Raw genomic sequence first — 129727 nt, forward strand, 5'->3', positions numbered from 1 at the left:
GCACTGTTATTATGCCTGCAGGGGGAAGGAGCGCGGGAGCTGGGGAGAGTGGGGCGTGGGGGGGTTCCCTAAACAACGTGAATCACCCACGGCGAAATCCGGCCGGGGGCCCTTCGCACGGCGCCATCCGTGTCGTTTCCAGCGCATTCGCCCGCGACAAACCCTGACTCAGCAGGCGACAGAGACACCCTGATCCTCTAATTTGTTAATAAAATGCCACCGTTCACATCTCAAATAATTGCTCTCTGTTATCTATAATACGATTCGAGTGGCTCTGTGTTTGAGCCGTAAGAAGTTTCTCACTTTATTTATTTTAAAGAAGTGACACGTAAGCCTCACGGTTAGAAGGACAGAGGCAGACTGGTTGTAAAGGCTGTATCCTCGTTCTCATTTTAAAAACCCATAAAGATCGTCAAATATGGAGAGCAAAAGCTAGAGGTCGATTTCAAGGTGCAATTTCTGCCGTGGTATATAGACTATGTACATGGACTAAGAAACGCACATTCTATCTTCTGAATTAAAAAAGAATAAGTGATTCTTTACAGTTTCCTGCGGCCTGATACCCACTACACCAGCCACACAACCACCCCCTTCACAACCTGCCCCCTCCCCCATAGTCTCTTTGGGAAAAGCGCGGCGACTGACACAGCAATGTGGGGGCTAAAAAGATGAATACTTTTCCCCCCACCGTCTAAGTCCTCCGGGCTGGGCTTCCAGCCAGGTGAACAGACACAGGTGAATGGGAGAGAATCCAAGTTTAATTCATGCGCCTGGGGAAGTCACATAAATTTGAAAATTTCAAAATCAGTGAGGCAGCATTGGGTAGGTAAGACACTCAGGACAGAGGAGACAGGGTGGGCAGGGACAGGCTATTAGATCTCGGCAGTGGGAGTGGACGGTGCACAGGTCGTCGGGGGAGAGTGGACACCCGCGGCAGGCAAACCCTGCCAGGCCACTCGAGACCAGGGGGCACGGGGTTTCTAGCTCCCGGGCCCCTCCCTGCCTGGCACCCCGGGTCCCCACGCTGCTCTCCCAGCAGGCTTCGGCGGCCACAGCCTCCGTCCTGGAGCAGGCTCCTCTGAGTCTCCTGGGCAGGAAAGGGCAAGGGTCAAAGGTTCTGCGTCCTTGGCCTCTTTACAAACATGTGAACCTCAGTATCCCAAAAGGCAGCTCTAAGGTGGCAGAATTCTGGTCCCTTCTGCGTCACTGTTAGCCTGAATGAGCTGTGACCAGATTCGCTCTGCTGGCTGAGGTCCGGTCTCACGCCACGGCCTGGGCTCCTGACCCCTGGGCCACAGGGCCTCTGAAGGGGTCCGAAGTTTTGCCCTTTAGAATAGTGCCAACAGGATGAGTGAAGCAGGGTCCTCCTGTTGCAAGCTGGTTATTAAGCAACAGAAGGCTCATAAAGAAGGGTTGATGCCCCCTTTTCCTGCCAAGAGATGCAGAGAGAAAGACCTACATCAGGAGGGAGATCTTGGCAACTCACCTCAGCCTGGTGAATTTGAATGAAGTGTGGCGGGCAGGCAGGTGCCGCGCAGGGCCCCGCTCACCGGGTCAGCCCCCGTGCCCCCCTGTTCGCTGGGCTCCCCAGGCTTCCTAGCAGAAATGTACCTGCCGAGGGTGTTCCGCTCTCTCTCACCTGCCTGGGAGCTGCCCCCTTCCTTTGACGTCTCAGACGCATACCCGACATTCCTCCGTCGTCCAGAGTGACACGTCTACCCAATTGTGCCTCGCTGTCTTTCTAATTTTCACTCTTATGTGAATTCCCTGTACACACATTAACAATTTGATTCTCTCCTATTGATCCGTCTCTGGTAATTTGGTGATTCGCCCAGACAGAAGAACCTCGAAGGTGGGAGGAAAAGTACTATTTTTTAAAAGATTTTATTTATTTATGTTTAGAGAGGGAAGGGAGGGAGAAAGAGAGAGAGAGAGAGAAACATCAATGTGCGGTTGCTGGGGGCTGTGGCCTGCAACCCAGGCATGTACCCTGACTGGGAATCGAACCTGCATGCTTTGGTTCGCAGCTCAAGCTCAATCCACTGAGCTACACCAGCCAGGGTGAAAAGTACTATTTTTTTTTACTCCAGGCCCCTCGCAGAATTGGGAGTGCCTATAAAATTGTGCAAATTGGAATGGGCCTAGATAGATAGATAGATAGATATAGAGATACGTTGTGAGTGGAAAACAGGTTCTTCCCCAGGATCGCAAGGAAAACACCCCAAGGAGATTGTGATGAGCCAAGATGGTTTATTCAGGTGGGGTCCCCCCCTGGGTTTCCAGTGTCCCCTCTCCCTCCACCCGCCATGGGAAAGGTTCGACCGTGTCCTCAGCAAGGCCCAAGCAAAGCCGGTGTCCGGAGTCCCCGCTTCCTGGTACAGCCGAGTCCTTCGGAGTCCCCGCGGCCCGCCGCAGGCCCTGGCAGCTGCTCCACCCGCATGGCCGGTGCTCCCAGGTGAGAGGGCTCACGGACACCCAGGTCAAGGGCAGGGCGTGAATGAGAGAGAGAAAGAGAGGGAGAGAGCTTCTTTGTTCTCCCGGGATTACATGGCGTGGGTTTGGGATGGACCAGGTGCCTTTTCAAAACAACCAGTGACCTTGCCAAGCTGTCACGGGCTTTTTGATGGGTCCACCCCCACGTTAGACCGACAGGCCTCTGTGGTCAGCGCTCCCTGTACCCCCCAACTATCCGGTACCAGAGGGGGAAGGACGGAGTGTTACCCCCCTTGGCGGAGCAGCGCTGTGGTCCCCGGGGGTGTGGTCCCCGGAGGTGTGAAGCTACAGCTTCCTGGTGAAGCACACGGACTTATGCTCCTAATGTCTAACCCCCTTTTCTCCCTTTGTTAACAATTAGTTAACTGCCTGTGGTAACAGGTAGATGTAAATAGACACAGACAGACATAGATGACACAGACACAGGTACAGGTACAGGTACAGGTACAGGTAGAGACTCGGGCCCTGGCGCAGGTGCAGGCATGGAGACAGATAAAGCCACATGCGTCTTCACACCTGACAGCCAGAAGCTGCCACTGCCCTGAGGACAGACCAGGGGAGGGCCCTGCTTCACTCACCTGTTGGCCAGTGCATCCCAGGTACAAGTCCCCTCATCCTGAACGAGCAGGAGAAAAGAAATACTCACGAGCCCCCGCCCTCTATAGCTTCTGTCTCATAATGGTATGCAAATGATGATGCAGGTAATTAGCATCGGTAATTAGAAAAGGCACCAGAGACCCAGACAACCTCTCCCAGGGACGCCATTTGCATCCCGAGTAGCAGAAAGATTTGTTCGCAAATGACTTCCCAAGTCTACTCGAATTTCATTTCTGGGCCATTTATGTATTTATTTTGTTATGCTGCACACGGTACTCAGGAATTGATTGTTGCTCCCTGGAGATGCCTTCCACCGATGACAAGTCTCTGTCACCCTCGACACGAGCCCCGGCCTCCGTCCCTGCAGCCCCAGGGATGGCTCGGGAGCTGCCAGTCTGACCCCCCGTGGCGTGATTGGCAGGTGTAACCTTCGCCATCTGAGCTCTCACGCTTCTCCCTGGGCAGGGCCTGGGCATCTTGCCAGGAGACCCTCTGGTGCAGTGACACGCCCCTCTGCCCCTGCCGCCAACCGCATCCGGGACACCTCCACCTCGTCGCCGTGGCCACCGTGCCCTTCTCCGGTTCTGAGTGACCCGGTGGACAGCTCAAGTGTCAGGACAGTGTCCCTCCTGCTGGTGCCTGCCCCACCCCCCTGTGACGCAGGCCCTGGAGTCCCAGACCCGGGGCCTTGCCAAACGTGACGGGAACACCTGCCCAGTCCAGTCCCAGAAACTCAACACACCTGGGACTCTCAGATCGCTTCTCTGCAGTTGTCCACCTGAGCAACCTCGGCTCTTCGTCCTGTGGTCTCCAGAATAAAGCCGCTGGGTTGTCAGCGCAGTTAGAGTTTGGGTTGGCCTAGCCAGTCACTCCAGTGAGAGCAATGGGCTCGTCTCCAGTTCTGAGTTGCCTGAAAGTATCTTCTCAGAGCCCCGGGGGGAACAGAGGCCAGAGGCTCCGTGGCCGGACACGGGCTCCTGCCGAGCAGAAATGATAACCCAACTCATGGAGCCTGAAGGCCTTGTTGTCGTCACTGGGCAAACCTTGGCCTCTGAAACTGAGGAAAGGTGATGGGCTATTAGCTTAATTGCCCCATGAGAATTTCATGTTTCAGCTGCTGTGTGTTCAAGTTAGAGATGCCAGCTAGAATCCGACATCGCCTCTGTGCTCGCAACCGTGTCTCCTTCCTTCTTTCTATGAGTCAAATGTTTAAAAAAATTCACAGATCATTTCATGAACATATTGCATAGTATCCATAACAAATTACTGCATGTTTCTGGACAAGAGGGATTCACAAAGACTCTCCCAATTCACACAACTAGAGGACGGTCACATCGCGTGCAACGTGTTTTGCAGGAAGTGCATGACGGAGGGCGCAGGACCCCCAAGATGAGGGAAGCAAACGGGGGAAGCCCCCAGACCGCCCCGGCTCACGGACCAGAAGCAGCTGCCAGGCGGCAGGTCTGAGAAGGGGACCCACACAGAGCCCAGGGGTCTCCCTGGGTCGACTAAAAAAAGGTCGAAGTTTGGGGAGGCCAACGTGGCTAGGATGTGCAGGGGAAAATGCGGGAAAAGGAAGAGCCACAAAGAGAGAGTGAGATCCTGGAGACCGCCACAGAGGAGCCCTCCAGTGTCTGGCTGAGTGCTGACTTAGGAATATTTGAGAGAAACTATACGAGTCCAGGACAAGAGTCCCCAGAAAGCAGCAGGCAGAAGGACTCCCGAGCTCTCACAGGGTGAGAAAGAGCTTGTGTTCCACCTGGGACGCTCGGTTGTGGGGTGACATCCTCAGGGAGTGTGCGCTAGCAGGGGTGTCCCTGGCCTGGGCCTGCACTGGGGCTGGCCCTGCCCCTGCACAGGCTGGGACCTCCGGGCTGTCGACTCACACAGGAGACAATTCACCACAAGGCCAAGGGAGAGGCCACGTGACAGCAAAGGTGAGCTGTGCTCAGGTGGAGACCAGGAGGCTGGGACACACCACTGTGAAAGTTGTGGAACGCACGTAGTCAGTCACTTCTTGGGGTGTCATGTGTTTCCAGGGGTGCGCTGTGTCCGAACTCTGTGGCGCCAGGTTCTGACTCTGCCTTCTGGTTGAGAGAAGACCTTGCTCCCAACACAGTTCGTTTCGGGAGTGCGGTGCACTCTAGTTAATTTCACTAAAAAAAAAAAAAGTGTTTGCTGCGGCTTTCCCCCGCGGCTCGTTGGATGGAGAATCTGGGACCTTTACTCATTGCTAAGATCCATTCTTTCTTCCCCCAAACCATTTCCATGGAAAAGCTCAAACACACAGAATAGTTGAAAAGACAGTAAAATACACTTCATATACCTACTGTCTAAGTTCAACAATTCCCACCAGCTTATCGTATTGAATTTATCTCTTTCACGGCCACACACACTAGTCATTTCCGTAGGGAGTCACGTGTGTCAGCGAACAGAGGGGCAGACCCCCACACAGCCGCAGGGCTGCACTCTGCACTCATCTCCAGGCACCTGGAAGGCCGTTACCTCGGCGTCTGGCGCTGGAGGCTGACGCCCACAGGGCAGGAGTCCAAAAGGAAGGGCAACACAAGATGTAGGAGGCCAAGGCCGAGGCCCCACAGGGAGGGACAGGTAGCCAGTCTTCGGAGAGCAGCCGCAGTCTGCAGTTGACGGAAGTGTCCTTCTTGCCACCACGGACTTCGATGGAGCGGGGGTCCTGCAGAAGCTGGAGCCCCGCCTCCTAGAGCTAAGCACACCCCCGGGCCCAGCAGTCGGAGGAGCTGGAAGGGGGTTCCAGAGGGGGCACACTGGTTGCAGGCCCAGCTGTTTGCTCTGCCAACGGGGCAGGGGGTGAGCCCCCCGCTCGACGGTGACGTGCAAGACCCACAGAATGGCAGCCGCATCCTTCCTACCCTCAAGACCCCCTCCAGAATGTCTCTTGAGACCCACCCTAACCAGAAACATGCAGGAGAGGGAATTCTGGGAAACACAGCTCAGCATGCCCAGGTTGATGTATTACGAAGCCGCCATATTGAATGAAGCTTCACAAAGGTTGCCCTGGCGACTGAAACGCTTCGACTTCCACCTCGAGTTTCCGCTGGCGGAGGAAACCAGCCGTCTGAGGAGCTTAGAAAGGCGAATTCTTGGCTGTCGTGGATTTAAGTTTTCAGAACAAGGCCCACACACTGTTGCAGCTTGATTTTACTCCTACTTAATACAGCATCTTCTTTTTAAAAAAAAATTATGTTAAATTTATCTGGCCTGCTATAGCCTCGATTGCTATTGCTATCTTGCCCTGCCAACTACAGAATTAGATCATCAAAATCATTCTGACAAATATCGAACTTGTCTTATTCTGGAAAAGCACGTCGGTATAAGATTTCTGACGGGGGAGCCTGCTTCCCAACCACCAGCTTGAGTTTTAAATGTTCTAAAAGGAGTCTTTTGACAAATGGCTTCTCTCGTGCTCAAGCTGTTTCTATGAAACCTCCGTCCTGAAAAACGGAAACCTTCCAAATCTTTCTTCGTGAAGGTCTGCATCGGCGCTCTTATGGAACATCTCCCCTTGTGTGTGTTTTTTTTTTCTTTCCCGGGCGCTCCGTGGGTAGGCGTTGCCACGGGGAAGGCTAAAACTGTCACAGATTTCTCGTGTTGTCTGTCATTACAGTCAGAGCGATTTGCTCAGCTGTTGAAACGTGAGCTGAATTAGGAGTGTTACAAAGAGACGACAGGCCCAAAATGGAGTCACTTGTGCTAAGCCCCACATCACCAAACCTGGACTTCATGCCTAGCTTCATTATAGTCTCGACCTCTCCCAGGACTGCAATCGTAGCCCAGTCGGTCTGGAATTGCCTTGTCAACCCTAGTGAGGTCAGCTGCCCGACAGACCCCCGAGGCCCCCCAGAAGAAGGTGACCTCACCTGAACTAACCCACCCTCTGCTCATAACTCCCTGCCCCGCCCCCTCCTGCCCATCTGTCAGGTGGGATGCTGCCTGATTCATGAATCATTGAATAGAGCCAATCAGATCTTTAAAATTTACTCAGTCAAATTTTTTTAAACAGGAGCAACAGATAAAGAATGTATAACCAAGCAAAACTTCATAGCAACAAGTAATTCAAGTTGGTTATCACTGTAAGACATTTACTCAGGGTTTTTAAAAAAATTCTTAAAAAGATTTGACGTGAAAGAACATCTCAGAATGTTAAGGCACACGAAGTTGGCATCAGCGGGAGCCATTCACGGGGGGTCAGTCATTGAAATCGTGGGCGCACGTTTCAAGCCCAACGAAAGCCTTGCTTTGAGAAATCTGCCCAGGGCAGCGCCCCGGTCAAGCCTGGGCTGAGTTCCCCATGCACGTTTCTGATCTTCCTGCCACCCCCGTGGATTCTCCCCATGTGACCACCATGTCACTGGTGGCTGGGGCTCCAGACTAGTCTGCAAAACTCGTCTTACCCACCTACACCCACATTGTCTTATGGAAAGTGAAGTCTGAATTCTGAGTTGCAATGCCAAGAACATCTCTTCTCTGAGCCCAAGAGGCAGACATCAGTAGTGGGTTTACATTTTACTTAGTAAAATATATCTCTAGTTCGCTCTTTCCAAAGCACCCCTTGGGAAGCTTCCCAACCAAAAAAGATGGAGGGGTGAAGCGGGGGAGACAAAGCCTGGTTAAATAAACTTAGGAAGTCGTAAGGAAGAAAAATAACTCTTCCTCTACCCCTCTGAGTTCTCCGCTGAGACCCCTGTAATAAAAGACGGATTAACTAGGGGAAAACGAAGAGGATATTTTGGGATGGCACGCCCTGCTCCCCTTTGAAATGGGACACCCCCACGCTCTGTCTGAGGAAGCTTCAGTCCATGCCATCCCGTTGAAGGGTGACCAAGGAAGGCAACCTGGGTGATGCCAGCAAACACGGACATGTCAGGGTGGGGACAGTCTCCGTCTGGGGAGCTGCCCGGTGGGGCAGAGGGAAGGGGGTGGTTATACAAGAGAATTAGGGACGAGGGGAAGAGATGTGGAGAGGGCCAACTGGTTGGGCCGCCCGGCCCACCTCGTTTGGGGTGGACTGAGGAGCCAGGGAACAAGCACCGAGCCCAGAATCGGCTCCGCATCTGGGGGCTGGCTTAGGGGATAGACTGCGTTCCTGTCCCCTCACACCCCCTGCAGCTGGGCCCTGCCTTCCGGTCCTTCTGTGCGTGGCTGGTGACCTTGGGCAAGCCCTGTAGCCATGCCCGATGGGCTCTAGTTTCTCGTAAAAACGAGATGAAGGGAACGTGAGAGCACACTGGAACCTCACGTGCGGCCCTGGCTCACGGCCCGCCCTCGAAGGCTCCATCAGTAAACAGTGGGTCCGCTCTGGAAGCCCGGGGGTGGACCGGGTTGGGGTTTCACTGAACCCAGGTTCTGTCTCGTGTCTCAGAGTGCCTCAGCTCTGCCCTTGGCAACGTGCCAGCTTCGTGTCTGCACAGGAAAGACCTGTAAGAAGAGAAAACGCGGCCCGCGGCCTCCGGCATGGCCTGAGTGACGTGGCCCGCGGCCTCCGGCGTGGCCTGAGTGACGTGGCCTATGGCCTCCGGCATGGCCTGAGTGGGCTCCCACGCCCGTTTCTGGACCAGCCACCCGGAGGCGCTGTCTGCCCGGGACCAGTGCAGGGAGCTCTGACCCGGGCGTCCGGAGAGAGGAGAAGTCCCTGCCTCTGCACTCCTGTTCTCCAAAGTTCCACCCACGGGCTCTGTGGGCTCACCGAGCTCTAGGAAATACCAAAAGTAAACCAAAACCTAGGAAAAGTAAGGAAACCAACAGAGTGACATAATATGAAAGAGAAATGCTTCCTTACCATTTAACTCAGCTGTTCCCGGGTCTCGGACGCACACCGTGTTCAACTTGAGGACCAGCGCCGACGGGTCCTCGTTGGCTTCAGAGGGGCGCCGTGTGGAGACGCCGCCGTCCTTTGTGACAGCGTTGCTGCCACAGGCCTCGCCCGTGACGTCTGGCCATGTTAGCCCCGCCCAACCGAGAGGAGAGGCAGGAAGGGGCTGAGCAGAGGCAGGTGGAGGCGCCCCTCCAGACCTGCTGTGTGCTAGTTACTGCGTGTGCACGTGTGCTGGTTACTGCATGTGCGCACGTGTGCTGGTTACTGTGTGTGTGCACGTGTGCTGGTTACTGTGTCTGCACGTGTGTGCTCATTACTGTGTGTGCACACGTGTGCTAGTTACTGTGTCTGCACGTGTGTGCTCATTACTGTGTGTGCGCGTGTGTTCTAGTTACTGTGTGTGCACACGTGTGCTGGTTACTGCATGTGCGCACGTGTGCTGGTTACTGTGTCTGCACGTGTGTGCTCATTACTGTGTGTGCACATGTGTGCTAGTTGCTAGTTACTATGTGTGTGCACATGTGCTAGTTACTGCGTGTGCACACGTGTGCTGGTTGCTAGTTATTGTGTGTGAACATGTGTGCTAGTTACTGCACATGCACATGTGTGCTCGTTGCTAGTTACTATGTGTGTGCACACATGCTAGTTACTGTGTGTACATGTGTGCCCGCATGTGCTTAGGCATTGCGTGTACACACATGTGTGCATGGTTCTGTGTTTCTCACTTAGGATCACGGAGCAGTGCTACCCAACAGCTGCTGGCCGGACTACACGGAGCCTCCTGCTGGACTGCACAAGCCAGCTTCCTTCTGGACCAAACTGTCAGTCATCTTTAGATTCCGGGCCGGAGTTCTGGGGACGGGGCACAGACGTGCCGAGGGCAGGTCACGGTCTCTTATCAGCACACACACGAGACACAGCAGCGAGCTGAGTGTGATTCCGTGGTTTGGTTCATCGTCTCGAATTCCAGCCCTGCCCCTCCGGGAGGCAGTTCACGCACCATCAACTGTCTCACCCAACCGCACACGGGCGGCAGCTCCCCGTGTGATGGCGTTGCTTTAACGGGGTCAGAATGTTGCGATTGCTCTTCTGGCCCGGGGTTCAGTTCAGGCACCATGTTCGAGGGGTGCCCACGGGGAGGCCGATGCGGTGCGGACACGTTGGCCCGACACGCAGACCTGAACGCGCCCGGGGCCGTGGGAAACACGAACAGCGGAGAGCATCTCAGAATCGTTAGGGTTCCTTTGGCCCACCGCTCTCGCTGCCCAGGTCCCGTCACCCAGGTGAAGGGACACCAACCTCCCCGAGGTAAAATCAATCAGATGTCAGCAAACCACAGGCTGAGCCCCGGGCCCTTGGCGTCCAGATAAACACGGTTTTCGGTGACGTGGTCCATGCTGACCTCTTCTGGACACGGACGCCCAGAGGCCTCCTGGGGCAACGCCACTTCCAGCCGCTGCGACATGTACGAGATTGAGGGCTGGAGGTGGGGGAGGGGCCTGCCCGAGCCACCTTTGTTCGTGGCATGTGCTGCAACAGTTCAGGGCTTGCTTTTAGAGTGGAGACCAACAAAAGAAAAAGCACAAAGGAGCACGTTTTTAAGGCGCCAGCGGCACGGCATTGAGGGAACGTGAGCTCATCGGGACTGAAACACACCAGACGAGTGACCCAAACGGGCGAAGTCCCGGGCGGGGCCTGTTTTTCCGAAGGTCGCTCTTCATGCTCGCGGGGACAGCGTCTGTAAGAACGGCTGAAGAAATGACTCACAGGGTTATTACGCGTCTTGTACCAGCCAGCATGAAATAACATTTACGGAAATTACAGGCCTGGGGCAGCAGGCTTCACGCGCGGGGGGTGGGGGAGGGCGGGCGGCCCAGGCGGAGCCGAGAGGGTGGGCTTCGGCCCCGCAGTGCCGCCGCCGCCGGGAGGCCTCCCTTGGGGCGTGGCCAGGTGCCCCGAACCCACGTCCTAGTGCAGCTCACGCCCCAGTGCTCGGTCCGCTGGGTTTCCCAGTACGAAACGCTTCACAACAGCGCGTTCATCGTACCGCAGAAGAGTGTCCTATCATTAAAGATAATTACCGCAATGTCTAATAACACGGGGAATGCTTGTAATATGCTTAGCGTGTTATTTTCTAGAGCTGTCAAAACAAATTACTACAACGGGGTGGCTTCAAACCACAAAAATCTCATTTCCTCACACTCGGAAGGGTTAGAAGTCTGAAATCCAGGTGTCTGCTGAAGCATGGGCAGGCAGCTCCCACCTGAGGCTCCGGGGGAGGCCCCCCCCTGCTTTGCCTCCTGCAGCCGCAGAGCCTCCAGGTGGCCAGCGGCCTGGGCCCACGGGAGTCCCGCCCAGGCCTGTCCTCGAGGCCCCTTCCTCTGGGGGTCTGGTGTCTTCCTCTCCCCGTCTCAGGATGCCTGTCAGCAGGTTTAGGACCCGCCCTAAATTCAAGAAGACCCCGTCCTGAGCCTTAAATGAGTTACATCAGCAAAGACCCCTTTTCCAAGCGCGCTTGGCCTCACGGGTTCCGGGAGGACCTGTGTTCGGGGGGGGGGGGGGGGGGGGGGGAGGCACAACGCGACCCACCGCGGGCGGCCAGACATGCCCCCACTCCGCTTACACGCCCACCTCCCTCAGCAAGGTAGAACCGTGTTGGTACACGCACCGCGTGTAACAGGGTGTTCGGGTGGAACGGGGGGACCGAACGGAGTGGGAACGGCTCTGCCCCCACCCCCGACCCCACGCAGAGCTCCCAAGGGAAGGAACGGGGGCTGAGGCCCACCCCCAGGCGGCTGTGCCCAAGGCCCAGTGAGCTTGGGGCTCGAAGGAGAAGCAGCCTGCTCTGAGGAGGAGGTGACGGGGCAGGGGGGGTTCTCTCTGGAGACAACGGTCGCCTTGCTGTTCAGGCCCCTCCTTCAGGAGAGGGAAGAGGGTGCTGGTACCCAGTCCCCAGCTCGGGGTGGGGTCCCAGTGAAGCCGGGTGACACCAAGGACCTGGGTCAGACCCACCCCTGAGAAGGAGGAAGTGAACCGTGGACGGGGGTCCGGCTGCCACCAGGGATTGGAGGGGACAAGAGCTGACCAAAGGCTTTGGTGGCGGGCTGGGAGGCCACTGTCCTCGGGGGGCCACGCTGCCATCCGGGGCCTATCAGGGAGGAGGGTGTGAGGGTGTCTCCGGGGAGCAGGTGGGAGTGGGTGGGGGGAGCCAGCACACTCATCAATTGGGCTGCTGTGGGGGAGGCCCACACGCCGGGTGTCTTGAAGTGGTAGGCACTCCTCCCCTTCTGGGTCTGCCAGCCGGGCCGGCTCCCCCAGAGGCTCTGACGCGGAGACCCCGTCTGGGCCTCGCTCTGGCTGCGGTCCGCTCCCTCAACCCCTGGCCTCCTCGGCTTGGAGACGCCTCGCTCCAGCCTCTGCCTGCGTCACCGCGTGGACTTACTCCCCCGTCTCTGTGTCTCTGTTTCCTTGTAAGGACACTCGTCACCGGAGTAGGCCCACACGGATCCAGTATGACCATCTTCTCTAATTACATCGGCAAAGAACTTATGTATCCAAATAGGATACATTGTGGGATTCTGGGGAGACCTGCATTTGGGGGACAGTATTCAACCCAGGGCAGCTGGCATGGGGTCCTCTTCGGTCAGTCTTGCATGGAGTGAGGGAGAAGGCCCAGAGAGGGCGGGTGGGGGGTAACGTGGGGTGCCCTGGGGCTGGGCGAGGAGTCTCAGGGGCCCTGTGGCACGGAGCTGTGTCCGCTGAGGGCCCAGGCCAGAGGAACCATGGCAGGGAGAGCAGAGGACACTTCCACAGAGACTGGAAGAACCAGCCTCACTATGTGTCAGGATGCAGGACACAAACCTACCCAGCCCCCTCGGCTTGCTGGTTTCAGGGCTGAGGCTGAGAACGGGCCCTGCCCCTCCACCTCACCCTCAACCGCAGCCTCAGCCCAGAGGCGACTGAGGCCGGGGAGAAGACGGCGATGGTCGCTGTAGGGTTGTGGCTGTACCATAGGACACGCACAAACATGTGTATAACATGCTAGTATATAACGTGCATAGGTGCCCTCCAGCATGGCACTGTTCTAATTAAAGACGTGAGTGAGCCTGCGTTAGGGTTAGAAGTAACCAGAGAGTCCTGCACTGCCCGGGAGCGATCAGAAAAGAAGGTGGGAACGGCCGGCAGCTCGCTCTTGGTCAGAGCCTATTCCCATGGTCGGTTTTACCGGGAACTCAAGAGGCAAACGTGGGGGGTGGGATTTCGGGTGAATTTTATTTGGTCTTAAATGTAATGCTTTCTTTTACCAGGCGATGCACTTTGTTTAAGGGTGTGCAAAGCTAACCTTTACAGCTGGAATGGAATGTCTGTAGGCCAGTGCATGGGTTGGGATGGGACCCCACCCTCAGAGTCCCCTGCCTGGCTCATCCAGGGGACCTAGGGGAGGGACGCCCCCTGACGAAGCAGGAAAGGAGCGAGAAGGGACGGAGGAGGGAGCAGGCGGCCTCCGCTGCCACACCGTGCGGAGCTCACCCTCTGCCGCAGCAGCAGCAGCAGTGACAGTCGAGCTGCTTCTGCCCGGGGAGTGACGCACGTTCCCTGGTGTCACCCCGACCTAGTTCCGGGGACCTGCAGAGCTGCCCTCCTGGCCGCCGGCCCCCAGAGCTGCTTCTGCTCCTGGGGCCCTGGGGTCGAGCCCCGAGGCAGTGGGGCGTCCTCACAGCCTTCTCTCTTACCCACCCCCCGCCCTCACCCAGCAGCCTACCCCCACCCCCCAGCTCAGAGAAGAAAGACTCCGATGTCTTATCTGCTCGCTCCGTGGGCTCCGGGAGGCAGTTCTGTCTGACTCTCAGGGATGCCAGTTTTCTGCTGAGCGGCAGCCTGGGGAGTGTCTGTCTGGGTACGAAAAGCAAGGCTGCCAGCGTCACGGCCACAGGAAAGCTGGGAAGCAGCTCCGGCTTTTCACCCTGTTCCGTGAGCCGGGGAGCCTAGGGAAGAGGAGGGTGGTGGGGAGCAGCGTGTTTACCAGCGTCCTTCAGGGCAAGATGCCGCCCCGCCGGCCCCGCGGCAGGTCCGGAGAACCGAGCCGATGGGGTCACTCCGTGCCCGTGTGTCAGAGCGTGTGGGACACGGGGCTCACTGTGGTTCTGTGAGAGGCGCCATGACGACATCGGACGGCCAGGGGGACCCAGCGAGCTGACAGTTTGGCCACCATCCTCTCTGAGAGAACTTTAGACCCACTGGTCGCCTTTCTAAAGATTCAATTATTACAACTTCTTTTTAGGGGCAGGAGGGCAGCATTCAGAGAGCTGAGGTACAAGCCCTACTCCCACGAAACATGGCTCCTCCCACGAGTGGTCGGACAAGACGGAGAGTCCTTGGGTGGCTGCAGACTGGACGGATCAGGGCCCTGGGAAGGAGAAGACAGGTGTTGCGGGAAGGAAACGGAGCAAGAAGGAAAGAGGCAACCGGCAACTCCGAGCTGATCGGTCTAAACCTGGTTTTGAGCAGGCCACAGCGTGGCGCGGCTCCGGGACTTTCCGTGGGACGCTGCTCACCTCCTGCCGCCGAGCCGCCGACGCCCCACGGCCACCAAACAACCCAGATGTCACGCGGTGGAACGTGTGGGGAATCGATCTGACCATCAAAATCAAGTCTCCTGCTGAGACCCAGAAAGGAGAGGAACGCAAACAGAACACCCTAGGCAGCTGCCCCAGGCGCACCCAGGCCACGGGCGGGTGCTGGGTGCTGGGACGGAGGCGGCCCCAAAGCCGAGGCCTCGCCCAGGTACCGGGCCACGAGCCACGCCACACCGAGACATTCCAGGAATGGCGAATGAGGGAGAACATTAAATATTTGAACTCTGGGCAATTTTTAATCCAAGCCGCGAAGGGACAGGGGAGTGGTAGACGTGGGCCAGCTGTGGACCCGTGTGCTGGCTCCCAGGGGCCGGGCCCAGCCACACGCCCTCGTTGTGTTTTCGAGGCTGCCAAAGCCTCCCACGTAAAAAGTCATGCTGGCAGGGGGACTCTGGTCCCGCCGGCCTCTGGAGAGAGGCCCAAACTGCTCTGCTGCAAATTTCAAAGGGGCACGGTGACATTTTTATGGAGAGGTTTAGTGACGTTTGTGTTGCACGGGACATCCGTGGAGGTGGACAGGTGTGCGTGGTCGAAGGAAAGCCACGAGGTCTCTTTTCAACAGGAAATTGCCCGCCCCCCCCCGAACTCTGGCCTGAGGGAACCAGACCATGTTTGCTCTGAAAACTAACACCACCGAGCACACAGAGCCTGTGGGTGCTGGACCCTCAGTTTGCATCTTTCGCGAGGGCTCCCTGGCTGCCCGTCACCCGTGAGCCCAAGGCCCCACTTGAAGTCTTTCTCTCCCTGTGACGTGTGACGTGCTAACGCCCGGGGGAGGGCCGTGCTGGGAGGGTGCAGGCCGCGCTGGAGCGAGGTGGCTGAGCATGTGCAGTGCGGGGACGGCCCACACAGTCCCAGCATGCTCGCTCCCACGGCCCGTCAGACGGTCCCTGCAGAGACCCACGACCCAGGGGACTCCTGCCCGGGACCGGTGACTGTTGCTGAACAAGGGTTGACACTTCAGACCTAGAGTTTGTTTATCCCTCGTCCTTCCCTCCAAAAGAAGCGGAAGAAACGTGCCGGCAAAAATGTTTGGGCCCTGGCTGGCGTAGCTCAGTGGATTGAGCGCGGGCTGCGAACCCAAGTGTCGCAGGTTCGATTCCCAGTCAGGGCACATACCTGGGTTGCATGCCACGGCCCCCAGCAACCGCACAGTGATGTTTCTCTCTCTCTCTCTTTCTCCCCCTCTTCCCTCTCTAAAAATAAATAAATAAAATCTTTAAAAAAAATGTTTGGGGAAGACGGGTGGATGCAGAAATCGGCAAATTCCAGAAATGTGTCCGTTGCTTTCCCTGCGGTCGTCCTCCTATCCTGACTGCTAGAGAGATCACGCCTGCCCTCCACAAGCGTTCCTTCCTTGAGCCAGGGTGCAGGAGCTGGTGGCTGCACAGGGGGTGCTATGCAGAGGCTGTAAAGGTACCTGGGTTCCACCACACTGATACGAGAAGAGACGAAGGAAGCCCAAAAAGCAGATCGCTCTCGCCTGTGCAGGTGGGCACCGGCGTCCTGAATGGAACAGCGGCACCTGGTTAAATATCTGGCAGCAAATTTAAAGAACAGAGAACTCTGACCCCGAGCGGGGGGGGACTCCAGGAAGGCAAAGGCGGTTCAATATCGGCAACATATTAACATAATTCACCAGATTCTTTTTTATTAAAGAAAGACAAATTCCAAATTTGAAATTCAAATAAGACAAATTCCCAGTGGTGTTTGATCAAGTTCAAGGTACACTTACGTTCTGAACTCTTAACGGTGAAGGGAGAGAACTTACTATGATTAAACACATCAACACCCCCAAACCAGAAACCAGCGTTGTGCGTAATGGAGGCACCGAGCGTGCCCCTTCGGGTGCTGCGTCGGGCGCAGACGGGCGTGCTTCTCGCCACTCTGCTCGCCGGCCCGGCTGGGATGCACCCAAAGAACATGGGCGAAGGGAAGACGCGGCCTTCCAAAGAGGAAGAGGAGGCAAAACTAATATTATTTGTGGAAGTTCTATTGTATACATGGAATCCTGTAGAGTATCAACTGAAAACCTATAAAAACAATGTGAGAATTCAGTAGGAAGACAGGCCAAAAACCTGACATACACGATTCAGTGTTCCATCCTAAGATCTGGTGACGAGAGATCTCATTTCCAGTAACAACAGAAAGAATGATACCAATAGATAAATTATAAAAGAAATGCACGCACACGCTCTTCACCTCGATGAAGGGGCAGAGAAGGTGGCTTCAGCGAACGGAAATGTGTATCTTGTTCTTATGAAGCAAAACTCCAACGTCTGAAGGCGTCTGTGTTTCCTAACTTAGGCTGCACATTTGGTGGGATTCTTTGGATTGAAAACATCAGCACAACTTTTGTTCGTAACTTGACAGGCTGACCTCAAAGTCAAAGTCAAAGAAAATACCTGGGGATGCCCAGGGAGGCTCTGGAAAAATACAGAACACAGGGTGGTGAGACGGACACCAGATGGTCGAGCGGTTGTTTAAAAGCTGTGGTAAGTGCCTGGCTGGTGTAGCTCAGTGGATTGAGTGCGGGCTGCGAACCAAAGCATCGCAGGTTCGATTCCCAGTCAGGGCACATGCCTGGGTTACAGGCCACAGCCCCCAGCAACCGCACATTGATGTTTCTCTCTCTCTCTCTCCCCCTCCCTTTCCTCTCTAAAAATAAATAAACAAACATTTTTTTAAAAAAATAAAACCTGTGGTAGGTGGAGAAGTTGGCTCCAGACAGGAATGAACCCCCACATCTGCATCGGGGTGCCGACGCCTGACAGCGCCCCCGTGTGGCGCCTGTCCACAGTGCAATGTCCAGGGCCTCCTGCCATCTTCGTGGAAGGCCATGGGGAATGACAGGGTTTCAGTCTCGCTGGCAACGGGCCGCATTCCAGTTTGGGGGTTCTCGAATCTTCGGGTCCTCTCACTGCTTGGCCAGCCCCGCAGCAGGCAGGCCTCAGAAAACCTGGCTACACACGGGGGGCAGGTTTCTGAGTAAGTGGCTTGGGGACAGAGTCCTTGGGGGCATTTCTGGCGACACCTGCTTTGACCAGAGCCGGATCTGCTGTGGATTCCACGGGCCAAGAAACCTGCAGGAGAAGAAGCTGGGCCAGCCTCTTGGGGGCGGAGGAGATCGCCTCTCGCCCCTGAATCACCGGATGACTTCTCTTTAAAAATTAGAATTAGCCCTGGCTGGCGTAGCTCAGTGGATTGAGCGCGGGCTGCGAACCCAAGTGTCGCAGGTTCGATTCCCAGTCAGGGCACATGCCTGGGTTGCAGGCCACAGCCCCCAGCAACCACACATTGATGTTTCTCTCTCTCTCTCTTTCTCCCTCCCTTCCCTCTCTAAAAATAAATAAATAAAACCTTAAAAAAAGAGAGATACATTGATTTGTTTAAAAAAATTTTAAAAATAAATAAAAATTAGAATTAGTCACCAAAGGAAAGACGCTCCTTGGCCCTGAGCTGCCCAACTCTGCTTGTCTCTGTGAGAACGAGGAATTCACAACCACGGGATGTCGACCTCGAACCCGTGTCCGACGTGACTGTGCTGGACACGGCCATTTGATGAGTCTCAACTCCTAAAACCCTTAGCTGATGCTCCTCTCCTCACGGCATTAGCTTGTCTAAGAATCAGATAGTGACTCCTCCTTTTCTTTTTAAAAATCAGACAATGAAAGAGGAAAAAAGTGAGACCTTTATTAAGGACCGCAGCCAATCAAAGGGAAATGACACCCTTCCTGAAGGTCTTCCCGGGCACGTTTCCTTCCAGGGCGTTTGCTGTGAAAGAAAGAAGGACGAGAGGGTTAGACCCCGTGGTGTGCATGTCACATGCGTGTGACGGGGATGCAGGGCCTGGGAGTCCTGGGCCCGGTTCAACAGGGACCCCAGACGGCACCGGAGACCACAGCAACCAGGCAACGCAGCCAGCTGCCTGGGCAAAGAAAAGGGAGGAAGTCACCCTCGGGGAGGAGAGGAGGTACCGGGTCCGGGCAGTGGAGACGGAGCCCCAGGCGGGAAGTTCAAGTCCCAAAAAGGGCAAGTCCAGAGGGGCCTGAGGAATGTCTACCCCCTGGTGCTGGGACCCTGGCCGGCCTGCGGAAGAGCTGGGGGCGGGAGGGAAGAGACAGTGAAGGCAGGAGAGGGGGAGGCGGGGCTCGGCGGCGGCCATCCAAGGGTATGCGGCCGGAGGCAGCAAGGGTCATTCGTCCATTCATTCAGCAAACAGGCATGCTTTGAGTGTCTGCTGGGGGTCACAGAGATCAGTAAGATGCAGACCTGAGCTCCAGTACGAAGGAAGAAGGGAGGGAGGAAGGGACTGCCCACCGGTGGGGAAGACGGAAGCAGAGGACAGCCCAGTGAACACATTTCCAGAGACGCCAGAGGGCAGGGGAGCCCCAGGAACGGGGCGCCTGGGGAAGACTTGTCAGCCAGACCCCAGGGAGACGCTGGGGGCGGGGGAGCTGTGGCCCGGCAGCGGGGGCTTGGGCACGGAGGCCGGACCCAGCCTGGGGGCCAGGGGAACAGTCTGCCACGTGACCCTTCCGCGCGGAACAGGAGCAGAGAGAAGCAGGGGACCCAGAGAGGAGCCGCAGCCCTGGGGGCGGGGCCCGATTCCTCAGGCCCCTCATCGTGAGGGAGGTTAGGCTCCACCCTCCAGGGGAGCGCTGGTGTTACTGTAACCCTGGTGACATTGCAGAGGTGACTTTGAGAGGAACAAGATGACACCACATGAGCCTAGCGATGACAAGGCCAGAACACGGAGGGGACGGGACAGAGCTGGGGAACATCGAGAGGAAGGACGGACTTGGTGACTGTCTGGATGCGGGCGGGGGGAAGGCCAAAGATGGATTCGTTTTGGGTCTGAGTCACCAGGAGGGTGAGCGGGACCAGGAGGACGAGAAGGCCAGAAGGGAAGGCTTCCGTTCTGAGCACGGGCTGCGGCGCCCACCCGACGGCAGGGTCGGCGTGGTGCTGTCAGGCAAACCTGGTGTCCAGCCAGAGGGACAGCGTGGGAGCAGAAGTCGGAATAACCCGCGGACAGGTGGGCCTCCCAGGGTGTGCCCAGGCTCAGCTGGGGGAGAGGGCAGTGCGTGCGGAGCCCTGGGGGCCATCACCGTTTCGGGAGCAGGAGGAAGAGCTGGGATCCGAGAAGAGGAGAGAGAACGCCCAGCTGAGAGGAGAACCGTCTCAGAGACCAGAGGGGTTCGGGAAGGAAGGGGGTTTCCGTGAGCATCAAATGCGGCTGAGGTTCAGCGGGAAAGGGGGTGGATGGGACCCAGGGGGCAGAGAGGGGTGGATGCAGAGTACGGGGCGGGGGGTGCAGACAGTGTCCGGAGAGGGGCGGGAGAGAGGCGCTGGAGGCAGCGAGTGCGGACGGCTGGTCTTCCAGCCCAGGTGAGAAGGAAGAGAGGCTGGGGGTGAACCGGGGTGGGGCCCGTTCTGCAGCAGGTGCTCACTATCCTCAGAAATGTGCCACTTGCTGATTCTCCGGCAGCCCCCAAGTCTTCTAGAGCTCTCCCACGCATTCCAGGACACGCCCCAAGCGACAGAAATCTCAAGCCTTTCCCCCTGCAGAGGCGGAACGAGGTTGCTCTGAGGTCGCCAGAACGAGGGTGCCATGCCTGAAAGCAGAGGCCTCCAAAGCCTCTGTTTCCTCACCTATGAAACGGGGACAGGAACGGCAGAACGTCCTTGGGACCGTTGCAGGCTTCCCATGAGGCCAAGGGCGTGCAGGGTCCACCCACCACTCCGGCACCCGTGGGAGTTTGGATGCACACTGGTGCAGGAACAGGAAGGACATGGGTGCACTGTGGACGCGGGCTGACCAAACTGGTGAGAGCATGAGACCGATTCTTACATGGGGCTGACAGGGCCCCACGGAGAACCGCCCCCACGCTGGTCTCTGGCGCGGGGCGGCAGAATTCCAAACCGATGGACCGTAAAGGTGAGTGCATGGCGCCCACGCTGCCGTGGGGGGTGCGGTCGCTGTGGCACCCCGTCTCTGGAGTCTCCCTAGTGCAAACGTCAGAACCACCTCAGCTATGAAGACCGAGGAAGCGTGAGACCCTCACATCCAGGCCTTTCCACAGGAGAGCGGGGCCTCTTTTAGAACAGCAAACGCGGCAAAAGGTCAGAGCTCTTCGTTGAAATCACACCTCTCGCGAGCCACTCCGGCACACAAAATGGTTTTGTCACTACCCAGAAGGAGCCTCGAACAGTGTTGGTTGCGTCACAAAAACACTGGCGCAGCCCCTAGTTTGTTGCAGAAACTGAGCCGGGTTTTGGGGCGTCCATGCTGTACGAGCCAAAGTCTCTGCCTTTGGAGAAGACCCCCCCAGGAAGGTGACCTTCCCTGTGTAAAACAAGTCGCCCTGGTTTTGATCCATCCAGTCCTTGCTCCCAACACGATGGAACCCTTACTCTAGACGCTGTTTCTTAGCATCACAAAACAAAGGGCATTGTTCTGAGTAATTTAAGATAGACATCATCGATCATCTTTTTCTGATGGTTAAGCTAAAATAGTTAATAAGGGGAACAAGCTAAGGCACCCCCAAGGGGTTCACGGTCCAGTAGGGACAAAAACAAGTAAATGACAACCGTGATGAATGTCTGAAGGACCTGAGTCCCGGAGGTTAAGGCGGCAGATCACCACACCGGCTCGGAAAGGGCGGACCAGGCGGGAGCCAGGCCCGCTGACCCAGACCTGGCGCATCGGCCTGATCACTGGGCGCCCTGGGCCAGCCCTCCCGACCTCACGTTAGGATTCCAGGGAACTTGGCGCACAGGGCGGACACCTGCCCTGCGGAAGGTCACGGGAGGGCGAGACACAACCAGGACTCCGGTCGGTCAGAGTGGGTCGAAGTCCAGGCCAGGGCGGTCGCCTTTGACCTTCCTTTTGTGCTGTCTTTGAAGAGATGGTTTTGAAGCGATCGGCTCCTTTACAGAAATCAGGTCGTGCATTTATGCAGAAATGCACATGTATGCCTGCCCGATACAAGCACATTATGAATAATAAAACACGGCCAGCTCCCTGGGGGTTCTTTCACCCCAGGGGATGCTCCGTAAAGCCCAAGAAGCGATGTCAGCTCGTGAAAACGGAGTACGATGAGTCTGTCTCCTCACAATGAGTGGTCTTGTGCTCTCAGTCTAAGGCTGGTTCTTATTTTCAGGGCGCGCACGGACGAAAAAGAAAACCTACCGTTGGCATCTTTCACCCGATGCCACCTGGTTGGTAGATTTTTCTCCCATTTTAATAAAAAGCCGGTTGACTTCTTTCAAATCCCAATGGCTAAAAATGAATTATACTATGCTTAGCTGGTTCTTCTCTACTTTTTAAGAGTAAAAGAATCTCAAGAACTCAAAATGAAGAACTCCATCATTCACTCAAAAAAAAATTTTCCTGAGTGCCTGCTGTGTGCCAGGCTCTGCCCTGGGGCCTGGGAGACCATGGCCAAGTTCCCTGAACCCTGTGCCTGAGGATTCCGGGGGCGGGGTGGGGCGGGGGGAGGTGGGGCGGAGAGGACCCCAGCAGTGCCAGGGAATGAGGACTCTCGCGAGGCCCACAGAGAAATGCACTCTGACTTGGGGGGTGGGGGGGCCCTGAGCTGAGCCCTGAGTGCTGAGGAGGAATCAGCCAGGTGGGCGTTCCGGGGAGCGGGCACAGCAGGAGAAGTATCTGAGATCTGCAGGAGCTTAGGGGCTGGGTGGCCTTGGGAGGGAGGAAGCTAGACAAGTGGGCGGGGCCAGGCCACGGAGGCCTTCCTGGGCCGTGCTGGGGAGTTCGGACTTTACCCTGAAGGTGTGCAGCGCTGTGTAAGCTGTAAGCGCGCGAAGGCCGACCTTTGTCATCAACTTGCCTGTGTGTGTGTAAAGGCGAACGTGCACAGAATCGACCCCGTGACGGCACCCAAGAGTCCTGGTAAATGCGTCCTTCACGATGCTCCTTCACCAAATGGCTCCAATCCCCAGTCACCGGAAACTCGTAAACCCATGAGACTCGATGCTTGGGGTGGGTTTGGAAAACTGGGGCTCCGACTCCAGCTCCCCACCTTTTCTCTCAGCTCAGGGTCTGACTTTTGCACCCCTCTGCTGAATCCCGTAAGTGAAGCAGGCATTGGGGGGTTTAAATGGAGAAGGACCAGAGTCCCCTCTGGGTTTCCAGACACCCCTGAGGACAACGTGCAAGCTGGACGTCATGGGACCAGGGCCTGGGCCAACGCCAGAGAGACAGAGTGGGCAAAATCAACAATGAGCCATGTTGGCAGAAGACAGAGAGTAAAGAGGAGTCACGGATGCTCTAAAACTTGGCACTTGTGAAAATTAGGTGGCTGGTGATGTCTTTCATTGAGAATGGGGAGCTGGAGAGGAAGCTGGTCGAGTTTCATTCACTCCCGGGGTATCCATGGCAACGGCACCTAGTGGGCCTGGATCCCAGATGGAGCGGGGCAGGAGATGCGGCGGGCTCGGGAATAATTGCATAACAACGATGGAGTCAGGCGAGGGGAAGAGATGACAAAAGAAGAAAGGAACTGGGTTACAGAGATAATACAAACGGTGGCCAGGATTTCAATGATCCACAGAGAAAAGGGAGGCAGATCACCGTCCACGGGTGTGGAGGATTAAAATCCAGTTTGCAAAAAGCAGAAAAGTGAACGGGAGGCAAGGCGGTTGAGCAGGAGCCGTCGACACAACTGTGCCGAGAAGCTTAGCAGGGAAGGCGGGAGGGACCCTGGGCCCAAGGAAGGGGCTGTTCTCTCGTTTAGTTGTTGGGTTTTTTTGCTCTTAAAGTGGAAAGACTTGATCCCTTCAGCGGGAAAGAGATGGGCGGCACGGGGGTGGAGAGCCCACGGAGGGGCTCTCCGTGGTCAGTCCCTGGGAGGGGAGGAGACGGTGGGGAGGCGGGGACCGGAGGGGGACAAGGATGTATGGGCGTGGGAAAGGGCAGGAGCTACTGTCCAAAGGCTCTCAGTGCAACAGCCATGGCTCCCAACAACGCAGGCTCTGACCTGGGCGTTCTTACCTCCAGGCTTCTACTCAAAGCCCGAGTAGACCCTCGCTCGGTGCCACGGGCCCGGGGACCTTCTATTTCCGGGGGGAAAGACCCTCCTCATGGCCTCTGAAAACAGGAAAGGAATGACAGGCTCTGTCCTTCACAGCGAGAGCTAAGACAACCTGGGCCACGTGGCAGTGCACTAAGCAGCGGGATCCTGACTAGCAGAGCCCGAGCCCGTCGTCCTGCTGGGACGACACCCGAGAACACGAGAGCTTCGCCTTCCTGACCCAGCTCTCCCACGCTCTGTCCTGCGTGGCGGTGTCGCCGCAGCCGAACCCCGTGCTTCCCTGTCCCCGCCGCCTGTGGTCTGCCTCCGTCCCGGCTGCAAGCCCTCGAGGGCACAGACGGTCACATCGCTCGGGCAGAGTCCCCCCTGGCTCTGCCCCGTGCTTGTGACACAGATTTGCAGCGTTGAACTAAATCATCACGTTCAAGGCCGTCTCTGAGACGGTTGCCCGTCTGTGTCAGCGACGCTCCCAAGGCCCAGGATGGCTTTAGAACTCAGCTCTGGAATCACCTTCTGAGAACTATCGGCCACAGTGCTTTCTGTCCGTGTGTATATTCGTCCCAGATGGTGTTTCCCCAGTGCGGTAGCCAACCTCCAAGATGGCCTCCCGGTCACTCCCGGGCTCGGGCATCTCCCTCCCGCGCTGGGCCAGGGCCGGTCTGCGTGGGTAACAAGCACGCAGCGGCGATGGCACGTCACTTCCAGAACGGGGTTGTAAAAGACTGTGCCTCTGTCTTGGGTGCTCTGCTGCTTGCTCATCTCCCTCTCTCTTTTGTTCTCTCGGGGGAAGCCGGCTGCCGTGTTTTGGAGACACTCAGCCCCGTGGAGAGGTCTACACAGTGGGAAACTGAGGCCCTTGACCTCCAGCCCATGAGGGTCTGAGGCCTGCCAGCAAGCATGAGGGCAACTTGGGAGTGAGTCCCTTGGCCCCAGGCAAGCAAGCCTTCGGATGACACGACATTCCTCCGTCACCATCCTGTCTGCGACCTTATTAGGGACAAGCCAGACACACCCCGCTGAGCCGCTGCTTCTGGGCTTCTGACCCTGGAAAACTGTGATCATAACCGATGGCTGCTTCAGACTGCTAAGTTTTAGAGCAACCGGACACACAGCAATTGGTTAGTAATCTGGTTAATCAGATTCATTTCTAAATGTCTTTTGGCTGCTTCTAAAGTCCAACCTAATGGCAAGTGTTTCCTTACCACCCTAGAGATTCAAAAGGTCGGGCCAGAGACACTGAGGGCGATTCCAAAAGAAGTGTCCAGAAAATGTCTCTGAGTGCAGTCTGCAAACCAAAGTGTCGCAGTTCGATTCCCAGTCAGGGCACGTGGTTGCAGGCCACGGCCCCCAGCAACCACACATTGATGTCTCTCTCTCTCTCTTTCTCTTTCTCCCTCCCTTCCCTCTCTAAAAAAAATAATAAATAAATAAAATCTTTAAAAAACATTGGAATTAAAAAAAAAGAAAGAAAATGTCTCGGCAGCTGTTCTGCTGGTGGAACGACTGTACATGCTTTCAGCGTGACAATCTGGAGAGGGTCCAAAACTGAGGTTTGCGTTTTTGTAAAAACCAAGCCTCAGATTGTAAGCCGTAGCGCTTCCCATAAATTGGAGTGCGATCCTGGTGAGGCTCGGACATTGAACTCAGTGAGACAGTTGGGTTTGTTCTATTCACTACGGCACTGAACTCGGTACATAGAGTGAGTTTCACAATTCTTTCGTTTCACAACAACAGAGGCTCTGGGGCCTGCCCGACGATGAACCTGCATCAAAGTCCTATCCCTGCCACTCGCTAACTGGGTCAGAGCGCCCGTGGGCAGTGGCGCCTGGGGCCACACGGGGACGGTCAGTGCACTACACACTAAGGGCCGGTCAGTTCCAGCGGAGCCTGGGGCCAGCTGCGGAAACTCGTTCAGCCTCGGTTTGCTCACCCACAGAGTGGGAAGGAACACGGGGCCGCCTCACGGGACGGCCGTGATGGCTGAGGGAGACGTTGGCGTCAAGCCGTCAGGACAAAGTATGGTGTGTACAATTGACACCAGGTGTTATGACTCATTTCTTCTATCTGAGCAGGTAACAACCTGGTTTACAGAGCGATCAGAAGGAATGAACCAGAAGGCTGACCTGCAAATGGGGGGGAAATAAGTACTGGTGATTCTATCTGCTTGTCACCAAGTGCAGCTGAGAGTGGGGGATGAAGAGAAGACCAGGAGAATCTGGGGTACTCAGAAAACACCCCAAACAAAGTGGGGCGGGGACAAGGGGCGATGCTTATTTCCCGAGACAGGTTTGGTATTTCGGTTCCGGGCAGCGTCTGAGTGAATTTTAACACCTTGAGTTTTCCTTTCCAACGACCGGCACAGCGAGTGTGCGCAGCACTGCGCTGCCTTTTCATTTCCACTTAAAGTAACGTGTAGTTCAGGGGCCACCCCCATGAAGTGACCTCGGCGGGGTCTGGCCCGAGGAGAGCCGGTCTGCCCACCTGAGGAGGAACGCAGGGCCACTTACCAAGCGACCGCCCGAAAAACTGCTCGCCCGTGGGCCCGCCAGGAGCAAGATCTGAAACACAACAGCAACCGTGAGGCCTCGCTGCTTCCAGAATATTCTGTGACCTCATTATCGATGCCCTGGACGGGCCTCTTAAACAAGGGGCAAGTGGGAGGTCAGCGCAGAGCTTGGCCACCGTCTGCACCAACCGGCAAAGGCCTTAGGAATGTGAGAATGGCCCCGGAGCATCAGACCCCCAAGCCACTGCACTCCCATGAGAGGCCACACCAGAAGGAAGGAAAGGAGAGCCCGCCCCCCGCCCCTGATCCCGCCAACCGAGACAGGTAAGGGCCGGTCCGTTCTGATCACTCAGCCGGAGGCTGACCCAGTGCAGCCCCGGTTCAGTCCAGACCCTCCCCGACCCCCAGCTGCACACTCCTGCAGACCGGGCCCTGCAGCTGAGGTCCTGCACCCAGGAGGGTGAGCGAGCGAGTTCAAGTTCAGAGACAGACCCATGTTCAAGGTGAAACCCCACATCTGCCCAGCTACTGGACGGGGGTGGGGGGTGGCATCAGATGAAGTCATGCACGGAAAAGCTCCGTGTAAACACAGGGACACGGAAATGAACAGTGTGTTACCACGGCCGAGAGTGAAGAAAGAAACCAAAAGAAAAGGAAATGTTTATTTTCCGTGACGACTGTACTTGTTCAAAGGTGATGTGTAGATGTGTCCAGTTTTAAATGACTCACTCACAGAAAGCTTTAATATGAGGTGGTTTCAAGGATTAAAGAAAACATTAGAAAGAAAAGACCTCCGCTTACCAAACAGATCACTGTGTCTCCATCTGGAGGATCCCATGATAAACCTGAAACCCATCTTCATAAGGTCAGGCGTCGGTTCGTGTTGGCGCGTGAAAGAGAGAAAAGGGCGAGACACAGGGCGGAGGGGGGAGAGGGGAGGGGAAAACGGGACAACTGTAACAGCATCACCAAGAAAACATCCTTCCAAAAAGGCAAATCTTATCTGGAGGACTCTGATCCATTACATAAGATGACACGTCATGTTAAATAAGTTTACATGGTGTTCAGTACGTATGTCTAAGGAAACACGTAGGGAAAAGCCAGTGACATTGACTAGGGCGCTTTCCCTTAGGCTCAGAATCGCTCCCAAGCGTCTGGGCCAGAAGGAGGAGGCCTGCTGTACGGACCGGCCCACAGACTGTGCTCGGTCTCTCTGTGGAGGCGCCATAAGCGGTCGGCCAGGCGCGCATCAGTAGCCTGCGTGCAGCCGCTGGAAGTCTACATAAAAACACCTCTGCCAGAAAGGCTGCGCACGGAAGCTCATCGCGTCGTTATTGATGACACCCCAACAGGGAAAATAACCCAAGTGGTGCCCGACTGATAAACAGAGAAATCAAACGTAGTACACCCGTGCAATGAGATACTACTCAACGATGCCAGGGAATTAGGTTCTGGTGCGTGCTGCCCCAGGCACGGGGCTCCCGGGCGGGGGTCTTCAGGAAAGAAGCAGTCACGGGGGGGGTGTGTCTCGGGGCCGCGCCCACAGGCAGCCTGCGGCGCAGGCAGAGCTATAGATGCAGGAAGGGGGTGGGTGGCTGTCGCCCGGGGAGAGGCGGAGGACGGAGAATGGCGGCTGGTGGGAGAGAGGTTTCTCTCTGGGACAACGGGTGTGTTCTGGATTTAGAGAGTGGGGAGGGCTGCACACTGCCACGAATACGCTGAAACCTCTGAACGATACACGTTTCGGTTTGCGGGGCCACACCCAGCCAACCGAGCCACGCTGGCCGGGGGCTCTCCCTCAGCTTGTGACAATTCCTTCAGTGAGTACTTACTGAGTGTTTACCCTAAATCAAACATTGCCCTGGGGGGACAAAAATAAACACTCCCGACCTCATGAGACAGACACTCCAGTAAGGAAAGCAGTCAGTGAACAGACAAATAAGTGTGTAATATACTTCAAGTCAGAAATTTCGCCCTGGCTGGTGTAGCTCACTGGATTGAGCACGGGCTGCGAACCAAAGTGTCTGTCGCAGGTTCGATTCCCAGTCAGGGTACATGCCTGGGTTGCAGGCCATGACCCCCAGCAACTGCACATTGATGTTTCTTTCTCTCTCTATCTCCCTCCCTTCCCTCTCTAAAAATAAATAAATAAAATCTTAAAAAAAAAAAAAAGAAATCTATGTACTCCCGCCCAATGTTGGCTGGAACATCATCCCATAACCAAAAGGTCGTGGGTTTGATTCCTGGTCAGGGCCCATGCCTGGGCTGCAGGCTTGACCCCCAGTCTGGGCCCATACGGTCCCCAGCCTGGGTGCCTAGGGAGGCAACCACCGATGCTTCTCTCTCCCCCTTCCTCTCCAGAAGCAATGAAGAAGCATCCTCCGGTGAGGACTTTAAAAAGCACGTACTGTGAATTTCACAGTATCGCTGTTAATCAGTGTCGGTGTGAATGAAGGAAAAGCGTGTCCCGCCACCCCCCACGCACCGGCTGTGGGCCAGGCACCAGGCCAGACCCGTGCCCATCGACTTCCTTGGTTCGGTCCACAGCCTATCGGGTGGTCTTTACTTCTGACATTTATCCCCTCATTTGAGAGGAAGAAGCTGCAGACCCCGAAGGCTGCGTGTCCGTATCCTGACCTAGCTGCTGAGCTGGCGGACGGTCTGCATGTGGGTCCGACAGAAACGACCCCCTTTGTTTCACTAAAACCACGGACCTAAGACTATGCCGACTCGCTCTCGGTGACGGGAGCTCCCTGCTCACAAGTCTCGGGGAACAGAGAGAGAGAGAAATAGAGGTGGATGGATGGATAGGTACAGACAGACAGACAGAGAACAGGCTGAAGGAAGTAGACAGACAGACAGACAGAGAACAGGCTGAAGGAAGTAAGGGATGCTGGAAATGAGCTCGTAGGTTAAAAAAGAGCGAACCCAGTGGGAGCAGCAGGGCGGTGGGTGCCCGCCCAGGCCTGGGTGACGTCCCCTCTATGCTGGGACAGCGGTGCACCCCAGGCCCACCCTGACTCAGAGAGGATCCCCAGCGCCCGTCATACCTCCTCGCTGCTGTCCGACTCGGAGCTGGAGGACCAGCGGCAGCGCACCCACACGTCCTGCACCTGCCCGGCCGACATCCGCACGGTGCTCCTGCAGGCGGCTGCCGGCTGGAAAGGGCGGGACAGTGAGCAAGCGGGGTCTGCGGCGGCTCCCCGGGGGGTCAGGGGCCAGGCCACGCTGCGGGGCCAGACACAGCGGGGCAAGCGGCATGGACAAATCCACAGAGGCCCCTCGTTCCTCCAAAACGAAAATTTCTCAAGGCATAAGGAGAAACTAACGAAGCACTTAAACATCTCTGAGGTGTTTGGTACATCCTGAGTCCCAGGAGAGCAGACGCCCCCTTGTGAGCCGGAAGGGGCTGCCCTGAATCCTTTCCCACTTGGGGAGCAAGAAGTGTGTGTGTGGAGGGGGGGACCCAAAGGCTCTGATTCGGCCTCAGATTTCACTAGAAACGGGCGCTTGTGACCCTGGGTGTGGGTCCTTTGTAAAACTGAGTCACAGCAAAAAGTCTCGGGAAGCCCTGGCTGGCGTAGCTCAGTGGATTGAGTGACGGCTGCGAACCAAAGTGTGACAGGTTCGATTCCCAGTCAGGGCACATGCCTGGGTTGCAGGCCACGGCCCCCAGCAACTGCACATTGATGCTTCTCTCTCTCTCTTTCTCCCTCCCTTCCCTCTCTAAAAATAAATAAATAAAATCTTTAAAAGAAAGAAGAAGAATATGTTTTAAAAAATTTAAAAAATTTTTAAAAACGTCTCAGGAAGCAAACAGTAAAACACTAAAGGCCTCCCGTTCAGAAGTTCAACACCATTCGCAGCGGCCCTGACGCACACTGACAACGCGGCAAAGCCCCGAGAACACGCATGTCTCCACACGAAAGCCTTGGGCAGCGAACGTCGGGCTGGCGGTGCCGCCCGGGGAGGAGGCCGAAGTGCGGGCCGTGGCCTGGGCCCTGGGGGCACGGGGCCGAACACGCCGTGTGCTGCCGTCCATTCCCAGCGCAGCCCCGGCGGGTCGGGGGGAGAGGTGCTATCTGACAGTCAACCGCAAGGGAACGCGACTCCCGCGGTCAGTGTTTTGAAATCATTTTAAGTCCAACATGAAATGCCTGTGGGGTTTTTGACCTCTTCATATTCACTTTGCTGGGAACCCTCGTTGTGCCCATTTTAGAGAACAGGAGACTGAGGCAGCGGGGGATTAAATAACCTGCCAGGATCCTTCAGGACCACAGACTCCAGAGCTCACGTCCTCAACACTGGGCCGCCCCACCCCCACCTGGGACCACAGCACCTGCCTCCCCGTGTGGCCGGACCCCAGGCAGGGGCCCAGCTCCCAGTGGGCCACCAACGCAGCTCCAGGTCGTGGGAGAAGACCAGGCTCTTCCTCATGTGAGTTCCTGGAGCGGCGGTGGGTGGGCCCTTCCCAGCCCACTTACCACGTAGTGGCCCCTCTGGAAGTCACAGGTGGCGGGGTCTTCCCCGGAGCCCCTCCGGCAGGTGGTCTCTCGGACGCTGAATTCTATGTCCATGCTCAGGCTGTCCTCATCCAGCATGTTGACCTGCGAGACAACGGGGCGTCCGTTTGCCGCCCGTGCTCCCGAATGCACACCGCAAGAAGTGCCTCTCCCCGCACAGCATTACAGAACCACCCCCCGATAAAAGTGAATCAGTAAAAAGCTATCGGCCATCTCAGAGTGCCCTGGCTCCACGCCCCAGTTCCGAGCCCCGGAGGGAAACGTGCTTTGGCAAAGGCATTCGCTGCTCTAGGTGGACGCTGGCACCAGCACCTTCTCCGCGTCCCAGCCCCAAGGCCAGCGCCGCGTCTAAGGACCGAGCTTTACAGCTGGTCCTGGTTGTTCGCAGGCTCCACACGCGCAGATTTGCCTGCTCGCTAACATTGACTCGCAGCTCCGTGTTTCAGTGCTCAGGGTCCTCCTGCAGCCATCCACGGGGACGTGAGGACTCCACAGGAGGGGCATCCGAATGCTGCCCGCCCGGCGAAGGTAGATGCTTGGAAAAGGCCAGAGAGGGAGGCAAGAACAGGCAGGTTTCCAGAGAGGATGGGGGTACACAGGACACAGAGCGGCGTGCCCCTCTCCATCACGTGCCATTAAGGATCACACACTCGCGCACGGAAGTGTGTTTATTGGCCAGGGTGCGTGTGTCTGGGCTCAGGTCTATACAGGGTGGCCCACACGCTGGATTGTGCCCAGGGCAGGGGGCCGCGCCCACCCCAGCTCATCTCCCGGGGCCAGAGCCCCATGGTGCCCAGAACCGGCTCTCCTGGGACTCATCCTCACATTCTAATTCATCTGAGTATTCACTGTCCTCTGCGGTGGGCACAGCTAAATCGCAAGCAGGCCCGGTGAGAGGACATTGATTTCCCCACACCCCACACCACCAGTGGGTTTCATGATGCGCCAGAGACAGAAGCCAGTGGAGTGGGGGTGGGGGAGGAGCGAGGTCCTTGACTCTGGCCCGGTGCCCTTCCGGAATGGATCACCCTCCGGCCTGGCGGCTGACCACACATGTCTCTCACCGCCTCCACGCCACTCTGGCCACGACAGCCTGGTTCCAGGCCGGACACCCCACAGAGCCCTAGTCCCCCGTCTCCGTGACCTCTGGCCCATCAGAAAAGACGGCTGGGACAATTCAACTGATTTCCGGGGACTCTGGAAATGGGACAGCGAGCCACCTTCTGAAGAGGAAGGGTCAAGGGGACTGTGTTGTCCTTGGAGACACAGGAGCCACATGCCCCTCCCAGCTGGAGAGGGGGCAGGCTGAGGGCGAGCGAAGGTGGCCCCCCCTGCCGGGACGACAGACACGAGCACGTCCCCTCCTTCCCACGTAGGCTGTGATGGACAGAAGCCAGCCTGCCTCCCAGCTTCACAGGACCTAACTGGAGGGCATCCCTGCCCCCTTTGCCCAGGGACTCTCTGGACGCTGACCTCCCCTGGGGACAGGGAGGGGGCAGGCGGCTGGCTGTCCACCTTTCTCACTTCCTTGGGAGGATTTTTCTGCTTCTCCCTCTTTACCCATCACAGGCTTCATCACGGGACGCCCAGGAGACTCCTCTTTCCCTGTCTCCAGTGCGAACAGGACACAGAGCACTACAGCATTGACAGAGGAAGGGGAAGGCTTTGGCTCGGAAGCCAGAGTTTACTTCCTACCAACATGAGAAGCAGAACTGCTGAACCTGAGACAGCCTCGTTTCCAATAAACGAGCAGTTCTTCCTAAAGAGTCCAAAGAGGAACCCGGGGGCATGGGCTGCGCGGCGGGAAGGCCCGGAACGGGAACCGGGCCAGCGGGAGGGACGTGCCCAGCGGAGGACGCACGCAGGCTTCCGGAGAGCTCCGGGGGCCTCAGGATGGAATCGGAAACGGCCGGAAAGGTGATCAGCTATGATCCCTTTAAACTGGGACCGATAAAACCCAAGTGCCCCCAACCCACCGACCAAAGGAGCCGGAAAGCGGCAGAGAGAGGCATGGAGGGCAGGCCCGCGCACTCACCCTTTTCACGGAGCCTCTGAACGCCCGGAACAGGAACGGGCTCACGGACCGGGAGTTCACGTCCGCCACCGAGGCGCTCAGGGCCTGCCGCAGGGAGGGCAGGTCGTAGTCGTACACCGGGACAGCTGCAGGCGCAAGCACACGGGGCACGGTGAGACCCGGCGAGCCCCGGCGCCCAGGCCGGGACTCACACACCTCGGGCCCCAGGGAGCTGAGCCCCTCACCTGCACAGGGCCTGTTCATTCCGAGGACGAACACGGCCAGTATCCCCAGCACCAGCTTCTGCATTCTGAAAGGACTGTCCTTTGGAGCCAGGGAGGTTGTCTCCGTGCGTGTGGGGGTGACGCGCCTCCCGAGAGCAGCTCTCTCTTGCTCCGGGGTGACCGGCTTGCTCGCCCCGACTGGGGCAGTCTGCAGTGTGCCCAGAAACCATTGATCCGGGTGAATATTTACCGCCACCTTCTCCTATGGAGAGGCGCCAGTGTGAGGCCGCTCGGGAAGCTGTGACCTGAACATGGGACTTTAGCCCGAGGCGAGGACGCCGGGAGGCCCGGGGGCTGCGACACGCTGTTTGTTTTTCTCGGCTTTGACTTCATGCACACACACACCGCTTATGTCTCTCTGTCTCCGGTTCTTTTTGGGAGGGAGGGAGGGCATCTCCTTTTCAACAAAACTTCATTTTAAATTGTTGTCTGTTTAGTCCCTCTCATGTTCCTAAAAACCTTGCAGTTGACTGTTTATGAAAAGTGTGTGGTTATTTCAAGATCTTTCTGGAGATTAAAACTGCAAAGAAGATGAACCCAAAGGACAACTCAGCCAAGCAGGGACCCACCTCCTCCTCGAACGGGCCTGTTTGCACTTCCCCGGGACAGTGAGGTGTTTGCACATTGACGGTTCTCGCGCACCGTGGAAGCCCACCGTCGTGTGCGAACCACTGAAAAGAAGAGACGCTTCGTAGTAGCTGCAGGGTGCGTGCCGTGCAGGCCCTCGTGGTCTCATCCTGGGACTCACGCGTGAGAAGCTGTGTTGCGCTGCGGCTCGGAACGCCTGCACTTTCTGGGCTCCACCCTTGTCAGGAGCGTCGTACCCTTGGTCACGGTTCTCAGCAGCCCTGAGCCTCAACGTCCTCATCCATACAATGGGCACAAATGGGCAGGTGTGGGGTGCATTTCACAGTCGGTGTTTTCCAGAGAAACTGACCCAACGGGATGTTTATAAATACATATATATTTGTGCTTATAGGTGCTATAGTTGTTTACATATAAATATCTATTTTGAGATCATATATACAGAGAGAAAGAGAAGGAGGGAGAGACTTTAGGACTTGGCCCACACAATGGCAGAGCCCACCAAGCCCCAGACCTGCAGGGCGGACCTGCAGGCTGGAAAGCCCAGGAAGAGTCCACTCCTTGGTGCTGGCCTCAGTTCCCAGTTAGGGCAGGCCAGGGCAAGACTTACTACTCTTCAGTGTCAGCCTTGTGGTGTGTTTCACCTCCTAAAAACATGTCAAACACCGTTGTGGAAAGAAAAGATACTAAATCTGAATGTTCAAGGCTCACAGCAAGTGCCTCCCGTACGTAGTCACAAGCACCTGCTCATCCCTGGGACGCAGGACACCGCCCCGAGTCGCCCTCTCACGGGAGAAGGGAGGGTGCAGTGCGGCCCCCTACCAGGGTCTTTGCCGGTCAGCTCTGGGGCTCAGACCTGGGGCAGCCCTGGGTCTGCTTCCGTGTTGGCCACCAGCAAACGGGCTCCATGCAAGAGCGAGGACAACGAGAGAACCCACAACCCCGGGGGAAGACAATCGGCACTCACACTCCCAACTCCCGTCTTCTAACCCCGCGCCAGCCCTGCAGAGGCAAAATAAGGAAATTAGTGTTAAAACAGCACACTTTCTTGTTGAAATGGAAATCAATAGACAGGTTTGTGGGCTCAGCTGCTGAATGCGCTCCAAAGATTTACCCGTGTTTTTCCAACTATAAGACGCATTTCCTCCTGTGTTGGGAGCAAAATGGGGGTGCATCTTATCGTCCCAATGAAGCTTTATGTTGACATTGATGGAATATTATGTTATTTATGTTATTAAATATTTTACCACATTTTTTTCTTCAAAATTTTTTTCCTATTTCCCCCCTGTAAAACCTAGGTGTGTCTTATGGTCCGAAAAACACAGTATATAGAATCTTCTGTGGTCCTTCCAAACTCTCAGGATGGCTTTGTACCTCCGTGACATTAGCTATCCAGACTGGTGTCTAACGAGGTATTAGACACTTTTCTACCCGGTATTGACACGGCTGTTTCCAGACAGTGTTTTCCTGCGTGGGCTTCTTTGAACAGCACCAGGTGACGGGGGCTGCTCGGGGGTCTGCACAGCTGCCTTCCGCGGGCTTCCGGATGGGGCGGCCGAGGCCCAGGGCCAGGGCTGTTCAACCCATTCTGTTGGCTCTCGCGGACGTAAGGAGTGGTGACAGTCATGCATCGTCTCCCCAGATGCCCCGAATCACCCTCGTCTTCCTTCTGCAGGCTGCGACGGAGGCGTGGGCGGGGGAGGGCTCAGACAGAGGGAGGGATGAAGGATTTGTAATGCCGCCTCCAGGCGAGGCCCGGTTGCCGAGTCCCCCCACGCACGTCAGAAACCGAGTGTCCCCCGGCCTCCCTGTGCGGTTCTGAGACATCTCTGACCTCTGCTCCCTCCTCCCACCCAGGGCAGAGGGCTCTGGGGACACCTGGGGAGAAGGCCACGTGTTTCACTTCAGGGAGGCGGAACCAAAGTGCGTGAATGATTTTCCAGGTCATTTGGATGCCTGCCGTGGGCCGAGGGCTGTGCTGAGCACTCACAGCCCCGAAACCTCCCTGCGGAGGACACCAACGGGACCCCCTTTCGGCAGACGGGCTGCCCAGACTGGAGGGCGCACTGTGGAGGTGGATCGCTGGACTCTCCCGTCGTTACACTGCGTCCCACCAGGGACACGTGCTGTGGCCCTGGGGCGGTCAAGATCCCGCCACTAGAGGTTGGGGGGCGGGATTTACCATAGAGGCAGACCCGGGTAGGTGAGAAGGCTCAGCAGGAACTGTGGGACTCCCTCCTTCCTTTGACTAAACCCCTGCCCCTGCCTCCTGCCAGGCCAGTCAGCTGCCCTGCCAGACCCGGCTCCGGCCCCAGCGGCCGGTAGCGCTAACCCTGCCCACCCAGGCGTCCGAGGGACCCTCCACAGCGTCCTCTGTTAACATGCCTGTCCGGTTGCTGTGGGGTCTGGGGTCCACACGGCTGCCTCATTAGAGCGTGGGTCCTCCGCAGGCAGCAGCGACGTCATTTAGTTCAAGGACCCGGGTGGCTGCTGAGGGAGTGAGGGAGCAAGCGAGTCCAGGCGCGGAGATGCCTGCTGCCTCCGGTGCGGGGGCTGCACGCCCCTGCGAGCCGCCCCTCCCCCGCCAGCCTGCCCCCCAACCCAGGGCATCTCTAGGACACGGCCCTGCACCTGGCAGGCTCTCCTCTTGAAGACTCGCCTGTGGAATTCGGCCAGCACCCTGCACAAAGTTTGTTTGACCCCTTGCAAGGGACTAGAACACGGATTAAAGACCAGGGAGGGGAAAACATCACAAAATGAGGAGGGAAAAAAGAGAACAAACAGGAGAGGAAACAAGAGGGATCGCGAACGAGGGCGCTGCTGATGTCTGATTGTCACAGGGGGTGGCCCCAGGGGGTGGCCCCAGGGGATGGCCCCGGCTGTGGCCCGTCCGCCTGGAAGCAGTAACAGGCCCACTCTTGGGGGCGTTCCTCAGTTTCGTTTCTTTGTATCTTGATACCAAAATATAAGAAATATGCAGAAGGAATAAAACACAATTACTGCTCAAATTAATGTCAAGAACTATGAAAGGGCTTCTGCGATTTTGCCCACCACGCATACACCTGGGGCGGGTGCCGGGAGGGGCCTGGAGCTCCTGGGTCAGAGCTGAAGGACAGTGTACGACCCCCCACCTCGGCCAGACGCCTGCTTCTGTCCCTGGGTCGCCTGGGCCCCGGTTCCCGAGGGCAGCCCGAGAGGAGCCGGGTCACGCCGGCCCCCGCCGTCGGCTCTGCTGCGGAAGAAGAACCACCCTGCTCCAGGCGCCCGCAGCCCTCCCGGCGGGCGGGAGGCACGGCGGCCCGTCTCTCCCGAGGAAGAACATCACGCTGGGAAGTCGGCACGCCTGCCCTGTGCCTTGAAGGGAGGCATCTCTCGACCTCCCGAGGCCGTGCGAACTCAGGCAGGCGGGAAGGAGCGAGCCAGGGCCTGGGGCCGGAGGGGCGAGGTCACCCCTGAGCGGCGGGGGACGCGCATGGTGTTATCCCGAGACAGTCCCCCTGTGAGCCTGCTGTCCCAGACTCGGTGTTGCTGGGTCAGAGCAGGGCCGGGCTGGGCAGGGGGAGGAGAACCACTGCCACCACCCCTTCCCGCTGTCCCTGCGTCCCGGCCACAGCCACAGAAACACACGCGACGTGACCCCAACGGCCAGGAAGGGAAGGCCCCCGGTGTGTGACCGCTGGTGAGCTGGGCCTTCCTCTCCTCGGAGACGGCAGAGTCCAAGCACGTCGGAGGGGACGGCCAGGGCAGCGGCTCCGTTCATTCCACGCATCCTCTCAGTGGGGAGCGGGGCTGAGGGACCCGTCCCCCACCCACAGGCGTTCGTGGACACGTTGGACACGGAGGCGGGCAGCGGGCGCTCGGTGACAGTGCATTTATCTTCCCTTCTCCGCGTGCAAAGGGCGCCGCCCGAGTCCGGTGTGCGCCAGGTCACAACAGGAGAGCCTCCTCTGGTGCTCACAGGGGGAGGAACTGTGTCACTTGGTTACAGAAGGGTCCGAAGAGAGAGCCTCACAGAGAAGTGGGGACCTACGTCCCGGGTTCCGGGGCCGGAACGCAGAGACCCCCGGGCAGTGGGAGGAAATGTCCTGCGGACCTGGAGACACCCCTCACGTGGAGGGGGATTCCTCTGCTTCCGGACACCCCGAGGACAGTGGGGGGTGGGGTCAAAGCTGGGGACTCAGATGGGCTTGTGGGCTGGTGGGTGGAGACAGGGGTCTGCAGGGAGCAGGGGATGCTGATGTGCTGTGCCTGGGCCCCCCCCAGGGGAGGGGGGCTGTCAGGGAAACCGGTGGGGGTGCCGGGGGTGCCGAAGCGGAGCTTCCCGGCCCCGGGGCCAGGACTCCCCAGTGTCTTCAGCTCTGGGTCAGGGAAGGCGCGGCTCAGAGCGAAGCCTCCCAAAGCCGCCTGATGGGCCTGGGAGAAGCTGAGAGCGGGACTCGAAAGGAAACCCATTTCTGGAATAATCCTGGGGGGCGGCAGATTCCGGCCAGGCAGAGGGAGCCCCGGGGGTATTCCCACCTGGCAGGGTCCTCCTCGGGTCTGCAGGTTCCCCCAGAGGACACGACAGGTGAGCTTGGAGGCAAAGGCTCCCTCCACCCGCCCAGAAGGGCAGTTTCCCTTCTTTTCTGCCCTCATGTCCGAGGAAACCTGACCAGACAGCGGAGCCGTCTGCCAGGGCCGGAGCGAAGGAAGGAGGACAGTGAGGGGCGGGAGCCCGGAGGAAGCCAGGGCGCAGAGCGAGGGCGGAGGGCAGAGGGACAGCCACCTCCCTCGTACTGTCCCGGGGGCTGGGGTGGCCAGGTCCCGGGGGGTCGGGGATCCTCGGCATTTATGCAAAGGCAATACGGCACGGTGGGTGCACGGAACTCCCCCTCACCCACAAAACCACTGCTAACACTCTTAATTGGGCAGCTTTGACATTTTTGCTTATTTTTTTTTAATAAAAACCCTCTACCGTGTGGAGAATACGCTTGGGCATTGACGGTGGGAAGATGATGGGGGTGGAGATTTGTCTCAGTGCCCCCCCACACACACATACACACGCACACACACACGTGTGCGGCTCCCTGGTTCCTGGGTGCCTACCTGCCTCCCCCGGAGCCTGGTGGGAGCCCCTCCTCCCTGCCCCCCCAGGTCCCGCATGGAAGTCCCGTCACAGCCCACGGGGACTCTCGCACCCGCCCCTCCCTGCAGACTGGGAGGCTCCAGACAGCCATGTCTGCGCGTGTGAAAGAGCGAAACGATGAAAACGGCTGGGCCGTGTCCTGCAAGAGTCCCTCCTCCAGGGGGGACAGAGCCCCACCCCAGGACCACGCTGCCCCCTAGACAGGCTGCGAGGGCTGCGGTCAAGGTCGTAAGTCGGGTTGCGAATGCACGTGGGGAAGGGCTGGTGAGCCCGCCGGAGGGCCCTGTATCCCCAGCGATAGCTCAGCATCCTGAGGGCGGAGGGGGGGGACAGAGGGCGGCTCTGGTCAGTGAGCTGGAGCCCCTTGGGGTATGGATAGAGGTTTAACCAGAGGGAAGGGTTGGCAGGCTGTGGGCACACCCGGCCTCGCTGCCCAGAACCGGAACCAGAACCAGAACCGCCGGGGCCTTGTGGGCTGCGTGCAGCCAGAACGTTCTGGCCCCCTGCTGGAGAAGCCGGCTCATGGAACCAAGAACCACGTCTTCCCTTTTGTTCCCTCAGAAGAACGGCAAGAACAACACGGGACACTCCCTCCGGTATTTAATTCCATGACACGCCCGCTGGAACCACGTCGCAGGGTCCCCCACCGTCCTGGACGCCGTCGGTGCCGTGTGCACACACGCAGCACCTGGGCCTGCAGGCGCTGCAGCACCCGCACAGCCTCCCGGGCTGACATCGGGAAGGCCGGCTTTGATGCAGAAACCGCAGGGCAGCCGCGCAGAAACACCCCCCAGACAGGCCGGTGACAACCCTGGACACGCCTCTGCCCGGAACAAATGAGTGCTGAGCATCGTTTCTAGAGCCAGCGGAGAACGTCCTTTAGCGGCTGACGCTGGTCTGTCTGGAGACCTGTGTCCCGAACTCACAGAACTGCAGTCGGCGGGACACGGATGGAGAGGCACGAGCTTAACTGAAGGGCACCAGCCGATAGCTATGCCGACGCATCCTCCGGGGGGGTTCTCACGGCAATGGACCGACTGCATTTGAATGTCCTGCTGCACTGGGCGGGGGGAGGCCCCGGGACCGCTGCCTCTCCCAGCGCGGCCTCAAGGCAGAGCCGCATGCCTTGTTTTTCCAGGGCGTGTGGGGACGACTGGTGCCTCATCTCGGCGGCTGCAGAAAAGGCAGACATGCTGGTTGCCATGGTGACACGAACGTGCTATTCCCTCGCTGGCAGAGAGATTTTGAAGACAGCATTCATTGACGATGTCTGTCATGTACGTTTGACCCCATCCGTCTTCAGCAGCACCCCAGACCAGGAGCTGGGGGGTGGGGGGGCCCTGGGGGCCGAGGTTCCCTCTGAGGCCGTGACCGGGGTCCCAGCAGAAAGCTGGGAGCTCATCTTCCGGCTCGTTCCCTGCAAACAGCAGGGCTGCTGTGAGCGGTCCCTTAACTCCTCGGCCCCCACAAAATGGAAAGGCTTTTTAAAAAAAAATTTGGTTCATGCTTTTGTGGTTTTCCTAATTAGATGATCCTGTTAACAGCTTCCTTCTAAGATTTTCTACTTTAGCCACTGAGTTTATAGTCTATTCAAAGCTGGAAAAAACTAATGGTGAACACCGCGATTGCCTTACGGACAGCCGGCCTAGCTCTTTGGGGTGACGGTGCCACCGGTCCCAGAGACAGCGGGGACCGGGCGCATCTACTACCACAGTCTCTCCAATCCCCCACCGGTGCCTTCAGCATCCGTAATATTTACACAGGCTCACCGGCTTCTTCCTACACTAAGGACTAAATACAATACTTTGTGTTAAGAGTTCTAGATTCACCTATCTAAGATCTCACATCTTATATGCTCAAGTTAAGAATTCCTATTGACTATATATTAATGAAAAAGCCTTGCGAGTGGTCAGATCCCCAACACCCGTGCGTGGGAATCAGGCCTCGGGGCAACTTCCCGGAGGTGCGAGGGTTCGTGCGCAAAGGTGCCCCGCCCCCTGACCGCCCGGGCACGGCCTCCAATGGAGTGAGCCTTGCGGAACTCGTTAGGGGCTGAACATCATGCACTTACGGACGGAATGTCTAGGAAGACCATGACTGTACAGAAAACATCTGATAAAACGCTGAGAGGAAAAGCTGACATGAAATCGCACAGGGGGTATGATGACACCGTGTAACGTTCTGAAAGAGAAATAAAACCTCCACAGGAAAAAGCAGACTTGGAGAAGCGTCCCGAAGCGTCGGCGGCGGCCGTCTCCGGGTAGCAGGACACCTTCCATTCCTTCCACCCCTTCACGCAGTCGGAATTTCCTGCGACGCCCCGGAATCATTTTTTAACAGGAAACTAATAAACAGGAGGGGTCGGAGGAGCACGCCGTGGGAACAGGAGCAGCTTCACAAGGTTCCACCTTGGGGTGCATCTCACACTGCCAGGGATGGGGTGCTCCCGTCGGCTGGAGCCCCCGGCGAGTTCGGGGGAAGGGTGAGTCTCGGGGTGCTCCCCCCTGAGACAGAAAGCACAGTGAAACCAGTTCCTCCTGAAAAGAGCAGGGTCCTCTTGCGACGGCACGTTTTAAAGTCTGGCCTGATTTGGGGGGCTTTTAAGTATTTGCCAACTAATGAGTCGCATGATACAGAGAGGAAAACAAGGGAGAGCGGAGTGGGGGCACGCAGAGGAGCCCGGCAGACACAGAGGGGCAGAAGCTAACCCCCTTTCCCCGGGGGAGCCGGGCCCCTGCCGCAGGCGCAGGCGGAAGGGGGAGCAGCAAAGGTCAAAGGAAGGAACAGACTCTGGAACTGTCTGCAGCAGGTGCTGGTCACGGGGACCCAGAGGGGCCGGGAGCATCCACGGAGCAGATGTGGGGGTGCCCTCCCCCCATCTCCGTCTTCTCGGGTGAAGTCGGTCACACGTCCCATCGGCAGGCCTGAGCACAGCAGGGGGTGGAGACCGTCGCGGGCAGTTCGAGTTCAGGAACAAAATTGGGCATCGGCCCCCCAGAGTGTCGCCCTCCCAGAGGTCTGACGCCGCCTGCAGGGGCAGAGAGAGAACAGCGTGTGAAGAATGGGGTTCCCACTTCCGTTCTTGGTGTACAACTTACTGCCAGATACACCGGCAGTGGGCTGGTCACAGTGGGGACAGATGTACTGCCCAAAGCAGAGAGATTTTTCTCTCGGGACTGAAACGGCCACGAGACTGTCTGGTGGGCACCGGCCAGTCCGCCGGTGAGCACAGCAGGACCACAGCTGAACAGCCGCGGCTCACGCCGTCCGCCCAGGTGGAGACCCAGAGTCTCCAGGTGCCTCACCTGCTCCGTGGTTTCTGCACAAGTAGGAGGACGGGCTGATGAGCAAGTTACGAGGTGCCGTTGATTATCCAAATGACGTTTGGTCATGAGTCCCAAAGGAACGCCAAGTTCTCTCGCTGAACTGGAATTTCAGTGCAGCAGATGCAAGAACCGATGGGTTATATGATGTGAGGTTTAGTCAATTTCTAGGGACCGCTCCTCCCTGGAGACCCTTGGGTCCCGAGGATGCAGCTACGAGAAAACCGATGGCTTCTCTCTCACCCTGGGTCTTACTGCCTCTCAGCCTCAGCGCAGGAGAAAGACACACATGTGCAACCGTCTGCTGGTCTCACCCCACGTCACGGGGCCCGAGGCTGGGGCAGGGAAGAAGACCCCAGAGGGGCCGACGGGTCAAGACCTGCCGCCAGGTGTCCGTTGCTGCCCTCCCTCCACTGGGGTCAGGCCCCGCACACCTGGGCTGGCCTTCTCCTCCCCTGCCCAAGGAGAGGTGGCCGTCACCCCTCTAGAGAGAGACAGAAGGATCCAGGGGCACAGGAAGAGTCACATTTTAGCAGCGTGTAGCTGATCGCCTACAAAACCGCATGTTCAGTGAACGTCTTAAGGACATGCCAGGCGGAAAACACCCCAAAAGGGAACAGACCCTATGTGCAGATGACAAAAGTGCACCCACCGATGGGACAGGCGTGGTTCACCGTGCCTGCAGTCACCAGCGGCTGGGACTCAGGGGACATCTGTCTCCTCCCACGCTCCTCTCCCCGGCCTCGGTCTCTCATGGAGGGTCGCAGGGAAATGACAGCCTTCTCCCAGCTCACTGCCACTCCCCGACGAGTGAACTCTCCGGGTTCCAGTAAAAATGTATGTTTAAACGAAGGGCCAGCCGGCCAGAAGCCAGTCTGTGTTCTCAGCTCACTCGGGGCCCACGCACTCGAAAAGGAAGGAGACACATGGAAGTGGGGGTTGCACGAGGTGCATGAGTGCACCAGGTCTGTCCGGAAAAAGTCCGGCCGTTGTCCACGTAATGAGAACAGTTTGCACGACATCAACGTCACCCAAGGGGAGTGGACTGGAATGCGCATGTGTGAACAATGACAACCTCACTGTACTAGTCAGTGGGGGACAGTAGATGCCATTGAGTGAGCGTGTGCACTGTGTGGCCGTCGCATTCAAACTGACTGAGCGAGTAGAGCGACGGATCTGCATCAGAGTTTGCGAGAAGCTTGACCATCCCTCCGCGGAAACTACTCAGATGACTCAGAAGGCCGCAGCTATGGGCAACTGGTGATTGGCAGCTTCATCACGACCATGTGCCTGCTCATGCATCACGTCCCGTGCAGAGTTTTTTGTGAAACTTCAAGTCACCCAGGTGACTCAGCCCCCCTACAGCCCAGATTTTGTGCCCTGTAATTTCTGGCTTTTCCCAAAACTACAATCACCTTTGAAAGGGAAGAGATTTCAGACCGTTGATGAGATTCAGGAAAATACAACAGGGCAGTTGAGGGCAATTCCAACAGAGGATTGTGAGGAGTGTTTCAAACAGCGGGAGAGACGCTGGAAGAACTAGGTAAGGTCCCAAGGTGCTGACCTTGAAGGGGACTGAGGCGTCCTTGTCCTGCGTACAGTGTTTCTTGTGTCTTGTATCTTCTTCAACACATCTCTGTTTTTCATATTGCATGAGTGGGCACTTTCTGGAAAGACCTTGTACACACATCTCTTCATGTATCTTTTCTGACTATGATACCACTATGGTTTTTAAAAATCATCATAACTGTTTTATCGCTTCCTGATTTTTTAAAGTATTTGAGCTCATGATGTAAACAAAATGGCAACTGTTCTAAAACTGAAATTACAGTGTACTGTAAGGTGAAATACTGTTTTCATTTACCATGATGAAGGAGTTGAAACACATTCTTCCTAAACACGCAGAGTTTATTTCCTTGAGCAACTCGGGAGGCTACACCTGCCTTCCCAATTACAGAAAACACGCTGTAACCGCATCCTAACAAAGCCCCCCGTGATTGGTGTGGGGCTTGTCCGTGTGCGCTGTGATCGTCGGGGCCGAGGGAAGGCACCGAGGGCCCGGGTGCATTGGAAGGAACCTGGTGACCTCAGTGTCCCTGCAGCACAGTCACTCGGGAAGAGAAATGCCACAGCGCAACTAGTGCACAGCAGGATGCGGTGCCTGAGCCTCAGCCCGGGTCTGGCAGGGGCCTCTCAGCGCTTAGCAGGCCCTCAGCAGGAGGGAGGGAGGGAGGGAGGGAGGGTTTTCACCCCTTAATGTGTTTTCATTCCTTGCAATTCACTTTCTCAAAAGAAAAAAAATCTACTCAAACGGAATGGCCGTTGTGTGCCCCCTGGCTCTTTGTGTCCCTAACGACGTTTTCAGCTTCAGCTTCAGAATCCGGACAGGTAATGGGGAAACATAATTAAAGCAAATGGTAAGGTGGGGGAGCCAACCCTTGGGTTCCGCTTCGCCGCTTAATTGAATCCCATTTTTATTGTGCAAATGAGCTGCTGCTGAAACCCTGGAACGCTTGACTGAAATGTGTTTGGTCATCAGACGGGATCGATACACGTGTGCTGCCAGAGACACAAGCAGGCGGGCACGCACTTCCCGGTCCCGCAGCAAAAAGCGTCCACGATGTGTCCTGAGAACGAGGTACGTTTTTCAGGCACTAATGTGTAAAGACAGCGGGGACACAGAGTTCAGGACAAAAGAAAGAAGAAGCCTCGGGACAGTGTGACCTTGATTCAGTTATTGCCGACACAGCTGCACGGGTTGCCAGCGCTTTTAGAACAGCCAGAGGGAGGCGGGACCTCCGGCCAGCTGTGGCGGGCCCTGGGCTGGGAGCCAGGTTGGTGCAGAAAGTCATGTGACCAGGGGCATGGCTTCCTCTTGCTCCTCCCCACAACCCAGTAGTGCTCACGTGTTTTATACCACAGGTTATTTCCAATCTGATAATATGTGAAAATAGAAGACCCGAGAATAATATTGCAATTTTGAAATCAGTCTGAAAATATGTACATTTTCAGAGCAAAAAAAAAAAATCCATTGGAACGACTCACCTTGTGGGACGAGATTTCTCTCCATCGCAGCCCACGAGTTTCATTTGATTTTATTGGCGATCTCCTTCAGAAGACACTTGAGATCGTTGAGCTGGGGAGGGGGAAAGAACTGGTCTTAAGATCAGTGTGGCGACTTGGAAGCGTAAATGGATCGCGCTCCAGCTGTCCCGTGAAACACAAATGTTCTCGTGCACCAGACAGCAAGTGCGGCGCGTGCCGGATGGGACAGAATGAGTGACAGGGCATGTTGGCCCGTCCCCTGCTTCCCTCTGGAATCACAGCACGAGCAGGGGACCATCCCCATCAATCGGCATTAGCTTTACTCAAATGCACGTTACTAGCGATTCCTATGTAGAAATAATAGATTTTCACAACACAGAGAAATACTATTTAGAAATGATGGTCCAGGTGACAAATACCAATACAAATTAGGAGATACAATACAATAAAGTTGTGCTTTGATAGAAGAATAATGCTAATGAAAATAATATATAATATTAATAAATCAAGTTTTTGCCAACTGTCTCCCCTCCCCACAAAACAGTATTCGTGGTAGAGAAATGCAGGTAAGAGGCCTAACAAAATTATTTTTGACACATGCGTGTTTCACAAGTGTATTTTGCAAGATGCACGAAGCACGTTCAGAATCACACGCCACGGCTGTACGTTTGATCCAAGCTGCAGATACAACACAGTTTCTCCATCTTGGTTTCTAACTGTCTGTGTCCCTCACTCAGGAAAAAGCTGTGCTTCCCTTGGGCTCCTTTTCAGCAATAACCTCTTCCCTTAACTTCCTTTTTTTAAAGAACAAAAGGAAGCCCCCGGGATGGGAGCCTGCCCCCAATAAGCAAGGCGCAGTGACTGCCCCCTGCAGACGGAAGGCGGGCTGTGCATGCCTTCGATTTCTGGGCGCGGGCAGTGCTGTGCACTAATTCCTGGGACGGCGGCCCCGATGCGCTGCTTAAAGTAGGAGTGAGATTCCAAGAGCTTGCTCACGAAACAAGCGATGGCCCCTACATTTTCTCCGGACGGAAGGTCTATTTTTGTTGCTCAGGAGAAAAGACGTAGAGGACAGAGTGGGGAACAAACAGGGGGAGGAGCAAGGAGCAGGACGAGAAGGGGGTAGTGAAACCCCATGGGTGACCCCCCCCGGGCTCTGTGCTGTGAACTTGGGGCCTTCCCTGGGACCCGCCCAATGTCCCCCCAGACCTACAGGACGATGGCGGAGGTGGGCTTCTCTCGGGAACCAGCAAAGGGGCTGAGCTCCCCAGCCAGGGGCATGCGAAAGAGACCGGACCTGCAGCCACTCTCGGGGGTCCCCGGAGACCCCGGCTTGCACACGTATGTACGGAGACAGCCTTCGGTATGATTCCATGATGCGTGGCCCCCTCAGCCCCCATCTGCCATGACCCCCACTGTGCAGGCCCACCGTCTCCACTGACAGTGTCCCCTCCTCAGACTATTACTGGTTGGGAGGTCGCCCTGGGCCCTAGGAGTCAGTGCCCCGGGCTCCCAACGGCCTCTGCACATGCCCAGCAGGCACCCAGGGCAGCACCGGAGCGCGGCTCCGGCAGTGTCAGCCCAGCCCTCAGTCTTACTTCCCGCCAGCTCCCCGCAGGGCCACCCCGGGGAGCCCAGGGGCGACACATCACACAGGAACAGGCAGAGCCTATTTTCTCTCCAAACACAACACCCGGACGAACACGTCCCCAGCTCCCGGGTCCCCCGACCGGACGACCTGGAAGGCCTGGGGACACCCAGAGGAACCCGCTCCCACGCCCAACCCTGCACAGTTCAGCCTGCACACGCTCCTCCCCCGAACCGCTGAGCAGGGGGGCCTCCCGAAATCCAGGGGCCACGCCTGCCATGACCGCACCGGGCCCGATGCCTGGCCCCAGTCATAAATTTGTGTATCATAACACATGAATGTTATGTGTTACGTGGTCCAGGCCCAGAAGCAGCAGACAGTACGAGCACGTGTTTCAATGTAAATGTATAACGTGGAAAGGTGACTGTATCACGTAAGGTTTTGCAAACCTTACATATTGCCTGGGTCTCGCAGAAATCGTCTTAGAACGTGGTGCCCTATTGCTCCTTTCCTACTATTTCTTAATAGTCTGCAAACTGTTTCTGATCTTTAAACATGTCTGGCGTTTTCCCTTCCCTCCCGCCGCTAGGATCACGAGCTACGTCCAGCGTGACCATGAGTGTGCGGCACTCGACCCCACGAACATAGGGGTCTTCCCGGGCCCGCAGCTGGGAATCAGCAAGAGGACAGCCGCAGGACGAAAGTGGCCGTGACAAGACTCACTGAGGCGGGGTTGCGTGTCCCCAAAGGGGCACCACCACACCCTCTCTCCTCATAGGCACATGCTGCTCCCCCCACCCCCCAGCTGGCCCCGGGCTGGCCGGGGACCGCTCTGTTCAGCAGACCCTGGTGGAAGGGACGTCGTGCAGGATCCAGGTCTGCTCGCCCTACACCTAATGCTCGGTGCGTTTTCGTCCGTCAGTATTCGTGTGTCTGCCACGCCCTGCAGTGTAATAGGTGCCAGCTCCCAGTGGCCCCAAAGCCGAGCACAGCGGCTCCCAGACCCCCAAACCATGCCCCGGGCCTCTCTGGGTGCTCCCGTGATGGCCAGCATCTTCCACCATCTGCAGCCACAAGACGGGGGGGCCATCCCCGGTTAGAGAGACAAGACTTTGGAGACCGTAGAAACGGGACTTCAGGGCTATGCCCACTGGGCTGATCACCCCGGAAACAGTTCCGCCCCGGCACCCAGGCCCTGCCCCGTGAACGGAGAAAGCTGGATACGGTCTAATTTTTAATAATGAACTTCTTTAATTTTAGACCGTAACCACGGGCTTCCAGTTGAAAGCTCTAAGATAACAGAGATGAAAATATTATTTTTTAAACTATAAACAAGACTGTACCTTTGTATCCAGCTGTCTAAACCGATGCCTCATTCTTCAAGGGGGCAGGAGGGGGAGAGGGAGAGAGAGAGAGAGAGAGAGGGGGAGAGAGAGAGAGAGAATTATTAAACTCCATTTTCCAGTCTTTAAAAAAACAAAACACAGATCATTTTCACGTCCAACTAACTCAACGTCTGCTGCATTTACCTGTCGTGCGTTCTTCCTAACCCCCCACGAACGAATCCCACTCTCACCCGGGTTAGAGGTACAGCATGCAGCAGCCACTGGCTGAGGGGGTGGTGGGAGGGGCCCCGCAAGGCCCGTCCCTCCCTCGCGACACCAGGGTCTCAGAGTCCAGAAGTGGAGGAAGCTTGGGGTGTCTGCTTCGTCACTCGGAGGGAAAGAGCACGAGCCCCCCGCTCCCCGGTGGTTGGGCCGAAGCTCACCAGCGGGTCCGCGGTGCCTCTCTCTACTCGTTCCCGTTGGAGTGAATTCTGAGGTGTCTGGAGCTCTCGCACCTGGGACCCTGCCCAGTATCGGTGTCACCCACAGGGTAAGAAGGGCACGCTCCCAGGGGCCCGGCATAAACGTCACGTGGGCCCACCTATGCACTTGGGGGGCCCATATAGTCCTACGTGATGTTCATGAACAGCTCCACGGACCCGTAAAGGGCGTTCCGGACAGTCTCAGGGACAGTCTGACACGTCAACCAAACGGCTTTTCCAGCTTCTGATTTCCCTTCCTCTCGTCACAGAGACACACACGGGTGGCCCCTGCCAGGGGAGGCCCACTGCCCGTCCCCTGAGGGACTCCAGGGGTCTGCCTCTGCAGCCGCGGCAGGGGGACCTGCACTGCGGTCACCTGGCCCCGAGGCCCTGCCCTGCAGGCTCCAAACACCGCTGCCTCCCCGGGGGCCTTGAAGTCGGTGCGGAACAGATCGCAGGCTGGTGGCTGCACCCTGCCCGAAGGGCGGGCCCACGTTTGCTGCCCGAGCTCCTGCTCCCCACCCTGACCCCTCCCCACAGAGCTCGCCCAGCCCCCCCCCCCCCCCCCCGGCCGAAACACAGCGGGGCGCCTCGCAGAGCAGAAACCAGGGCTGACATACTCCTCCGAGGCGTCGCTGGCCTTCGTGTTGACCTTGACCAGGTAGTTTTCCTTCATGACGCCCTCCCACGCCAGAGTCTCGTTGTCCTCGTTCGTGAAACCTTGGGAAACGAGACAAAGAAAGACACACAGGTTGTTCGCACGTCGTTTCGCACGCCCCTTACTCCTGAAGCCACGCCCACTGTGCACGTGGTGATTCCAGGGCCGGGAGAATCCGATCGGTCCAGCGCGGGCCGGTCTGACTGCTGCTGCTCACGGGTGACAGCAGCAGAAAGACCGGACACTAAGGGACGTGCCGGTACCACCAGCAGGGGGCGCTGCCGGCGTGAGACGGGAACGCGGTCTTTGTTCTACCCCGAGCGGCCCGGAGCCTGCCTCTGTGTTTTGCGACTCAGCACAACCACGTCACTACTGACTTTGATTCTCGTTTCACGGTGCTCCTCTCCTGTCGTGACCGCATAACCCTGCTGCCCTAACCATGCCGTCGAAGGGTTGCCCACCCCCGACCTGACGGAACAGCGACTTCGGCACAGGAGGCCTGCCATCGCCCCCCATCCCCCAGAGATGGAGCGTCTGGGCTTGGACCTCCAGGAAAATCCTGTCTCCCCTTTTCCTCCAGGGGTGCCCGGGATGTGCTGCACAGGGGGGCCTGGGGCGCGGTCCAGCAAGGGGCTCATTCAGCTCCCTGTGGCCCCTCACCTTTTGGGGGTCCAGCAGGCGAGAGAACGGAGCGACAGCTCACCTGGGTTTCGGACCTGGGACGGCCATCCTCACGTGTCCCTGCAGGTGTCCCCTCGGACCAAATGCATCTAGTTTTCACTTAAGGATTTGTCCTGGACACGGTAGAGTTCAGGGAGAGTTAGATCATCTTCCTGGATTTCCAAAGAATGGATTGGCCGTCAAAGACAGCCAAAAAGCAGGGGGCAGGTTCAAAGCCAATCCTATTATAGCAAGCACAGATTTATTTCTTTTCTTCATTTTTCCCATTTTTTTATATTTTTTCAGATGTATTTTTAAATGGTGGTCATTCACTTTAGAAAATAACTCCTAACCGAATGCCTTTCTGGTGTATTTTCCCGGGCAGCGCCGTTTCCGATGTCTCTTCCGGTCGTTGAAATGCACACACAGGCCCAGGCGGAGCGCGGCAGGGGCCAGGCCGTCCTGGGCACAGACGGCGGAGAGCAGGAACGGCAAACGGCCGGGGAAAACCGCCCCCCTTAGTCGAGGAAATGCTGGTGGAAGGGACGACGTAGCACTTCCACCAGCCAAACCGGAAAGCAGCAGGTTCTGCCGTAACAGCTACCTCCTGCGTCGGCAACGATGCAGGCGAACAGGCTTGCCGTGTGCTGGGAAACCTGTCACCCGTCACAGCCGCGGGGGACGGCGACCGCAGGGGGCCAGACAAAATCAGAAGACTGAAACGTACACATCCTCTTGGCCTACAGTCGTCTCTTCTGGAAACAGCTCGGAGGATGTGCTCAAAAATTAGCACGTAGAACTGTGTATCGTAGTACTACATGATAACAAAGGAGCTGAAAACTCTACACATTTAACCACAAGAGGTTGGTAAAATTAATTGTGGTACACTGAGACGCTGGAATATTCCAGTTAAAAACTGTCATGCAGATTGGTATTTGTGGACTTGGAAAATGGTTGCGATGTATTACTAGTTAAATGAACAAAGCCAATTATGATGTGCATGCACAGATCAATTATGCAACCACACGGGAATCAGAGAGTAAGTGCCAGCATGTGGGTATTTATCCGTGGGTGGTGGTTACGTTTGCCTGTGCTCTTCCTTATTTGTGCTTTCTTGTGTTTTTCCAATGTCCTATTGATAAATATGAATTACTTTCTCATCTTTTATAAAAACAGAATCACTGGGTAGCATCCTTTTTTTTGCTGCTTGAGGGTGTCACCAACAACAGAAGTCTGGATCCTATCTTTTCTGAAAGTGATTTGAAAACCCTTGCATCTCTCTCCAGAGAAGAGCAATTTCCAGCTCAAATTCCCCATCACCAGAGGCAAAGGCGAAGTGAAGTCAGGGCGTGGGTCACCGGGGGGAGGCTGTGGCGACCGCGGTGCTGCAGCTTCTGCAACCAGAGTCTCCCAGGAGGACCCTGCGCGGTGCTCGACTAGTGTGTGGTGAGCCCCGGCCCCGGGCTCCCCGCTCCTGCCCTCCTGCCGTCACCGCCGCTGGGGGAGCGGGGAAGGATCCCATCCTTCGGTGGTCTCCCACTCTGCTCCCGATTCCTTCCTGAGAGTGAGGGCCCGTGCGGAGGGCGGATGTCCAGGGCTCACGAGAGTCTGTCTCTCCACCTGTAAGACCGCAGCAGGAGGGAGACACACGCAGGCTCACAGGCTCACAGGCCCGGTGGGTCACTTCCTGCGACTTCCTGTCGGCTTCCTCCAGCTGAGGCTTCCACCCATTGCTGGCCAAATGGTGGGGGTTGTTTCCATCTTTCTGTTCCCATTGCGCTTAGCCATGAAGCCTTGAGGAAACGCGATGCAGGTTGTCCTGCCTTTCCCGCCGCAGTGGACCCCAGAGGGCTGGCTTGTCGTCACGTGCACACACGGAGTATCCAGGCTCCGGTGACCCCGGACTGGGCACGCGCCTCCCTGGAGAGTGGGTCTTCCCCGCCCACAGCCCCCAGTTGCCCACCCCCACCCAAGTCCCACCGTGGAGAGACGGTCACCACTTCCCTCGGCTGCTCATCTTCCTCCCAGATAAGCTGCTTGTTGGGCTTCGTCTTCCATCTGCACGGAGTCCGGTCTTCCTCCCTGCACCTTTTCACTGTGTTTGTGTTTTCTCTGGAACGACTCAGGACAAAAAAATAATACAGAACTTGTTGTCAGAGTCTCTGGTTGGCAATTCATGTCCTTAAATTTGCTTTGCGTTCACCTCCAAATCTGAAGGCCTCGGTGGCCCCCTGCACCTTCCCCCACGTCTCGTAGACACTTGTCCTCCGTGATGTGGCTTTGGGACAGCAGCCAGAGCCACGTCTGGGGCCCGTCCTCACGTGCCTCTGGCCTTCGGGCAGCGTCCTGCAGTACAGACTCCAGACCCGCACCTCCCATCCCCGCCCCTGACGTACAGACTGTCCGTTCCCTCGGCCTGAAATGACTCCCCTCTACAGTGTGACGATGGGCAGAAAGACGGTCACAGCGGTTCTCACAACTCATCCAAACTGTCACCACACCTCTCTTCATCAGGAAAGGCAGTGACATAGCTGTGAGGTCTAATGATGTCCCAAAGGGGACACTTATGTCTTGAAGTGACACTGTTGGAACAGGCGACAAGGAGTCTTGAACCCGTGACATGAAGTTGGGCGTCGCCGGCACGTTTGCATCCTGAAAGCCCGACTCCGGGGCATCGAGGTCCCAGGACAGCACGCAAGTGGGTGGTGGCCAGTAAGGAAGGTCACGTTCGTGAGCGTCTTGCCTCTGTTTCTAGGCAGTTAAGGAACTCCACACACACAAAATATAATGATGTATCTTAGCACGTTAAAATTTTCTTAATTGTTTAGGTTAGTAAAATCCATCTTTTGCTTCCCGAATCATCTCAATGTGTGGGCTCCACTGACGTGACGGGAATGACCCTCCCGGTGTGAAACGTGAACCCCCGCAGGGCGGCCGGGGGCCGTCTCACCGGCTACGACAGAGAGAAGCCCAGAGGGAGACGCCCACCCGCCCCCAGCGGCCCCGGGGCCACCCAGCACCTGGGAGCAGTGGGCGCGAGGCCCGAGCAAAGCAGAAGATCCCCACCTCGCCCTGCAAAACCCACATGGAGACGGGCACAGCCCGCCCGTAAACCCCCAGTGAGCTGTGCTGGGTTCTGCCCGGGTCACCCTCTTCCCAAACCGCCCTGCACACCCGCAGGGGCCGGCGGAGGCAGCGCCACTGAGCGTGGTTGGTCCGGACGTGAGTGTCTCACAGGAGACGGACAGCCATGTGAACAACCATGTGACGTCACCTAAAACGTCACATGGTGTGCATGAGTGTGCTGTTGTTACGTTACCGAACTACAGGCTTACGAGTTTGTAGTAAAAGATTGTTATGCAGTAAAAATGAGGTGTTATGTGTGCCAGACCCTGTACTTTTCCCCCTGTAACAGAGACTTTTTTTTTACCATTACTTCTCCAGTGGGGGGGGAATTTCCAGACCTTCCCCCAAACTCCAAAGGGACTGCTCCTTGCCAAGGCACGAGAAGGGGTGTCAGCATCTGCAGGGTGTCACCTTGATCTGGGAGCGTCGTGGTTCACTTCCAGTTGAGGGAGACAAGTCCATTCAGCAGAGGGGCGCACTACTGTGATGTGCGCTTTGGGACTTGTGTCACCGTTCCTTGCGCTCTCGTGTCCTCCATTTACATTTTCCCTTCCCCTGGGATTTAGGACGACACCTTGCGACATGGTGGGCTGGGGACAGGAGGCAGGGGGACTGAGTGGAGCTCGCACCTGTCAGTGGGACACGGCCCAGGGCCTTTCATCAGTCCCCCGGCAGCCCTCGGCTCCAGGGACGCCTCTCCTCTCTCACCTGACGGCCCTGACTTCCTCCTCTTCCTCACCACGCCTCGCTCGGCGGCCCCTCCCAGCCTGTGCCCCTTTCTCTGCCTGGCTAACTTCCAGCTCATCCTCTGGGTCTCCACTTAAATAGCCCCTTCTTCCAGGAAGTCTCCCCTGATTCACTCTAGCCTGGGGCTTAGGCGTCCACAGTGTGGCTCTCCTGGTGCCCTACACGTTCCGTGAAACGAGTGCTTCCCACACTTCTCAGTTAAAGCTCTTTGGTTTTTGGTGATGAGACTAAGTGAATAATCCACACACATGGAGGCACCCTTTTCTGTCCCAGGTTGCTAAAGGTCACGTTCTGGAAGCATGCTGGCGCATCTCCCTCGCACCCGCACCCATCACAGACACGGCTCAGGGAGCAAGGGCTCGGCAAAGGCGCTTTTCCAGCGGGGAGAACATAGCGGATCTTCCGATTACTCGTGAGGTGCATCCGCTGTGGGAGACTGGCAAAGCGGACTCCGCTCAGAACGGAGAAACACGACGAAGTTATTTCTTAAAGGTCTGCCTTCGCTTCCCTAAGCTCGGGGAGGCTCCGACAGGCCCAGCCAACGGGGTCGGCTGCGTCCGCAGGGTCAGCCTACGTGTGGGAGATTCTATTTGCAATCGTCCAAGGCGTCACAGGTCATTCTGGGCTGCTCAGAACGGACTGGGTAGCGAAGCGCTTTCATTTCCAGCGTGTCAAGTCCAGTGACTGTGGCAGGTGAGCGAGCGGGAAAGAAGCCCCGAGCGGGCGGCCCCCCAACACAGCCCCCACAAGCTGGGAGCGGCGGGTGGAGTGGGCAGAGATGAGCTCGCTTTCCCTGGACCGGCCAGTGCCGGGTGAGGAGGCCCTCCCGGGGACCCACGCATCCAGCCATCTGGGCAGGCCCGTGATGTCCCCTGACCAATAGAATGCAACAGAAATGATGTCATGAGACGAGGCAGCCTCGGCTTGATGGGGGAACCCAGACCCCATGTAGGGAGCGTGAGCTGGGGCACGGGGAGGCTCCCCACACACATGCGAGTGCACGTGGCCATCAGGCCCAGCCAGCCCACGGCCCACCTGCCCAGTGACGGACGCAGCGGGCGGCCAAGACCAGCCCTCTCAGCAGGCGAGCCCTGACCGGGGGGAACCCGCAGGACCATGAGCAGAGAGGCTCTGGCTGTTTCAGGCCGCCGGGCTTCGGGGTGGTTTGCCAGACAATCACCTACGACCCATCTGCTCGGAGACCCAACGCGGCCCTTCTCTGCTTCCCCCACTGGGGGCGCGAATGCAGACCCTGCGGGCACCGGGGCCAGGGCCAGCCCGAACCACTGGCTGACATCCTCCGGCAGCACGCCGGCCCCGTTCTGACTTCAGTGGCCCCAGAGGGTGACCAGCAGCCCCTGGCGGTGATCGGGGTCCTGGGATGCCGGACTTACAGTTTCACAATCGGGACAGTCCCTGGCGACCTGGGACGAGTTGGTCCCCTACCTGGTGTCGGGGGTGCAGAACTGTTAAGACGGGGAAGCTCTGAGCGAACGGGCCCCCGTGGGTCACCTTAGTCCCTCTCACTTCTGCCCTTACGCGCCCCTTCCTGGATTAAAACAATGTCTATTAAAATACATTGTGACTGAATGAGTATAAAGACAAAATATATTCCAACATGTTTTCTGTGGACTAGAAGTTCATTAGTTTCTCCTGATTTTTAAGAGAACGTGGAAGATTTTCGTGGGCCCTGAGCACATGGTTCCTGGTGCTGTGCCCAATGGGGCAGTGGCCCTGCCACTGGCCCCCTCCCCTACCCCACAGCCCCACGCCCCCCCGAGATGCATCGCCTGGCCCAAGTAGGAGGTCAGAGGGCCGGGAGAATGGGCCGGCCCCATCTCTTCCTTTGTCTCCTGACCTCCAATGCACAAAAAGAGCCCTCTCCTCCTCCTGCGTCAACATGGCTGACACGTGTCTGCAGACCGGGGAGACGGACGGCTTTGAGGCTCTGGGGCCAGGTATGGAGAGGACCCAGCCCCATGTGGCCAGGAGAGCTAGACGAGTGCTCCCTGCAGCCCAAGGAGTCGGTGGCCAGGGTGCAACCAGGAATCGAGGGTGAGAGACCCTGGCCCCCGGAGCAGGCCAAAGGAGAAGGGCCTGGGGGGAGACCCGCCCGCAGCCCCGAGGGGGTGACCACACGAGACAGAGGACAGACTGGACTGCCGACATGATGACCGCTGCCTTCCAGAAGGAGGTGGGTCCCCCACAGGGAGCATGGGCTGAACGGGCCCCTGGAAACCAGAGGCTCGGGGGAGCAGCCTCCAGAGAAAGCGCTGCCCACAGGGGTCTGCAGTGACAGGCCGGCCGGGCAACGGCTGAAGGGCCCACCATCACCCACGCATCACCCCGTGCCAGGCCAGAGGGCACGGAGCCAGCCTCGGGCAAGGCCCCCGTCTCTCCGAAGGACTGTCTGCCCCTCACCCTCCCCCCCCCCCCCAGGCAGAGGGTCAGCAGCAGCAGCGCTGGGTGGGGGAGAGGGAGTCACAAAGACGGGGACAAGCCAACGGCCCCCGTTCCTGACACCTCCCCCAGCTGAGAGAAGGCGAGCCGTGGGGGGGGAACCCCCCCCCCGACTGGCAACACATGGGCGGGTGAACACACTGGGCTGTACCTCCTAATGTCTAAGGTGACCCTGGTTTACCGAGTCAAGTCATTGCCGGCTTTCTAATTCCATCGGGGCGGCCGGAAAAGGCGAGCGCCCTGCCGGGGTGAAGGCCAAGGCCTCCCGGAGAATAAACTTCAGAGCGGCCAAGGGCGGCCGAGGCAAAGCCACGTGTGACAACATCCCGTAAGTCACGCTCAATCAACATCCTATTCACATCATTGCGTCCGTGGGTCCGTGCGTCCGTCCCGCAGTTACCCCACCAAACAGGGCCGCCCCCGCGGACGGACCCAGGTCTCCCTCTCCTCCTCCTCCTGAGGACCGTATTTTGCTGTGTACACTGCGCACCCACATTTTCGGCCCAAACTTTCAGGGGCAAAAAAAAATCTCTTGTTTTAATTGTTTAACTGCAATTAGTAATTTATTTACATCTAGAAATGAAGCCGATGATCATATCCCAGGATATTGTTTTGCATAAGGATATTCATTCACTGCTTTCTAGAGCTACGCTTTTAACGCATAAGTATAAATAACAGAATTAAAAACACTTATATCGATATGGAATCAGTAGTACCCACGTGTAACGCGCACCCTTACTTTTCCCTTAAAAGTTTGGGCAAAAACGTGCGCATTACACATGGCAAAATACGGTGATTAATTCCGCGGCTGGCCCGGTGCCCAAGCTTTACGGACAGACAGACAGGCGTGGGCAGTCGGCAGCTGAGCGAGCCCGCGCCCCGGAATTCGCCCCCGCCCCCACCCCCGCGCACGCGCACGCACTCACAGCAGGCCGAGGGCTCGCCGGGCCCCTCCTGGCAGCAGGCGCGGAAGCAGCTCTTCGCCGCCATGTAGAAGTAGGCGAAGACCACGAAGGGGAAGGGGATGTTGAGGCGGCTGCAGTACTCCTGCACCAGGAAGTACCTCTGGAACTTCCAGACCTGGTCGTTGTTCTCCTGCACGGTGCCCACGGTGTAGCTGCGGGCGCAAGCGGGAGACAGGGTCAGGCCCGGGCTCCCCGCGCCCGCCCGCCCGTCGTTGCACCGCCAGCGCCGCGCTGGGGGTTTTAAGCTCCGACCCTGACGATGGTTCAGGTCCGGACGGGACCACCAGCGGGGCCAGAACCGCTCAGCACGGGGCTGGGCACTCCGTTTCAAGAGGGGTTGGAATGGTTTCTGGTTTGTGGTTTTTGTTTTGCATTTTTCTTTTCAATCACAAAAAAAAACTATGTCAAAACTCTAAACTTTTTTTATCTCGAGACTTTTCAAGGAGTCTGTTTTTTCTTAGTCTATTAGGAAGTCAGATACCAAGAGGCCCAAGGGACTGACTCTCTGGGGAATAACATGCCCTCCTGTTTGCCAAGGGCCTTAAAAAGGTTCATCCCTCCCACCCAGTGACTTTTCTTCTGGAAACTTCCCCCAAGACTAAGAAGGTACTGACAACACACAGTGTGTGAGCAGGCACACACACAGGGCCGTTTGCCACCGCACAACAGAAGGGTCGACCCCAAAGTGCTGACCCCAAAGGGTCAGCACTAACCACATGCTTCACACGTTACGCTTAATATAATTATGTTAGGCAGCCATGAAAAATTATCTTCATAGCTATTTTTTTTATTTTGGGAAAACACATACGAGGTCTGCCCAGAAGGTATCCAACCATGTACTATGAAAAACAGAGACATGTATTGAAGAAGATACAAGATACAAGAAACATTGTACACAGGACAATGACACCTCAGTCCCTTTCAAAGTAGGCACCTTGGGACCTCACTCAGTTCTCCCAATCGCCATCAGCTGCCCTGTTGTATTTTTCTGAATCTCATGGATGGTCTGAAATCTCTTCCCTCTCAAAGGTGATTTGAGTTTTGGGAAAAGCCAGAAGTCAAAGGGCACCACATCTGGGCTGTAGCAGGGCTGAGTTACCTGGGTGATTTGATGTTTTGTCAAAACACTCTGCATGAGATGTGATGCATGAGCGGGGGCACTGTTGTGATGAGGCTGCCAATCACCAGTTGCCCATCGCCGCAGCCTTCTGAACCATCTGAATAGTTTCTGCAGAGGATTGTTCAGGCTTAATGCAAAATCTGATGCAGATTCATCGCTCTACTTGCCCAGTCATTTTGAATGTGACGGCCACACAGTGCACACGCTCACTCAATGGTATTTACCGCCCCCACTGACTAGTACGGTGATGTCATCATTGTTCACACATGTGCATTCCCGTCCACTCTCCTTGGCTGCCGGGTTACATTGATGTCGATGTCACGCAAACTGTTCTCCTTATGTTAACAATGGACTTTTTCCAGGCCGACCTATCTGACAATTAGGCTCAAACTCGTACTGACAATGTAACCTCACTACGTAAATCACATCTGACCAAAGTGAAGGCCCTCACTGGACCTTAGACAAAAAAATCATCCATCCCTGGTCCAGAATGGATCCAGGCCAAGGCCGTAAAAAAGGTTTCACATTGGTGCGATTCACCACTTTGAAGCCGTCTGCCTCGCACCACTGTGTCCTTGGCTCCTCAGGAAGACCCAGCTGCCTGCAAAGAGCTTCCCTCTGCTCCCCAGGGTGGGGGGCAGGGGGCGGGGTGGGTCCAGAGAGCCACGTTCCTCTCCTGGGTGAACGTACATACCCTCTTCCATGTCCCAGGGGGGGTGAGGGTGAGCTGGCCGATGACTGGACATTAATACCCAAAAGCCGCTTTGCATAAATAGCACATTTCCAGATGGGTGGTGTGAGGTTTGTTTACACACGGAGGTCCACCTTCCCACACTGCAGCAGCTTCCAGAAGGTTCTTCATCTCTCAAGTCAGTTCCCGACTGAGCCAAAGCGACAGGAGGGTTCTGGCTGAAATTGAGCGCTGCTGAAGCAATGTTTATGCTCTTTAGACACTGCTTTCACTTTCCGTCAAGGAGTCGCTTCCTCACCATCTGGCCCACGCGCCCTCCTCAGCAAGCCCGACACCCGGAGCAGCTCGGAGGCCACCTCTCCACCTGGGCTGCCGCCCACCCCAACCAACCCCCATGCCCCTCGGTCTCCCTGCCAACCAAGAACCGTCCAAGTCTCTTCCCCGAGAGAGGTCCTGCTCTGGTCCCTGCTCTGCGTCTCCTGTGACAGCTGGTGTCCTCAGCTCCCCTGCTGGCTGGCGGGAGATTGGCGGCAATAACAGCTCAGTCACCTAGGGCCACGTGAGCACCCTCCTGGGAGCAGGAGGGGAGGGGGAAGCGGGGGCCCCCCGCAGAGAGACAAGCTTCCAGAAATTCGCTGACCTTGAAAATGTTACCAAGAGATAACAAATGTTTAGGATTCAGCTAGCTGCGCTTAAATGAGATGCAGCAGGATGTGGAAAGGATGAACAGGGGGTGACTGAACAGTGAGAACATTTATATAATTCATCATTTTCATAACCCGGCATAGATCAAAAGGAAAAATAGTATTTCAATAGTTGCTGGAGAGCCTTCTGGCAACGTCCAACATCCATTTCTGATTAGGGGGAAAAAGAAGAAGAAAAGAGCTTAATAAATAAGAAATAGGAGGAAACTCCCATGACATGACTAAAAAAAAAGAGAATAAAAAGAATTCAGTAAGGAGACTTATTCCAAAATAAATGAGCAAAACTTTAATAGCCTTCCTACACATCAAAAAAGTGGTTATTGAAAAATGTTTATATTAGAAAAAATATCTCATTCACAACAAAAATGGCTAGAAAATATGTAACAAAAATCCGCCAGGTTCATATGAACGAAACCATAAAACTTCACTGAGAAACTGCACATGAGCGAACAAATGGGGAGTCACACCATTTTTTCTGGATGGTGAGATTTTCTTAAAGCGCCAGCTTCCCCTAAATGTTCCTACAAAGTTAACATCATCATCATAAAATTCACAAATGTTTTTTTCTGAAAAAGGAAGGGAAAGGATTTCAGAAGATGAGGCCGAGGCACCTCCTATGATTAAACACACGAGACGAGCCAGGAAAGTTTGAATAAGAAGAATGAGGAGGCTTGTACAGCAGATGTTAAAACGCTATGTTTTTAGGCAGCAATTAAAGCCATTTGGTAGTAAAAACCAAAATAGAAAGCTTGATCAACAGACCAGAATGAAAAGTCTGCAGAAAATTCACAAAGGAAAAGTAGGTGCCGGAGCCACGGCAGAATTGAGAATAAACTGAGATACGAGACACTCGGGGGCTAGGATTCAATCAGGTGAACCCCTCCTGGAGTCCTCAGATTCCAGGCGCTTGCCGCCTGCTGCTACTCCCTGCCCACCCGCAGGCTGTCCCCAGCCAGCCCTGCCCGTGACCCTGCGGCGCTGACTTCTCTGCACCCTCCCAGTGTCCCTGCGGGCAGGTCAGTGTGTTCCCCGCATCCTGGGCCCCCTCCCGTTCTGCAGCATCAAAAAAAAAGCAGGTTCAAAGCCACCAGGAAGCAACAAGCAGAGGTCTCGCCGCACTGATTTCTCGAAGCGCTGACTCCATTTCATTTACTGCCGTCAGAGCGACACAGCCAAGGGGGTGCCACAGGCCTGTATCACAACCCGAGAAATCTACCTCCAGGAAAATGTGCAAACCCACCACACGACATAAAAGGCTCTCTGTATCCCAGTACCCGAGCCCTGCCCACCATCCTCGCTGTGCATCCTCCCCAGACCACCTTAATCTCCCACGTCTCCACCAGCACTTCCCCAACACCCCCACCCCTGCCAGGCTCCGGACGCCGTGGGAAAGACTGAAACCCTTTCACAAGTCTCAGCAGAGCAGTGACCGGTCAGGAACGTCCCCGAGGCTGCAGCGTGAGGACCTCTCTGCACCCGGAAAAGCCCGGTGACCGCTCGCTGCCCAGCCCCTCTGACGGGCGACATCCCCAGAGGCACGTGCCCCGCCCCCGGCCCCATCCAAGGGTTTCTCTTCCTTCCACCTCGAAGTTTCACAGATACTTTTCAAGTTGCATTCTGTTGCCAAAGCGCCTGCCTGCCTGTGCCGGGATTCACGTACTCCAAATGACTACCTGCCCTGATGGCACAGCACAAAACAAAGGTGTGCCCGCTGAAACCACCACCTGGGACTCTGAAATGCTCCTGAGGAGGGCGAGGGGACACGAAAACCACGATTTTCCAAATGTGGCAAGAAGAACTGCCCACGGCAAGGAACATATCTCAGACCACCGCTCATGCTCTCCCTCAGCCTCGGGAGACACGAGCCCCAAAGGGGAGGCACTCACCTGACTCTTCCTATTTGGATTCAAACTGAAAACCTTAAAGCAGCAAGTACACCAAGGCCGAGCCCTTTGAGCCCTAGACTCCTAGGACCCCTGCGTTCCGTGGAAAACAAGAACGTTGGAGGCAAGGTCAGACTGACCTCACCGCACTCGGGGACGTTACGAAACGGGTGTTAAACACCCAGAGTCTGGATGCACCGGAGGGTGGTCCGGTCTCCGGTGTCAAGTTAACTTCCGGCACAGCTCAAAGGGACGCGTTGTATTTTTAATATAGATCCTTTGAGGCCCCGCCCATTTCAGATCACCTCTCCCCCCCCCCCCCAAAGCTTTCGGGGAAGCTCCCCCAGGGTGCCCTCCGGGGCTCTGCTCCAGGTCCCTCCAGCCCCGCCCCCACGCCCCACCCCCCGCAGGGACGGGCGCGCGCTGGCCCAGCACGCACCCGAACATGGCGACCAGCAGGTTCACCAGCAGGATGTTGGTGGACAACATGTAGATGCACACCAGCGGGATGGTGATCCACTCGGGGAAGCGCGGCAGGTTGTGCTCGTCCAGCTCCACGCACAGCGGCTTGGACTCGTTCCCCGTGAACGTGCAGTGCGCAAAGTCGTAGGTGGTACCTGAAGGGGGGGGGGGGAGCAACCGAGAGCCTGCCTGAGGACCCCTGCAGGGGCAGTGCCGGGCCACCCCGGGGGGACACACAACGGCGACTGCTTGGTGTGTCGGACACTGTTCTAAGGCGCTTTATCCACCCAGGGTGAAGCCTTAAGAGTCACACGTTCACCCATCCAATGAGTGTTTATTGAGCAGCTAGTGGGAGCCGGGGACTCCGCGAGGACAGGAGGTACAAGGAAGGGCGAGGCGGACGCAGTCCTGGCCCTGGGGGAGCTGCCCGCCTGTTTGGATGGGCAGAGAGGCAACCCCCCAAGTCCAAAGGCTCAGCCACGTGAGAAGCGAGAGGAAGGACGCGCACGCGGGCTCTGCGGGCGGAGCGGAGGCAGCTCCCCGGAACAGCGCCCCCTGGGGGCAGGTCTCCCCTCTGCCCACTGGACACCTAGAGCAGCCATCAGTCCGCCGTACGCGGAGGAATGACGCAGGACAGATTCATCAGAGCATCACGCCGGCTGTGGCACAGGGGACAAGGACCCCGAGGGAATGGGGTTGGGTGGGGCGGGGCAGGGCGGAGGGACGGGTGCCACTGAGATCCAAGCAGGCAGGTGATGAGGGCGGCTCGGTGGCGGCGGTGGGGAAGGTAAACGTGACTGGATCTCAAAGACAGCGGAAAATCAACACTAGCTGGTGAATGGGACACAGGGGATGAAGTCCCAAGGGGCGTCTAGGACAGGACACTGATGTGCACAACCGTGTGAACGGCGGCAACAGACCCTAGAACGGGGGCCTTGGAGGAAGTCCGAATCTGGAGCGGAGGAGGGAGAGCTTTGGTTGGGACACGCTGAGACACGCAGGGACGGCAGTGGCCCAAGCGCCTGGCCCTCTGAGAGTCACCCTGGGCTGGGGGCCTTGTCTGCGTGCGAGTAGGGGACGCTGAGGGGTGCCCCACCCTGCCGGGAGGGTGGGGCTGTGCTGATTTTGCAGTAATGGAGAGACACGGAGAAGGTGAGTGACTTCCCAGGGCGCCCCGCTGAGCCACTTGCCCTTTAGGTGACTGTGAGCGGCCGCCCCTAGGGGGAACTGAACCACATGCGGGGCTCTCCCGAGGACCAATCGCGCTCACTGAGAAGGCGAGCACAGTGGGCGGATGGGGGCAATGACAACAGGGTGCCTGTGCGTGACTGAGTGGAAAGACAGCTGCTTCTCGGGTCTGGAAAGAGGCTCAGCAGGAGAAGGCAGGAGACAGCCTGAGGGCTCCGGGGTGAGGGAGAGACCAGCAGGGTTCTGGGGAACCCGGCCGCCGGGGCAAAGGAAGCTCCAGGGTGATTCTTCCACGGCAGAAGGGGATGCGACAAGCCCAGGCGACTGTGGGCATCACAGAGAGGCCTTAGCTCACCGTGGCTCACGCCAGCCTGCACGTGCCGCACCCTCCCCTGACGTGACCTGGGAGTGGCGGGCCACGCCATCAGTGCCACCAGGAGCCTGCGTCCAAACGACAGCTGGCAGCGGGAGGATGTTGGAGGTTTAACTTCCAGGTTCCAATGCAAACTTCTCAGTATTGCTCGTCTTTAAGTAAGTGGGCGCCCAGTTATATCAGAGAGCACAACTCTCAACACCCATTTCTGAACTCACAAGGGTTGTTGCTCTCAACAGCCACACTGCAGCTGAATATATGAGAACTGCTATTTTTTTTAAAGTTTAAAAACAACAGGCAGAAATGGTGGGCACACGCTGGCAAGGCGGACACAAAATTCTGTTCAGGAGCAAATAGAGCTTTCCAGGGTTAGTGGTTCCCTCCCTGGGGGCGGCCCAACTCAGGCCACGTGCTTCCGAGACAGCCCCGAGGCTGGATCTGGAAGCCACAGCCTCTGCCCAGCTGTCCCCCCGCCCAGGCCGCGCCGGGCTCACCGTCCACGTCGCTGGGCACCTGGCCGAACATGGCCAGGTAGGGCTCGTAGATGACCGAGCGGAATATCCACCTCCAGCGATGCTCGTTATGCCGCAGGATGCCCTGCCTGGCCACGCCGAAGGCCATCATCCACACGGCGAAGAGGAACAGGAAGAAGAACACGTCGATCAGCTGTCAAGGGGAGACGCCGGCACTGAGTCGGGGTGGTGCCAGGGCGCGGGCCCACTCCGCTGACCGCGGAGAGAGCAGAGACTCCGCGGCCCTCGGACGCTAAGCCGCCCAGCGTTCACTCTCTCGTCTAAAAACACGGCCATCCTCACCTTTGGATCTGGGGACTCTACTTTCCAGAATTAAAGCCGACTGATGCGTGTCAGTTGGGTCACCAGACCAGCTCCGCGATAGGAGCTTTCTGGACAAAGGACCAGCCTGAGAGCAAAGGAGGGACCTCCACACCCTTTGAACCCCCAAATTACTCCCTTCGTTGTGTTTTGGAGAAAAATCAAAGCCATCCTTATTAAACAAGAATTGCACGCTTTCATTTTTTTTTTTTGAGATTTTTCTGCACCCATAACATGACTTCACGGTGATGTGAGGCCTCAGATATGCTTTGAATAAAAACCACAGCCTCAGAGCGCCCCAGCGCTGGAAAGGAAGCTCCGGAGGAGAGCCCGTCCAAACGCCCATCTGACTTACAGGCAGAGGCAGGAGAGATCCGGGGCATCTGGAAAACAAGCTGGGCAGAGCCACGTCGCCCGTGGGGGGTTCTCTCGCAGCTGCGCGGTGGGAGGGGCCAAGGGTGCTCCCCCTCCGCCTACACTGCACGGCTGTGAGAGTGCTGCCCCAGCCCGCACTGGGCTCTCGCTCCCCGCCCGTCCCCAAACACCGTGACCTCCCAGGACCCACTCTCCCCATCTGTGAAATGGGCGCAGGAGTCCCCGTCCTGCCACTGCTCTCCGTGCACTGTCAGGACTCACAGGAAGGCACTTGGTGCCGTGTCAAACCTGAGTCAGTACTTCAGGAGCAATGCACTGGGTTATGCTGTTTGCTCCCCGCGGTCACTTCAAGTTCAGTTTCAGCCTGGGAGGGGTCCCACCTGCCAGCGCACAGGGCGAGCCAACCTCACTGACGGGAACTGCAGCGGTCACCCTTGCAGAGGACCCTCCTATCGACCCCGAGAGAACTCCGGGTGTGGCAGGGAAGTCGACCCCGAGGCTCTTCCCCGTGCTCACCATCCTCTGCAGCATTATGATCTTGGGCCCCAGGTTCCTGCTGACAGTGAAGATGTGGACCAGCCTCAGCGTGAATATAATGTAATCCAGGCAGAAAATGACTCGTCCCGAATACAGCGAGGTTTTGTTAGAGGGGTGGAGCCTGTGGAAAGAAGGGGCGCAGCACTTGTGAGACGCTGACAGGACATTTCAAAGTTTTATTTTCTTTAAATGACCAAAGGTGAAGAAACAGCCGAGAGTCAGGTGTCTGAGCGTGAGCGGAAGCAGGCCTTGCACGCCACCCACCCTCCGTCGCTGAAGGCCAAAGGCCACCGTCTTCTGCGCTCGGGGGGAGCGGGAGGGGGGCAGCACAGGCCAGAGTGTCACAGAAAACAGTTTGCAGAGGTTCTGGCCACTTCCACCCTCCATCCTCCAAGACTGTTGTCGGACCCCATGACATCATCGCCACCTTCCTGGCTCCTGGGGCTTCGCTGACTCGCCCCACCCCCCGCCCCAGCCCAGGCCCCCCCCAATGGAACTTACCTCATTCCCACCAGAGCAGGTCATGAGCCAACCACCTGCTGAGGTGTGAATTGGAAACCACCTGTACTTTCTTAACTGGGATGCTCTAGAAATCACCTCCAACCAACTGGGATTCCGATGCTGGGCCCTTAACCCGAGCAGGAAAGGAGGTTACTGGAGGAGGAAATTGAATTTTTACGCCCTTGAAATTGCGGGGGGAGCGCCCACTGGGGGGGGGGGGTGCGCACGCGGAGCGGCAGGCTTCTCTGCAGAGGGACGTCTGTGCGCTGCTCACAAGGAACCCTGAGCTCTGCCTGGGAGCTACAGGCGGGAACCCCAAAACTGGAGTTATCTTCCGGAGGGCGGGCCCCTTGTAGGACAGGCTCCCTTCCTTGGGTGCATGTTCTAGCAACCCGTCTCTATCAGTGGGCCAGCTGGCGTTGTTGTGAGAGGCTGTGTTTGGTTTCAGTGAATTTTTTTTTGAAGACTTTTTCTGTGTGTTTGCCCCCTTCACGATGGGTGATTTACAAGTGCCCCTGCCCACACCGCGCTGAGCGTTCAGCAGTTTTTGACCAAAAATGGCGTGACCCCCATGCCCCCCCCTCCCTATCCACCCTATCTCGCCCCGAGAGACTTGTTTGTTTCCATGGATGAAAAATGTCCTCAGAAGGAAACGTTCCGCCAATGTGGAAGAGGTGAAACAAAAAATGCCAGAAGCCACCAAAACCGACAAGTTCAAAAACTGTTCGGAGCAGTGGAAAAAACATCTCGACGGGTGCATTGCGTCGGATGGAGAGAACTCTGAAGGTGACTGACGTGTAAACATGGAAGAATGAACACATGATTTCCATAGACACACTCCAGGCGTTGGGGGCCCCCTCGTAGGTGGGGAAGGCAGGCCCGGAGGGGCGCGGGCACAGGCAGCGTGAGCCGCCGGACCCCAGTTCCCCCCACCCTGAGGCCTGCGCAATGCTTGTTGCCCTTGACCGTCACTCTAGACTGGCTTTTCTCATGAGATCGCTTTTAGACTGGAAATGTGCTTGTCACGAGGGAGCAGGCTCCGTGACCAGCCCTCAAACTGAAGCTGAGGGCCCTTCTGAGGCTTGTATGGCCCGGAATGAAAACACCGTGCGGTCTTGAACTTCCTCTTCGTTCTCTGCTCTCCCCAGTTCCCAACCACCTCTCCCCAAGGTCTGCGAGCACGGGTGAGAAGCCGTGAAGGGCAGCTCTGCCGTCCCAGATCACCGGGGCGGGGGGGGGGGGGGGGGGGGAGGGAGGGAGGGAGGGACAAGGGCACGCCGGCTGGCTGCGTCTCCAAGCTGCAGAGACAGCGGGCTTCTTCGGTAAAAGCCTCTGATGGGGGAGGGGGGGGGTTGGGGACAGGCTTCTCTTGGCCTTGAACGTCAGAGACCTTTCCTTCACCTTTTCCTCGGGGAGAAGCCCAAACCACCCAACGCGGGGGGACGCTGTGGGCACCCCTTACCGAAACGCGATCCCCGCGATGAAGTAGAAGAGGCCGAGCGTGTCCAGCACGTTCCACAGGTTGGTGAAGTAGCCGACCCCGTTCATGTACCACTGCAGCGTGGAAAGGGGCGGGGAGAGGGCGTCAGCCGCGTGGCAACGCCGGCCGCCCCCAGGTCTGCTCCCGTCGGCGCGTGTTTTTCTGGATCCTTCCGGAGCCCGTGATGGGCCCGGTGAGCCCGGACACATGCCTCATGCTGCTTGGGGGTGGGGGGGGCCTGGGAAGTGGGGTGTACGCTGGCTGTTCTGTCCCTCACACACGGGTGGCTGACCAAGTCAACAGCGGTGACTCATGTCTCCGTCCTGCTGAGCCCGCAGAGAGCAAGGACAGCCCTGTGGGGACAGACCGTGGGGTCCCCAGACCACGAGGTACCGTGGTGCAGCCAGGCTCAGCCCGTGCACACGAGCCCCCCAGCAGCCGGCCGGCCTGCCTGACGAGAGAACCCCTCAGTAGATCCACCCTGGGGCTCGGAGCACCCCTGCAGTGAGAAAACATTCAGAAAAGAAAACCGAAAAGAGGCCTCTTTTCTGGACGTAAGGCCAGAGATGGGCTGTTTCCATAAAGTGCCAGGACCCTATTTCTGCACATCTGTCTAGATCTGGGGGGTCAAGGGGCCCCAAGGTCGCACAGTGCTCTCCACAGAGAGGGGGCGGAACTTATTTTAAATAACCACCCACCACCTATTCAGTGGGCCCAAGAGGAGTTCTTTAACGACGATTTTTGAGCTTACTGTCCGCCTTGGTTTAAAATTCCTGTTTAGCAGACCAACGTCTGCTCCTGGTCCCGGAGACGTGGGAATACATAAAGAGCATGTTTTTTGATACCCGGACACAATCTAAGAAACAGTAACATCCTGGGTTTGCGTTGCTCTAACAAGTGTGAGTGAGGTTCGTCAGGGCTGCACCCGGCCGGCAGAATTGTCAGAGGGCCCCAGCCAGACCGAGGATTCGCAGCACGCAGGAGCCTGCAGACACGTAGAGAAACAGCGCCCCCGAGTGTCGGGCTCCCGGCATGACAAGGCTCTTCCAGGCTGTGTTCTGCTCAAAGGGCAGGGCTGCCCTGCGGACCAGGCTCCTAACCCTCCTGCCAAACCCGAACCCTGAACCTGCACCCTCGCCTTAATCCGAGACATGGCCGAGTGGCAACTGCCCATGCAGCTTCCGAAAGGAAGGAGCAGCGGCACTTGGACAAAGCTGTGGGGGGAACAGATGCAGTCAGAGCTGACACGGGCGTGGAAACCGACGTAAGACCCCTCTCCCAGGCAGCGACTCAGTGAGCCCGAGACCTGTGCCGTTCCTCCCTCCAAACACCCGCGGCACCGGACGCAGTGTCTGGTGAGCTGCGAGCTCTGAGGCCACGCGTGTCGAGCGGGTGTGACGCTGGGTCTGGGCTCCGAAGGGATGCGGGACGCGAGAGCCCCAGCGGTTCTCGTAATCTGAAAACCGCCGAGCCCGGCAGGGTTTCCTGGGCCCCGTTTTCTGGTGGTTCAGGGACGGCACCGCCCTTCAGCGCTGAACCTCACGCGTCAACCATTAGGAGCTGAGCACCGGCCACGGCGTGGAGAAAGGACGCAAAAAAGAAAAAAAATGCAGATCCCAAGAAACTTCAGGGGAGCACCGTGAATAATTCACACAAACTCGCTGAAATCCACAGGGGCTTCTACGACCTTCCAACACGGTCACCGCCACACGCCGATGTGCTGAGCTGGGAGGCCCTCCCACCCCCTGCCATTCGCCCTGTCACCTCCTGATGAGGGGGCGGGTTCACAGCCCAAGGTCAAGGTGCTCTCTGAGCCCGCTCAGGAGGCTGAGGAACTGCTGCTCCTGTGTGAACGCGAGTTAGAGACCAAAGGGAGAGCCGGCTGCCGAGAGGGGCGCCAAGATGCTGACAGTAGGTGGGCTTCCCCCTCACGAGAACAGGTGTCCGGGAAAACCACGACGCGGGGACTTCAGGAGCAGCCTCCGCGCCCCGGGGTGCAAGGAGGACAGCGCCCAGGGAGGGCGGGAGGGCGGGTGGGACAGAGGGACGGCCGCCCTACCTGCCTCACTTCGTCGCAGAACAGGACGAAGACCAGCACGTAGAGGACCAGCTCGGGCGGCCGCGGCACCGGGTGGAAGTCCATGAGCAGCACGTAGGCGAAGAGCAGCAGGAAGGCGATGTAGAAGACCACGTTCCAGGAGAACACCACGAAGGGGGACGTGAAGAAGGCCACGTAGTGCCACAGCACCGACCTGGGCTTGTCACCCGGCTTCTTCCTGGACGGGGCGAGAGCGTCCTCACCGTCCCGGCCAATGAACGCCGAGGCGCGGGCGACGGCCCTCCCTCTGGACACACACAGGTGGACCCGGCCCCACGGCTGGGGCGGGGCGTCCGACTGTGTTGGGACACTGACCAGCCAAAGGTCAGCCCTTGGCATTTTGTGGTTAGCAAATCCGAGTTCTGCCCACGGAAGTGGGGACAGGGCCGCCTGATTGGAATTGAACCCAGGGGAGCCAGAGAGGATCCCAGACCTAATAGCAGGCAGCGGGGCAAACACCCCAAGTTCCAGGCCTTCGCCCTGTGCACAGGAGCACATGCATGCACACACATGCATACCTGCACACACCTGTACTCGCATGCACACACACACACACACACGCTGATATGCCCTAGTTTCCTACCTAAAGGATACAAAGCCGCAGCCGGCCAAGGGGATGAGAAACAGACACAGGATAATCTTCCAGTTCTTGGTGTCCCGGGAGATCTCCCCGTACCACTGCTTGGAGAGGAAATTCTGCAGGGACAGAGACCAAGCACACGGCCCGCATTAACGCAGCGACGTGCAGGGTGGCGCGCGAACCTCTGCTCCCGGCCCTCGCACCTCCCCAGAGGAAGCCAGGTTCCTCTCCGTCTGCATGAGTCGCCCGGACTCCAAGGGCCTGGGACGATTGGAAATTCTGTCTGACTCTCAGCGCTCCCCTTACTGGGGCCCTCTCCGGTGAGATGTGCTTCACGGCTGCTGCCACTCACTCCAGCGTAGCTGCGGTCCCCAGTGATCGTTTTCACAAACTCGGTGCTAATTATTGGCTGCACGGTATAGCCCATAAAACAGATGATGGACATGGACTCAAACCCCGGTCCTGCTACTTGCTAGCAGTGTGAGCCAGAGAATGTTCCAGAACCTGTCTGAGCTCCCGACCCCTCATCAGCACCACGCCGTGAGGGTCACCTGGACGTGCACTGTGGAGGTGAACGTGAGCCTGTGTGGGGCAGACACATGGTGGACCGTCTGTCTCTTCCAGACCCCACATGCACACCCAGGCCCCTCCCATGGGGATCTGGGGAGGAACATGCCCCCGCAGCGACCTGAGACACCTGGGCGCACCTGCAGTAACTCAGCACAGAGAAGCTCCCTGCTGGCTTTCTCCGTTTTGTGCCAGTCTTTCCACTGTCATCGCTAGGGATGAGAACACTATGATGACAGCCACTGCTGACAGAGGGCCAGCCCCTTCTGCTCATCACCGCATGGAGCCCTCACTGCACCCCTTGCCTGTCACCCGACCTGTGCCCACTTTGCAGGTGAGGAACCAAGGCCCAGGGGCCCGTGGAACCAGGCCCGGCCCATGCACCTGGCTAGGGGTCCAAGAGCTGCAGACCCAGCCGTGGTGACAGCGCCCCCCCCCCCCCCGGCTGCTTTGCGTACACACTGCCTCCAGCACCACCTCCCGACGCAAAGGCCTCCCTGCCAACCCCCCCCCGCCCCGACACCTGCGAATTGCCCAGCCCAGTACCATCCCCACTGTCTCCTGCCACCGCATTCACGCTGCAGGTGAGCTTCCCTGTCACCACTACGGTTTCTAAGGTCGCTGACAGCATCTGACATAAAGTGCCAAAGGCACGTTTCTGGAGGTGGCTGCGCGCTGTCTACCTGGACCCCGGGCTGGGCGATGAAGTGCTGGTCCGTGGCCTCCACCGCCAGCTCCAGGCAGTTGCTTCCGCCCCAGGCCTCGCAGGAGTACACCAGCAGCTGCTCGGCCAGCTCCTCGTCGCTGCTGTAGCACTCGGTGAACAGCTCTGCCACCGCCGCCGCCACCGCCGCACGGGCCCCAGAGAGAGGGGAGCTGAGGCTGCCGGCCAGGACCCACCCTCCCCCACCCCCAGCCATGCCCGACTTCAAGAAAACCCAGGGGGTAAGCACCCGCCTTGCAAAAAGCCTAGCGAACGCTGGCACCACATAATGCTTCACCCAACACAGGCACCTGCCTCTCGCAGACCGTCCCCAGCCCAGCGGCCCGAGCAGCACGCGCCCGGAGAAGCACACTGGGCGTGCCGCACCGAGCACCGGGAGCCCCTGCTTTGGGGGGGCTCAGCCACCAGGGAGGGGACCCAGGCCCTCTGCCCCCCTTCCCAGGGCAGCCCTCCGGCTCATTCACATTCTGGGCTTTCTTCCTGCGAGGTTTCTTTGCAGATAGGGCACAGTGCGGAAACAGCCGGGAAGATCTAACACGACACTGACCTATCGCCAAGGGTGTGCTTGTGTTTCGAGACCTAATGACAAAGAGGCTAGCGTGCAGATCCTTAAGGACATTTTGCAAAGTATCGGAAGCCACTGCCTAGTCAAGGTTGGCCAGAAATTAACGTAATTTAGCATCTTAAAAGAAATCATCGGACACTTATTTTTTACCAATGCGGGCCTGTTTTCATTGGCTACAGCAACAGACAGACCTACTGCATCTGCAAACTGGAAACTCCCGGCTGGAAAAGGAGCCAGCTGGGCAGGTCTGCAGCCCCCAGCTGTCGGAGGCTAAGGGTCCTGGGCTTCTCGCATTCCCACCTCACTCGGGGCCTCCCGAGTCAAGGTCACGGACGAGCTCTGCTCAGGGACACGGACTAGCCAACAGGACAGACACCCCGGGAGAGCAGTGCTCAGCACCATCCCCTGTCCCCACCTTAGTCCAGGCACCGTGCAATGTCACCCAGGAGGGGAGCATGGGCCGCAATGCCCCACCCCCCTGCAGCCCCAGGAGGAGGTCCGCACCCCTGACTTTGGGGAGCTGCGGGGCAGGCGGTGGCAGCCCCTGTTCACATCACTGAAGGGCGGTCAGGGCCTGAGCGGCCAACCCCAGATGCTTCTCGGGCCGCTGCCTTTGCCGAGCGGTAAACCAGGGGCCTGGGGCCCTATCACCATATATATATGAATGAATGAAACTGGCAAGGGAACTGGACGACTTGCAAGGCAGGTGAAACCGCAGACCTGTCACAGTTCCTTGATAGCCCCCCAGGCACCACACACCACCCCTCCCTGTGGTGCTGAGCTACTCTGACCTGGACCTGGAGAGGAAGACAGCCCGACATTGCCCACTTGCATCCTTGGAAAAGTCAGCAAGCACCAGGATCGGGGCGGCCTGTGGCTTCTGCCACGACACGCGGGCCCCAACCGTGTGGTCTGCAGCCCACGGATCAGATCGAGGCGTGTGGACATGCCAGTGACCTCTGCCGCCTGGCACGTGAGCGCCACAGACCCCCCCCCAACTCGGGCCCCTGGCGTGCCTGCGCCCGAGGGACGCCCCGCCCCGGAGGCTTACCCACCGCGCGGGTCTCGTACTCGTTGGCCAGCTCCTCGGACTCCCCCGCGGCGTTGATGTCGTTCTTCACCTTGGCCAGGGTCTTCAGGAGCTTGCTGGCCCCCAGGGCCGCCAGCGTGCAGCCCCTGGTCTGGCGGGAGAACGGGGGAGCGTCAGGGCCCACGTGAGGTTGCTGGGGGCGGGCGGGTCAACACCGACGTCCGGCAGGGGGCGAACTCGTGGCAAAGGCAGAAATGGCGAAATCGGAACCACTCGTCACGATTCGGAGCAAAACGTGCGAGGTGCACAGAGTAGACTGGGACACGAAACCAGTACATCCGAGGGAAACAGCCGGGTGAGTGCCACCGGCAAGGACAGCACGACTGTGACGTGAGGGGTCCGACCACCCAGCGTCAACGCTCAGAGTTCAAAGGGGGCCACGGATCGGGCCGCGGGAAACCCAACACGGGTGGGGCAAGACTGTGGGTGGGCTCGATAGTCGGTGCCCGATTCGATGCTCTGAAAACGGACAGTCACTTCTTTTCAACCCCCGTAAATCACTCACAAAACATCCTTAGGTGCGAAATCACAAAGAAAAACCTCAGTCAGTTTCCCACAGCAGACGGTGTCCAGGCCCTCCTCCCTGTCCATTATGCAATAAAGCCACGTACTGACTCTAGAAATTAGACTTAAAAGCTCATCCACGTGGACAGCGATCACTCCCCCCGCCCACACACACACACCTGAGAAGCAGGTGAGCAGCAGGTGCCTCCTGGATCCTCCTCCAAGCACCGCCCCCTTCCAGGGGCCTCTCCTCCCCAGCCCATCCACGTCCACACACTGTCGCCGGACAGCAGCCGTCCAGTCCACGGAGGACGTGCTAGAGTGGGCGTGAGCGGCGGGAGGAGGTCGGATCGACCACGGCAGCGCGAGCACACATTGGGCGTGGGCCTGCACGCTCACCTGCTCCCAGATGACTTTGGAGAGCTCCCTCTTGTTCTGCAGGATGGCCCAGATGAAGAGCGCTTGCAGGGGGTGCCGCGTGATCGGAGACACGTCCTGGGAGGGTGAGAGCGTGCGGTCGGCGAGGGCCAGGGGGACGCCCCTTTGGCGGCAAAGCTCCCAGAGTGAAAACGGGGTCGGGGTACAGCCCCTGGGACACACCCCCCGCCCCCGTGCAGAGGCTCCGGAACTGGGTGGGTGAGGCCGTCCCCCTCCCAGCACTCACTGGGACGTGAGTCTCAGCTCCGAGGCTCACCCAGCAGTGCGATTTGACACAAACCCTTGTCTCCGTCACAACAGACAACGTACATAACACTGGACGGAGAGGGGCCGTGGGGCAACGGTGCTGAGAACAACGTAAAACCTGAATGACTCCGACAGCCGGAGAGAAAGCAGCTCCCTCGTAGAAATGGATTTCTCGTCGAGAAAAACTGTTCCAACGACATGCTAACTTTGCTGCAGTTTCTGTTCCGTCACCACCACATGAAGCTATGGTGTACCTCTTTCGAGTTTCGATTCCTCACACACCCATGAGAGTCCCCGCCCCTACTCAGCACCCCACGCCTTCCAGGGGAAGCCACTCAATGTCTGTTTTTCTGGGTCTAGGTTCTGCCAAGGTCCACACTGAGTCAGGCACCGCTGTGGACACGGCAGGAGGTTTTAACAGAAATAGTGACAGTGAGAAGCTTTCTAAGCACTTCCGACTCTTCCGAGCACCGAGTCATGTCGGTTTTTGCAATACACACGAGCAGATTAAAATCCTAGAATCACAAAGGAATCACAAAAGGAATCCCAGTTCCCCCAGAAGCAACCCTGAGACAAGCAGTTTATTGGAGAGGTGATCCCAGAAAAAGCGATAGAGACTGGGGAAATGAAAGCCGAAGAGAAAGAACCAATTAGGGTGCACTGTCAACAAGCTGTCCCGGTGGTTAGCCAGAGATCGGTCCGCTGGGCAGCCCTAGGACTCCGCATAGAACACGTGCCTCAGAATTACCTGTCCGCGCGGGGAGGGGGCTTGGGGCTGGGAGCAGAGCCAACCGTCCGCCAAGAGCTGCAGGGGCCAGCGGCTGGGACCTGGGCCTGCGAGTCCTTAAGACAGGAGGGCCTAGAGAATACGGGTGGTGCATTCACAGCGACCTCTCCTGCGGAGCCTGGGTTATCCTCTGGGGACTACCTGCTGCCCTTTTACCCACAAAAGAACGTTCCCAGTCCTTCGCGTGGGCAGCAGAGAGCAGTTTTAGGCAGGTCACGTCCAGAAGGCTGAGACCCGAGCAGGCAGCCATTCATGCCCCCCCCAACACCCCCACAGACGCTTCCAAAAGGGCGTGCACCATTCCAAGCTCTGCAATCAAGGCAAATTGCAACAAGTTGCTTTACGCACAGAGCACAAAGCGGACGCCAGAAAACGCACTGGAGAGACTGATCTTAAGTAAAGGCAGCAGAAAAAATTAGGAGGCCGATGCCTTTGCTCCTTATGGCAACGAGGTAGGGAGTGGGAGAGGCGGGGGCAGAGACACCCTCTGGAAGGGGGACTCAGCAGAGGAGAGGAGCCGGGCAGCCCGCTCCCCGGGTACCTACATGGAGCTCCACGTCCGTCTCGTCCCTGCTGTTCCTGTCTTCCTTCCGGAAGCCTCTTCGGAAGTTGGCCACCAGCTTCCAGACGAAGGTGAGGAGGGCGTCGTTGTAGGAGTTCTTGGCGATCTGCAGGTTCCGGTAGACCAGCGTGCTGAAGTGGTTGGAGAAGAGCTCGGTGAGGACGTCGCTGGTGAGGAACCTCCGCAGGTTCAGGCCGTTCTCCAGGAACAGGCGGACGAACTTGGGCCTGTCCTTCACGAGCGCCATGAACATGACCTCCCGCAGGTCCTCGGACTGAGGAGAGAGCGCGGAGAGAGGGCTCAGGCTCGGGGCCCCGCTGGCCGGGACGCCGGGCCCTTCTCTGTCCGCCAAACGCGGCAGGGTGCTTCTGTAAAATAAAAGACACGTGTTTCATTTCCACCAGTAACTTTATTGATTTGGATATTGTGAGTGTGCCGGCTGTCTCCCAAGAGATGGAACATTGATGGTTCTCAGTTAATGTCCCAGTTTGATCGCTCTCGACTTCAGCCGGTCTACCTGACCTTGGGGCGTCCGGCAAGAAATCTCCAGCGCAAAACTTCGCAAACTGCTCTCCATCAGTCACAGCACCTTCTCCGTCTGCTACACGAATCTTTTTTTTTTCTGTTTCAGTTGCATTTTTACCTTTCTCGAAATAATAAAGCATAGTATGCTCAAAATGTTGCGTATTTTCTTCCATCTTCAATTACAATGGCTGCACAAAAATTCACGCTGATGTGACGACTGTCCCAATACAATCTAACGACATTGTTTTGAATGAAGTTCCAGACACTACTAGAGCCATCTTACAGGGAAAAAAACCAAGCGAACTCTTTGGCCAACCCAATTTTTCCAGCCAGGAAGTAATACTATCTTCAACTTCCCTTGAGCTCCCGTTTCAAGAATAAAACGTATCTTTGCAATTGTAGTACGACCTTGGATGGTAGTTCAAACATCTAGACAGGGGAAGCGGCCAGCAGGATCCTGACGTCCGCCAGATGCGGCCTGGACGTGGCCCGGCCCCTGGCTGGCATGAAGTGGAGGTACAGACACCCACTCGGGATGGCGCCGGTCAAGGCCTTACCCCAGCGCCTGGCACGGACGGAGCAGCTGGTCACAGAGTGGGGGACGCGCGGCTCACGCCATCTCTGAAGTCTCCAACCGTGAGCCACCAGCAGCCAACGCCTCGTTCTGGGCCGAGGGGTCGTCCTGCTTCCCCTCAGGCCACACGCCACCAAGCGCGCATCTAATCATGTCCCATAACGATGAATCACCAAAACACCCGACCATTATCATTTGTCTTTATCTCCACGTTCTGGGCTGCTGAGAAAACCTGCCCCTCGGAAGTTTCCCTAACGGAGGAACAGTCCTGTTCACTTCAGACGGAAGCCCGTGGTCCACGGGCCACAACAGAACAGCTCCCCAACACCTTCTGTCTGTCCCCCGCGGCACTTGCTACAGTTCGATTCAGTTGCCAACGTTACAGATGAGAAGGCTCGTAGAAATTCACATTTCCAGCATTAAAATCCGGAAGCTCAGACAACATGGAGAGCCATCAGCTGGGGCTGAGCGGCAGCTGCCTCCAGAGCCTGAGTGCCACCCCAACCCCCAACCCCCCCACACACTCCAGCCCCCATCCCCAAGGAGCCCAGCGCCCTCACTGCCATCACCCGCCCACTCCGACCATGGGACTCCCCTGCCCTGGTTTAGGTGCGCATCCCCCGCCAAGGGCAGCCTTCGCGGCCGCTGTGTCTGTCCAGCTCTGGACTCCTGGGGACCACACGCTGCCTGGAGAGGAACCCGTCCAGGATCCTGGGGGCCCCCCCAAGGAGGCTCCAGGTGGGGTGGGGTGGGGGAAAGAGGCGGCCGTCCTGAGGAGGGCAGCGGCCCTTTCTCCTCTGTCCTCAGGGTGAGTGATCCTTGTGCCCAGAGTTTCACGCGTCCTCCTAAATCCACCTGCCTTTCCGCTGGTCACACACGTGACAGCATGGGCGTCCGTCAGAGGCACCGCGGGCACTGAAACTCGGGGTGCTGGAGCTCACTTCTGACCCTGTCCTTTAACGAGCCTGAGATTGGGTCACACTGTTTGCCTTGCTGCCAGGTTCCCGGGCCACACCCGAGCTGCCACGGGCCCAGAGACGACGCTGTGAGAGCCACGGGCCCTCGGGGCAGAGGACGGCTTCGCAGTCAGACACATCCAAGTGTCCAGACCCGCCGCTCCCATCACCCAGGTGTGCGACCTGGGTCGAGGCCATCTCTGAGCCGCAGTTTGCTCTGCTGGGGGACGGGTGCTTGTGGGGACAAGACGGGGTAACACGGGCCAAGGTGCTTTCAGAAATTCAAGTTCAGAGCGGCCCTCAAAAGAGCCTCCGTTCCTCCCTGTCCTGGGGTCCCCGTGGATCCCTGGCTCATGACCCAGCAAAGGGAGGTGACCCTCACTCCAGGTCAACGTGAGGGGTAAGGACAGCGGCACAATGGAGCTGCTCCTCGCAGAGCGGAGGGTCACCCCGATGTCACCACTATCCCAATGATTTTGGCGTGTCTTCAAACAAACGCTTGTACACTGCTCAGTGGGAGCCAAGGCCCCAAGCACCACAGAGACATCATCCCGCCTACTCATCGCAGCCACCCGGGGGGTGGGGCCCGCTGCCTCGGATGAGCAGTGGCATGCTGGTCAGGGCTCAGCGACCAGCCCTCTGGGAGGACACCGGGGCCCCGGCCACGTAGCCCTTCTGATGCCCATGGTGCATGTGCCCGCGCTGTGGCTGACGCCCACCTGCAGGCGGGACCGCATCCGAGGCAAAACCGAAAACAGTCCCCAGGGCAGCACGGCATTCGGGGTGTGGCCAGCAGGCAGAGACCACGGACAGAAATACAGACGGCATCAAGTGCAGCAAAACCGTTACAAAGGGATGCGATTTGATGGTTGATTACCTTTGTTTTTTTAATAAAGTGTATTTCGTTCTACAGTGAGGGCATGTAGTGTTTAATAATAACGGTATTTAATGACTGACTCACAGAAATCTCTAACCCTGTAGCGGTCAGCTCCTGCGAGCCAGCACGGGCAGGCTCGGACAGGCCTCTGTCCCAGGGGATGGGGGCTCGGAGAGAGGAAGGGTCAGCTGACTGGCCACCTCCGGAGCCCGTCCCTGCGCTTCACCTCTGTGCCCTCCGCCCTCCACTGTCTGGGGCCGAGTTAATAAAACCAAAGGTGCCGTTGGATACGTGCCGGAGCATATGTTCATCCGTACCCTCCGACCGGACGTAAGCAGACCACTGTACACGCAGCATCCCTTTATGAATCCATTCACGGCACCGTCTTACAATGCCACTTCCCCTCCACGCACGAGAGCTTTGCCGTGCGCCGCGGGGTTCACTAAATGCAAACCCGAGACAACGCATGCGGCGGGAATCAATCCTTTACAGACCCCCAAGCCGTGACTCCGTCTGCCTTCTGTGATTAAAACTGATCACGTGCCGACATACATCAAGTCTTCGTCACTGGCGAGACGACGGCAGGCCTGAGGGTACCTTCCGAGCCTGGCTGGCCGAGGGGCACAACCGCTGTCATGAAACGCGTGGGCCTGCACGGCTCTGCACGCGCGCATGGGGCTAAGGAAGTCCTCGCCGCTCACTGAGGACTCAGGTCAGTTCGGGAGAGCTGAAAGCAAAGCCAAGCACGGCCTCGCAGGTCCCGGCGGGACGGTCGGTGACTGTCCCTGCGGAAGCAAGTCCCCGCGGGCGATTGAAGGCCGGTGGCCCGCGGGAGGACGCTGCTGGGGAGGGCGGGTTCTCACTGTGATTAAACTGAGAATGAGGAGAAACAGCACTCTGCTGGAAAAGATCGTTTCTCGTGGGCGCGAAGCTTCTGTGTGGGCTGGGAGCGCAGTCTCGCAGCTCTAAGACGCTCACTGGGCGTCTCTGATCACGTGGCGCCTCTCTCCCCCGCCCCCCCACCCCCCTCCCCCGCGCACCCCGCCCCTGGCGATGCTTCCCTGGAGCTCGGCTGGGCAGACGGGCAGTGAGCAGCAGAGGTTCCGCTGCCTTCGCTTTCAGTTGATCTACTGCGGATGCCCGTGGCAGTCATCCAGCAGAGGTCCACCCCATCTTTCTCTGCCCACCTGCTCCCAGGAGCTCCGCGCCTCCACCCCCAGGGCACCCCCGGGGCCCGCCCAGCCCTGGCGTTGTGGCTGAGGGCTGCCCGTGCGCACTGAGACGTTCTTCCACGAGTGCTTGCGGAATGATCCCTGCGTAGCAGCACCCCTCGTAAGTCAGCGTTAGAGGGCGGGGAGGCTCGGCAGCACAGACCGGCCGGAATGGACCAGGACCGACCAGCCCTTTACAAGATTCTGTGCCCCCCGGAGAGCTCGCGAGAAGTGGGCAGACCTGACGCCGCCGCCAGGGTGACCCAGGAGGGCGCGCACTTGCCTCCCAGCGGCGGTCGTTGGTGAAGATCTCCTCGCTGGCCAGGTCCAGCTGGTTCCACTCCAGCAGCAGCTTCAGCTGCCCGTTCCAGTTATCCTTGTCCTGCTCGTTGGTGCTGAAGGCTGCAAGGGGCGGGGAAAGGGGGGCAGGGGGGAGGGGGAGGCTCACCCCAGGCCCAAAGGCAGGGAGAGGGTCAGCACCACCCTGTGGGGCCCGACGACAAAGCTGCCTGTCCCAGGGGTTCTGAGCACCCTGTCTTGGGAGCTGACCCTCACGAGTGTCCCTTTGCTTTCGCTTCCCTCGTTCTCCCCAATATTCTGTGTGTCCCACCGTGCACGATGAGGCTCAGTCCAGCAGATACTAGTATCATTCCCCTTCACAGCCTAACCATGTAACTATGGTATACTGGTATTTTTCCCACAGACTCAGGGTCCATAAACGCTGTATTTCAAGAACCGTATCTGACATGCTGCATCTTCCTCTATGAAATAATGACTCCTATTACAAAAACGTTCTCCTCGTCTTTCCCACAGCTGCTGGATTCCGATCTGCTTGTCCACAGACACGACCCCATTGTAACAGACATTCTTCCAGCCAAACTCCCGGCAGGCACAATCAGGACGACCCCAGTAAACAGCAGAGGTCTGCGTGGCACCTCCCACGCACCCTGCCCTGCTCGCACGCCCTCCCTCGGGATCAGGCAGCTCAGCGCGCAACAGTCTCCGCCCAGGTTCCGCCTCCTTCAGGCGACATCCGCCCTGACGGAGTTCTAGGACACCAGAGGCCACAGGTGGGGAGTTTTAACCTGAGCTTCACTGCTAAGCCTCGGGAGATCTGTAAACCCTGAAACCGGTGCAGAATCAACGACGTGCGTGAAGTGTGTGCGTGAAGTGTGTGCGTGCGTACTCACACAGGACAAACGCCCGTGGCCCTATCACATTCTAGAGGAGAGAGAGAAAGATGTCGAGACCAGCGGTAGACACAGGCCTCCTAAGAGCACTGGGATCGAATGTGACTAGAACTTTAATGACATAAACATTTCCGTTCTGCCTGGTGGTGTGGCTCAGTGGATAAAGCATGGACTGCGAATCAAAGGGTCACTGGTTCAGTTCCCAGTCAGGGCACATGCCTGGGTTGTGGGCCAGATCCCCAGTAAGGGGCTTGTGAGAGGCAACCACACATTGATGTTTCTCCCCCTCCCTTCCTCCTTCCTTTTCCCTGGCTCCAAAAATAAATAAAAATAAGATAAATAAAAATTATTTAAGAATTTTTTGTGTGTTCTAGTAAAAGCATATGACCAAGGAGATTTAGCTCAGCAAGTCAACGGTAGTTAATTCTGACTCCTCATCTGTAATAATCAAAATTAAGTACGAGGTTCTATTCCAACAAAGCCACGGAAAACATGAATGCACGCCACGGAAAGCGACACAGAGCCGGGGCCTGCGGAGCGGCGGCCCCACTCACCTTTGTACAGGGCGTAGGACATGGCGTTGCTCACGATCTCGTCCCCGGCTTCTTCCATCTTGATGACTGTTAACAGGTGAGAGCTTTCGAGGATCTCTTTGAGCTGGCGACATTTAAAGAGCAGCTGTCAGGGATGTCGGGAGCATCTGGCCCACTCTTTGGGGGAGAAATCTTTTATTCCACTTGTCTAAAAATCCACCCACAGCCCTGGCGTAGCTCAGTGGATTGAGCACGGGCTGCAAACCAAAGTGTCGCAGGTTCGATTCCCAGTCAGGGCACAAGCTTGGGTTGCAGGCCACGACCCCCAGCAACCGCACATTGATGTTTCTCTCTCTCTCTCTCTCTTTCTCTCTCCCTGCCCTCTGTAAAAATAAATAAGATCTTTAAAAAATATAAAATAAAAAAACCACGGTCAAGGGGGCTCCGGACCTTCCTCCCCTGCCTGCAGCTCCTGTAACCCAGCCTACTTTCCAAGTCAGAATCAGAAGCCTACGGCCACCATGAGAACACAGGCCACGCAGGGGCGCACACAGTAAAAAGCTGAAGGACCCTGGCTAACTGTGCAGGGTGAGTGTGTGTGCATGCACACGGACGTGTGTGTGTATGTGTGTGTGTGGCCAAGCCCGGCACACGGTGCTCAAGTGTTGAATGACCGAATAGAGGAGGAAGGGGCAGCAGAAAAATCACTGAAATTGTCAGTAAGGGCTTCAACTATCAGAGGGGAACCTCCCACATGGACCAGAGCCGAGAGGACTCAGCGATCGGATAAAGAGACGAGGGATTTGCTCTGTCGTCCTGTGTGATTCTTCTGCAACGTTTCATTGTAAAACACTTTTCTAAAAATCAAAGAACTGGGGGAGAGGCAGCGCCCCCTAGTTCCGAGGTTTCGGGTGTTGGCGGGCTTGGCGAGGGAGCGCTGCTTCTGGGGAGGAAGCAGATCTGGATCCGGTTACACCGAGTTTGAGGCGGTGGAGGGCTCTCCCGGCAGCAGCAGCAGCGTTTGGGAGCGAGGACCAGGAATGACAGAGCGCGGGCTGAGCGGAGGGGGGGAGTCCCAGGTCAAGGTGGAAGGGTGAAACTGGCGCACTAACAGGGACCCTCAGGTTTGGGGAGGTGGCCTTTGAGGCCGTGGCTGCCTCATGCTGGAGGCCTTGGCTCAGAAGAGGGAGCACCCGGGAGATGGAGGAGAGCTACAGGAGAACACACCCGTGGGGAGTTGGACAGAGGAGGGTGGGAGCACGCGGGGAAGGCCTTTGTTCCGGCCGAAGCAAAGGGGTCCGACTGGAAATGACTCGGGGCGAGGGGTCCAGGCCCCGCACTTCTGGGGCGCCTGTGGGAGTGGGCAGCACAGAGGGGCTCAGACATCTCTTCCCGTGAGATGAAAAGGAGGAAGGAGAGGGGCGTATGGGCCCCGAGCAAACCCAGGGGACCGGGGGGGGGGGGGGAATGTCTCCACTCCCCCACACGCTGGTGCCTCCTCCATCCTGTCCCCCTCCCGCCGCAGCCGGTGTGGGCTTCCCTGAACACGCCCGCACCTGCGTCAAACCTCTCGGTGACTTCCTGTTCCACCTGAACGAGACCCAACCCTCCAAACGCTGTTCAAGGAGCTCCCGTCGTGACCCCCAGAGAGCATGCCAGCTTCCACTCATAGCTTCTACCATCTCCTGGCTCCTGGGCCCCACCCCCCCACAAAAAACTTTCCCCACCTGGCCAGCCCCCGCCCCCTGCTCACGATCCTCCGAACCCACGCAACCTGCCCTCAGAACACCCATTCGTTTGAAAGCGTGTGATGCGTTCTGCTGTGATCGCTCAGCGTCTGCTGCTCTCTGAGGACAGGACCCCCTCCGGTGCGTGCCCTCTTCTTTCTCGAGGGCCTGCTCCGGCTCCCGTCCGAGAGCACGTGTTCATTTAACGCCAGTTCAATAAACCAGAGTTTGAATTGCAGGAAGGGCTGATAGCCAGGCTGGCTGATAGACTGGGGGACGACAAGGGGTCAAGTTCTTGAGACGTGAGGGGGAGGTGATGGGGAATAAAGTCTGAGAGAGCTGGCAAGAGTGGAGGGCGTGGTCCTGGGAAGCCCTGGGTCTCCTGGGGAGATGGAGGGACAGTGACTCCGGACTCTGGCCTGGTTCTGCCCCCGGTCACTGACATCGCCCACAGCCCACGGGGAAGCTGCTCAGCGGATGGCTGATGGAATGTGCACGTCACCGGTGAGTAATTCTACTCTCAGGCATGGTCTTCTGGGCAATCTGCACCAACTGCATAAGCCCCCTGAGCACGTGATCAAAAGCCCAGGCCATTTTCACTGTTGATGTATGTCTTCTGCCTGCCATGGCTACCATTACGATGCATTTAGCATATCCGATGAGTATGAATTGGATGAGAATCCCAGAAAGGGTAATATAATCACAGAACGTGAGAGGAGTCTGAGTTTTAGCCTGAGTCAGAGGATTTCTGCCCTGAAGCAGAAATGCCAATCTAAGTCAAGAATATTTTCTTTTCATGTACAGGAAGTCCAGCCTCCGACTCTCGTGACGGAATGGGCTCCACGAAGGAAAAAACTCTAGCTGGGCAGTGCCTGGTGTCTCCTCTGTGGGAGGATCTCAAAGGCAGGCTCAGCCTCCGACAAACATCCCAGCGCCGGAGGCCGCCCCTGAGTGAGCCGATGGGAACGCACCTGCTGGTGCTCGTGTGAGCTTTCTCACGGACAGGACCAGCCACAAAAACGAAAGTCATTTCAAGGCCACAGCAATTGTAAAACCGAGAGAAAAGCAAGAAAGGCGTAGCGCTGTATTAAAATACTCCCATGAGCTTAGCAAGAAGTATAACAGATACTGCAATAAGGACACATTTCTCACGTGACCTAGCGAGAAAGGGGAGAGACTCGGAGCTGAACCGCAGGCCAGCTAATTCGGAAAGACCATCATTCGGTCGTAACAGCTTCTCCCATCCGGGTCCACGCCGACTCGGTGTGGAATCCGCATCCCTAAAACACCGGGGATTTCCTTCCTGCCCACCACAGCCGCATCCAAAAGGCAGCTTTGCCTGTGCTGGCATCACGGTCCAACAGAAGGATTCCCAGCTTGGCAGACAGACAGACTTGAGTGCAAACCCCGTACGCCACCCCTTATGAGGTCAGGAACTCGGCGAGTCATTTACCTTACGGGCATTTCCATGTCCACCAAGAAACGGGTTTGGGGCGGAGCACAGGTTCAAAGTCACTGGGACAGTACAGACCCCCGCACAGCCGCCAGCCAGTGCAGGGGGGCCCCGGATGTGTCCTCCCTCCCCACGACCTTGGCCTTCCCCTTCTTCGCCCCCTAAAGCCTCCCCCTCGACTCACCCACTTGATCCAGCTCTCGGTCTCCTCCTCAGGCAGCCGGGACACCGTGCGTGGCAGGAAGCGCACCAACTTCTCCTTGACCATGGAGGACGTCGGGGCGTCCTCCAGCTCCACCAGGCTGGCGATCACGTCGGCGATCTGCCCCGAGCCTTCCACCACCACGCAGGGAATTTTACTCTTGACCGAGGTGTTGATGGCCTGGGGGAGGGGAGACGGAGCCACGGACGTGAGAGACACTTAGGATCGCTGGAGCCTGGCTAGGGACCAAGGGTCTAAGTCAAGGCGGGTCACCAGACCCACGGACACGTCATCCCTGCACATGTCCCCTTGGGGTTTCGTGGTCCGTCTGGAGCGAACCAAATGCTCGCCACGGCTTCACGAACGAGAAGAGGGAGCCAGGGGCACCCCACCCAGTGGTGGCACCAAATCGCGTAACAGGGACGCATGTTGACGTTCTCCATGAATGACAGCTCGAAAGTGCCCCTAGGGACAGAATGGGTCATTCCAAGTGCTGACACCACAGATGTGAGCGGCAGCTCTTAGGACGGCTCCTCTGACTGAGGTTCACAACAGTCACCCTCTCGGGTGCGAGAACACCTTCAAAGCAGCAGCCACAGCGTGTGCATTACATGGACTCCTCTTCCCTCCTCAAATAGCTCTGCCTTTACCCCTTCCATTAGAAGAGAAAGGAAACATCCCTGCTTCCTGCATGGACACCCGTCCTGTGTAAACACCGCAGAGGCCATCAGAGGGGGGTCAGGGGTGAGAGTATCAACCCCTTCGCAGCAAGACCCAGCGCCCACGCTCGGGCACGGAGAAGTGGTGGAGCACCTTCCTTCCGCCGAGACTCAACGCTTCCCTTCGAGGGGACGCTGCCCTGCAGGGTGTGGTCCCTGCATCAGAGCAAGCAGAGGGCCGACTCCCAGACCAGGCCGGAGAGCCATCTGCGCCCCACGGCCTGCACTAAGGGCTGTGCGGGGGCAGGAGGGGGATGATGAAGAGGCACCGAAGGGGAGGGGACAGAGAGCTCAGCGGGCACAGTCCCTGTTGCTCTCCCCTCTCCTGGGCTCCGAGCCCTGGGCTGTGTATCGGCTGAGCCGACACCTCTGGAAAAGGCTGCAGGGATGCCCCACCCCAGGCTTGCAGCAGCTCTCTGAAAATCTGGGTTCTGAATCGAAAATCTCAGAGAGCAGCCCTGGCTGGCATAGCTTAGTGGATTGAGCGCGGGCTGCGAACCAGGCATCGCAGGTTCAATTCCCAGTCAGGGCACATTCTGGGTTGCGGACCATGGCCCCCAGCAACCGCACATTGATGTTTCTCTCTCTCTCTCTCTCTCTCTCTCTCTCTCTCCCTTCCCTCTCTAAAATATAAATAAATAAAATCTTTAAAAAAAGAAAAGAGAATCTCAGAGAGCAATAATAAATGTAATGGTCTTTCGGTGCTTTCTCTCCGTTTCTCTTCCCCTTTTCTGTGGCTGCTGCTCCTCCAAGCACTCGCATACCCACAACCCCCCCGCTGAAAAAGAATCTCTGCTCTAACATAACAACGGTCTCAGCAGTGCCTCTCACCACAGGTGCTCAGTCAGTACCTGTGATGAACAGATGCGTGCATGGGTGCATGAAAGATATCACTGTTAGGCAAAAGAATAAACAGAGAGAAGTACTAGATTATAAGATTCCAACTAACTTTGCCAGGCACGTGTAACTCGGAGGGGGTCGTGTGGTGAAGAGAGGGGAGAGGGCCAAGGGCGTCAGACGCCTATCATCTAACCCTGTCTTAGCAGCAAAGGCAGTCAGGGGGAAACGGGTGATGGGCAAGTCCACTTGGAAACTGGCTAAGAGAGGGAGAGGGAGGGGGTCCTGAGCACGTCCTATTCCTGGGAAGATGCGCCGATGGGAATGGTGACCGTGCCTTCGGGTACTGGCTGACCTGCAGCCTCACTAACACCCTCCCAGCAGTCGAACGGCAGCTGGGCTGCGGGCAGAACCTCAGCAACGCCCGGTCTGCAAGGACGGGGCGGGAGGCAGAATCCGTGCTCATCTGCTCAACGTGGCAGGTGCGGGATCACCGGAGCAGCTTCCCAAGGTCTCAGAACCACCGGGGTTTCGGATGCCTCCGTGTGGGATGCCCAGGAGGCCCCCGGGTGGGGTCCAGGGGGTCTGGGAACAGCGACTGGGGGCAATCTGTGTGTGTCTGGCCACAGCCGCTCCCCACCCAGGTGGGGGGTGGCACGCAGGTATGCACTGGTTGTGATCTTTAAGTCTCAGGAGTGAACACCAACCCTTGTCTTTGGCAGGTTGATGGCCAAAGCCAACAATGAGTGGTCAGGCTACTTCTGTCACTCCACACTCTCCCCCTAAACCCCAGCTGGGGAAGCACCCCAGCCTGCCAGGGAAACACCATGGGGCGGGGAGAACGCTACAGACTCGCCGGAGCAAAACCGTTCAGGCTGGTGAGACCAGGCGAGCCCCACAACCCTGGAAATACGAACTTGACGAGCGGGCTTGTTAACCCAGTCTTCTCGAAAACCAAACCAAGACTCACTTTCAAAGTCTCCTTTCCACCTCCTTGGGCAAAGCACACGATGGGGATCTTGCCGCCGTAGTTGGAATCTGCAAGACACGAGAGGCCGCACTGACCTTGGGCTCACCGGAAACACGCCCCCAGCGTCGCACAACCATCTGCTGAATGCCCATCTGCACTTCGGCCACAGCCCCACCCTTGAAAATAACGGTACACATACAGAGATCTTTCTAAGCAAATAAATGACATCGATGCCTCCTTTCAGAAACAGAACCCTACCTCAAGGAAGAGCAGGACCGGCAGCTGCTGTGCTGTGAGCCCAGCGTGAGGGCCTCACGGACAGATGGGACCCCCTATTCCTGCATCACGACCGCTGTGTTTTTGGGTCCCAGACCACTCCCCGCCTGGCACAGGTCATGCTGCCGTTTGCTACTGGTGTTTGAAACGCTGAAGTCGGTAAAGAATGTACTTCTGCTAACACACGTTAGGCCGGGTTGGAGTTTATCTCACCATAACTCACTGGTTTGCATAATCCTGTGCCTTCCTGCCGCGGGTGGAAAACCCGCAGACCTCTGCGTCCTCTCGGGGAGAGTGCTGCCCGTGGGAACGCCTTCCCTTCCTGCCTGTCACACGGATGCACGCCTGAGGGGGAGAACCGCCCCCCCCCACAGGCTCCTGCGGTGAAACCTGTCCCCGCATCACAAGCAATCTGGTTCCACCCAGGCCACATCTCAACAACAGGAAGAGTACATCACTCTCCACGGCCAACACAGGCTTTCCTTCCATCGTGTGTTCCCCCCTCCCTGGTGGTCCTGTCCTTCAGAAGCAGCCAAGACTCAAAGGGGTAAACCCCTGCACCGTTGAACTGGAGGGTCGGTCTTCGTCATTCCCACACTGGCTAATCGCATGGCTCTGTCAGCCCCCAGTGGCCATCGGGGACTTTCATCTGTTCTGAAGTGCCGTCCAGCAGAAGGCACAGCAGGCTTCCGATCTGACCGACCAGCGTGGGACAGGGCGGCCTCGGGCATCGCTCCAGCAGGTTCAAGGGCACCTCTCCCGGTGACCCCGGCAAAGCACGGCCAGTGTGCACAAGAGGGAAGAGACGTAACAGCTCTTCTCTGGCAATGGGGCCCACCTAACCCGGGGAGGGGGGGGGCTCGCCACACTTGACTCACTGACAGGTCACTATCGTTGGTGCCGCCGCCGCTGCTCTGGCTATTATTACATGCGTCCCTGTCCCTAAGTCCTGACCTTGAATGGTGCGCTCCGAGATGTACTTCTCCAGCTGGTTCCGGAGCTTCGCCTCCACCGAGGGGTGCCCGTGGCAGCCGTTGTCCACCAGCAGCAGGTGGGTGTGGTTGTTGTCCAGGATGTACAGGGGGTCTCTCTTGAAGTCGTCCATGATGTACTGTGCGGAGAAGCAGCCCTGGAAGGCACACGGGGACTTGGCTTTGACATCCTGTGTGCCGGCCAAGGTGCCTGATGGCACTGCCGTGCGCCCCTGTGAGGGCTAACCTGTCGGGTTCAACTACAGCGATGCCCCCCGCCCCGCCAGGTTGCTAAGTTCAGAACATCCTAGAGACGTTATAGGACAGGCCTTCATTTCAGCACGAAGGGATGAAGGTTCAGAATGGCCGAGTCACTTCCCCGTGGTCATCATGTAAGTGACTGATGACCGTGCAAGGATCGCACTCCCGACCCAGCTCCTATTCCACCGCCTGTGCTCTTTTCCATGGACTCGCCGCAACAGGTGCCGTTCGGGACAGGGCGGTGCGCATGCGTGCACGTCCGTGTCCCCACACACGCATGCAGCGACCACACAGCTTCTCCCAGTGTGCATTACTGTATTTGGTTATTGGTTCTATGTATTACTGAAGTTGTTAAAGTTATTTCAGAGAATAAAGACTATTTCTAGTCTTTCTCATTTTTTCTAACTTATTTCTGATTAAATATTAGTGTTTTCCTCCTACTCTTCTTAAGTTAGGGGGTGTTACTACTTTTCAAGACTATTCACTTGAAGACTGTAGTGGTTACAAGACCAGGAACCACGGCTCTCCCACTTACTAGCTGTGTGAGTTAGGGAGGTTTCTCACTCCTTCTGTGCCTCAGTTTCCTCACCATAGTGAACAGTACTGAACTCCCAGGACCGTGGGGAAGATTAAAGAGTTACTATATGTAAAGTATTTAGAATGAAACCTAACACATAGCAAGTGCTGTTAAATAAATGTTAGATGCTGTTGTTATCATTATTGAATTATTTTCTTTATTTTTTGAGTCATAAAGATACACGGCTATGCATTTCACTCTGAGTGCACCTTTGGCCATCTAGCATTAGTCTTAATATATAATGTTTTCATTTTCATCGCTAAGTGATCTGCGATTATATTTTTGAAAGTTTATTTTTGACTCAATAGTTATTTGACAAGAAAGTTGCCTGTCTGGTTCCTAATTTCCTGGCAATTGGAGCACTCTGTTTAATCTGGATAAATTCTTTTCAAGTCGTGCGCGCTGACAGGGAACGGCCCTACACACTGCCACCGGGAAACACTGAATTCTTTCCTTGTTGCTGTTCCAGTTCGGCGGTAAAAATATCTACTTTTCAGGGTCGTGCCATGAGTCTATGAACGAATAAATGCAACGCGTCCACCACGGATAAGCTGACTCCCATGCCCAGGACAAAGGTCACCAATGGATAACAGGCTCTTTCCCACCCAGCCTGCCACTGTCCTCACATCCTCCCTTGGGCCACGGTCCCCCTAAAGCTGGCATTCAATGTGAAATCGTTTTTCCATCCCTGGCTGAGGACCTAGCAATAACCATGAAAACTACCATTCAGTTAATTTATCCCATAGCAATACAAGGTTGTTATTATTATAAAAATCCAGAGAAGGGATTGCTCTTAAGGTGATACAGGTGGAAAAGGAGTGGTGACTGTCACCCAGACTTCCCTGTCCCCAAAGCCCACCCTTCGCCCTCCCCACCACGCACCCCCTAGTAGGTGCTCAGGAGACACCCCCCCTCCTCTGCCCCTTAGTAACCTCAAAGATGCCAACGGACACAAAAGTAAAATAATTTTAAAGCATAAAAAAGACCTGGCTGGCGTAGCTCAGAGGATTGAGCACAGGCTGCGAACCAAAGCATCACAGGTTCGATTCCCAGTCAGGGTACATGCCCAGGTTGTGGGCCAGGTCCCCAGTGGGGGCCATGTGAGAGGCAACCACACATTGATTCTCTCTCTCTCTCTTTCTTTCTCCCTCCCTTCCCCTCTCTAAAAATAAATAAATAAAATCTTAAAAAAAATAAAAAAGAAACAGGCTTGGCTGGTGTGGCTCAGTGGATTGGGTGCTGCCCTGTGAACCAAAAGGTCGCTGGTTTGATTCCCAATCAGGGCACAGGCCTGGGTTGCCAGCCAAGTTCCCAGTAGGGGGGCGCAAGAGAGACACCCCTCCATTGATGTTTCTCTCCCTCTCTCTTCCCTCCCTCCCCCTGTCTACAAATAAATAAATAAAATCTTTAAAAAAATAAAAATAAAGTAATTCTCTAGATCCTAAACATGGACCACTTTTCTCAGGAGTCCCGGGCAGAAGGTTAAATTGGAATTTCTGAGCATCTGGCCCACAGTTTGAGTCAGAAACGCCTGTGGCTTAAGGAGGTCCTCAGCTCTCTGCCGTGTTCAAGACTCCACACTTCCGACAAACCCCATTGTCCGCCTTGTATCGCAGACACGACTGTCCAACAGGGGCTGCCTGGCAGCCTCTCCATGCCTGATGAGTCCGGCCAATCACTGACTTCAGTTCCCTGGAGTGCCCAGGATGCGGCAGCCAGGCTTGAGCCTCTTGTGATGGGATGGACTCAGGTCATCAGTGTAAGGAACAAAGAACCCAACTCCACCCAGATTCGCTGGGAAGAGGTTTTAAAGAACCAAACACGACCATTGGCACCTCCCTCCCCGAGTTCTTGGATTGTGTCAGCCTTGTTTTGAATTCCTGAGGTCCCAAAGGCCTTCCCTGCAAAACCCGACTTTCCGGTGAGTTGACCCCTCCTCCGTCCCCCCCCCCCCGCCGGGATCTTCCCCCAGGGGACCTGACCAGCCTCCACCCGCCCGCCCTACCTCATCATCGCAGCTCCGCACCAGGGTGTCCCTGTTGGAGACCATGCCCCAGGCCGCGATGCCGATGGCCGCGATGTTCTCCTCCGAACTCCTGCTGATGGTGTTGTCCCGCACCACCTCGCCGATGAACTTCATCAGGCCGTAGTGCGTGCCGCCAGTGAGAATCCAGGCGCCTGTCGCCGAGGGAGACCGAGGGCTCAGCGGGCTCTGAGTGGGGCTCTCGTCCTGCGCTCGCAATTAGCAGCACCCCCGCTTTCACGTGAAGTCACCCTAACGCTGAGTTTAAAGTTAGTCTGTGACCAACCCCCCCCCCCCCCCCAGCACCACCTGCCAGAGCTCCCGGTCCACCCATGTGAGGGTCTCGCTTATTCTACGACAATGATGAACCACCTGGTTCTGGAGCATCTGGGGTCTGCACAGGAGCTGCGTGGGAGAACCCCGCTCTGTCCCCGAAGCCCACGCGCAGCCCACAAGCACAGAAACGGGCAGACCCGTGGGCTGGCGACCTCCCGCGGCGGCGGGGACCGCGCACCTTTGGACTGCGCGATGTAGATCAGGCGGCTGAAGATCTTGCGCATGCGCGGCTTCAGGGCGAAGTTCTTGGCGCCGCCGGTCACGGAGATGACCAGGTTGGGCGTCTTCAGGTGCCAGTGCTGGGTCAGCAGCTCGTAGAGGACTTCGGCGTCCGTGTCGCAGGACAATCGGATATACTGTGGGGAAGAGGGGAGGCGTCAGGGTCGGTGCGCGCCCTCCTGACCACGGGACTCGCTTGGTGGGTTAACCTGCTCCCACGGGACCAGGGAGGAAGGTCCCCGTGGGGAAGTGGAAGGACAGCAGTGGACTGGGGGCCCGGGGGAGGGCCACTAAAGGTCGCCCCAAACCAGCCAGAGAACTTGGGACTTCGTCCCAAAGGCATGGGCACCTGGGAGGTGTGTTCCTTGCAGCAGACGCGGGGCGGGGTCTAGGGTGTTTTAGGGCGCCCTCCAGAGGTCGAGATGACAACGGGCTGAGGAACAGGGCGGGAGGGGGCTGGAGGGAGCACTGCAGAAGGAGACTTTTGTTGGCGTCCAGGTAGCAGGGTTCCCCGGGAACAGATGGCAGTTCAGGGGGCCAGGTCACCTCCTGGGGCTTCCACGACAGGGCTGGGGGTGGGGGGGGGGGGGTGACCGGGCAGGAGAGAGGAGCCAGGGCCCCAGCTTCCAGCTGCCTGTGAATGGTTCCGTCCCTGAGACAGAAGGTACGGGGGGCCTTAAGGATGCGCTGTTAACTATCATTACACGTCGTTGTAAAACTCCGTGTAAGAGCCTGCAACGTGGGTGTGCAGGGGGTGTGTGCAGACCTTATTCGGACCACATGCAGTCTCAAGAATGCCACAGGCCACACGAAACAGGGCTGCTCAGAAAGTGTCAGCCAGGCCTCTGGCAGCAGCAAGAGTGAGCATGGGCATTCCACAGCTGCCTGCAGGATGCGAGGCAACCGGGTGAGGGCCGGTCATCACCGGAGTTCCCCGTGGCACGTAATCACATCTCAGCTTTTATCCTTGTACAAGGTTTGTCTTGTGTTGTCATAGTTTTTGGATGGTGCACCTGTCTCTCCCACCTCCGTAATGTTAGACAGTTCAAGGTAACTCCAGCTAGCCCGAGTGGTGTTCGTGCATGTATTAGCTGGCCAGAGTAGAAAACCATCGCTCACCTTCCCCTTCTTGCCCAGAGTCTCAAACTGAATATCCCCGAAGGCATCAGTGGGAAACTCCTTGGTGTGTTTCTTGTAATTCCATTTCTCGTTCTGGTTCTGGTTGACCTGGGTGCCCTCGATGTGCTGGCTCTGGGGGTAGCCACACTTGCACATGTTTTCCCTGCGAGGAACGGCATGGGTGCGGAGAATGCATTTCATCAACCGACTTACATAGGTTCATCGCGTTTTTCAAATAAACCACACAGTACCAGCTTAAATTAGCACAAAGAGAGAGCTGGCCGTCCAGCTTTATTTAGACGATTGTCGTCATCTCAGTTGGTTGTTGAGAGACTGTCTGGGTGTTTCAGGCCTGGTGTCTACCCGTCCACCCGCCCAAGGGAGGCTCCGTGTTGAGGGCTGGGTCGTAAGGAGGGCAGACGCTGCCCGCATGGAGTCCAGCTTGTGCACAAGGAGCCGTGACGTTATCCCGGAAACAGGCCTTACAAATGTGGATGCTACATATTCAGCTTCCTGCAGGAGGGTCGTAATGCCCAGGAGCCCTGGGCGAGTCTCGGTGCCACAGTACCAGCCCTGCCAGCTGGTCCGGCCACTAAACCTCTTCTGAAGCGAGGGGGGCCCTCCTTCTCTTGGGCCGTACCCACTGGAGAGGGGTGTTCCCTGGCAGGGGCCCAACGCATTCTGGAGTTTAGAGGGACCGTCCTTTCCATACTGGACATCGGCTGCTTGGGAGACTTTTGATCATGTGGGCAAGACGAGGTCAAACTGTGCAATCAGTAAACACCAGCTCTTCCCATTCAAAGTGCAACAGAACCAAATTTAATTGTTAAGTGATACATATGCAGGATACGAGACCAGAAGGGGATGAAAAGATAGGCAGTAGATGGTAATGCCTCTTCCCCTCCTTCCAGCCAACAAACTGCAATCATTCAGCAAACGTGGACTGAAAATCCACCCAGAGTCAGATCTGGACAGAGCTTCGTGGCATCCACAGATTCACCGGACAAGATTCCGGCCCTCAAGTTGCCGGTGTTCTCTCGGGAATAGCCAAGGACAGCACCTGGCAGCATGCGGTGAGGAGCAAACCAACTCCTGCTTTTGTCCGAAAGACCCTCCCCTCTCTGGCTTGCTGCAGGGGCTGGAGCCCAGCAAAGCATCGCCGGGCCGGGCACACAACGCATGCTCTAGCCCGTGACTCCAGGCTGTGGTGGTGCTGTGTATGCAAATCAGGGAGTAGCGAAGGTAGTACCAACAGAAAAGAAGCAAAACGCAGTAAAAAAAAAAATCTAAAAACACACCTGTGACTACATGGCCCCTCTGTCCAGGCCTGTGCTGCATCCCGAGGGCTGTGGTAGCCATAAGGATGAACAACCAAACAAAAACGGTGCCACAGCCAAAGCCACCCCTCGGGAGGCACTGCTCCCCCTCCTCCCGGGTTCCTTCTGCCTGTCCCACCCCCTCGATTCTCTCGGTTCCCTCTCCCATTGGCCTGCACATGAGATTCAGAAGGGTGCTAAGGACTCAAGGGGGCCGTGGCCGGTGGACAAGGAGAATAGAGTTGTGTCCCAAGAGGCAGGAGAGTGGCCAAGTGTTTGGCCACTGCCACCAGGCAGAGGGGCAGAGCTGTCCTTTGTCCAAAACAGCACGGGAATAATGGAGCCAACAGAGCCACTCACTTGGAGAGTGAGCACACGGCCCAAACTCACCCCGTTGCCCAAGCCCTAGCGGGATCATGCCCCCACCACTCTCCACAGGGCCCCAGGGCCCCCAAGAAAGTATGCGGTCACTCTAGTCAAAAACCTACTAGGAAAGGCAGCCCCTCTGGCAGACATGGGCCTGGCCAGGGTGCAGGGACAGCTCAGGGTTCAACCCCACTGACCCCTGGGCAGCACACCGCCTGCACGACCGTAGCTGGTGACCCGGAACCAGGACCCCTGTGAGGCGGGTGCAGTAGCAGAGGGTCGGTCAGAGGAGACCTGCTAGGGCCGCCTGCCCGCTGGCCTCTGGTTATCTCACACCCGCTATTCCCAGCACGGGGAAGGGGGAAGCATTTAGCAAATACCCTCAGGGCGAGGAAGGACACCCTAGGAATCGGAAGACATGGGTCCCATCCCTCGTCAGCGGTCTCCCACGGGCCACGTGACCTTGGGGAACATGCCGAACCCCCCAGACCTCAGGCACCTCGTCTGTCCAGTGACATGAGCAGCTCCTCGCAGGGGGAGCTGCAGAACTAGCCGTCGAGGACGGAGAGTCCCCGTGACACGGTGGAGGCCCAGGGAGCGGGTGCATGCACCCGAACTGCACCTTGTTCCCGCTCAACCAGCGGATTAACAGCAAAACCCTCCCAGGGAAACTCTCGGGGGATTTCCACTCTGTCCCCTGACTCATGATGAGTGAGTTCATACCGACAACAGAAGAAAGAGTCTTTGTTTTTCTGATGCCCATTTTCTGATTCACACGAAGTGAGAAACCCCACGTGTTAAGACTCTGGGACGCTCTGGGGTGCTGTGGTAGGTGTTTATGTGTTACCCCCCTGAATCCGAACCACGCCCACGAGGAAGACTTGGCTGGCGCCCCAGGGTCGGAGAACTGGTTCAGAAAAGACAGTAACTGGCTCCGGGTCACGCCGGGGGCAGGCAGCCAGGCCGAGACCGGCCTCCGCCTGGTTCTAAAGCCCCTGCTCTTGCTTGCCCTTAGGCCTTGCTCTGTTCCTGTATCCACTCAACACAGGGTCAGTGCTTTAATGAGAAACTACAGTACTTTAATTATAAACTCTCCCTCCAGTTTACAGCTGGACTCTTTCTCCTGTCAGCAGCAGGCAGAAGAGAAAAGGCAGAGAGGACCGGGAGGAGAGGGAGGTGAGGCTGAATTGTTCCTTAGGACCCAGGGGCATCTTCTGCGGGACAGACCGGCCATCCATCCATTCGCTCACTTGCTCACCAGGCAACACCCACAGAGGGCCTCCCTGGGGCAGAGCCGCGCCCCGGCGTCCCAGCACATGGGAGACTCACAGTAGACTGGCACCCCATTGGATGGGAAGGGCCAAGGTCAGCAGCCCGACAGGGAGCCTGTGAGATTCCAAGCATGCACATGCGCGGTGTCGCCTGCCAGCCAGCGTAAAACAGCAACATGCACGGCCACGGCCACGTGGGCGGGCTCACAGGCCTGTGGGGGTGCTGAAGGGGCCACAGCCTCTCTTGGAGACTTTACTGATGGTTGCCGAAGCTAAAAACACCGTTTCTGAGCATCACAAGGTGGAAGCAACTTCAATACCAAACTATGGAGCATGTGCCTGTTTGTTGAAAAGACTGTTAACAATTTACGTTCAAACACGGTAACAAAAACGGAGGGAAAAGAGTTGCTTACGTGGCTTTGGAATCTTTGGTAAAGAAGACACATTCTCGTTTCTTAAAATTTGCTTGAATAAAGTTCACCAAGTCCTTGGGAGAAAGAACATCGGACAGCACATTACTAATTTATCCCCACCCCCCGCCCCCGCCCCCTGCACTGTGGCTAAGGAGCACTAGCACGGCCTGAGCCTGCTTCGAAGGTGCTAAGAATTCACTGACTATTCGTAGCATCCACCATCCATTCCTGCCCTCACAGCACTCACAGCTCTTTTAAAAAGGCATGTGTTTATACCTTTCTAACTAAACGCAAATTTTTCTAAAAATCACTTGGAGGTATCTTATAATAAATGTCATTATATGCATATTATGTGTTTCCATCTCTAAGGCTATGGGGGGAATTTAAGCATTTGTTGGTAGCTTAGCATAAATAATGCATTATTGCCGATTCTACTCCTCTCGTGCTCGCTTTTCAAAACAAGACAGATTCCCAGACCCCTGTCCATAGCTGTGTTCCCCCCAGGGTGCAGGGTGGTGCCCTGTGCCTGGGCCCTAATTCGGAGAAGCAGCCAGAAGTCTGTGTCAGCCAAATATGTCCCTTGAACTGGCAGAAGCAACTATTTGGAAACAGATGAAAAATGCTGGGAGAAGATATTTGTGAGCCACACTCATCATAGGATTGGGAAACAGAATTGGTAAAAAAAAAAAAAACTAAAAATCGCTGAGAACAGGACAGACGACCTGACGGACACACGGCAGAGATGTGGGCACGCGTCGAGTACACGAGGACCCACGGACGCCCCACCAACGTGTGAGAAGAGACTCAGCCCCACCGGCAACGAGGCAAACCGGAAATGAAGCCGCAGTGACAGCCCCTCGCACGCCCACCGCCAGGTCGGGAGGTTGGGCAAGCAAGTGACACAGAATGTGGGTGAGGGGCAAGGGGGGGGCCTCGTGCCCACGGTGGGTGGGTGGGTGGGTGCTGCAACCTGGTGGGACCACCCTGGACCACTGCCCACTGCTGCCTGCACAGTCACACCCGAGAAAGGGCCCCTTGTGGAGAGAGAGGGACTGGCAAGCCCAGAACGCCCAGCCGTGGGTGGTCCGGTCCCGGGCTGTCAGGCCCTGGGGAGGCGGCGCTGGCAGCCCAAAGCCACCTCCCTCTGGCCACCAGGCGCTGGCAGCCAGAGTTCTCAGACAGCCACACACACAAGCTGGTCCTCCCAAATGGGTCAGGCTGCTGGCCCCAGAGTCAGCCCCTACCCCTGACCCCCAAAAGGGAGGCCATCACCAACTAGACTGCACCCCCAAAAAATGGGAGTGAGGCAGTGTCCCTCCGGGAACAAAGTCCCGGTGCATCCATCAGTCTCCCCCCTTTGCCGCCCCCCACCCTGTACACCCTCAGACATCAGAGAGAGTGCCCCTCCGGCCTCCTGCTCCCTGCCTTTGGAACAAAAGCTTCCCCGGCGATCTTGTGTGTTAAACCCGACACCCTGGGGGAGAGGTGTTCGCCCCCCACCAGCCGCAACCCAAAGGACTTCCAGGAGCCACAGCTCACATGCTCCAGAAGGTCCAGAGTGGCGCTGCTCCCAAGAGCAAACCTAAAAGCCCGAACGGTGTCTCTCACACACTCACACACACACACACACACACACACAGGGCAGGACGGGGCAGGGAATCAGTAACCACCCCTCCCATCACGGTGGAGGAGGGCTGGTGGGAAAAACGGCTTCGTCTCGGCCTCCCTGTGCTTGTTGCTGTGTCTCAGGTACAACTACTTTGACCCCGTGTCTTGGCAGTGTGGCCTAAGGTAGCAAATGTCCCGTAGGGTCCGGCGTCACAGCCTCTGCCGTCACCCAAGCCGGGCGCGTGAGGCGTACCGGAAAGTTCCCTCTGAGCACGCGGTTCGCACAACCGTGTGTTTTCAGGGGCCACACGGGATCCTCCAGACCTGAGACATCCCAGGGTGGCCTCCAAGCTCTAGGTGCCCACATCTCTGAGGGGGCGACCAGCAGGGGTGGGGGTGGGGTGGGGGGTGGGAATCCCACCCAGGAACGCAGTGGGAGCCTGCAGGGGCCGCAAGAGAAAGACCCAGCCTGGCCCGTCTCCCCGAGGCACGGCTGCCTGAGCCAGAGTGAGGTCCAGACGGGCGGGAGGAGGGCACCACGTAGGTCACCCGGGTCCCTCGTCCCATGCGTGCTCCCTGCAGGGCCCGGGCCGAGACGTGGAGAGTGGACAAGCACGGGGCCCGTGCCCAAGAACCAGCGTCTCCTGGAAGACCCGGGGTGGGAAGGAGGGGTAGGGAGTGGCCTGCAGCTCACGGACACATCCCACGGTCAGCCCTGCGATCACCAGCCGGGTGAAAATGCCGAGTGCACGGCACTGAGGGGACCACCTTTGGTGGGCACCCGACCTGGGCCCGGCTCACCCACCAGCAGGGATGAGTGAGCCTCTGCAGCGTGGCCACCGGCCCAGACCAGGTGAGAGGCCATGGCAAGCGTGGCGGGAAGAAAGTGAGACACCATCCAGCCTTACTTAGAGCTGAGGACAAGGACTCAGAATCAAGAGGCGTCTCGGCGGTGCCCACACGGGGCTGCAAGGAAGACCGCCAAGGCCGAAGACTACAATGATCGCCGAAAGTGCCGTGTCTACGTCTCCGTGAAGGGCCGGACGAGAAACGCATCACGCAACAGCTTCCTCGCGCTGCAGCCGCAGCCTTTAAAAAGGACGGCTTGAGAAACCACACAGACAAGGAAACGCTTCTGCTTCGACCAAAATAACCCACAGGACAAAACACTACCTGTGGCGACGTCATCTTTTTAAAGAAGGAGTATTTGCGGGGGGGCGTCCCCAGAGAACCCTAACCGCCGAAGCCAGGCCTTCCGGCGCGAAGGCGGCGTGGGCGGGGCGCCCTGGACTCACGCTTTCGCTGTAGGACACCTCCATGCTCCGCGACACGCTGGAGTACAGGGTCCGCGTGCTGTCCAGCGTGCCGTTCCGTCTGTTCCACATGCTGAGCCTGGTGCTCTTGAAGGACATGCTGGCCTGTGGAGAATGGGGGCGGGAGGGGTCAGTGGGGCTCCAGGCAGGAAAGGGGCTCCAGGGAAGGCTCCATCACAAAGCCTCGTCCCTCCACCCGCGCTCTCGCTCCGCCCTCTGCAGCAGCGCACCAGGCTCCGCCCCCTCGCCCTGAGGCTCCCGCCTCCCTCCCCTTCGTCCTGGAGACCCAGCTTCAGCCCCGGCCGTCCTCCTTCAGGGTGTCTCTGGTCCCTCCTGCAAGAGCCAGGCCCTCCCGGGTGCCCCTCCCCACCGTGGGGTGCGCATCCCAGACCACCGCCCGCTGCGGCCTCAGCACCTATGGTAACTGGCAGCCTGTGTATCAGCTGGAGGACCAGGCTGGGGGGGGAGGGGGGCGGGGGGAGGAATCCCACCCCGACCCTGGCGGGTGAAGGGGAAGAAGGGCCTTGGCAGGGGTGGTGGGAGGGCCTGGGGGGCCAGCGTCGGCCTCCTAGTCCCCCGAGACTCGGACAACCCGTGGGGACGCTGGCAATACACCCCAGGCTCTCACAGGTTGTCTGCTTGGGGGGTGTCGGGGGCCTCGGGTGCCGTGGAGACGCCTCCAGGCCACCCTCCCACTCCTCTCCCGCTCAGACCCCACCCCCTCCGCCCAGACATGGCAGGAGCCCCCTGTCCCTGTCGCCCAGAGACCACAAACTAGACTGCAGGCAGAACCCGTGCTGTCCATCAACACAGTGATGGTGACAACACTGTTTCTAGAACAAAACCATCATCCTTCCTGTATATCCCGTCCTCCCCCTTCCCGTCTCCTCCTGGCACCAAGCTCCCCAGGGGTCCCTGACGCCCTTTCCAGGGCCCACTGCTGCCCCCCAACCTGGGCCACTAGCTCCCTCTCCCATGGGCCTGCTCCTCATGAGGACCCCGCCTCTCCCACCTGCAGCCCCACCCTCGGCCTGGCACCCTCTTCCCAGACCCTCTCCTCCAGGTCAGCTGTTGCTCCTCCTCCTCCTCACAAAGCATTCCCTCAGGGAGGTGCCCTGTGAGCCTCTACCCCCACCCCCCCGCCCTGCCCTGTGGGTCCTGACAGGGGTCATGACCCCCGTGCCCTCAGCTTGCTGGTCAGGGACCAGGTCTTGCTCATCCCGTGCTATGGTCCCGAGGTCTGCACAGTGCAACAGTCAACCTGTACACGTATGTACTGAGTGAGTCATTGGAACGAATAGGCAGCACCCCCACGCCCTCCAAATCCTCCTTCCTTTTGCAGGCCACCTCCACATCGCCGCCCACACACCCGAGGTGGATAGGGCTGAGACCCACGCCCAGCCCCAGGGGCCAGATCCTCCGTCCAGATGGCTGCCCCAGGCCAGCCTCCGACCCCCCACCCGCGGAGCTTGGAAACTTCTTTAAACCTCTTTCCGAGAGGCCAGTCCAGGCTGTTTAAAACAACGGGAGCTTCCTTTACTCCTCTCCCCAGGCACTTCGAAGAGAGTATTAATTGGCGCTTTACATACATTGTTGCAAAACCGCAAACCGGCGCTGCCGGCCGTGTCTTTACCGGGATCCCATACAGCAAATGGCCTCTAAGTAGGGAACGATTTCATCTGCCCGGCGAGGAAGAAACAGCTTATTTTGTCCCAGCGGGAAAAAAAAGGCAGTTTAGCTTTTTGGTCACCGGCCAGCGAAGGCAGACTCGGGTGAGGGGAGACGCAGGCACTCCGGCCCGGCGTTGCAGACGCCTGTGCTGGTGTGAGCGTCCGGCTGGTTCTCGGAGGCCAGTCGGAGGCCACGTCCCCCGCGAGGGTAGGCATCCTTCACAGCGCCGTGCCCAGCAGGTATCCAGGCGACCAATCAGCCTGGGGCTGCGGTCAGCTAGACCACCAGCTGGACACACCCGGGGGTGAGGCTTCGGTGGGAAGAGGCTGGGGCATTGCAAGGAGGGACGTGGAGCCCAGGACGGAGGGGAAAGGTCGGAGAAGCCCAGGGGGGGGGGGGGGGGCCTGGAGAGAGAGGAGAGGGTCCTCAGGTGGCCCCGGGCTATGGATAGCAGGGACACTTGGAAAGGACCGAAATGTCCGTCCACAGGGGAACATTCCACCCAGAAGAGGTAAGGGGATGGTGCCGGGAGGGGGTGTGCTTCACCAACATATAAAGGTCATTATGATTCGTAGTGAAGGGGGCGTGGGGGGTGGGGGGGGGGAAGCAGGAGGTAAGAAGTCCTCGGGGTCAAGAGCTCTGCCTGGAAAGACAGTGAGTGTGGGTTCGGCCACTGACCTGGCGACCTTGAATGAGGCCTTGACCTTCTCCCTTCCTTGGAAAGGGGGCTCAGCCGCAGACACAGGAGGCGCCTTCAGGACAGGCCGTTGGGGCATCGGGCCACAGAAACGCCTTGAGTACACGAGCCCGCGGCCCACGGGCGTGAACACCCCCAATGGGAGGCACCGCTGTCCGTGGGGGAGTGGGACTAAGGGTGAGTTCCCTTTTATCCCTTTACTTGTTAGCCTTGCCGAAATCAAGGGCAGTGCTTGTGTCATCGGGAAACTGTACTTAATGACAGGAAAAGCGTCTAGAGGCTGGACAGGGCGAGTACGTGGGAGGTGAGACGGCTCCCTCACAGGTGTGAACAGGGGGAAGGGAGGGGAGGGGAGAAGGTTCTGGATCGCTGAGCTGTTCCCTCTAAAGAGGTGGGACTGTGTTTAAGGTCCTGAGGCCAGGGTGGGGCACGGCGGGGTAGGGGCGAGGGGAGACGGGTGGAGAGGGAGAGACAGAAGCACAGGCCGTGTAGAATACCATAGCGACAGCCTGGCACAGCAGGACGCGGCGGGGTGGGCAGGATAAACGAAAGACAAAAGGAAAAGATAGTCCACGAGAAGGTAACCAATACTGACGAAACCCTTGGTGTCTTCTCTCTCCTGCCACATTCGTAGCAACCCGTCCTGGACGTGAAACCGATTTCCCGCCCCTCCCCCGTGCTGGCCTCCCTGCACTGTGACTTACTCCGGAGGAGACACGGCAGGCTGTCCCGGAGTGGGGGCTTCCTGGGGCGTGGCGTGGCTCTGGGGGCTTCTCTCAATAGCCAAGGCTGGAGTGGGGACTTAAAAGGGGGTCTCCAGGGCCTCCCTGCTGTGAGGGGCTCAGGACCCACTCCCCACACCAACGGGAGGTTCTAGAAGGCGTCTGCCGCAGGAGCACAGCCCAGAGCACCTGCTGTGGGGCTCAGTCTGCCCGTCCCATGGTCTCCCAGCCGCCTGGCGGCACAGGCCGCCGGGCTCGTCCACAGCGTCAGCCTCAGGAACAAATAAGGGAGCCTCTCGAGGAAAAGCGAGTTTACAGACAGTTTGTTTGCCAAGCTGCAGAGGTCAAAGGTGATGCACTAAGTCACGTAACCCCGACGACCCGGGTTTGGAGTGCCGCGCACACCTTGGAAAACGTGACCGCGTCGTTCCAACACGCCCCCACGGCAGGACAGGGCAGGCTGGAACCGCCACGCACCGTGCAGATGGCCTGAAGCCTCACTGGAACCTCCCCTCGGACAGGACCGCTCCCCGTGGGCCGGGCCTGCGGAGTGTGTGTTCACAAGGAAGAGGCGGGGGGGGGGGGGGGCCTTCCACCCACGCACAAGGCGGGGCGCACACCGTGCCCCCAGCGGGTGAGGGTCTGCACGGGGGTCTCTGTTGCACTCACACACGGAGCGCCCGTCTGCACCGTTCCCCCAATGCCACGGGCACGGTTCCACTCCTGCGAGAGCGTTTCGGTCTTGTGGAGAGAGACCCTGGGGCCGCCTCACTCTTATTTCTGGCGCCCAACTCCGCCGTGCTCTCGCCCCTTACCCATAGATGCCTCTACTGTGTTGCCTCTGACCAGACATCGGTCCCCAACCCTTACCCGGAGCATGCGCTCTTTTTACACGCAAACTCAAGTCTGACCGGGGTATGTGCTCCTGTCTTCCAGCTCGGAAAGCTGGGCGCCTTACTGCCTTCCAGTGACAGTGTCCCCCGGGCATGCCCAGCACCCAGGGAGTGTGCTGCCCTCCCCCAGCCCCGGGAGCAGCAAGGAAGGCGGTTGTGACGGAGACAGAAAGAGCGAAGACGCTCGGAAAGGACGTCTGGTGGCCCATCAGTGACATGCCTTCCAGGGCTGGCTCCCGCCCTTATATTTGTGTGGGGCTGGCCCCACCCCCAGCCCCCACCCCCAGCCCGAGGTGGCACAGACGGGCACCAGCGTGTGACCCGACGTCAAACCAGAGGACGTGCAGGCCATGCCGGCCAGGCTGTGCTGTGCAGTGACCCTTCACACAGGCCGAGGGCTGAGCAAGGACGGCCCAGGCCCCGAGGGTCACGGGGCTCGGCCCACCCACCCCCACCTGTGCGATGGAGCCAGGGCTCCTTGGGGCAGCTGGGCAGGGGGTCGGGGTTGTCCTGGTGAAGCTGTTTAAGGATATGAATAAGCTTAAGACCACTCCGGCGACACAGCAGAGAAATACGTCACCGAGGAGCAACCAGGCTGGCCTCCAACCTCTCCAACACTCTGGTGGGGGTGGGGCCACCCTTGTGTTTGGAGGGAAGAGCTCATCACGAGGAAAGCGTGTGCTCAGCCAGTCCCACGGGGAGTGCAGCAGGAAGACAGCTCAGGAGCTGGGGGACTTGGTGGCGGGGGAGCGGGGGCAGGGAAGGAGGAAAGCCCAGCGCCTGCCAGCAGCTCAGGAAGGTGGGGGCAGGGGGTCCTGGCAAACCTAAGGAACACACAGAGGAGACACGGCCGGACTTTTTTCTTCCTGCAGTTTAAATGTTTCTATTTCACCTTGGCACTGGAAGATCTGAGGAGACTTCCTGAAATATTACTGCATGCGAACAAAGGAACCAAAGACGGAGGCGAGGACAGGGTCCAAGGAGGAGGAACCTGGAGAATCGCCTGGCTCGCGGCAGCTGAAGAGCCGCTCTGGGAGTTGGGGCGGGGAGGGGTTGCTAGAGATGCATCCCCCTCTTGCTTGGGGCCAGAGCAAAGGGACGAAATTGCAAGATTCACAGGGTCCCTAAAGCAAAAGCACACCCGCGGGAGGGACGCAGAGGACAGGGTGCAGAGACCCCCGGTGGCGTGGGAGGGGGAGGGGGGGCTGGGGGGGCAGGGCAAGAGGAGAGGGTGGGGAGAGGTGTGGACATAAAAGGGCAGCTGCAGCGATCCTTGCAGCAATGGAAGGATTCCACCCCTCAACTGTGGCGGTTTTCACACAAATCCCCTCGTGCTAAAACTGCGTGAGACGATGCACACACACGAGCACACGCAAACCAGGTGAAATCCGAGTCTGCCGTGTGGGTGCCGAACCCGGCTGTGATATCGCACCATGGTCGGTGGGTCGGGGGCAGCGCCGCAGTTGGGGCGGCCTGGCTGAGGGGGGCAGGGACCCCAGGATGCTGTTTTTCTTGACTTCCGGTGAATCTATCATTATTTCAAAATAGCAAGTTAAAAGGAAAAAATAAAACTGCTCAAAAAAAAACCCCCACACTGGGCCATGCAGTGACGTGACCCTGAAAACCTACAGCACCGGACTGTGGCTCCTCCCCGGAGCCCTGAGCGCAAGGTGAAGGTCAGTCCCGCGTGTAAATGCAGGGGGAGCAGCAGCACTTCTGCAGCAGCCCCCAGGGATGGGTCCCCCCATCCTGCAGATGCCTGAGAGTTGGGCCAGATCCAGGGCCTACCTCGTCTGACTCTGTAAAATCTTCGCTTTCATATCTGTGCCGGCATCTTCCTTGTCTTTATTCTCGGCCCTTCCTCCAGAGAGTGCAGACGGCTCGGGCGGAGCTGAGGGACGCCCACGCCCCCTGCAGAGGTGGCCTCTGAAACACCTGCTGTCCACGGCTCTCGGGCCCTCTCACGAACCAGACCCAGCAGGGGCTGACCGCCCGTCCGCTGCGCACACCCGAGGACGGCGGTCCCAAACGCCAGCCGGCCGGCCTCTCCCGTCTCCGTCCAGACAAGCACGTGTTCCCCGGACGAGCGAGTGGCCAGGGGCCTGGTTAAACTCCACTCGCTGGCCCCGCCACGGTGCCGGGCGGCTCTGGGGTAGTGGGCCCCAGACTCTGCTCCTCTGGCGGTCCCGGAGGCGGCTGGCACTGCTGGGCAGGGGGGCCGCCAGGATGCCCCCAGTGACACCGATGCCCCCCTCATCTTAGGCGGCCAGTTTTCTCAGAGCTTGGAATTGGACCTTTTTTAAAACACAAGCATAGAAGTGACTGCTGCTTGACAGGCACCGGTGTGCTGTGTCCCTTCTGGCTTAGCCCTCGTCTGCGATCCCCACTGGACTCGGTGAACAGGGCAGCGTGTCCTGCCAGGCCACGAAACGCACATCTCACCGGGCCGGGGACAGCGTCACAACTGGAGGAATAAACCACAGCTACGGCTGCACTCCTACGTCTCAACGCTCAACCCTCCCCCCAGTTACCGGAATTATTATCTTCCCACTCAGACAAATGAGGAAACCCGGGCCCAGAGAGGCCAAGCAACTTCTCCCAAGTCACACAGCCGAGAAGCAGAAGACGAGAGGATCCAAACCCGAACTGGCCGGCCCGAGAGCACAGTCCTGGCACGCAAGCTGCGTTGTGCTACTTGAACCCGCACTCCTCTGCGTGAGGGGTCGACGGCCACCCCCACTGCACCAACACGCTATCGACATGTGCATACACGGCCAGGAACCTCATCCTGTCGGCTGGGGGAGGAAGGGGCCTCCTGTTACTTTTGTTACTGATTCCATGAGTCAGTGTAAATAGTCCAGACGTCACCCGTTCACCACAGAACAGTCTTGCACCCTCTCCGCCCAGTGCGGAAAGGGGACCGGTGATGGGTCTGCGGTGTTACCGTCCTGACACAACAAGGACGGCGTCCGGCGGTTTTTAGACCTGCACGTGAGCCGCCGCTCCCGTGCTCACGCCAGCCCTAGGACGCTGCCGCTGGCAAACCGGGTGTACAGTGCTGCCTCTTTACAGAAAACAAGAGAGATGAAAAAGGATACGGAAGGTGCCCCTGTGTGCAACACGGAAGGGGAGACCCGAGTTGGGGAGAACGCGCCCAAAGGCCCCTCCCAGCCCCATCCCTCTCCTCTCCTCTCCTCTCCTGCCGGCCATCAATTATTCATCATCATGCTGCGTGTGACCCTCGCAGAAGCTTCCAGTGTACATGACGCCGTCTAGAGGGACCTTCCCGACGCCCCGGCGCGGGGAGTGGCGGCAGCCTGCCCTGTGCAGTGCTGACCTGCGCCTGCCCTCTGCCTCGTGCTCGCTGCCGCGGTGCCAAGACATGCGGCCCCACGGGCATCATTCTGCTGCTTGTCACTGCCCTTTGGAAGCTCAAATAGGCGGGTAAAAACTGAGACAATGGTGAATGCCAACCAAGGCTTCCGAAGTCTCCAATCCCAATGTCTCCCGCACCAAAGAGCGGACAGGAGGGACAAGCAGTGGGACCAGAAAGAGATGACGCTTGCAGGTACTGTTTTCTGAGACTCCCCTAGAATAGGGGCAAGGGGGGGCCCCTATGACACCTGGAACCCTCCTGTCCTCACAGGTGCCATGGGTAACATCAACTATTAGGCAAGACAAAAAATAATAACAACGGATGATAGCTGTTTCAAGGGTTCAAGAATTATAAATCCAAAGTCACAACTTTAAAAGGAAGTCCCTGACACGCTCAGGATACTGCTGAGCTCAAACTTCTACGGTGGTAAGTAGACTTGTACCAGCACAGAAATAATAGAATAAAAAATAACCACCTTCTTACTTTCAGCTTAAGAATCCTCACACCGAAATCAGCGCTGGCCGTAATGGATTCAAAATTAAATACAAATAAAACCTTTAATTATTCATCCATCTCCTCAGTGTTTCTTGCTTCTGAATAATACAAGTGATGAGCTTGTGCATTTCAGAAGCGGAAGAAAAGGAAAGAAACCTCAGTGTATAAAAATAAGTCAAATATACATTTCCCCTTTTATTATCAAAGACCGCTAACTATTTGGCTGCATTCTTTCTTGGCATTAATTTGCATTTCAACATTGTTTTGGTTTAGCGAAAACCTCCTTTGTCTGTTCCCGATTGGTTTCAGAACATGGAACTGGGCTGAGAGTCAGCTGTGGCCTTCAGAGGTGAATTTTCTAGTAATGCGCCTTTGAGGAAATTTGTGACTTTGTCCATCAAGGGGGAAAAGAGAGAGAGAGAGAGAGAGAGAGAGAGAGAGAGAGCGCTGTAATTCTATTTTAAATCATTCCCAAATCTAGCAAAGACTTCTGCGTTTCTAAATGCATCCAGGTGAGTGCGAGAGGCATCTGTGAACTAGCATGTGCGTCTCCCCACAGCTCTTTGAGAAATTCCAAAGCTCGTCTTCCTTTGGTTTCCCACCTTCACAGGAAAGCTAGAGGATGCCGTTCCGAGAGACACTCGACGCGCATCTGCCCTACACGTTCCAGCAAGCGGAGCACTTACGGAAGAGACAAGAGCAGAAGAGGGTAACGTACCGGCGGGGGGATCTCTGCAGGGCTCGCCTTCACTCCGGGGGTCCTGCTTCTTGCAGGAGAGACTCGGGCTTTTATATCAGGAGCTCCCTGGGCCCCGCCTTCCTCCTGAGGTCCTCTGAAGAGGAGGAGCAGAAAAAAACTTCAGCCGCTGCAAGAGGACCGGTGGAGCCCTGCAGCCAGTGGGAGGGAGAGAGGCCAGCGCGACTGTAAAACGCGGTATTCCCAACGCTCGTCCAGGGAGGACCCGAAAGGCCCGCTCTGGGCTTGCCAATAGCATCGCAGCTCGAAAACATACTAAAACTTAATTTCTACAATTAGTGGCGTGGTTTTAAAACCACAAATAAGAGAGGACATGGTCATGATGGAAAGTAATGACAAGAATAATTAGTTAGATTTGAAGCTCCTAATTAACGGAGTGGGGGGGGGGGTAGTCCTAAACAGAGGAAATGTAACAAGCCCCGGGGGGTGGCTGGGTGGCTCACAGGTCTTGCTCCGGCTGTCCACACTGTCCTGTGCTCAGCCTGGGGCGAGCCGGGCAGGGAGGCTGGGCACGGCTGGCGTCACTGGTTCAGGGCAACTCCCACGCCCCCGGGGAACGGCACTCGGTCTCTGGGCAAACTCCTCCAGACAGGTGAAGGAACAGCCACCAGGGAGCAGCTTCAAGTCCCTTCACTGAACTGACGCTCACGGACACCATCTAAGCAGTCTTGTTACAGCGAAGGCCTCTTGAGTGACGGCCGTTATTCCTATTAGGTGTTTATGCATAAAGGGTACACCACAGACAAGCAGAAATAAGGTAGCCTAACTTAAAAACTGATTCTATGAAGCACACACCAAGGCCCAGGGGTTGGAGACGAAGCCTGGTGAGTGCATGTAAAGCAGGGTCACAAATGCAAGTACCCCAAGGGCCAGACAGGCAATGGAAATGGATGGAGTATAAGGCAATAGGGAAGGGTAGAGACTGTGAAAAAGTGAAAACAGCAGGTGCTTGATCTGAGTGACGACCCATGTTAGAAGAAATCTAGCCAGAAACTTCAAAAAAATCAAAACAGAATCAGAGGGGAAAAAAACCTAGAAAATTGGAGAAATCTCACAATCGCCCTTAACATGGACCCCTGGCCTAAAACCTCCCATACCCCTCCGACTTCCTCCCCTGCCTGCCCCCCAGGCACAAGCACGCAGACGGAGCCCTGCGTCTGGTCTGCTCCCTCCTAAACCTGCAGTCCGCACAGCTTCATCCCAAGTACTTTCAGGAAAGTGGAATTGCAAAGAAGAACCTAAAATCTAGTTTGAAAACCGAAAGGATGATAGGAGGGAGGGAGGGAGGGAGGGAGGGAAGGAAGGAACGAACGAACGAACGAACTGGAAAAGACTAAAAAGCTGGACAACTACCGAGACTGAAGAACACAGTGCGTAAGGAGGGAGCCCCCTTATGGAAGGTGGCAGGCGACTGAGCATCGACCCCCGCGGGCACAAGGAAGCTGGCGGCAGAAGGGGAGTGAGCCTGGGGCGGGCAATGAGAGGACAGGGGGAGCATGCCACCTCTCTCGGACACAGTGCTGTGGAGACATCCGGTTCCTCCTGACGTAGAGCTGTATGTACAGGGGGCGCCCCAACATACGTGTTGCCCAGTGATTGGTGGAGGCTGCGGAACAGGGTGTAGGAGTTCAGCTTGGGTTTAACTTGCACCCAGAGAGGAAGACCCCGAGGATGAGGAGACTGGCTCAGGGGCTGCTGCCGCGGGTCGGGGTCCGAGAGCCTCGGGGCGGGGCCCTGCGGGAGGGAATGGCGGCGCTCTGAGCGCTGGGGAGGGGACCCCTGGTCTGATTTGACGGACGGCCGCTGCACAGCCTTGACAGTGACCGCGAGAGTCACCCGCACACCGGATGTGACCTGTAGCTGGAAGTGCGGTGGTCGGCGGTGTGGAGGGCAGAATCACCCCAGGCGAATGCAGTCCCTGGAGGTCTCCCGAAAGCCGGCGCTTCTGGGCGCCTACTGTATGCTTCCCGTGACCACGGCTTAGCCCTGCTGCCTCCCCCAGAAGGCGGGGTCCACCCCCGCCCCCCCATTCATACGGTGCAGTCCCACCCCCAGTGTCCCAGAATGGGACTGCCTTTGGAGGTGGGGCCTTTGGAGAGGTCATTCAGTCACTGTGCGGCCCTGAGGGCAGGCCCTCCGCCCCTAGGACCGGAGTTGGTAATGGAAGAGGCCGTGAGACAGGGGCGCAGAGGGCCCTGGACAGACCCAGGGGGGAGACGGCCGTCCGCACACCGAGGGGCGAGGCCTCAGAGGAACCAGCTGCTGACTTGACTTTGGTCTTCCAGCCTCCAGACTGAGAGAAAATCATTTCCATTGATTAAGCCCGCCCACCCCCCAACCCCCACCCCGTCTGTGCATTTGTTATGGCAGCCCGAGCAGACGGATACCACCCCCGAGGTTGCAGGTAGCTGTCAGCCCCTCTCTTGGGGCAGCCAGGACCCCCCTAGATACCCAAGGGAAGAGCAGACAACCCCGTGAAGCCTTTGACTCCGCCCCCCGCCCCCGTCCTGGCCACCCCACCCCCATCTTCAGCAACGCACGGCCACGTGGGCCCCTCAGAGGAGCAGCCAAATGGGCCCTCGCTGGGACCGTCGGAAGCTGCAGGAGCCGAGGCAGCCTGTGCTGCCCTCCAAGTGAGGTTCCTTAGCCAGTGCGGACTTTCCCCTTCCGTGTCTGATGATTAAACTATCACGTTATTTGTTCGAGCCCAATTTTCATCTTAATCCCAAACGCATTGTACCAAGTCTTCATCAGCCTAAACAAGTTCTCTCCAAAAGTCTCCAGTACGTCCTTGGGGTCTCACGTGAATGACCTCCGCTGCGAATATGCGCCCCCTGGCATCGGCGGGGGCGGGGCGGGGAGCGGAGACGTACAGGCACCTGCTAGGCATACGTGTACACCCTGCAGATTTGTCATTTTTCCCCAAGACGTGGCAAATGCCCAAATGCCTCCACTCAGGCCAACATGAATTTTTTTTAAGATTTTTGTTAACTGCTAGATTTTTGTAAATGCAAATTCTTGTTGCACTTCCTCTCAGTGCCAGAAGGTGGCGTCTCCGAGCAAATTCGGTGGATGCCGCAGAGGCATTCCATGCCCCTTACATCCCCAAGGCAGGTTTCTCGGGTGAATCATGACGTGGCCCCGCGTGTTTCTCCGGAGCCCTCTTGGCCCCACTGAGAGAGGCGGAACCTGTCAGCGCGCTCCCTGCTGCAGCTGCAGACCCGGCTCTCGGCTCCGCCTTCCTGTTTGCTGGGCCTCGACAAAACATCTCACAGCTGCTCGGACTGGGGGTGGATGGTGGTGATGCGCAGGCAACCGTGTAAATGCGCGAATGTAACAATGCGCGGGCTGGTGGGCAGTATGTTGTGTGTATTTTGTCACAATGAAAATAATTTTTAGCCCTGGCTGTTATGGCTCGGTGGATTGAGTGCCGGCTGAGAACCAAAGGGTCATCAGTTCGATTCCCAGTCAGGGCCCATGCCTGGGTTGTGGGCCAGGTCCCCAGTAGAGGGTGCATGAGAGGCAACCACACATTGATATCTCTCTTTCTCCTTCCCTTCCCCTCGCTGTAAAAAATAAATAAATAAACATTTTTTAAAACAAAGTAATTTTTAAAACATTGGATGAAACTGCTGTGGGTTGGAGCACTGTGAGAGCTCGGACAAACCCCCAACCCCAGCCCCTCCTCAGTCGGATGGGATCCTAATGCTCACGACTCAGGCTGTCGGGATTCTGGGGGCGGGGGGGCTCCTGACAGGACCCGCCGCAGCACACGTCCCAGCCGTATTAGCGTCCTCCCTCCCTCCAGTTGCTTTTGTTCCTCTAACCGGGGTCCGTGTGCTCCGGCTCCCTGGGGGAGAGGGGGCCTTTCCCTCTGCCGCCCAGCTCCCCTGAAAGACGGAGGAGCCCCTCCCCCATTAATACAGAGCCCCACGTGCTTCCACGGGGCACAGGACCCCCACCTTGGCACAGGTTGAAAATGACACTCCAGGCCCCACCCTAGACTTCTGTGCCATCAGAAGAAGTGCCGTCCCTCAGCAGGAGCAGGGCAAAAACAGCCTGCTCAGTGGTGGCAGGCGACACCCGCCCCGGAGCCAAGGACAAGCTGACCGGAGCTGGACAACGGCAAGAGAAGTGGTTGAGCTCCACAGTGGCACCCCGAGTTCAGCCCGAGTCGCGTTGTCTGCAAGGGAAGGAGAAGACCAACTCCAGCGCCTCTCACCCGGGCTCGGGCTCCTCCTGCCACGGCACAGAGTGAAGAGCCGATGCACGTTAGATGTGGACAGTAGCTTTGACCTACCGTAGACCCGTGGGTCATGGGAGGGATTTTGTGGTCCCCTGTGCCCCCAGAGAACCCTTCTCGAAAGCAGTGCTGTCCTGCCCACCTCCAGCACATGGGCAACCCCAGAGCCAGGTGGTCGCCGCACCTCTGACTTCGCAAGGCACACGCAGGCATGAATTGGAGCCGGGACGCCAGCAGGTGGGCCAGGCACGCACGCCGGCTCCCTTCCGGCTCCCCAACCTGCTCCCTTGGGCTGCACCTGCCCTCTCTAAACTCCCGACCTCCTGGCCTGCCGGGGGCCATCTCCCCTCCAGGCACTGGGGCGGCTCTCCCCTGCCCTGGGGATTGGGCCGTGCACGGCAGCCCTGCCCTCTGGCCAAGTTTGCTCCACTAGAAGGACTCGGCCTCTGGTCCAGGGCAGGAAGGCCCACCTGGGCATTATAGGAAGAGCCTGCCCTTCCGGTGGAAGCTGCACTTGCAACTGTCCATGAACTTGCCTTTTCCTGGGCCTATGTGCATGAAGCCGGCCCTGCCACCTGACCAGGTGTCCAGGCTTCCCCCAAGGCCCGGATGAGGAGAGAAGCCTCAGGTACTAGTTGAGTGGGCGCAGGGCCCAGGGCAAAAGTCTGGCAGCTAGAGGGAAGGCCAGCTCCTCCCAGTGCCTCTAGCCCTGGCCAATCAGAGGAGGGAGTTCTGCATACTGGTAGCCGCTGATGGAGGTGGACACCCGCCCCCCAGTTAGACCTCGGGTCGCTCAGTGGCGCTGGGCATCTTTTCAGTTAGGTCTTGCCAGTCGCCCGACCCCGACTGGCAGAGGTGAGAGGATGGGTGCAGCTGGTGAACACACCCAGGGGGAGCTGCAAAAGGCTCACAGATCCTCCGTCCCCTGCACAAGGGTGGAGGGAGTGTCACCCGGGCCCCATCTCCCGGTCTCTGCCGGCGGGAGACCCGAGATCCGCCTTCTCGGGGGGGACTAGCAGCTTACCCTCCACTGCTGCAGGCCGCACAGCTTCCCCCCACTCACCCGCACCCTCCAGCCACCCCGCCGCTGGCCCTTCACAAGCTCAGAGCTCATCAAGGAGAAAGGTTGCCGTGGCACCACACCTGTGCATGTGCGATAGAGGTGGTGCCAGGACCCGAGTCCCTCCCACCAGGTGTGTTCTGTCCAAACCCGTGGGCTGACCACACCCGCTCCTGGCTTCCCAGTCACCCCGGAAAAGCCCCGAGGGCAGCGAGGGCAGGACGTCTGGTCCGCCAGTGCAGCTGGGTCAGGGCACAGGCACCGGAGCGCAAGCCCTTCGCACTAGTGAGCAACTCGGATGGGCCCCAGAGCGCGACCAGGACCCAGGAGGAGGCTGGCGGCACCACCCCCACCACCCCCACCCCTGGGGACAACAGCCTGAGCTCTTGAGCACAGGTGCACAGCCCAGGGGCACCTGTGTCTGATCTCTGAGCTACCCCATCCCGTAGCTGAGCACCCCCCTGGTCTCTGGGCGGCCGGGTCTCTCTCCTTTCTTGCTCGTTTTACCCTCTGCACTGGAGCTCCATCAACCCCTTCCATGGCCTTCATCAAAATTGTATACTAATCCCAGAAACCTACCCACCGCCCTCTGACCACAGCCCACAGTTCACCACCCAGGTTCTAGAAAGCTCTTTGCCACTACATACCCATGACCTACGTGACCGATACACTGGCAGCGAGAAGGAGATGGAGTCGTCAGCTACATTCCGGCCTCAGCCTGACTGGTCCTCTCTCTCACCGGCTCGGACTTGCCCGTGATGTAGGCGACTCCTGCATCTCACCCCACGGGGCCTGGGGCCTCCACCCTGACTCCTCTGAACCACAGTGCTTTTGCCCCTGGAGCAATTCCGGGCCAACGCCGGGATGCGCGGCACCTCCGGCACACGGTGACCGGGACGGAGGATGCACTTGCTGGCCCCGGAGGGATCATCGGACGGGGAGCTCCTAGCACGCACGTGCTACGTGCATCACCCGCCCTCGCAGAAACTACAGAGCCCTTCTCAGGCCACTCCGGCATGAGCCCTAACACGAACCACACCGTCTGCGCGTCTGCACCGCCTTCCCCAGCTCCCTCTGCCTTCGGCCTTCCGTTCCGTATCCAGGGTGTTCCGCAGTGGAGAGACAGAAGGTTCGCTTCCAGAGATTCACGTGCACCCAAATCACCGGAGGGTCGTGTTCAATGCAGGTTTTGATTCAGCAGACGTGGGGCGGGACCTACAACACTACGTCTGTTCCCTGTGAGCCGACGCCGCTGGCCCACCGTCACTCTTCACACGGCAAGGGCCCAGGAAGAGCCAGGTTCCTGCCAGCACCACGGGCAGCTCCCAGGCCCGCGGCCAGGAGAAGAGGAGGAGCAAGAAGTGGCCTGGAGAATGTGAGGCCACCTGAACACGGTCCAGCTGGCGGACCCGGGGCCGTCTCTTCAGATGTCTCCCAGCCCCCGGACCCCTGACCCCGCCCCTGACAGGATCAGACACAGCCAGCCCCTCGGGGCGCATGCCCCTCCTCTGGCCTCAAGGGAGAAGCTCCTGACTGTCCCTTGGTGCGGGGCGGGGGGGGGGGGGGGGGGTCTCAGCATTGGCAGCCTCGGCCTGGCTTCCCTGGGCCTTCTGTTTAAATGTCACACGTCCCCAAATCCTCGAAAGCCAACCTCAGCAGAGAACTGGGAGGCCAGACACTTCTTGAGAGATCTAGGTTTTACTGAGTGATTCGATCCAAAGCAGGAGCCTGAAACTCTTTCGTGCTCATGGGGAGCCTTCCCCGGGGATGCCAGACAAAAAGGGCTAAATGCGGTTCCTCGGTGACCTCTCTGTGCCAGGCCTCCGAGTCTCTGTGCATAGGAGGGCCCACACTGGGGCTGAAAATGAGAATGAACTGCAGTGATGCAGACAGAGATGGGGATGGAGATAGAAATCGAGGTAGAGACACAGAGATGGACATGACGGAGATGGTGGACATGATGGAGACAGTGGACATGATGAAGATGGGGATAATGGAGATAGTGGAGATGATGGGGATGGTGGAGATGGTGGAGATGGGGATGGTGGATATGATGGAGATGGTGGAGATGGGGATGGTGGAGATGATGGAGATGGTGGAGATGATGGAGATGGGGATGGTGGAGATGGTGGAGATGGGGTGATGGAGACGATGGAGATGGGGTGGTGCAGATGATGGAGATGGGGATGGTGCAGATGATGGAGATGATGAAGATGGGGTGGTGGAGATGGTGGAGATGGTGGAGATGGGGATGGTGCAGATGATGGAGATGATGAAGATGGGGTGGTGGAGATGGTGGAGATGGTGGAGATGATGGGGAAGGGTGATGGAGTCAGGGATGACAGATAAGGATAGGAATGAAGATGAGGATGGGGATGGGAATGGAAGCAGAGAGAGAGCGAGACAGAGAGAGAGATGCCGATGATAGAGATACCAAAGCAACACGGACCAAGAGTAGCTCGGGCACAGGTCAAGTTCGTGCTGCTCCCCAACACAGTGCGAACAATGGCGGGTGCCCGATGCGTGGACAGTGCACCGTCGGACTCAGGCAGAATGCTGCAGCCACTGAGCACTCCATCCTCGAAGGGGGGTCTGGATCACAGCCCAGGCTCCAGGGCGCCCCCGGGCGGGGCCCCTGACCTCTCGGGGCCCAGCGTTCTCACCTGGAGCCACAGCACCAGCCACGAGGCGCTCTGCTCAGGTGCGGGCGTGCAGAGTGAAGAGGGGCAAGCTCACCTAACCAGCTGCGGGGCAGGCCCCTCGCGCACAGCCACCCGCTCACGGCAATGCATGGACACTCCTCGGTGACCAGAGAAGTTGGTCAGCCATGTCGATGGACAAGGGGTGGGAAACAGGGTTTGAGACTTAAAGTAGATCCTTCCAAAGAGCCTCAGAGGAAACTGCACTTAAAAATCTGCAAGTCGCGTAGACAGAGCAAACCAGCTGCCGGGCTGGGGCGGAAGGGGTCTTTGGAGGGAACATTTTGCCCTGCTTCCCGCCCAAGAGAGCCCTAGCCCCTGAGCGAGAGAGGAAATGGGACTATTTTCACACAGCGGCCAATCTGCCCTATATGACCCTGCTCCGTCCCACTTTAGAGCTCCGGGCACTAACAACCCATTTCTTCCCTTTTATCCAAATGACCGAACCGCTGCTCGGGGAGGCGGGTGAGTTCTGAGTGGCCGCTCTCCCGTGGTCACGGGGCGGGAAGGCACGGGCGCTGCAGGCCCACTCGGGGCCGAAGAACTTCTCCATCTGCCCTCTGCTTCAGGCGGGGGGTGAGGAGCCCACCCCGAGGCCCGCGGGGCGCCCGAAGGCCGCCTAAAAGCCTGGGGGCTCCAGGCGGCGGCGAGTGATGGGAAGAGAAGGGGGAAAGCGGTGGACCATTAGGGTTATTAGAAGTGGTACCAGCCCGCAGAGCGGCCCCTGAGTGGGAAAAGGCTTAAAAGTCAGGGATAAAAATAGCCGAGCGACCCTAGACGACAGCCGGATATGCACCCCCAAAGTAAGCTGACGGGAAGGACGGTTTCCAAGGCGAGGGTGAGTACCACCGTACGATGACACCCAGCCGCTCTGTCCATCCATCGAAGTGGGACAGGCTGGCCGCCAGGGCCTGGGCCGGGCGAGAATTCAGACACACTAGAAGGCCAAGTCCCCATCCCCCCGTCCCCCACCCCCCGCCAGGAGGGATTCGGTGCAGTGAACGGCAAGCCCGCTGGATAAAGAAGACGCCGGTCGGTGCCCGTGATAACGGGACTCTGGTCGCTCCAGGTGAGGCACTCCGTCCAGTGACTGGTGACTGAGGACCGGCTTTCTGTTCAGCTTTCCCCTCTCAGCCACTCTGTCCGGGTGACGTCGCCGGGAGACAAGTATCGGGCCCGTCACCCAACGCCGATTTCCCATTTTTAACAAGTTTGCGCTGCAGAGACGCGCTGCAATGACGAGCTCGTGACAACAGCGGACACTCACCGCTGCCGACCTGCGCCGGGCACAGCTCCCGGCGCCCACCCACCCACCCACGTGCCGGCCCGCTGAGCCCCCGGCCAACCTGGAGCCGGGTGCCGCCTGCCCCGGGGCTCCCAGGCGACACGCGGTGGCACAGGCAGGTTAGGCAAGTGCCCCGAGTTCCACAGCCAGCGGGTGGGGGAGCCAGGGCTGCGTCCAGGCCGTCCAGTTCCAGGGGCCTTTGCTCAACCTCTTCGCTAAACTGCTACGGGCCCCGAGTGGGCACATACACACAGGCACACCCGGACGTGCACACACTGCACACAGGTGTGCACATGGACACACACACACTCAGGGACACACACACTCTGAGTCCCCCAGGTAAGCGGCACAGTGAGGCAGGTTGTCCCTGATGAAATTCCAAGGTCAAGGCTGTCTCAGCAGCCTTTTCATGTAAACCTTTTTTATGTAATCCTCGCCCAAGGACGTGCTTTTTCAGAGAGGGGAAGGGAGAGGGAGAGAGAACCTTGATGTGGGGGAGACACATCAATTGGTTGCCTCTCACACACGTACCCCAACCAGGGACAGGACCTGCAACCCAGGCATGTGCCCCAACCGGGAATCGAACCGGTGACCTTTCGGTTCATGGGCTGACACCCAACCAACTGAGCCACACCGGGCAGGGCTCACCTAAACGTTGTTAGATGTTATGTTTCCAGGAATTTCAGGCTTGTCCTCGTTGTGGCCAAGCACGTGGGCAACAAGCATCTCAGACCTCAAACGTCCCTCAGAGTGTTCAAGTCCACGCCACCCTCAGCCCTTAACTGGCCGCCCTCCCCGGCAGCCGGAGACACCGTGGCCACACGCCGGAGTCGTCCTGGTCCTCCTCTCTCCCCCACGACCCAGCCCGTCCATCCTTCCTGTTGGCACTGCCTCCCACTCTGGTTTGGCGTGCCCCGATCTGCCCACTTCTCTGGTCACCGCTTCCTTTGGCCACGGCACCCACCACTGTCCCTCTCCTGGACGCCAGCCACAGCGCTGAGCTGGCCCGTCAGCTTGCACCTTTGCTCAAACGTCTTCCAAAGCCGTCTGGCCCCAGCATGCGTCAGATCGAGCCAGCTCCCTTCCACAGCCCGCTGGTGGCTTCCCGGTGCGGCCAGGACACAGCCCCCCACTGGACTGGACAGGCGCCTGGAGCAGCCGGCTGAGAGCTCGTCTCCCTCCTGCCCCGCCTCAGGCTCCTCACGCTTTCCACAGGCCTTGGCGACAGCTCTCCTGGGACGGCCCCGTACGCAGCTGCTTTGAAGACACGCCGTAGAAACACGCTCAGGAACTCGGGCACCGGACGTGGGCTGCCTCGGTGGAAACCCCAGCTCTGCTGTTTCACCTGTGTGACCCTGGGCACGTGTCGTACCCTCTCTGTGCCTGTTTCTTCTTCTAGACAATGGTGAGGACAGTCACAGTGTCCACCCAGGGTTCTTGTGAAGACGACTAAACGAGTGACCCGGATAGAGCTCTCAGAGCAGGCCCTTTCTCGGGCAATGTTTGCTCTTGCTGTCATCCTCATCCTCATCATCCTCATCCTCATCACCACTGTCCACAGCGAGTGGACTGCGAGCTGGGACTCCAGACTCAGGCCGTGTGAGCTCGGACAGGCTGGGGTCCCCTCTGTGCCCTGCTTTCCCACGTGCGAAATGAAGATACGAACGACACCGTCCCCATAGATACTCTGCGAGGATTTCCTTAGTGAATACACGTAAAGCACTCACAATAGCAGTTGGCACACGGTAAGCAGTCGGAAACGTGCATCATCCTTGTTGTTATATCCCCAATACCGTTCCCCTCTCCCAGGCCTCTGTCTGACCGTCCCCCCATTCGGGGCATCCTCCCCGCTCCCCCACCCTGGTCACTCTGTCGTACCGCCTGTCTGGTTCTCGTCGTCATATTGGTCTCGCCCTGTGCGGTGTGGCGTGGCGTTGACCCTCTCTCTCCCCTCCAGCCTGTAAGCTCATCAGGGCCTCCCCGGGCCTGGGGCAGAGCCTGGCACACAGTGGGACTCAATAAAAGCCGAAGGAGCCAATGCCACAGAAGTCGGTTTTTCACGTGTGGGAGTGCCGCATATGTGTGAGGTGCCTCTTTGTTTCCTGGGGTTGCTACTCTGTGCCCAAGTTCACGGCCGGCCATCCCTGCGCAGCACACCCTAACGGAAGGCCTTCCATCCCGAGGGCACTTCACTGCTGCCCGGCGGCTGCCCCCGGGGTGGCTCTCGCTGCAGAGGGCGGACCGCTCGGGGGCTTTCTCCCCTGGTGCCCAGGCTCACCTCGGCCTCTCGACTTGACCTTCCCTCTTTGCTCGTTGGTTCATTCCTTTCCTCATCACTTGATGCATGACATGCATCAGCCTCGCACTGGCTCAGTGCCAACCACAGCCTGGCCCGAGGCTGGACACGGAGGTCACCAAGGCCATGTGACCAAGCACAAGTTCCTACTGGTGAGCAGGGCGAGGGCCCCGGGGGAGAGAGAAAAAGCTGCCCTTCCATCACGGTCCCGGGAACCAAACCCAGGACGACAGGACCCAACCAGCAGACAGAGACGGACAGCTGGAGGTCGGCGTCAGGTGGGGGCTGGGAGTGGGGGGCGGGGACTGTCGGGCCTGGTGGAGGGGGTTGGCGTTCACCTGCCAAGGCCAAGCCCGGAGGCACCGAAGGGCTTCATCTCAGCATCGTCATAAGATGTGTGTCTTAGGAAAGTGACCCCTGAGGCCCCCCGGCCATCAGGTTAAACATGGAGAAGAGGAACAGTTCAATCCCAACCGGGACGACAGGGAGGAAGGGTGGGTTTGTAAGATCAGAAAGCCCTGGTGACAGGACACCAGCAAAGAGGAGGAACCGGCCGAGCCCTCCGGCCCTGGAGTGAGGGACGGATGGTGCGCCAGAGGGTGGTGGCCAGCACAGCGCCCAGGGCCTGCCCCGGCTCCTGGAGCAGCCGGTGCTGGTGCTGGGAAGCACAGGCTGGCCGACAGGTCACCTGTGTACCTGTGCGCCAAAGGGCCGCGCTGCGACCTGATGAGGGACTGCGGTCAAACACGGGCCCTCTGCCCGGGCTTCCAACGCCCTGCAACTTGGGTCCCCTCCTTACCTGGATGAGAAGGAGCCTCCTTGGTCAGGAGACTCTTCTCACAAACAATTCCGTTTCAAGCAACAGAAAGGTGTCGGACCTGGACCAGCGACAGGCCCCACGCTGTTGGCGCTGCAAGGAGAGGAGGGAAACGGAACAGGCCCTCGGTTGGTGGGGCTGCAGATCCCCTCTCCCGCCAGCCCCGGACCCCACTTCCCCTCCCGAAAACTCCCGCACGCAGTAGGGCCACTCCCCGAGGCGTGGAGGGAGCCACACTTGCTCCAAGAGACGCATGTCCCTGCTCATCGCGGCCTCCTGCTGTGCTGTCACGGGCCAGGTCCCAGACTCAGGCAGAATCAGGTGGGGACAGGGCACCCACATCGCAGGCTCCCCTGAGGCCCGTACTGACACAGGAGCCCCGCCCCCCCAAAAGCAATTGAAAGCAATTATTGAAAGCAATTTAAATCCCAAATACACTGAATTTCAGAGGAAAAAAAAAGCTGCAATGAAACAACACTTCTATGAAAAATAGATGAGGATGCTTCCAGTAATTATAGATCCGTGAGGACATGTTTCTTTCATCGGCCGCTAATTTGTATCCATTATTCATGGAGCCCCGTGATGCTGTGTGCTGAAGAGCACTTAGGGCTGGGCGCTTTCGTGGGTTCTTCAAAGGGGAGGGTTACAGACGCTGCTCGCGAGCTCCTCTCCTCGCCGTGGCCGCCGTGGGGAGAAAGAACAAGCTGTTTAGGATCAAACATCGACCCGATCCTTATAATGACGTCCCCTGTCCACCCTCTGCCCCCTAAACTGAGGGCGAGAATCTTCACAACTTTTTTTTTTGTCCTTATCTTCCTTTGCTTCCAGACATGATGTCAGCCCTAAGGCCTTCCCTGGAGGCGTCTCAGGCATCGCCCCAGCTCAGCGGTGGTCCCCTTGGGGTGACTCATCCCACGTCCTGGCCCCGCCCATAACTACAAGAGCAGGCCTGTCCCTGGTGTCTTCGTGGTTCCGGTCCACATGGACTCCGAACTCAGGTCCAGCTGGCGATGGTTGTTAACGCACAACCATTTTATGATCTTCTCTTCGTGCTTTTGGGCTGTTTTCCCCCCTTCGCTCTCCGGTGACGGCTGCATGCAGACTGGGGGCCCCCTGCGTGTCGGGGGAGGAGGAGGGGGAGGAAAAGCTGGTGAGGGCGGCCCAGAGGCAGAAGGGGTCCCACGGGCAACGTCAGGGGTCAGACGCTTTGACCTCGAGGTGAGCTCCAGGGCAGGGGAAAGCTAGCTATCTGCCGGGCTGGCTCCACCTAGGGGGGTTCCTTCCCACCTCACGGAGCTCCTTCCGCCCCCCCCCCCCCCCCCGTCTGTGCCCCAACCCCAGCAGGCCGGCTGGCCAGCCTGTATCCTCTCTCTTCACAGGGCCCCAGACCTTGCGTCGCCACGGCTCCCCGTCGCCTGCCGCTCTCCCTGCCCTCCAGGCCTCGCGTGCTGGCTCGCCTCTCTGCCCCCCTAACTCCTGCACTCGGCCGTGAAGGGGTGACTCCAGCTCCTCGCAGTTCAAGCGCCTTTCTCGGGTGGCGCCAGCCACTCCTGCCCTTGGCCTCCCTGAGTCACACGTCCTGTGACCACGACCGTCCCTTCGTGTGTCAGGCTCCCCCGCCGTGTTGTGACTTTCATGGATGCCTTCTGCACCCTGGAATTCTCAGGGCGTTCTGGTGCTCCCAGAGCCAGTGGGTGGGCAGGCAGGGCGTGCACGGTACACGCCGTGTGATTGATGCACGGTACACGCCCTGTGATGGACAAGCCTCCCCGAAAACGAGCTCGCCAGCCCACCCCGGCTGCGCCCCCGGGGAAACCGCCTCACGGGTTCCACAGCTCGGACTGGAGGTCTTACCTTCTGCACAGTCACCCACTAGACTCCTCCCCCACCCACGGCAACGACTGCAGCTTCGTTTCAAATTTGGGCCGTGGGTAACAGTAACCCCCCAAAAAGAAGAGTGGGTTTGAAGACCTTATTCATAAAAAAGGATGAGGAAGCTGCTGTGGGTGGAATCACCGATTCCATTCAGTGAAAGACTCTAAATGGAACTACTAGGAGCGGACGTAATAGCTTCTCATTTAAACAGAGTGCCTTATCGGTTGTAAATTACTTCGGAACACATCACGTCCTTTTACTGACCCACAGTTCAGTTCAACGTGAGACTAGACGGGATTAAACCCAGGCGTCTGGCATCTCCACAAAGGCCGTGGAGCGCGTGCTGAAGAGGGACAGCTGGAAAGCCAGGCTCCTGCATTCCAGCTCCTGTCCAGCTGTGTGGCCCGAGGCAAGTTGCTTAACCTCTCTGTGTCTCCTTTCCCTCGCCTATGAAACAGAGAGGATGACTGAATCTCCCTTCTGGGGCTGTTGTGAGACATCCACTGAGTTCACGCTGTGGCTTTAAACCTGGGCGGCATGTTAGAGCCACTGGGGGCGGGGAGGGGGGGGGGCTTTTAAAAAGCTCGAACGCCCAGACCGCTCCGGACCAGCCACAGCAGAAAGCCTGGGGTGAGGCCCGGCCCCCCGGGTGCCCCTGTCTTACAAGCTCCCCAGGAGGGTCCAATGTGAGTGAGCGAACGGAGATCTCCCAGCACGGTGCCGGGCACCGTCCGGTCACGGTCAGGGCACAGGGCACGGCCGTGCTCGGGGTGTGACGCCGGGGTCTGAGGCTTCAGGATGACCTCGGCCTTCCCCTGGAATTACTGACTGTCCTGTTGTTTTAGCTGTGCATGTGGGAAAGCTCCTGAAAGTGTGCCGCGTGTCATCCTACAGCCCTTTTCTCTCAGGGTTTTCAATCGACACACCCAATCAGAAATCCGAAAAGGGAAGTACACAGAAGCACACGTAAGTGTCCTGCAATCCTGCCACACTGGACCGTTCCCAGGTGTTGGGCCCACACGTCCACAGTTTAGTAAACAGTGTGCTTTCCAAAATCAGTGGTCTGAAGCATACTGTTTTATAACATGCATTTTCCGCGTTAACATTCCATGAATACTCTTATATCAATAAGTACATTTCAAAGACCTATCTATTTTAGAGACCACTATGACTGATATATTTAACTATACCCCCTATTTTTAAATAAATCAGCTTTTCTATTTAAAAAATATATATATTTATTTTTAGAGAGAGGAGAAGGGAAGGAGAAAGAGAGAAACATCGATGTGTGGTTGCCTCTCATGCGCCCCCTACTGGGGACCTGGCCTGCAACCCAGGCATGTGCCTTCACTGGGATTTGAACCTACGACCCTTTCATTTGCAGTCCGGTACTCTGGCTCCTCTGTATTATCAACTGTAACAAGCCTTCATTGTTCGACACAAACGTTACTATGTGTCTGCCTTGGGTCAAGCACTGTTCAAAGCAATAATAATGACACACAGAAACTTATGTATCAACGATTCCATTGTTCTTAGAGCTGCTGCTTCATGCTCCCCCTCCCTGTTTGCCAGCTGCCTGAAACACGGCACCAGCCAACCCCTCCCGCAGCCCCCTGCAGCCCCACTCACCACCCAAGAGGGGGACAACGATCGGATCCCACTCTGAGCTAGCTCCCATCAAAACAGGGCCAAAGAGCCCGCCCAGCCGCCCGTGCAGGGGGCTGAACAGAGGGCCCATCACAAAGGTTCTCCCAGAACCTCCGAATGCCACCACCTTTGGGAAAGGGTGTTTGTAGATGTGATTAATTTAAGGGTCTCAAGATGAGGTCGTCCTGGATTAGGTAGACTCTAAATTCAATGACAAATGCCTTTATTTTAAAGAGAGAGGTGGGGGGAGAGGAGACACAGAGAAGGCGATGTGAGGATGGGGACCGAGACGGGAGGGGTGGGCGCACAGGCCGAGGGCGCCGGGGGCTGCCGGCTGCCCCCAGAGCGAGGGCACAGGCCTGGCTGATTCTCCCAGAGCCGCCAGGAGGGGCTGACACCCTGGATTCAGAGTTCCAGCCCCCTGAACCGTGAGAGAACAAATGTCTGTCCTTTAGGCCGCCCAGTTTGGGTCATTTGTTGTGACAGCCGCCCTGGGAAACGAACACAACCCCTTTCTATCGTGTGCATAGTCGCGTGTTTACGACCACGTTGGTACAGAGACTAATACGATCCAGGCTGAGCTAGATCCATATTTGCCCTCTGATTAAAAAAATAAAACATGTTTGTGACCTTTAATAGTACGGTGGCCCTACCACGGTCCTCCCGTGCCGATGGGGAGGTCAGCCCAGAGCTGCTGGGCATTGGGGCTCCAGCCACAGCCCCTTCCCATCACCCTCGCTGCAGGGAGCCGCCTGGCCCGAGGTGGTCCCTTCCTCGGCTGGTCCAGATCCAGGGACGCATCAGCGCGGGCATCTAGAGCCCTTGCCGCCGTGGCCCAGTGAGGGGCCAATCGGGAGAACCACCCCGCACAGCGCCCCGTGCAGGCGGCAGAGACTGCCCTGGGGTCTGCGCCACCGCAGTCTTCCTCCTCCGTCCACCTCCTTTCCATCCTTCCCTTCCACAGGCGTGAATCCCAGACGCACCCCCAAGTGGACACCCTGCTTTGGGCTCCGTCTCAGGGTCCTCTTCCTGGGAAACCGGCCTGAGACAGCAACACAGCCCCAGGAGGCCTGCAGGGCACACCCACGTCGACGTAGCCCCAGAACAGGCCGGCGTCCCCAGGGATGGAGTCGCAGTCAGGAGAGGGTCACCTGAGTGGGCGGGGCGCCCAGGGCGTCTCTGGGGTGCAAGCAGTGTCCTACTTCTTGACGTTGGCGGGGTTCCCAGGGTGTCGGCTTGTGAGTGGTTTTTCAACACACTGTGGATGTTCGCATGGTGCTCTGTGATGATGAATCTCACCTTACAAAAGGAAAAGATTTAGCAAAAAAGTCCACGTATCACCACCATCACCATCACAATGACTTCCCCGGACGCACGGCCCAGGGTTCCGTCCCCTCCAAGAGGCGGGAAGGAGGAAAGGCTTTGCCCCCGCTGGGTGACGACGGTGCTCCCAGCGGCCCTCGCCGGCGCTTCCCAGGGGAGGGGCTTTGTGGGTCGGAGCGAGGCGGGTGGGTGGGTGGCGGTGGGGCTGACGGGCCTGACTCCCAGGTCTAACTGTTCCCACGAGCAATGAAATCAAGCCCCTTTTCCCCGTGCTTCCCGGCGGTGGGACTTCCAGGATGCCGGCGTCCCAGCCAGTGACCCTCTCTGCGACAGTAATAGACACGACCCCTTCCCGAGACTTGTCTTGGAGTAAACAGCGAGTGGACAGGAAGACAGGTGGACAACGCCGGTGAATGGGAAGGAGCTGCCCCCCACCCCATTCCCCGAAGATGAGCCACGTGAGGGAATGGGCCCACGGCACCACCACCGCTTGGAAATGTCCTTCCTGTCACCCTCGAAGCCACCAGAAAGGCTAGCGAAAGCCTCACAGTCGGGGAAGGAGGGCAGCCCCGGGCGGAGAGGCCGTACTCCCGGCTCCCGGGCGCTGGAAGATGCGGCAGAGGAGAGAGATGCGGTCAGACCCCCCGGGCGGGATGGACAGTCCGGCAGGCCCCGCCCGCAAGGCAGCAGGTGTCCCGAGAGGAGCCACGCGAGGGAGCGCCGAGCACACACCTGGGAGGTGCGAGGGTGCCCTGCCCCCCACCCCGCCCCGGGCGAAGGAGGGCGATTCGGCCGCAGACCCTGGGCCAGAGCCGTGGAGAAGCTCTGCGTTCAGCCTTGCACTGACCCTCACGGGCTTCCGTCTGGCTTTAAAGTTCTGACGCTAGATCCAAAAGTTACTCTCTGAGCTAAGTTGGCTGTTGTCTGCAGGCCTCAGAAAAGCCACGATTTGGGGGCGTTTACATGGAAAAGGGGGGGCACCTTTCTGTCCTGCCCAGGCGCCTCGGGGTGGACCTTCTGTCACTGCCACCCACGGCACCGCAATGCGCCCAGGAACTACCCCCCCCACCCCCACCGCCCACCTGTTCTCCAGCCCCACGCCTGCACAGTTGGGAAACCATGCTGCTTAGCAACCACGAGACTTCAGGCCAATGCCGGGCCGGTTGCTCTCACCTAGCCTGTCCCCTCCATCTCTGTACCTCTGTGACCTGGATGCTGTTCCCGGTTTCTGGACGGCACCACTGAGGCCCAGGTCGACTGCACGAGGTGGCCTTGGCTAAAAAGTGCAGAGCTGACTTGGCTGGCGTAGCTCAGTGGATTGAGCGCGGGCTGCGAACCAAAGTGTCGTAGATTCCATTCCCAGTCAGGGCACATGCCTGGGTCGCAGGCCATGACCCCCAGCAACTGCACATTGATGTTTCTCTCTCTCTCTCCCTCCCTCCCCTCTCTAAAAATAAATAAATAAATAAATAAATAATCTTTTTTAAAAAATTGCAGAGCTGAGACATCGACACAGGCCGCCCCCGTCCTTGATTGAGACTTCTGACGGACGCAATACAGGAAAACTGTGCAGCAGTTTCTGCTCCACGGACAGTGCCAAGTTCTCACGCCCGCCGTGTGTTACCCACGGCAGGAGACGGCGCCACACCCCTGCACCCCCCACCCAGTTTCTTCACACTTCCTACCCCAGAGGCCTCCTGTCGGGACCACCCGCCAGCCCCACTGGTGCCCTGAGCAGAGCGTGGAGTGGGCACAGGACCAAAAGAGGACACTTGGCAGAGAAAGGGCAACGCGATGGCCATGAACCCTGGGAGAATGCGCTGGAGCAGTAGGAAGGGGTAGAGGGAGATGCGAGTCCGCCTCTGAGCTTCACCCTGGTCAGCAACTCCGACTGCACAGCGGACTGAGGATGGCTTGCTTGCGGGGCTGTGCATAGGTGCCAGCCCGTGCCAAGGTGGGTGTTTCGTGTCCATGTCTGTCAAAAGTTACGTGGCTACACCTGTGGCCCTGCAGCGCTCTAGAATCCCCTGGGCTCGCCGCTTGCGCCTGTCGTTTGTGGGACCCCCGTGCAAGGAGGCGCTGCAGGGCTCTGGTTTCTCGGCAGTCAGAGGCTGAGATGACACACCATCATCAGCATGGAGTCAGTGCGATAAAGGACGGCACACGCATGTACACGTGTGCACACGCAGCAACTACTGGAGAATTCATCCAGGGAATGCTGAAGTCCCGCTCACGGCGGGAGCAGACACCCAGGAGTTTTAAGCTGTCACGGCGTTTTGTCTTCCTCGAAAGCCCGTGCGGGAGGCTCTCATCTTCCCCTCGGGTGAGAACACGGGGGCCCCTGGCCACAGGTCGTCCCACGAGGAAGTGGCCGAGGCAGGCTCTGGACCCAGGCAGCCTGGCCCCAAGTTCACTCCCGCGGGCCACACCGTGCTGCTGGCTCCAGGGACGATTCCAGCTTTAGACATGTCCATCACGAAAGAGGAAAGAATGGAAAAGATGAAGCCGGCCGTCCCACCGAGAAGCTGAATAACAACGGAGAGTGTAAAGCAACGAGGGTCCTTAGAGAGAAAAGTGTAAAACTAAACACTTATTAGTTAAAGGGTAAACATGTGCAAGCCTAATGAGCGAATCTAAGAGTCGGGGCTTTGAAAACATAAAGCAGCAGATAGCATGACCAGGAAAAACCAGTGGAGAAAGCACAGACCTCGAAACGCAGTGAACACGGAGCCGGCCCCACCTGGCCCCACCTGGCCCCGGCAGGAACACAGCCACGAAGCCGGGACTGACCATGACTTAGACCATAAAACATCCTCAACACTCTTAAAAGATTTATGATTTAAAAAACTGGCTCACGAGACGATGGAGGCCGAGAGGCCCCACCATCTGCCCATGAGAGTCCGCGGCTGGAGCGGGTCAGAGTCTGGAGGCCCGGGGGCCGAGAAAACACGGGCCGATGGTTTAAGTCCCGGTCCAAGGGCCAGAGACGCCCGAGGTCGCTTGGTCAGGCACGGGGAGAAAATCCTCCCCTCCTCCATCTTCTGCTCTACCCAGGCCCCCGGCACGCTGAATGACGCCCACCCACACTGGGGGGAGGGGCAGTCTGCCTGGCTCGGTCTACTGGTCTGAGCACCAACCTCTCTTGGGAACACCAGCACAGACACACCCAGAACTGACGTTTTACCGGACAGCTGGGCATCCCGCAGCCTGGTGGGCACGTAGAATGGACCATCACGACACCCCAGCCCCAGGAGGCACACGCGGACCCACAGTAAAAATAGGCAGGGTCGCCACGGGAAGGGAGAGCTCTCACCCTCAGGGCCCCAGTGATGGGCGTGGTCTGGGTCTCAGTGTGCACGTCCGTCCATGTTCTCACGCACAGACACGGACTCAAAGTCGGAGGACCCTCCAAGGTGGACATTCACGGCTCCTTCGGGGACTGTCAGGCGCAGGGCACGTACTGCAAATGACTCCCAAGTGTCCCAGGTAAAGGAGGCATTTTCCATTGCTTTCTTAGGCCTCTTCTCCTCTGAACACCAGCCCATTTCATTATGAATTTCAGAGGAATGACTGCTAATGGAGAACGTTGTTACACTGCATTCAAGGATGTAATAACAATGCTACTCACAGACCATAGCAAGGGTTAGGCATCACTTTCAAAACTATAGACTGAAGAACATTCAGAGTTCTAAAGTATAGATTCCATTCAGCAATAGAAGGAAACATCTGGACCATAAGCAAGACATTTAAAATAAGAAAACAAGCAACAAGTCCTAAAAAAAACCCCTAAATTCAATACACTTTATAACAATGCTAAGAAATAATAGTGATGAGACACAGAAATTCTTATTTCTCACAGGAAATAAGAACACCAGAAACAATAGAAACAATGGTTGAATATAAAAGAATAAAGGTGGTTGGGAGGCGTAACGCTATTAACAGAAAATCTAATTTTAAGTGAGGACTGGATATAGCAAAACTTTTCGAGAACAGAACAGAGTTTCTTCTGTATTTTTCCAGCTCACCCAGTCAGCTGTGGGCAGTGAGAGGGACCTGGAAACAGGCTGAGGGGTGGAGGAAGGGGAGAGAGAACCTGGGGACAGTTCTCCGGCAGGTGAATTTCTTTTGAAAAGTATTTAGCAAATTATCAATTAACCTGGTGCCTCCCGTTTTAAAATTATCCACACAGAATAACAGAAGAGTCGCGACCCTTGAATGCACCGGAGAGAGAGGTCCGGAGAGTTTTCAGATCCATAAATAATGGGATTGATTAAAAATAGGTCACCCAAATCAATCTAATTGCCTTCTATTTTTAATGTAAATCCTTTCCATTGATTTTTTTTAATGGATAGCCCATTAAAACACATTAATCATGACCCGAAGGGCATAGTTGCTTGCAAAAAAGCCTAAGGTGAAGAATAAAAAGCAATTTCCCACCACACGAAACCGAGGTGGGAACATCACACAATGGAGCTGGAGCCCTGCTTTTCCCAGGAAAAAAACATTTCTGGGTAAAAGCTGGGCGGTGAGGTATCATTATGATGAAACATCGCATGACAGAGTTCTAGAATGTCTGAGCCTCGCGTGTCTCATTTGGGTGAGTGGTCTTCGATTTTGTGGAGCCACGGTAAAAACACATGGCCGGCTCTGCTGTGTTCTTATTGCACG

At 57.7% G+C, this 129727-nt stretch overlaps 2 protein-coding genes across 2 annotated transcripts; both read right to left on the reverse strand.

The window, feature by feature from the left end:
* Positions 1 to 23582: 23582 nt before the first annotated feature.
* On the reverse strand, positions 23583 to 33003 carry SPP2 (secreted phosphoprotein 2). Its single transcript, XM_028508370.2, has 7 exons — positions 32925 to 33003; positions 32701 to 32825; positions 30627 to 30749; positions 29193 to 29300; positions 26944 to 26998; positions 26144 to 26194; positions 23583 to 23692 (listed from the first exon to the last, which is right to left on the reverse strand). Exons 1-7 carry the CDS (start codon positions 32986 to 32988, stop codon positions 23607 to 23609), a joined length of 612 nt encoding a protein of 203 aa, XP_028364171.1. The 5' UTR covers positions 32989 to 33003; the 3' UTR covers positions 23583 to 23606.
* Positions 33004 to 45062: 12059 nt separating this feature from the next.
* TRPM8 (transient receptor potential cation channel subfamily M member 8) lies at positions 45063 to 99302 on the reverse strand. The gene is made up of 24 exons (XM_028510382.2): positions 99186 to 99302; positions 96283 to 96356; positions 92917 to 93079; positions 91757 to 91934; positions 91225 to 91397; positions 88365 to 88539; positions 87135 to 87202; positions 84591 to 84788; positions 81248 to 81350; positions 79787 to 79905; positions 75344 to 75634; positions 73727 to 73822; positions 72785 to 72914; positions 71128 to 71273; positions 69881 to 69993; positions 69259 to 69475; positions 67182 to 67273; positions 65198 to 65339; positions 63968 to 64139; positions 61890 to 62067; positions 57014 to 57204; positions 49057 to 49156; positions 47973 to 48006; positions 45063 to 45132 (listed from the first exon to the last, which is right to left on the reverse strand). The coding sequence occupies exons 1-24, from the start codon at positions 99300 to 99302 to the stop codon at positions 45082 to 45084; spliced, it is 3321 nt and encodes a 1106-aa protein (XP_028366183.1). The 3' UTR covers positions 45063 to 45081.
* Positions 99303 to 129727: the final 30425 nt, after the last annotated feature.

The sequence above is a fragment of the Phyllostomus discolor genome, chromosome 4 (assembly GCF_004126475.2).
Source record: "Phyllostomus discolor isolate MPI-MPIP mPhyDis1 chromosome 4, mPhyDis1.pri.v3, whole genome shotgun sequence".
Taxonomy (NCBI): domain Eukaryota; kingdom Metazoa; phylum Chordata; class Mammalia; order Chiroptera; family Phyllostomidae; genus Phyllostomus; species Phyllostomus discolor.

What these genes read in the sequence shown, in the direction of transcription:
- SPP2 (XM_028508370.2), bottom strand. Translation starts at nt 32,988, where the DNA reads ATGCAGAAGCTGGTGCTGGGGATACTGGCCGTGTTCGTCCTCGGAATG. An exon ending in TCCAGAGGGGCCACTACGTG is followed by an intron (nt 29,301 to 30,626) that starts GTAAGTGGGCTG and finishes CGCCCTTTCCAG; the next exon opens with CCGGCAGCCGCCTGCAGGAG. An exon ending in GTTTTTCGGGCGGTCGCTTG is followed by an intron (nt 23,693 to 26,143) that starts GTAAGTGGCCCT and finishes TCCTGTTTTCAG; the next exon opens with AGGCCATGAGGAGGGTCTTT.
- TRPM8 (XM_028510382.2), bottom strand. Translation starts at nt 99,302, where the DNA reads ATGTCCTTCAAGAGCACCAGGCTCAGCATGTGGAACAGACGGAACGGC. An exon ending in AGGTGTCCTACAGCGAAAGC is followed by an intron (nt 96,357 to 99,185) that starts GTGAGTCCAGGG and finishes CTTTCTCCCAAG; the next exon opens with GACTTGGTGAACTTTATTCA. An exon ending in CTCTGGGCAAGAAGGGGAAG is followed by an intron (nt 91,935 to 92,916) that starts GTGAGCGATGGT and finishes TCTTCCCCACAG; the next exon opens with TATATCCGATTGTCCTGCGA.